Below are 115,893 nucleotides of genomic sequence, written 5' to 3'. Positions count from 1 at the left end.
ATGTATAGGCCTGTGTGTTTTTGTTTTATGTACCAATTTAAGGAGTATCTATATGTGTATGAATGCAAACGAGGCAAATTTTCTAAGTGGACAATAGAATAAAACTAAGCCTCATAGGTATAATGTGAGATTTGATTTTAGTAGCCATATTTACCTTCACGTATATATTACAACATCTTTGTCTTTATATGAAACAACGTGATTATACAGATCAGCTGGGAATAGGATGTATCAAAGGACATTAGGAACAGGTTAGATAGGACTAGGGTGTATTAATTCCAGATTGTGTCTATAATAATCTCATAACTATCTTAAATGCACAATAAAAAGACATACATATTATTAGACGTTCTTTAAAGGTTTTCTGGACGTTCGACGGATATGAAAAGTTCTGTAGACGTTCTGAAAAGGGTCACAAGACTTTTTAGCCATTCCTATAAACGTTTTTTGGTGATAAACGGTTTGTAAATGTTTTCTGGACGTCCGCAGAAGGTCCACAGACGTTGAATATTCCGGTAGAGGTTTTCTGACATATCACAAGTTGACAAGTTTTTTAATGTTTTTTTTTTAACGTTTAAAAAAAAACCCTTTTAACATCCATTTGAAACGTTTTAAATACGTCTAAAACCTTCCATGGAAAGACATTCTGAAAACGTTTTCACAAGACGTCCAAATAACGAGCTTGGAATGCAGTACTTCAAGAACATTCAGAAAACATCAATAAATTGTTAGTTGGGTTTGTTAATCCGAAAATGAAAAGAATGTACTTATTTTATGACCAACCTCAGGTGGAATAACGAACCTATATAAATTCATCTTCGCTCAATTTGGAATAAGGAACCCTCGATCTTTTTTTTTTTTGATTAGAATGGTTTATTAGGTAAAATTTGCAAAATCGTAGCCCGAAGGCTAAAATACATTGCAATGGCAACTAGATACATTGAACTGTCGTACATTACATCCACATTAAAAATCCCAATTAGACATAAAAGTGTATATTGCACAAAACAGTTACTAGTACCAATAAACAAATGTAATGTGTATACATAAAATCTATTCATATATCACACGCGCACACATACATACCTACATATGATTATGATAACTAGGTTACATAATGATAAACAAAACTTCCTTTCATACAAACTATAAACTCATAATAATCTCTAACTGACCCATTAATACTATACATTAATCACCGTATTCAATATTGTGTTCCTGAGTGAGATAAAAAAGACCTATTTCTACACATTTCCATATTGTATAGAATGGATAAAAAAATACAAAATATTCATTTATATATCACAACTTGAAAAAATATTCTGAATTGCATGTATATATTCGTGTGTGCAATTACAGCATGATTAAGATTACAAAAAAAAAAAAAAACCACCATAAAACTGTCCGTGGTCAACCGGGCGATAGCAACACTAAACTATACAAATTGATTTTAAAAATCTCTCATCACAACATCACACCTAACACTTCATATTTTAAAAAAAAAATCATATCTCCATTAATAACAGAAAGATAAAATCATACAGCCCTTATTGATAACAGGAAGATGAAATCATACAGTCCTTATACAGATACAGCGCAGCTACCCCAACCCATAATTCATTGTTTATCATTCAATAATCTTATCTCTATAAATTCATTATTATTTTGCGAATTACATCCATGACAACTCATTCTCTTGGCTAGGATATATAAAAATGTAAAGAAAAAAATCCATTTATATTTCACAATTCAAAAAATATATTCTAAATTGCATTTATAATCATAATGTAATTACAACATGACTGAAATTACGAAAGGACATAAGAGTGTCTGAATATAAGAACGACCCAAGTCCATGGAAGACCATTTCGAGTAAACTAAAAAAAACTTCATATCTTCTTTATTTGTCCAATAATATTCTATTTAACTGTGATGGGAAGGCAACTATATACAAATTAGAACATATATTATCACGACAATTAACATTTACATTAATTGTGGAGAGGCCATTTTGTGTGGTGGACTTGGCGGGTCGTTCTTTGATTGATATACATGATATTCTGCTATAGAGATGAGAGAAGGATGAGAGAGGGCGCTATAATATGAATGTAAGAATGACCCAAGTCCTTCATTCTATCATTGATATAAGATTTAACTCAATCATGTCAGGCACTTCCGGGGGTAATTAGGATTTATCATTTATACACAAGATGAGTCCATGCATAAGCTACAATTTCCCATGTCAAACTGAATTTGGCCAAAAATTGGACTTGGGTCGTTTTTATATTCAGGTCTTAACCCTAATCAGGCTGGGGGGGGGGGGGGGGCGGAATCCGCCCCCCCCCCCCCCCCTCGACGTTTCGCGCAATATCTTCGCAACGCGATAAGCTCCCGCCGCGATGTTTCATGACTTTTTTCTTTCAAGTATCGCGCAACTTTTGAGACCCAAATTGTTGCGTCCGCGCGTACCATTTTGACGCGACGCCCGTTCGAAAAAAATTTGTCAACCCCAAAATTGCTCCAAAACGTGATTTTGTGTACAAATCCAATGCAAATTGTGTTTTTTCAATTAATTCACATAAAAATTCATATCTTGACTTAGAATGGACGAAATTAATTTATTTTAGCATAACAATGCTTCGAAAAATGTCTGTGACAAATTTTGGCCAAAAAACAAACAAAAACAAAAGGTCAAAAAACACGGAAATACATAAGAAATTCAAAAAACAATAAAATACATAAGAAATTAATTTCGATACAGATTTTTTTTTATCCTATGTCTCAGAAGAATGATACAAGAAACATTTTTAAAAAGAAATTAGCTTAATTGGAGCATTAATAAGTGATTAAGAGCCCCAAACTGATTTTATGCATAAATTACAATAATTAATTAATATAAAATATAAGAAAAATTTTTCGGAGAAAGCAACCATACATTTTGATGCAATACGTCGCGGGCGTCGCGTGTACCGATTTTCGGCGCGATCGCGAGTTCCATAGGCGAGATCTGAAGGGGGGCGGAATCTGCCCCCCCCCCCCCCCCCCCCAGATATAGCATAGCCAAAAAAGCCCAGCCTGGGGGGCGTTTCATCAACGAGTTCGTCGGAGATTTCACCGACAAATTTGCTATCAGCCAATCAGACGCAAGGATTTCATTAGCTTTTAACAGTTGTCTGTATAAATCCTTGCGTCTGATTGGCTGATGGCAAATTTGTCGGAAAACTCCGACGAACTCGTTGATGAAACGCCCCCCAGATTAGGGTTAAAGCTGGCCAATGTTCAACATGATGGCAGCATACTATCCAATTTGATTTTAATGGTCTCTCATCATTTATTATCACACCTAGCACTTTCTATACAACAAAAAATCATGTCTCCATTAATAATCAACAGAAAAAGAAAAAAAAAAGAGTTATTCAACGTCGGATTCTAACAAACTGTACTTGTTTTGAAATAAAATTGTTTGTTCAAACACGAATGATCCGATGAGTGCGCAGAGCTATTCGTGTGTGCATGTGCAGGTGGGGGGGGGGGGGGATAATCATACAGATTGTGATTTGCAGCCTGCAAGCTCAATGTCCATGTCTTTTTGATATTGTTCTGTGTGTGTGTTTTTTTGTGCGATCATGATTTGTGTTTTCTGTAATGTGAGTATCATGTTATATATGCCTATATTTCTTTTTTCATGTTAGATTCACGGATGGTGCAGAACAACCTGTGACTGAAACAAGTGCATGTGTGGAAATAAAACTGAGGAATTAAGAAATGAATGATCGCCCCCACCGGCATCTCCACAGAATATTCAAATAAACTTTCGAAATAGCGAACCATAATTTCAGTCTCGGACTAATGAACTTCATTTTTTTTTTTTTTTTTGGGGGGGGGGGGGGGGAGGGCTGATTCTGCTTTTCTTTTTCTTTTTCTTCTTCTTCTTGTTCTTTCTTTCTTTTCAGAAATAAAAGAGGAATGATGGCGGAATTGCGTCAGAAGCCGCCAGAACCTATTATCAAACAGTTTTGTATTTGTAAATAGGAGTTTCTGCAATTTACAAGCATTGCTTCTCAGCAGGTCTCCTATCTTTTCCACCTGATGTATAAATATGTCAAGTCTCTTATCAGCTATCAGTCATGATTGTCAAATCGTTGATTTTTTGTCTTCGCCCAATATTACAATTTTGTAATTTGTTATTCTTGGTGGAATTGAACAAATAAATTGAAATTGAATTTAATTGAATTTTATTGAATTTTTGTTCGGGAGAAATTTCGGAACAGTAACGAATATTTTCTTTTTGGCGAACCTTCGGAATAACGAACTCTATCTACCATTTAATTTTTCGGATTTGATTCTATCCAGTGAAATAGACGCCATATACGAGCATTGGGTAAGTTTGATCTCATATCCCTGGTTTGATAGAAGGCTTTGTCTTTATAGTATACGGCACTGTCGGTGTAAGTGTACGAGCGCCAGCTACTGATCTAGTAGTGTAGAGAGAGGATAGGGAGCTGCGCTGCGTAACGTGATTGTACATTATTTGTACATGTGTACGTATCAATGCGATGTAGCTGGTTGTTGGTGAATGCCTCAGGTTTGTCAACAGTTCGGATCCGATTCCTTCATGCATGGCAAATTCTCAGGTGAATGGCCGGTGAATGTACTTTATTAATATGCGATAAGAGTCTGTAGATTGATAGTCAATTTTGTGAGCGTAACCTCATCCAGTTTAGTGATATCGAACCGGGTTTGTACAGGGCAAGTATAACAACGTAACTGTTACATTGTACCGGTATACCGGTGTATATCACAGTGGTTGTTCCATATCAGTGCAGCAGATATCCAACGTAATAGAACATGTCATATAGGCCTAAACCGCCTAGCCCTAGGTACAGTACTCTCTCGTCATGTTCAGTGCGAATTGTACGTTTAGTACGTACACTAGGTTCTAGACTAGTATAGAGAAACTGTTGAGAATGACATCAATCAGCAGCAGAAGCCGGGTTGTTACTGTTGTGTATAATAGTAATACAACCCGTCCCCCTTATAAGTAACCCCGTCCCCCTTATAAGTAACCCCCGGGGCACCCCTTATAAGGAGTCTCCACGCTTTTTTGCAATGCAACGCGAAAATGAAAGGACTGCGGCAATTCGCTTGATTATGTCCATAAAGCTTCACAAGTTTCCTAGTTACTCACGAAATTTGAGCAAAATCGGTTTGAGGCATCATATCTAAAATCATGGATTTAAATGCGATGTCAAACGACCCATGCGAATGCTGAAATGCGAGCGATTACTGGCGCGAGTGTCGCCAGGCGCGGCGGCGCGGCAATGCTTGAGTGCAGACGTGGCGGTACACAGTCGCCACGTCTGCACTCAAGCATTTGCCGCGCCGCCGCGCCTGGCGACACTCACGCCAGTAATCGCTCGCATTTCAGCATTCGCATGGGTCGTTTGACATCGCATTTAAATCCATGATTTTAGATATGATGCCTCAAACCGATTTTGCTCAAATTTCGTGAGTAACTAGGAAATACTGTTATAAAATAGTTAGTGGCAACATGTCATGTACTAAACCAGTAATATTTGTAATAACGACATTGTTTATGTATGACGACGTACACAGTATGTACGACGACTAGACTAGATCTAGACTATATTGTGAAAATTAATATTGTACCTCATATTAATATAGATTCCTCTCATCTGATTGGTTAAAAGTGGAGTCATGAAAATAACTGTGCCCTATTTTTGATCAAAATGACGTCATGATTTAATTGTGCCTGGGGCATAGAATCAACTGAGCCCTGTAAATAGGTTTGGAGACAGTCGCAACCCTGTAGTAGCCGTACACATTGACCGAAAGATCGGTCTGTATCTGTCCGTCGGGGAATGTTCCGCAGAGACTGCGTCTGGCTTCACGGATCCCCTCCGTATATACAGACCGAAGTCAATGATTGCGGCTCCTGTGTGGAGCAGTCGCGCACAGATCAAACGTTACGATAAACAAAATTTCAGACTGCTTTTTTACATTCAAACAAGTTTGACATGACATGACATATTATGCAGCAATATTTGGGGTAAATTTCTCACATTGTGCAATCGAAATACTCACATAAACTCGGTTATAACGCAGAAATTTTATCGATATCGTAACATCACCGTTCGCAAGCAGTTAGTCGCCATTTTGAATCTGTAAGCCAATCACATCCGAGGTACGTGTTTCAGTAAAACAAACACGTAGAAACTACCTCGCATGTGATTGGCTAATAGATTCATAGTGTATGTTTCTGCAGTTTGAACGTGACGACGCGACAGGCTGTGTTTAGACGCAATCGAGAAGGGTGAGGTGCCTCACCCAATTTTCCATAGAGAAAGTGGTTAAGAACATCCACACAGCAATGGGTACTGATACCTTCCGTCTGTCTTTGGAGGACAGCGTTAATGGCAAAATACAAAAGAGTCCTCCGGACAGACGGATCTTTCTGTCTACCGTACACATAGATCACCTTACGCACCAATCCCAATGATACGACCGCCGCGCTGTCGATCAGCGTTGATTACGAGTGCTGTAAAAGAGACTAGAATCTGTATTTTCGGTATATAAAACAAATAATGACATCTTGATATTCGGGGCACAGTTAAAATTATGTAACTTGTTAGGCCCTCGCATACCCCTCACCCCTCGGTGATGTGAAAACCATAACTATGCCCTCTCCTTTCGGGCATAGTTATGATTTTCACATCACCTTGGGCCCATGATTTTAACTGTGCCCCTCATCAGTCCGGGAAACCCGCTCATGAGGACCGCTCCCGCGTACGAGGACTGCCCCACCTCATGCGTATGGGGCTGTGGACTGTAGCATTCAGGATCATGACAGGGTAGTATCGTGGATAAATATCAACTTCAAATCGAAAAATTTCTTCAATTTGAAGACTTACTAGTGAAGTTGAAGTATTGACAACAGGCTTCGGGCAACGTTTGGTTCTGCCAATAGTCCCTTTCTGTTCGAATTGATGACTTAATGTGACACGGTCGAGAGGAACCTGGGAGAGCTACACTGAATTGACGGCCAGCGCATGCGCACACAGACATCTTATCCGGTCAATGGATTTGAAATTTGTCAAATATCGATATTGACATACACAATTTACAACTTACTGAAAACGAAGATTATATGTAGCGTGTGCGAACGGTACATCGGGAGTTCACATGAACTCCCAATTATTAAAAAATGGCTGCCTGTGAAAGATGATGACGACATATGACATGGTCCAGATTGATATGAATGATAAAAAATAAGCTATCAAGTATTTTTGTGATTTTAGTGTGATTTGGTAACTTGTGGAATTTCAGATATTGACATGGATACACAATAGAGCTCATTTGGTTCCCTCCACTCAGGGCAATTCCGCGGTTAGTAACGTTACATTTGAACAAATTCAGATATTTGTTTTTACTACTAAATTACCATTTATTCATTTCAAGTCAAAATTATGTCAAAAACATGTTCATCCTTCCCAGGTTTATGATACAGAAAAGAATGAATACAATCCATGAAATATTAGAATTGCTATGGCAACTTAAAGGGCAGGTTAGTAACGTTACGAAAAAAGGACATGACAAAAAAATCAATGTCTTGTAACAAAAAGTGTGCAAAAATTCAAGTCACTTCAAACAGAGTGTTGCATTAATTTTAATTATTGCATCATGACAAATGTTCACACAAATTTTTTTAGCAGTTCGACCGATTATTTTTTAGCTAGACCCCCAAAAGCATGGTTAGTAACGTTACGGTTAGTAACGTTACATTTGTCCGGAGTAATTCCGCAGGTCATTTCACCCATTTGTAATTGACAAAATGTCACATGACTTCTGGAGTGTTTAAATGTATTCATCTTTTACCCATTAGCAAAACTTTGAGGAAAAAATTTCAAAGGAACCCACTGTAATTTGCATTTAAGTGAATTTCAGCATCCCCAGTCCCACATGTACATTTTAAATGATGGTTTTAGATCTCGCGAAATCAATAAATACGAAAAATAAAATGTACTGAATTTGAAAGACCTTAATGATTGGTGAACATCCATGGCATTAGTTGGTACCTAAATTAAAGAGTAAGATAAAGAGGCACATTTCTTTTATCCATGTCATGTCCACCTAACTGCGGAATTGCCCCTCACCTATAACTTGTGCAAGATTTGAAAAAAACAAACAAACAAACAATGGATAAGGTTACAAAGTTTTCTTCATACTGTTAAAGTGCCAGTTTACGTTGGATATACTTGTGTCTAATGTACTACACTAGACAGTTTCAGGTCATAGGTGGACCATCTAGACTGTTTTACAGCATTTCATCATAATTTTAATGTAATGAATCAGATAGACACTTTTGTGTATACAAATGGACTATGTTGTGATGAGAGGCACAGAACCAGAGACACGCTGTGGGTTAAAATGGAGACTTTGTACATGTATTTTTGCCTGTTGTTTTCTCATTCACCTTTTCTTCCTTTACTGTTCTCTTCCAACTAGGCTATTGCCATGGATAATATAACAAGACAACCTCAACCTCAGGGTAAAGTTTTTATTCAGAGAGATTATTCTGAAGGATGTGGGGTCAAGTTCTCAACAAAACTTCCTCAGGAACTGGCAGATAGAGTGAGTTGATCTTATTCAGTGTGAATATTACAAGATTCTATTATAAATGCATGTAGAGTAATGTACATTGTCATTCTTTTATCGTCACTTCTGATACTACTACTTGTTCCATTAAATAAGCATGTACAGTACATGTATGAATAGCCATCGTATGCAGAATATGGCCATCCCCCATGCTAGCTTATTTCCCAAGGATGCTTTTTTTTCCATAAAAGGTCATTAAAGTCACAGTCAGAAATGGCATATAGCAGTATGTAACTTATAAGTGATTCTGCTTATGATTACAATTACATACATGCTCTTTGTGCAATATTGGTGGTGTAGAACTGTCATCTGCTTTTTTTTTTTCTTTTTTCTTTTTGACAGGACATTTCTGTATAAATTGCTATGACAGAATTAACATATGATGCCATCAGTAGCATGAGCATTACTCGTACTGTGCCATAGTAGATAAAGTATACCAGTAACTTTTATGCATACAAATGTATTGTACTAAATTTTGATTTCTTCTTACTATATTTTCCATTTGTATGAATTCAAGTGACTGAATCCCTGCTTTTACTGAGTCAAAATTTTAGGCTGCTTTTGAATTGTTTTGACTTAGACCAGTCTGAGTTGTAATAGGCCTACTGGCACTTTGACCAACCGGCATACCTTCATACAGTTATTGCAGAAACCTACTAACCTACCCCCCCCCCCCCCCCCCCTTCATTCACATATTATGCATGATATGAAGTATTATGCATAAATTAAGATGTATGTGTGAAATTTCAGCAAGTATCAGAGTGTGCCATGTGGCAACTCCTGAGCCAGCTGCCATACATGTCATACACTGTACTCCACGAAACAATCCACACAAGGTACCTTGAACACAGTGTACAGTTTACTGCGCTAGCTTTGGACTTCATTGTTGGGACATTAAGCAGCAGGTACAGTATGTTTACTCCCACTAGAGCACTTCTGATGTTGGCCTGAACCTTGACACAAAAGAACCCTGAAATGTACATGAACAGTGTAAGCTTCCCCAAATTTTCAGCCCAGCTCATAACTCACTTTACAGCTTCTGCATGCTGTATCATTCTTCATGTTGGGTAACCAAGGATGTCTCTTTTGAAAGCATTTGTGTATATTAACTCATGTCATTTCTTCTTTCTGCCTCATGCAAGATTGATGAAACAAGATTTGAGTTCACCATCAGCAAGCTGAACGAGTTTTATGCAGAGGCTGAAAGGTTAGGAGCACGAACGTACTGTGAGAGCTGTTTTGCCTGTCTCACTGCCTACACAGTACTCATGTGTATGACAACACATTATGACAAGGTATGTGATTTAAGTAGCAAGGTCTTCAAACTAACTACACAAAGCTGTGTCTGTGGTTTTTCTTTTTGTTTGTTTGTTTGTTCATGTTTTTTTTTTTTGCTTTGTTTTTGTTGATTTTTACATGTACTGTTATAAAAATGTATGTGTGAAAAAACAAACATTTAGATAGGTATTATGTGTGTGTGCGTCTCTGTGTAGTTACACACATGAGAGATTTAAATACCCGTAGAGATGTCTTTGTTTAGACACTATCCCTGCAAAAATTAGACAGGTGGCTTTACCATCCACACTCAGGAAACAATATGGATATCACCTGTAAACTGCCTGTAAGTGCTTTTTATGCTTGGTAAAAAAGTGCGAGACACTAGTACTTATGAGAGAAAAGTAGCGAAAGAGAAAATTAGAAGGACTGACAGAAGATGCAGAGTCATGTGTCATTTATCAAGCAGGGTTACATAAAAGTGTACATGTTCAGGCCATTTGCCGTACATACATACAAGTGTTTGAGAAACAAAATAGAAATGGCGAACCCAAATTGATCAGTAGAGACGCATCGAATTGATTACTAAGTTTTATGTGGTAACAAGGGAACCAGGACCCTGTTGCATAAAAGTTGAGATCAATGTCTATGAATATTCAATTCTGATTGGCTGACTCCTGATTTATGTCTGATTTTCTGACTGATGTTGATAATCGATTGCATCTTTTAATGCAACAGGGCCTAGGTTATGCAATATCATCAGTCTCAAATACGCACGTAAATAAGACATATATTTACACGAATGCACGTACAAATGTATCCATTAAGTATGTATGGATGGATATGGAGAAAGATACAAAGGGGCAGAACTTTGTACAAGTAGTTCCACCTAAAACTGGTATGATGCTTTCATTCATAACAAAATATAATGGCAATGATGAGTAGGAAGTCACAATCCATGGGGGGGAAGTAAAATTTTAGAAGAATCCTGCAGTTAGGATGTTTTCTTTTGTTCTTTTTCATGCAGTGTGTAAAAAAAGCAGGACTGTTCATCCAGCAGCAGAATGATGACATTTACGCTCCTCGTGGACTCGTGATCACAGACCCATTCACAAGGGGGCTCAGAGTTGTATCCTTTGCAACAAACTAGCTGCTCTGCATTATTATTGATATTTTTTCATAGATCGAGTAGTCAACATACTAACTGGATATGCTGGTACTCCAAATATTTTGAATGAAAATTTAGTTTTCATCTATTAAAAAGAGCTTACTTCAAATTTCAGGTCAAATGAGTTTTGCCTTCAGCAGTGAGAAGAATGATAATGATAATACAATGCTGTTATAGTGCACATATCACTGCCATTGCATCAGTATGCACTTTAAGGAAGAAAAATATATAGAAGGAAAGAAAGATGCTGTCAAATACATACTGTGTACATAACTCATTTTAACCGCTTTTTGACTAAATACAAAACTAGATGTTTGGAACATTTTGATGCTTGAGTGATATGAATGAGCCCTTCATGTACAGTAAAGATAGGATAGTATCCCAAGTGTAGGGCAGGGCAAGCAAAAGAGAAAATGAGGTAGCGTCGACTTAAGTGAAATTCGACTCTCGCGAGAGTCGATTTTTTTTCGACTCACAGTTATGTACATGTATTATAGTACATTTGCATGCACGTGTGTGTGTGTGTGTGTGTGCGTGCGTGTGTGTGTTTGCATTCAAATTTGTCTGTTCTTGAAGATAATGTTCTTATTTTGTTCTAAATTGAACATGGAATTTGTATCAATACTAGTAGTTAAACGTAGTTCTGAGAATGTCTGCGCTAATGTGGCAATGTGCATATGCTATGTCTATGGTGCAACATACAATGTAGGTAGCCATCTCTGTCAACCTACCCTGAGACAAACACTCTCCCAGGCCCATCCCACCTCCACTGAACAAAACTTATACAGCCAGCCGGGCACGCACAAACAAGCTCCGCCCACTTGGCCTGTCACTAAAATATTAAAGCAGCGATTGGTTGACCAAGGAGTTCTGGCTTGACATGGATAAAGTATGGATGTGCTGTGTGTATGGATAAAGTATATGGATCGATGTGCTGTGTGTATACCCTACATGTATACATGTGTACGTATTCGACATGCGTGCATACCGGTACGGTGAGTGTGCATGCTTACCTGCAGCATGCAGGCCAGGGACGGGGTTCTGCGACATGCCGATTTTTTTGTTCTCCTCTAAATGTCACGAGAATGCCAGACAAATCTTCTTCGGCTCAAGTGATGTAAACTACGTGTATTTTGTACAAAAGGGACTGAATGTTTTACTTCGACACAGCCGAAATTCGACTCTCGTACTTCGGCTTATCCAAATATTTCTTAGAGAAAATGCATAGGGAAAAATCGGGACTTTTTATTTTGCTTCGAGTTAAGTGATTTTCGACTCACTCGACGTCGACTTATCCGAGGTTTACTGTATTTCATAAATTTTGCAACTGATTGACAAATTGCCCTCACTCGACGTAAATAAGCACTGAATTGATTTGTCAATCAGTTGCAATGAAAACATCTGGACGGAAGAATTTCTCATGAATTTGAATAATTACGCAGTACCCGCTGCATGCTATAAGGATTAGAAGCAACACTTGCTGTCAGGCGAAAGCTCGGTGGTCTAATGGAGATGACGCCTGTCCAGTGATCAGGAGGTCATAGGTTCGAATCCTACTCGAGTATGTACGCCCATGATTTTTTTTATCATGGCTACTACTAAAACACTGATCAATTCGGTGCTTATTTACGTTGAGTGAGGGCAATTTGTCAATCAGTTGCAATGAAAACATCTTGACGGAAGAATTTCATGAATTCATAAATTTTGTTTATAGTATCATTGTGTTGTAATGTGCCAGGCACCTTTGAGTTACCACAAGATGAAGGGATTTGCTATATCAGATAAATACATTAGATGGCTCCATGAATTGGATAGGATACATGTGGTATGTTCACATGTAATGTTTATAAGAAACTTCATTGACCCCTCTTAGGTGTTAACCATTCTCATTGAAGACAGGAGTGCAGATAGAATTGAAAACACTTTTGATAGTTTCTTAAATGATATCATCAAAAGTGGAGTTACCTGAAATTAGCATTACAATGCCAAATGATCAAACACGGTAGTCATTGCTACAATATGTGCAAAGTTTTCCAGGATTGAGAGTATGAAAAAAAAAATGGTGTGGAATCAGATGGTTTAAATCTGTGTTGCTGTTGTGAGCTGTTGCACCTCAGGTGGTTATATTGCAAGGTGCATACAATTCAGTATTGTGATGCTTATTTTTGGCTGTCTCTACTGTTGATGATGTGGCATATTTAAAGGCAAATTTTTAGGGGTGGATCTTTTGTGAGTGCAGAAAAATGAAAAAAAAAAAATTAGACACACTTGTTACATACATGTATTTCAATGATTAGACACACTTGTTACATACATGTATTTCAATCATACAGCTCCTGGAGTTGTGTTGTGATTACCTATTTATTTAGTGACATACTGTACCTTTCTTTTGCGGAAAAAAAAAAATGTTTTACGTTGATCAATTGGCACAACAAACAATGTTTTGATTTCTTTGAAATATTCCTCTCTTTTTTTTTTCCTGCAAATTTGCCATTATTTTATCTCAGTGCTTACATGATCTGATCTGATGTTATAAGAATCCTGTTTAAGGGTGTGTACAGTTCTGGTCGAGGTGAAGATTTGGCTTTTAACATTTTGTGAGATATTCAGAAACCACTCTATGAGATGTCAAAGAGCATGCAGTTCTAGGGGGTATCAAAAGTTTATTCGATGAAAATCAGTTTTGAAATGGCTGAGATATCTAAAAACAAGGTGAAACAAAGAGATACTAATAAAGTTGGGGCATGTCGCCTTTTATTATTAGCACTTTTTTGGATATCTCAGCCATTTGAAAACCAATTTTCATCAAATAAACGTTGAATACTTCTTAAAATTTCATGCTCTTTCATATTTCATATGAGGCTTTTCATTATCTCACTTAGAAATGTTCAAAACATGAATCCCTACCTCAGCCAGTACTGTACAGTACCTTTAAATGAACATGGAAAATAGTGTCAAGATCATTACCATACGACCATACAGAAGAGGAAATTCACATGCATTTCACACATCATTAACCTGGTGAAAATTCATGTTCAAGATTTTTTTTTTATTGTTACATTTATCTAAAGTTAATTTCAAGGCAGGAATATTATTGGAGTATAACTTCTGTGTCATTTTTAGTTTTCTTCATGTTCACTAGTCCTGTAGCCTAAGTGACTTTGCTGATGTAATGCCGACCAGTTATCTTTGACTGTATTAGACATACATGTGCTGCCAAAACTCTTAGCTGCCATGCCAGTATTGAGCTGGCTGAAGTGCTTGCTCAATTGTCATGACCGTTTGCAAAATTGAAAACATGCATATTTCATCTTTAATAACTGACGGAGCAGTTGCGCAAAAATGTCAATTTTTACAGTAGTTGCTAGTTCAGTATCATGTGGTGACCCCTATAAAGTTTTCATTTTCAAAAGGCACTACCTCAGAAGAATTTGTCTGGTTTTTTTTTTTTTGGTTTTTTTTTATTCTTTCTTCTTTTTTTTCTTTTTTTTGCCTACTGTCATTCTACTTTGGATGTGCTATGGAGTTATATGCCTTAATATCTGTCTATTCCAGGTGGAAATCACAGTATATCCCACAGGAACATGATGGGTATAAGGTGCTCTAAGTCGGTCATCCTTTCTCAACAGGAGGTCAGCTAAAGGGCAAATGAATGCATGTACCTTTTGTAGCAAAATAACAAATATAAAAGTGACAAGATTTGTGACTTTTTTGTAAAAAGAGAAATATGAAGATTTGAAGAGAAGTGTTTGTATTTATGTAATTTACAGAAATGCTTTCATGCAGTGATGAGGAAGGGAAGTGTGTCTTTTAATATCTGGAATGGATTCACAACTAGCTCTGATTGCAGTAGCAAAACAGTGATTGTGAAAGTTGTGTATGTGAATTCATGATATCATTCAAGGTTTAACCCTTTCTGTACCAGGGACTTTGGACAATGTGTACAATGCTACATGTATGGGGTTTCTGTGCCAATTGCACTTAAAGCTTACAAACAGTTATGTTAACAAAGGTAATGTGTCCATGCTAAAAGATTCCTGAATGAAGTCATTGACAACAAATAATTTTGTGTATATTACACTATTTACTGTAGTTTAACTCTGGGACTTTCACGGTGCCCCTTCCCCCCCCCCCCCCCCCCCAATCATTGTTTCTGAATTACACATGTGAGCACACACATGCCTCAAGGTATCAATGTGATGTGACAAGGCAGTTTGATCATTTTCCTTCATATACTTTTAGAAGAATAAGCTACCCTACGCCCCCCCCCCCCCCCCTTTCCCCTTCCCGGTACATTCTGCATGCTACTTTGTCTCCTTATATTTATATTTTTTCCTGCAATGTTCAAATGTTCAAAATTGCGTACAATTCCCTCAACATAATTTAAGAGGTTTACAGTATCAGTAATATCCCTGCTCCACAGAGATTTTTTTTTCTCATCGGTTGTCAAAAGCAAAGTTTTTGCTTCCGGCCACCAACTGAAGTATATCGGATGGCAGTCTGTCTAATCCGACTTGTGTTGTTTGACTATCAGGTCAGTGTCAGACATGTCAGGCATGATCCAAAGAGGCAAGATCATCTCGTAAGGATCATGGGTGACATGTCTGACACTGACATGATAGTCAACCAACACAACTCTGATTCATCAGACTGCAATCAAATGTACTTCAGTGGATGGGCAGAAGCAACAAATTTTGCAATTGCTTCTGACGAGTAAGCAATGAGAAAACAATTTCTGGAATGAGGGTATTAGGGATCATCTCTATAGAATGGCTGACATAGTGAACATTTGACAATGTGAACAAATGCCAAAGGAAAAAAACTATTTGAGTAAGATAAAATGAAAAATAACCTTTCCAAATTGATTGGCATATACAATACATGTACAAATCAAAGTTATAAAAGGGGAGGGTAGAGTTACAAAGTTATTAATATTGCTTGAAAGGTTTGAAGCTAATTCTGCATAATGCTGTGCACTAGAAGTTGTGTAGCTTCTAGTGTTACAATGTTGGGATGCATAAAATATGTTTACAAAATGTTAAAAGTAAAAAAATAAATAAATAAAAATGTCATACTAGGATGCTGCGTATAGTTGTATGAAATTCTTTTAGTGTGCCCTCTCTTCATCCTCTGCTAGTACAGAGACACAAAACTTGATATGAATACTTTTTCTTACTGATAAAAAAAAATGTTCGTCACAACTGTGAACGATTGTTTACCAACATATTTTGACAACTCTATCCCCCCCCCCCCATGTACACACTCATGTCCCAAAATTTTCTGTGCAAAAGTCATTGGCAAAGCAAGTTATTTTGATACACTTGTACATGAAAAGTCTACTGATTTATCTAGTAATGAGCCACTCAAATTTGACTTTACACAGGCCCCTTCTATCTTACACACAGCTAACCTGAGTTCACATCTTGAATTTTAGAGTTCTTCATGTTAATTACATTGTAGGTTTTGTGTGTAAATCAATAGAAGCTTGTTTTCTACCTTCTATCATTCCATATAAAAACCTCCATCTCTTCCTCATGATGTGTATAGACCGCAGGACATTTCTTGTTTCTGGTAGTTAGGATCAAAACACACACATCAGAGAGAGATAGAATGTTGCCAAACCATTTTTTGTCAACTGTCCTAATTTCTTCCAACGTGAAAATAGACTGTAGGCAGGACATTATGATTGCACTTGATAATCTTGACTTTGTCTATATGTCATTGTGAACCTTGTTAGCACTGGTGCAGAAATTGTTTTTGCAGTTGTTGTGCATGCAATGAGTTGTAAGTGTTTTTTATTTGCATAATGGACATAACAAGTTCCCTCTGATAAATTGATGGTGGTTGTGCAGATCAGGATTAGAGACATGTCGGTAGGCTGTGTTCTCATCATACACACCAAGGGACGTTGCATGTCATTCACTACTGTATCAGCTTTCGGTCTTTGACCAGCAAAAACAAAGAAACAAGAATGATACATACAATGTATTCTTACAATGACCTGTAAACTTGTATTTTGTCCTCTGTTCTGTGAGGAGATTTGCATTTTGAATGTATTTTTTTATGTTTAAAACTTTTGTATATTTGTCCTTGAACCTTATCCTGTTGTCATAATTTCCAAGCAATGTCAAATAATATTGTGAAACTGGTTCCCTTGTCCTGTACGTTCATGCAACATTGATATGTAATGAAAGCACACAATTTCTCTCCTTTAATGTGGACATAATCTTGTATTTTAGTGTATCATATTCTCTATGAATGCAGGTTTATACTGGGAGTCATCAGGTATGATTATAATACACTACTCAAAAAAAGTTAAGGACCACTTTTTAACGTACATAAAAATTTTATACAAGGTGTTTTATTTCTGGAAATACCTCAGTACAACTGTCCTAAATGTCCTTAAACACGCTGTAATCAATTTCACGCATGGGTGGTTTCAGTTGTTGCACAATGTCTCTCGCATCACTGCACATCCTGAAAAGTGGGCCCCGAGGGGTATCAGCTACCGACATGAAGTGGTAAAAACGAATGTCTGAGTGTCTTTCAGGCAGTTCAGTAACGAGTGTGACCACCTCCTGCAGCAATAACGGCTTCACAGCGCTGTCTCATGGAGCTGATGAGGCGATTGATGTCTCTGACATCCAGTGCATCCCATGCAGCCTCCAGAGCAACACCCAGCTGCTGCAGTCCAAGTGGATGGGCTTCGAGCTGCTCGAGACTCCTCCCCATCATGTCCCAGACGTGCTCTATCGGGTTTAAGTCCGGGGACCTCGCTGGCCACTCCATACGCTCAATCCCCTGGCCCTCAAGGAACTCGGTCACCACCCTAGCTCGGTGGGCACGGGCATTGTCATCCATGAAAATGATGTTTTGTCCCACATTTTCTGCAAATGGCACCACTATAGGTTCAAGGACCTCATCCCTGTACCTCACTCCTGTCATTGCTCCCCCTGGGACCACGTAGAGACGAGTACGGTTGGCGTAGGTGATGCCTCCCCACACCATGACGCTGCCTCCCCCATAACGGTCATGTTCTGCAATACAGGGGTCTGCAAATCTCTCCCCTGGTCGCCTCCAGACTCTCGAACGTCCATCATTGTGGTCAAGGGAAAATCTGCTCTCATCTGTGAACAGAACTCTACGCCATTGCTGTCTGGTCCATCTGACATGCTCCCGGGCCCAGTTGAGACGAATTCTTCTGTGAGCAGGGGTGAGTGGGACACACTGAGCTGGCCGTCTGGCATGCATATTGGCTCTGTGAAGTCGGTTACGGATTGTTTGAGTGGAAACAATCACTCCAGTTGCTGCAGCGAAGTCATTGTTGAGGCGTCGTGCACTGTGAAAGCGGTTGCGGAGGCTGAGATTCGTCAAGTAGCGATCATCTCTAGGGGTTGTCGAAACTGGTCGGCCACTGCGGGGTCTCTCGGAGTATAGCCCTGTCTCTCGGTGTCTTTGATTTGCTCTGCTAATGACACTGTGTGACACGCCCATCATTCTGGCTACTCTTCGCTGACTGAGGCCAGCTTCCAGCATCCCTAGGGCTCTGGCTACATCTGTTTCACTTAGGTGGTGTCTTGGCATTGCTGTTGTCGGCAAGTTGTTGATTGTACAGACTAAAGACAGAAAATGCTTTGGAAGACACTTGTCTTATGGCCCACTGCAATGATGCCAGAGACATCATGAAAGAACTGCATGTGTGAAATTGATGTCATTGTGTTTGATGGCATTCTGGACAGCTGTATCTTGGCATTGCTATTGTCAGCAAGTTGTTGATTGTAGAGACTAAAGACAGAAAATGCTTTGGAAGCCACTTTTGTACGGGCACATTGCAATGATGCAAGAGACATGAAAGAACTGCATGTGTGAAATTGATTTCATTGTGTTTGATGGCATCCTGGACAGCTGTATCTTGGCATTGCTGTTGTCAGCAATTTGTTGATTGTAGAGACTAAAGACAGAAAATGCATTTGAATCCACATTTGTACCACTTCACAATGGGCCCACTTTTCAGGATATGCAATAATGCGAGAGACATCATGCAACAACTGAAACCACCCATGTGTGAAATTGTTACAGGGTGTTTGAGGAGATTCAAGACAGCCATATTCGGGTATTTCTAGAAATACAACACCCGGTTTGAAAATTGTATACACACATTAAAAAGTGGTCCTTAACTTTTTTTGAGTAGTGTATATAATGTATATCAGCAACTCACAAATATACCCAGTGAATCACTGAAAGAATTTTCAAAGTACACTGTATGATGATTGGAATTTCTGTCGTACATGTATTTATCACGTCAGAGGAATACCTAATACGACAGGCCTTTTTTTTTTTCTCCTCATATTTTCTGCCAATTCTGGTGGCTTCCAGAAGCAGCAAATACAAGCAAAGTAACAAACAAAAACAAAAAACAAAATCATAACAAAGCGAAGAAAAAAAAATCCTGTAATCAAAATCTGCTTGTCTACAAGCCACAGTAAGGATCTAGGGTTAGGGTTAGTTCGGTGTATTTCTTACACAACACTAGCCAACTACCGATCTGCATTTTTAATTACTGGGTACACAAATTTCCATGCCGTCCAATCCTGTTTATACCGGACCTAAAAGGAAAATCTGAAGAATATAACAATACTTTACCCAGCACAATGTGCTCTTAAAAAGATATCCACACAGATAATGATAATAGGAACCAACCAGTGTAGTCCTTTATCAATGAATAATGTCACAGATTTTCAATCAATATTTGATTCCCTGAACACTTCTGCAAGCAAGCCTTTGCTAGAACTCATATTACTAAATTAAATGTCTTCCTTCCAGTGATTCAACTAATATTAGCACAGACTGTAAACTGATGTTTGTGATCTTGTTTCCTCTTATAACGATTATACCAGTTTAATACTTACTTCATTGTCATCCACACTGAAAACACACCATCTCTCTTTTTTTTTCTTTCTTTCTTTCTTTTTTTTTTTGGGGGGGGAGGGGGGTTACCATCCATAATTACGTTAGCAACCATGGTTAACCAGGATTCACCCTTTTGACAAAAGTTACTGACTACTAGTATATCATTTCTCTGGTTGGGAAGATGTCTCTTCGGTTATGCTGACTGAAAGATATGCAAATAGGTCATGAATGTAGCAGTTACAAAACAAATCCCACACTCCTTGGTAGGTATTCAAATTCTATAGCATCTAAAGAAATATTTTTCAGTTCACTCACATGCAAAAATGAAACATGTAGACCGATGTGTGTAATGTTGTAAGAATTTACTTGTAAAAATATTATCCAAACTCAACTTTGTTTCCATGATAAAAGAAAGAGTTCAGTTTTATTTTTGTACATCCTTTTTGTATATTTAGCCAAGTAGGAAGAACAGAAAATCTAGCAAATTATCTTCATACAGACACATTGTAGGTGTGTTAAAGTAGATCCAGGCATTTTATATGTGATTGTAATGAAGCTCAACATTTTGCTGACAAATATAATATGCTGCTTCCCCCATTGCTTTTCCCATACAATGGCATGTATTGTTAATACAATATAATATTAGATTGTAAATTAGTCTTATTGTAGTTGCACTACAGAACATCAGTTGAGACATCAGTTTGAGACATTCATTTGATGTCTTGCCCATCTGTTGAATTAAGCTTTTGAAGCACTCTATATTGGCATGGTAAAGTTTCCCTTGGAGAAAGAAGACATTGTATTCAGTTGTGAAAAGGAGATGAAGTAGAGTAAAATTACCTTTCTCTCAAGCAGAAATTCATGTTTTTATCCTCCCAGTTACAAAAGGGAATAATAGAAGATAATAAACATGCACTAATGATAATTAAAGAATGCTTGTAACGTGCAAGATAATCATCGAGTACTTCAAGAGAATATTACCCTTGTTATTTCCTTTGTGTGGTTCAACCACATCCTGTTTCCAGACAGTCATAAAGACAGGCCCAGGAGGTATGAATAAAAATCTTTATGACTAACTACTGACTGCTTGTTTGTCTTGAGTTACAGCCATATTTGAATATTCCTCTTGACTTATTTCTATGTCTGCTTTTAACCTCAGAATGGTATAAATTGTAAAATTGACCTCTACAGGATAGTTGAGCTTTAATCCGTTGAGGATAGGCTGATTTTGCTACAGCACGCATTTCCCATAAACACCTGCCCTAGTATACTCGGGACTTATCTTCAACGGGTTAAGAGATGTTAACAGAGTGTTTGTTGACAATCAAACCTTGGGTGCTCATTACTGTGCTGTGTTCATAGAGCCTCTCCAGTAAGGCATTGGTTTAGGATGTTATACACAAGCTGTAAACATTTTCTCACATTCAACAGAATTCCATATTTATGTGGGTTTTAATGTTTGTTTGCTTTTTGTTTGTTTGTTTGTTTGTTTGTTTGTGTTTTTCTTTTTGTAACCAGCAAAAAGTTTGAGAGCCTATATGGAGATGACTGATTCCATTGTATCAGTAATCCCCTAGCATCCAGGGTTTACATACACCGGTATTTAATTGTGAAGAAATCTTTTGCTGGAATAAAATACTGTAAGTTTTATTAATCTCTCCACAAATGTGACACAAGAGGATCAGTACCTCAACACTGGCTGAAAGTATAGTTTGGACATGTGAAAGGAGGTTGTAGGGGTTATCTCATGCCCTTTGCTGCCTGTCAAGTTAGTTATTATGTTAGCCACTATGTTGAGTCTTGTAAACATACCTGTACTAAATCGGAATGATTATGTTGGCATTTACTCTCAATATCAAGTGGATATTGCCTTCTCCCGTATGTGTTTCATGTGATGTATCGTAGCATGTAGAATGACATTGCTGCACGTCTTTCACATGAAGTAAGACAAAGTAATTAATCCCTGACATTACAACTTACCTGTACTTGTTGGTTTTGTTTAAACTCATAGGCACACACACATACATGTAACACACTGTCTCAAAAGCTGATACACCTGTATGTCTGTAGACAACACCTGAACTTGATGTATGGTTCATCCAAAGACTACAATTCTTCCTGTAAGCCACCTTTTGAATGATACCATGATGTTAATCTGAACCAGGTTCATGAAGGCAGACCTTCAGGTTTGGTAAATGAGGTAATCTTCAGTGCTTTTCATTAAATCTCATGTTAGCATCCAATTTATGTACACCAGCATCATGTGTAATATCGTCGAACACTGCCCAAAGTTTGCTCAAAGAAGTAAAACACTACGGTGGCAATACTGTCAACACACTCAACTAATAGATGTTTTAACCTATACAGTGTTGTTTCTTTGAAAATTGGCTTTGGATGAAAAGAAGAAAGTGTGACTGTCAACTCAGCTTTGTATGTTCTGTATTTTCATTTCTCACCTGTAGGCCTACCATGTTTTTTTTTAATAAACAAATATTTGTATGATCTTGTATAGTCAGTGAAAAATGAAATGGCACATAAGTCCTAATACTGTAACACACAAATAATTGTCATTTGGTTGATGCCATGACATTTCAATATCAGGATTTGCTCAGATCTCTTGAGTATTTTCTCTTTAAAAGAAAGAAAAAGAAGAAGGTATTGTTTGATAATGATACACATGATACGTGTATGAGTATGCTGGAAATTGACCATGATGATGTGAAGATGTAGTAAACAAACAAATTTCATTTGATGGAAATGTACATCACCCAAAATAGGAGCTGAAAAAATGATTTATCTACTGCATTATTTTGATAACATGTATCTGTGTGTTATGTAATGGTCTTGTATTGTTTTGAAAATATTTTGTATAGCACTCTCTGATTTTGACATTTATGACAAAGGTGTACATGATCATGAGTTAAATGTATGTGATTTGTATTTCTCAATTGAATATAATGTATTTTTGATGTAAATAAGCAATTATTATTAAACAAGACTGTGGCATAATATAGAAACTACATGAATACAAAGTGTACCTATTTTATTGTTTCAGAGCATGCATGAACTGTTGAAAGGTGTAGAAAAGATGACTATGAAATAAAAGACAAAGATTGCAGCTTTTTGGGGGGTAGTTTCTGACATTTGTATAAGGTCTGAAGAAGACTGACTGTGTGAAAGAAAAGACTTCTGAATGAAAGGAATTAGGTACAAGGGAAGACACAGCAAAGATTAAAAATTTGGGGGAAATGGGTTTTTGAAGACTTATGAGGTGTTGCAAGAAAGTTGAGTTGAAATCGGTTGCTTGCAAGACTTGTGATTGATTTAGGGATTTGTTATTGATTGCAACTTTCTTGCAATGCCTCTTTACAGTATTCTCACCTACATTATACTACAAAGACATGTCTAGGTGTTTATTTGTAGAAAAACAAAATAACATTACCTGAATTCTGTAAGTTTAACTAGCAACTGAAGTACCATAAACTACTCTAAAACCAGATGGTATGGTATTAGTTGCGGTTAGGATGCAGATACTTAGAAACCTCTTTGTAAAATGTTAAAGAGCATACAATTCTAAAGGAATTGTATTTGATGAAGTCAGTTCTGAAATGCTGAGATTCCAAAAACAAAGGTTTCTCATTATCTCTAAAAATCATCATCAAAAAATGTTGGAAACCTGAAGTGCCATCTCAACCAAAACTTTATAATTTCTTTATAAACCCTTTAATTTGGCAAAGTTTTGCAAGAGCCAACATTCGCAAAATTAAAATGCACACAAAACCTCTTACCTCTACTGTAGGCCTATGCATTGAATGCTAGTGGCAATTCACAAAAAAAAATCATGCCCAAAGGCCATTGGTTAGAATTCGCTAAAATTTCATGCTGTGAATATTTCCGGTTTACAGTACAACAATCTGCACTATGAATATCAAGAAGACAACTGATTATAGGGGAATTGCAAAGCAAAATGCATAGCATGCAATGATTGTGTCAAGAGAGGAGTTTTCGGACTTGTTTTGAAAGAGAGAAGTGTCGCAGGTGTGTGTAAGATTATTCCATATTTAATATGTGTGGCCTTGGTAAGAGCTTGTGGCGAGTGGTGAGTGATGGTGCAGCCGTACCAGAGCGCTTCTTATAACGAGGACCTAAAAATCCATTAAAATTTCCATGTAATGTTGGTTTTAACTATATAAGGGCACAAAAGCAAGAAAAAATAAGACCTGCAAAATCAGCCTTTCATATTGAACCTCTTATGAGGAGTTTCCACTAAGTAAAAACACTGGATTACATTACTGGTACAGCTCTACATCTTTTTATCCAGTGCCTCAGATTATTTCAGTATTGACTGGAACTCTCTTAAACAGTGGCAATGTACTGACATCCCCAGGCCAGCTTTTCAAATTTTCATTGTTTGTTTTCAGATTTGAGTAATTCTTTCTCTGTTTGACTGTGTGACTAGGGGTGTGTTTATGCTCAATTTGTGGAGGCAGAATCAGCGTTTTGAAACGCCGATTCAAAATGCTGATTCAAAACACCGTTTACGGAAGCATTGTTTACGCTCACTTTCTTCGAGCTCAGAAAGAACGTTTGCTTCGGTTACCTCAAAAGTTCTGGCCTGAGTGTGTGCATTGCTCACGTTCAGTAGCAGGTCTAATATCATTTTGGCGATTTTACTAATACACATGCATGGACTGTAAACAATATTAAGAAATACGAGTATTTATTTCATCAATAAATTGTTGACAAAATGCGATTATATTGTAGTGAGCTCTTCATGCATATTATCGTTTCTGTGTACGTACAGTATTTATCATGTACCAACAGGGAGATCCTACACCTGCAGATTGTAGATTGCGCGGCACAGTACCAAATCGAAGGGTCGGCTGGCCTGACGCGCACATTTTCATGTGAACTGGAAAGGCAGTGGATATGACGTCATTTAAACGCGTATACGATGTGACTTGCGTTTATGCTTCCCCATGAAACGTGATTAGTCAGAAATGCCGATCGCAAACGCACAATTTGAACGGCGTTTATATCAAAGTGAGAAAGGATGCAACCGTGTTTTGAACTAAACGCATATCAAAATGCTGATTTTGACCAGAAAAGGGAAGTATAAACACAGCCTAGGCCTATATGTCCTGTGATGAAGGACCACTTTACTTGGAGTGGAATTCCAAAAAAAAAAAGGGGAAGGGAAATTGCTCTAAAGTATCAACTATGTAATCAATTTCTTCATCCTCCCCCACCCCCCCCCCCCAAGGGGGGGGGCACCCCTGAAAAAAAAATAGAACAAAAAATGGCATACAGACAACCCATACAAATTGACGCCAAACTGGAGGTTTGACATAGAATGTTTATCTACTATCATCGAGGGCTCCTACATGATATTTTTTGTACTACAGTATTGATGTTGTACTGTTGCATCACAGACACCTCTGCAATTTTCAGCCTACCCATACTCCATGCACACTGCTAGTGAATAGTGCTAGCACTCGCTCACTATAGATACATAATTTATCACCATGCCCAGTGACTCATGCTCCAAAAGATAAGATCTCCATAGTAATTCAGTAAACGTCAGCCCCTCCCCCTCATTGGTGCCTCATGCTGATAGGAATGAATCACAACCAATTAGAGAGAAATTGACAAGCATCAGAGAGACAGTATGTTTGGAGGATGTTATCATTAAGGACTGAAATGTTATGGTGGGAATTTATCACTGTTTCTATTACTATGCATTTACACCAGAATGGAAAGGGACTGTATGATATATTCTTCCAAATCGAAGACAGCTTTTCTGCTTTCATGTTTCCGACATAGGGAAAAAAAGACAAAATACAAACAAGTATTGTTAACAAAACAACATAAATACATCAGCAGTATCTGCAGTGAAGGAAAAAAAAAATGTAATGGTTTTGAATACTTATGTTGGGTTGATACTACATGAAGGATTTCTGTATACACCATATATCTAGTGAGTCTAAGTTTTCTTAAATAGCACCTGACTCGCGCAATTTGCGCAAATAAAAACCTCGCAAAATAATTTGCGTACCATACATTATTATTATGTCAACAACAGGGTGGCAAGGTCGCTCAGTCGGTAACATACAGTATCTGCCTTTCAATGAAATGGCTCGGGTTTGGGCACAGGTGCAAACACAAATGAGTCGTATTGAGCAATGATGAGTGGTATCCCCTCTATTAGAGGTATATGTCCCTTGGATAGGACATAAAGTGGAGGTCCTGTTTGTGAAAGTCATAACCTATGCAAATAAAAGATCCCACTTCATTCATCTATTGCAAAGAGCAAACAGACACCTCACTTTTTATTCTTGAATATGGAGAACTCAAGCCAGGCCAGGTTACTTGATATTCATGATTTATTCTTTCATAAATATTTGAGCTTCAATCCTATCTACAGTGTCAGAGATCAGTGGTTTTAATCAACCTCATTGAAACCAGCACAACATCGGTTAAGAACACATGGCTAAAATAGGTAAAACAAACCTACCAACATATGCAAAGTCCATAAATATCTTAACATGAATGAACAGGTATGCACAAAATGAATGCTTCACATTATGTTCAAATTGTAAATATTATTCTCTTCAGTAATAGCGCAATGACTTTGTGCTAATCTGCAGACTTTGAATACACTTCTTTGATTTCACATCATATTATCAGATATCAGTCTCTATGTAATGACGCTCGGGATTTCCTTTCTTTTCCTTTTTTTTTCTGCTTAATTTTGAACATACATCTAAACTAAGAAGGTATAGAAGAAAGTTAAAGAAAATTGTGTTGTATTCTTCGAGAGAGCAATGAAAGAGACTTTTCTAGCAGAAATGAAGAGAGAAAGAAAACATGTGATGAGATCAAATGATGCTTAACTGGTCACTGACCCCAGTCATCTCTGCTCACTTTTTTGACTAATGCAGAGAAAGAGGAGTGCAAAGTATTTTCAACTGCATATAACAAAAATTCACACACATTATAACTCCTACCTGCATCTCTATACATGTACAAATAATTGGATAAGGAAAAGTAATGGAAATAACTGTTGTATGCATCTTTGTGAAGCATGCAATACATAGCTGTGCAGCATAGGCCTACAAAGTAGTATTTATGGAGTTTCTATCTGACTTTCATTTACTATACACAACAAAATCACATATGCCACAGAATATCAGAATACAGTTTTAGCAGTCTTCTCAGGGTGTGTGGAAGAAGAATTGTGTCTAATCATAGTCATCAATGTCACATTGACACATTCAGAAGCTATCACTTTCTTATTACATATTGATTGACAACTAAATGAATGGGGTAACATACAGTTTAGTTGTCTGAACACTTGGATATTCCCTCTGATAGCATTGACCAAATATTACCTTGTGTTACTTTTCCATCCATATCTAACCATCCAGGGGTAAAATATGTAAGACTGCTTACTACAAGTACACTGTGTGTAGTCACTCATAAATTGAGGACGGCCAGTCAACCTTGTAGGTTGTACCCAAATGCATCACACTCATACTCACTGAGATCAAAGGAGAGATCTACAATCAAAGAAGTATTCTACCAGCACAATTGTCAGATCTCTCATTAAACTTTGGCTCTACTGATCATTTGACTTATGGCTGACCACATTTGTGTAACACTGATTCCATTCAATCTTCCACTTTGTCTATCTCTGAGTTGTCCCACACACACTCTGCACTAAGTCAAACCTCGAGCGACTATCAATCATCAGGAGTACAAATCAGGCATATTGCACCTCTCAACACTACATTTTTGACTAGGGAATAACACATTTCACATTATCATGTAATTTTTGATTGCTACATGTCACAATATAATAATTAAACAAGAACTTCAATCACTGTAGGACATGGATTTTCTATTCGAAATGTCCATTCTTGTCTTCTTCTTTTTTTTCATGTTTTCTTTATTAAAGAAAGCCTCTCAAAAATCTAGCTACTGGTGATATCAACTCCATTAACACTTAATCTTGCAAGTTAGAATCTTGTTGGTTCATGTAAACTTTTCTTACAAGCCACAAGCCCAGGATGAATAGATTTTTAAATCTTCAAAAAGCAAAAATGGCAAGATTTGTATATTTTTCAATATGGCAAACACTGATAAGCCAGAACAATGGCTTGCATCCAATATTCAAGCAGCAAATAACACTAAATATCAAGTACTGTACTCCACATAATCTTCATACACAATATGGTTATCATCTCTCGTACGCATGCACAGGGAAAATAACACTTCTAGGCCTTATTGCATAAAACCATGTTAACTGTGCAATGGTGACTCTACAAAGAATGGTAACAACCACTATTCCCTAGCCAATCAAAGCCTGGAAATCACTGAGATGGTTTCTATTGGTTGAAGAGTTACCATAGATTGTAAAATTACCACAATTTTATGCAAATGGCCCTGGTCTTTTCCCTTGCAGTGCAGATTTTGACACAACACTACCTGGCACTGCCATCTCTAATGGTTGATTAGTTTTACCTGTGACAAATTTGTGCTTCATGCAGCACAAATCTAAAATAAGTACAAAATAGCAAAGCACTGCAGAAAAACAAAAACAGAATCCTATATTAAAAAGGAACACCTTTTCAGAAAAGCATAGCTAGGTCTGTGAAATCTCTTTTGTAAAGCAAAAGATTCCTATCCTTTGCTCTAGAGGAAAATTAAATCACTGAAAGACAACAAGCAGGCTTCATGTAGTAGAAAATGTTAAAAACTGCATCTTTTCAGAATATGTTTACAATAAAAAGAATCTGTGCTTTGTCATTTTCACTTCAGCTTTTTAGAAATGTACATTGTCCAGTGAAGTACTTGTGGCCTACAGATCAAGGTAACACCTCTAACAGTCTTCTCCGAGTTAAATACAATATGCTCCACATAATAATACAATATCTTAGTATGCATACATAAAGATGTTTTGTGGAATGTATGTTTTGGTTTACCTTTGCCCTCTCACTTGAAATAGCACACAATTACAGCATATAAATACCATGGAAAATCCAGACATGCTTGCCAATGGTTGTCTCACAAACTTACTTAGAGATGGTAACATCAAACAAATCAAATTCTTGCATCACACTACCGGTATTCAGATTTAAGGTGTTTTATAAAATTTCCATATTTGGAGTTGCTCAAAGAACTGTATTTCATCATAGGTACCTGAACAAAATCCCAAGCAAGAAATAGCAGTGATACCAGTTAACTTGTTCTAAAAGTTACTACTGTAAAAGTGGATATTTTCGCGCAACTAATTTTTCACGCTTGGCCAGTTAAGAAGAGTTTCGCATGTCTTTAATTCAGCGGAATCAAGACCAGCTACTGGAACATATGGCACGCAAAAATATTCGCGTGCTTTTATTTTCGCGCTAGCTTCTGGTTGCGCGAAATGCGCGAAAATTTACTGTGTTGATTTTAACAGTTATCCCTCGTTTTTGGGTGGCTGGTTACTTATTCATGCATGTAAATACACTGCATTTCTTTCTAAAAACTATTGGTGTTCGTGGGGTGAAGCCTTATAAAATCATATTTCTTCTTCCTCCCCTGCCCCTTCAAAAACCTCAGCCCCAGCCCTTGCCCCTTATTATCAACGTCCACTACAAACTTCTCCTACTACTACTACTACTTACTGCTTATCAATTTACTACTTCTTCTTCTTTTTCTTCTTCTTCTTCTCCTCCTCCTCCTCCTCCTTCTTCTACTACTACTGCTATTAGTACTAGCAGTCGTACTACTTCTACTTCTACTTCTCCTTTTTCTCCTTGTCCCCCTCCCCATCCTTCTTCTTGAAGCTGAATGATTAAGTAGAGAATTCAAATGAAACACTGTGTTTCAAAGGTACGACCCTTTGTGTGACATCACAGATCTACACAATATGCAAGGGATTGTTAAAGCAAAATGTCTAGGTAACAGCATAATCAGTTTGAATGGAAATTTTCCATCTTCTGGATATTTCTGCATCACACTGTGAAAAAAACAACAACAATAGTTTCTCCTTGACATTGTCTGAAATTTAAATAGATTCATATATGATCTAATTCTTTGAACTGATATGTTAGTAAAAACAATAATTATGAAAATAAAGAAATACACAAATTTTCTAATCACTGAGGACAAAGCAGTATTCCAATTGACCGAGTCAAAAGAGGCCTGAGTTTTAATCCCAACAGAATCTTTGTCAGAGGTAAAATGACAAACATGATAGGTAAGCACAAACTTGATCCCCTTTTGACTTGATTTCACTCCAGTCTTACTATCATTGCATATGCAATGCTCAACAGCTTCCTTTTCTCAATCTGTGAACTGAGTATTGTTCCATATCACAGCAAAATAAAAGATGTATGGAACTTTCTGTGGGGATAAAATTTGATGAATAATTTAATCTACTCTGTCTGCATTCAACACCATACTGACCAAAAATGGCTGATTTCATGATTTTTTTTTTCTCTGTAAGAGGACTTTTCAGTACTTTGACTCTGTCTTAATACCCACTCTATCAACTGATGTCCAGCATCAAATGATGGCTTGTTTTCTAAAGATCAATATTTATACATCAATTCGTTCTTTGTGATATTTTAAAACTTGCAGACAGAAATAATAATCTTTCTGAAATCTACCTAATACATGGCCTGAAGGAAAATACCACTAATAAAAACCTGCCATTATTTCAGAATAATTATCAGAAAATACATTAAGCATGAAGTATGATCTATCTTTATAGGAAGTTTTACAATCTTGTTTTTAACACTGAAATTATAAATTTCAGGAGTTTTCCAAGGGGATGACTCCACATAGTTACATAAAGATCTAGAAAACATGCATGTATACATCTAGGGTTTTTTCTTTTCACTCTTGAATTGTACATCCATCAATTAAATTTATTTAAAAAAAACAACTTTCATTTGACTACCTGTTTTGTTCACATCCATTCAATATCCTTATTTGCCAAGATTGCACTTCAACCATTCTGCTCTCTCACAGAATTTGTGTGGTTTCAAACATTTTGTCCATTTATTCTTATAAATCAATTTCCTATAAATTGCATTCATATTGCAGGAGAGTCCGGCAAGCAAATTTACGGTCTATCACTATTGCAATAAAATTTCTGAATACCAAGTAGCACAAAACGTAGATATCAGTCAATTCTCCTTCTTCAAACTGTCTTAACCTTCAATCTCGATTTAACACATCTTTTTTATACATAACAATAATTCAATGTATCAGTAGACTAACTTCTTACTCACTATCTGATTTCTCTACACCCACTCACAGGTACACATGTATTTACAATGTACATGAAAGGTGTTACTTTTAATTACAAAGTGTAACTTTACATTACATTCTGCTCACAAGTCAGTTCTGTACATGAAGTGAAAATTATTTTCAAAAAATAATTCCTCTGTCACTAAACTCTGTACAATTTTACATGAGATTAAACATCTGATTAAGGAAAGAATAAAACAATAGGCAGCCACAACTCTGTCCACAAGTTGGAAGTAATAACATTTTTTTATTTTTAAATCTTGATATTGTGCATGAATGTATGTGCATAAAGTGTGCATTATTAACAAACCAGCATGAAGCATGAAGCCCTTGGATACAAGCTCTAGGGCTCAAGATACTCACTGGTACTACTGGACTCAAAAGTTGAAATATTTGATCACAGGGAAATACACTGTGGCTGAGCAGACATATTCAACTCATTTGCAAGCTTGTATACAGGAAGTCTTAAAGTTTGGGTAATACACTTCAAATGTCTTTTTTTTTTTTTTTTTTTTTTTTTTTGGGGGGGGGGGGGTTGTATTTTTCTTTTTTTTTAGATAATACATCAAGTCTCGGTACATTTTGAGAAACATGCTAAACACCCTCTAGGGTCTCTTTGTGTCTATTAAGCATTCATTGATGGTATGCTAGGCCATGACATAGGCAAACCAGTCAACATGGCACTGAAGAGTTACAGGGATCACACTGAATGAGATTTTTGATATATGAAAACCAATACTTGAAAAACAATACCAGGGACTCTTTGTAATGATGCATACCACATGATGACTGATGTCAATCAAATTTGGGGGGGGGGGGGGGGGGGGGGGGGGGGGGGGGGGGGAAGGGTGCCAGAAGGATGGAGGTGTCCATTTTCTCCCTGTATGATTAGACAGTTAAGAGTGTAGTATTTGCAGAGTAAAAATCAATCAGCAGATTTTAAGAAAAACGTATTGGAATACTTCATCAAACTCTTCCTTGACAGAAGTGCTACTACATGTAGCACAGTGTCAAAGTAGGGTTGCCTAAAATTCCAGTCTCGTCTGTTGGATCCTTCATTATAAAGCTTACTTTCTTCATCATCATGGCAGACTCTATCAACACCCTGTTGCCAGTCACATGTTGCCTTGGGGTTTCAACCTCACTCTTCTACTATCTTCTAGCAACATTAGTAAATCATTTGTAACACGCCGTTCAAAGTGCAAATAACCCCTACAGCAGCCATAGTGTAGGGTCATACAACATTCACTTTTATACACAAAGTTCTTGCAAGTATCAATGATAGAATTCCATTTCAGCACTGTAATGATGATATATTACATTGTACATCCTACAGCATGACTGGCTGTATTTCTTTTCTCTTGGACTCCTCTACAGGTCTCATTTTCACTCACTTCTAACCCTCTCCACAACTGTTTGTATTCCTTGCCATGATACACCCTACACGTCATTGTAATGTTGAGATCTATTCCCTCCATTAATCTCCACAATCCATCACTCCTTTATAATAGATGTCTTCACAGCTGTATAAATCTGGTCTTACACTCTCTCCTCATCTTCATTTCCATCTGCATCTGTTCCTTCTGCTGTTCTGCTCTAAGATTTGACATCCGGTTGAAATTTATCGTCCCTAAGTTCCTAAAGCGATGAGCAATCTTGGTGATGGCGGCCTGAGCTCCCTCCCGCTCCAGACTGTCTGTTTCAGTCTTCTCTGTTGACGTTGTACTCATGAAGCATTCTTGGAGGGAGTTCTCACTGTGGGCACGGAACGCTGCTCGATTTATTGGTGAGTGGGGGGAGTCCACCAACAAGTGGTCATGGAAATTTTCTGGCAGAGGATTGACGGTGAGATCCATGGTGCCAAAGTGGTCCTCTACCATTGGGAGGTGTATAACAGGCATTTGATTTCTGCGTGGAGATTTAATGCTTGGCCGGCCCTGATGGGAATCTCTGACATTTCCACTCATCTCTTTACTCTGGGAACCATCATTTGTATCTACTTGAAAAACGTCCTGGGAAGAGCTGTCAGTCTCATCACTATTTCCCAGTGGTGTCATTGATTGGAGTGGTCTTAGGGCATTGTGTTTCACATGGCTGTCACCTGACATCAGTCTTGCTCTCCCTACAGGGTTAGCATTGTCTGATGGGGTTTCCCCTCGACGACTCCCTTTGCGTGACGTGAGTCGTCGCAGGCTGAGGCTCCTCTTGTTCCGTTCCTGGTCTACAGCCAAGACACCACACGTAGTTAGGATTACTTCTCCATCATGTGATAGCATGCTGGCATTCAGAGGGTCATCATCCACATTCTCTGCATTCCCACCCAAAATCTCCAGACAGTCACCAAGGCTCATACTGTCATATGATGTGTCACTTGATGAGGTGTCCAAGATTTCATCATCACTGTCACTGATGACAATACCATCCAGCGCATCCTGACTGCCTTGCTCCCCTGAGAAGCCCTGGTTCTCTACCCCAGCTGACTCCTGCTGGGGGATGGACTGACGCTTACGTAGCCGTACTTTCTTCAGTGGGTTGAGGTTGGCCACCTTGTCCCCCATGGACTGGAAATATCGACTCATCACCTGTGCCCTGATTGGCTTGATGAGCTGACGGTTTGTCCCTGGGGAGCTCTGCGGCTGACTGGAGACATTGCCACGGTTTCTCTTTGCCAAGACAGACTCTGGTACAAACTTGTCCTGTAGCCACATGGTGAAGCGTTTCTGTGAAGTCAGACGGATCACTTCCTGAGAAGTTTTACTCTTCTTCCTATTGGACAGCAAGGAGAATTTTATCATCTTAGATCAACACCTGTTCCTTCATTATCGTTTTGTTAGCTGGCAGAAATTCATAATTTTCTATTCCATGTCCAGTACACCCTCCATTATACCACTATGGTACTCAATTTGCTTAACCCAATCCAATCAATTTACTTTAAAGACACGATGCAAAAGTATATTCTAACGATTGATATTAGAGTGTGGGTTTTTCCAACAGCAGGAAAAAAGATGCCAAAACAGCATATCACTAACTGGTATACCTCTGTCGCAAGTACTTTCAGGCAAGGATCTCATTCAATAAGTTTGAGTTCAATTTACTGTACATCACATATTTTGCTACACTACTACAATTTCAAGGCAGGCAATGACATATAGTTTATATTGGTAAATTTCACTCTTAGAAAATGATAAAATTTGACTGCATGGAAATGTCTCGAGGCAGGTAGAGCATTACAATCTACAACAAGTGATGTAATAAAAGCTGCCTTCAATTTAGGCTCAATTATGCAGTGCACTGTGGGATACAATTACAAAATGCCTGCAATGTGATTTCAGCTTATAATAGGGTGTTCTACATGGTTTGGTTTGGAGTTACAAGATAAACACAGAATTATTGCACAATACTGTAGTTTAAAGGACAAGTTCACCTTCATAAACATAAGGATTGAGAAAATGCAACAATATTAGTAGAACACATCAGTGAAAGTTTGAGGAAAATTGGACAATCGATGCAAAAGTTATGAATTTTTTTAATTTTTGTGTTGGAACCGCTGGATGAGGAGACTACTACAGCTTGTGAGTCATATGCGTACAACAGTATAAAGAAAATATAAAAGAAAATTCAACATATTTTCACTTTTGCCGCATAATAAAAGAGCAATTGACTTGCCTCTTTCTAAAGGCAGGGGGAATAATATTACCCATAACATTTATCGGTAACGAGTCAGGGGAATGTGTACTTTTTTCAAAAGATGGAATTTTGTGAAATTCTCTTTATATTTTCCTTATATTGTTGTACGCATGTGACATCTAAGTTATTCATACACTGCAGTAGTCTTCTCATCAGCGGGTACTACACAAAAACTTCAAAAATTCATAACTTTTGAACGGATTGTCTGATTTTCCTCAAACTTTCAATGATGTGTTCTACTAATATTGCTACATTCTCTCAATGCTTCTTGTCCAAGGTCACAAGTACCTACAGAAAGACACTCACTTCTCCATTTTGTCTTCTACCACTTTTAGACCTAGGTTGTTGGCGGCTCTGGCTTTGGCAAGTGCTTCTACTACTGCGTGGAGAATATCTGGAAGATATCATCAAAATATAAAACAATGATTATTAAAAAGTGGTAGAGTCACTATTCTTGTATGTCAAAGGAAGGAGCACACAAATTTGAATATTTGATTGAATTTGCTCGTATAATAGCATGTCAATCACAAAAAAAGAAGCTGACAATTTTAAAGCAGGTGCTGGTTATCATCTAGTGATCTAGTAGGCATGATAACACAAGCCCTATAATTATCATCATCATCATCGTCATCATTCACACTACCAAGATCATCATCATTCCATTGTTACTGCTACTCGCACCACCATCACTGTCAATATCAGCCCCATCATAACCATTTCATTTTTATGATCACCATACCCACTATATTTTCTCATCCGAACAACTACCTCATTATAGCATTAATTACAACAAAACCCAACATCACTATCATCAGAATCACCATCGTCGTCATTCTGATCCATGGTCAAGTTCATCACAATTTGAATTATCACACATACCTTCACTACATTCAATGCTAACATCATCACTACTACTGTATATGCTGTTATTTTCGCGTACAGATATTTTTGCGAATGAGGAGGTCACAGACTTTTTCGCGAGATGTTGTTTTTGCGAATTGACACCTATGGCAATTTAAATGTACTATTACTCTAGCATCTGGTGACATTTTCACGTGTTGTTAAATTCGCGATCCAACTGTGATTCGCAAAATTCGCGAAAATAACAGCTTATACAGTATCATCATCACCATCACCACCAACACCACCATCATCATCATCACCATCACTACCAACACCACCATCATCATCATCACCATCACTACCAACACCACCAAAACCATCATCATCATCATTATGACATCATGACATCAGCCACACCTTCTGCTGCTTCCTTGGACTGGCTGGGCAGGGCCTTGAGGGTGCTGAAATAGCCCTCCTCCCCCTGGACAGAGTGATAGATGCGGACACAACGCTGTTTGGCATGGGAGAAGAACGTAGTTGCCGATCCTGATTGAGAAACAAAACACAAAGAAGTTTACATTCTCACAAAATGAAGAGAAAAACTAGGCTTTCAAACCACTCTGTCTCACTGCCAACCTACTTTATACAGATATTTAGAATTACATTGTGGAAATTCGCCAGTTCTCACTATGTCAGTCAAAAATTACCACCAACTATTTTCACACGAACAAATTTTGAACAGAAAAAACCCCAAATGGAATATTGACATGAAAGGACAGCTGGAACCTAAATTGTGAAGAATCAGATCACAGCTTCAAAAAAATATCACGCAGGAACACAAACTTCATCACCCACTCTACAGCCATAATACTGTACTATCTGCTCCAATCACAATTTGACACCTACTCAAAGTGTACTGCTTTAAGGTTAATTTCTTTTTAACAAAAGTGTGGGCTCTTTGCAAGTTGAAATGTCTTGCCGAAGGCTAAAATCAGGGAAGGGTCTGTGCAATTGCTAGGACAAACCACAATACATATTCTTACATGAATCACAGGTTGTGAAGCTTAAATAGCTTCAGTAGATGACATAGGCCTTGAAATGAAATTGATGGGAGTCCCCATGTCATTTTTGTTGTTTTTTCTTTCCCTTAAGAACTGCGAGTGAAGTGAGGTAATCATTGCTTAGATAAGAAACAAACAGGTATGGAGGCAAGCTGTGCAATATCTTATCAGGACAAGCCCTGATAAACAACTTCTTGTTTGATGTTGACCCACTGATCACCATCAACCTTTGAAACAAAGTTGTCTTTACACAGAATGACTGCAGACTCCGGAATCATTTTTTTTTTTCTAGAAGGAATCAGTCCGGCATTTCCCTCTTCAATAGTTTCTTTTCTCTGGACGTTTGATTTCACCCTAATGATTCTCATTAAGCCGTTTGGGACATGTACATGTTGCTCCTCTTCACAATCTATGACACAAGACCCAAAGATTTGTCATGTAAAAAGTATGACAGTTTCTCAATACTCCACTGTATGACCTCTAAAAGGAATGAGGGAGGGAAACACTCAGGCCCCCTTCAGGGGCCACCTGTATTATTTGTTCCTCCCAGGGTTCATTCACATCTGATGGCGTATGTAATGAGAAGATTACGATGTTATTTTGTAGCAATGGGTGTGTTCCGTGCTACTGTTGGTTGACTTTGATTAACTGGGAATCATGGGTTTTAAAGAAGAATAAGAAAATTGTAAATATGCTGTAAGAACCACAGAGCACAGATGACTTAGAACCAACCATGACTGCAATATAGTTAATTTTAATCCTGGGTTGAGGCTGAGCTAACTAGGGGGGCAAAAGAAAACTAGTGCAGTTCTTACCTATACCCACAGCAGTCATGGCATCTATCGGGATCCTTTCATACTGGGTTATCTTCTCTGCTTCATCGTCATAGCTGTACATTGGAGAAATAATGCAATAACATAACATGGAAGTGAATGAGAACTGGTAAAAAAGAAGATTATTTGACTGCATTTCAGCAAAGTGAAGTTACCAAGTGTGAATTTTAACATGACATCATTGACTGCTGACACATTACATGGTATTTTGTTCAAACACTAGTGGAAAACTGACACTGTGGGAGGGTACATATTAATCCATTGAGCATAACACAGCAATACCAATCTTGGCTCAACTACACATGCAGTTCAGCTGTATCAGTTTATAAAACTGGTAGAAAACTCAAAAACTACCAAACATAAAACAGTTTTCAACATCACATTCCATATATCCATCACGATGAGCTCGAGGTGATATCACACAAATCAATCACCTCCCAAAACTGAGATATAAACAAAAGAATATTCTTGTTTCACCCAAGCATTTAATGTTATTCACCTTGCAATATAGTAGGCTTTCTCTGAGATGATCAGCAGGATATCCCGGTCATCATCCCCATTGTCATCCAGGTCCCTAATGAGAGAGAGAAAAAGACAAATTATATGACAAAACTTACTCCAAGGAATATTCAATCAGGATTCCCTTTATTAACCTACATTAAACAACAGAACTTCATTGATTCACTCCAACTTCTTAACCGTATTCTAACTGGGCTATTTGAGACCAAGTTTTTACTGATCAATTTGACAGATCTCGGCCGCCGATCACGCGATCGCCGCAAAATTTTGCCTGAACATAGAGCCGGATTTCAACTACAAGATTACATGGTCATACAATAGAAAACTGTTGATTTCATATTTTTTATAAATTAATTATGCAAATTAACGCATGAAAACATATTTTCACCTATAACTCCATCAAAAAGTCTGAAGGATTATTAAATTTTTGTGTCAGAGTTCCTCAAGACACATCAAACAATTTTCTTGTAAAAAAATAGTGCAATCAAAATCATTTTCTTTTGTTTTTTATTGTTTTGTTAATTTCTTATGTATTTTACTATTTTTTCGAACTTTTGTTTTCTATTGTTTTTTTTGCCAAAATTTGTTGGAGGCACTTTTTCAAGCTTATCTACATTAGAATTGATTTATTTCAATGGTTAAAAGTTGAAATAATCTAATTTATATCAATTAAACAAAAAAACACAGTTTGCATTGGATTTGCACACGAAATCATGAATTCGAGCGGTTTTCGGGTTGACATGCATATGCAAAACATTGCATAACTTCAGAACGGTGTACCCGGACATCGCAAACTTGGTCTCAAAATATGCGGGAGACTTCAATGAAAAAAGTCATGAAACGACGCGGCAAAATCTTTGCGCGTTGCAGAATCGTGGTGCAAAACGTCGAGGGGGGGGGGGTCAATTTGACCCCCCCCCCCCCAGTTAGAATAGGGTTAATCTGTACAGGACTACACTATGTTATGTTTAGCTGCAAGCTTGATATAAAAAACTCAAAAATTATACGAGAACTTCACTTGATGCAAGATAATGCTGTATACGCCGTATATTTAGTGAGTCTAAATTTTCGCTAATGGAGACTTCCTGATGATTTCGTGAGTGGTTAAATTCGCGATCGTGGAGTCCTGTACTGAACGAAGAAATGTACATACGTACGTCATATTCATATCAAGGATCAGAGTCAATAATTTCGCTTGTTTCTTAATTTCACGAACATCAGCTGACTCGTGAAATTCGCGAAAATTAAAAGCTTGCAAAATATTTGGTGTATACAGTACTTTAAAAAAAGAGCCATACAGAAGTCAACAGCAAAAGCAGTGATTTCAAATACAGTGATTTCCAAGTCAAAACAGCATTTCTTGTGATAAACTGATTTTGATGAGATGATTAAAATAGAAGATAAGCAGATTACCTAATAGGTATTTGGTGACTCATAAAGAAAACAAATCATTTGTATTAAAGCCTAAAGCAATATATATTTTCTCTTAATACCAGCCACAATTTTTCTTTGGATGACAACAGTTGTCTCCATGATTTTTGCTTAGCTTAAAATGATGACTATATTTGGAATATATAATCTCATTGTCATTCACTGCACCATACTTTCAACTAGCGAAAAGACTGTCAGGCTTTCTAGTCATGATAGGGGGCAAAATCCTGATTTTCTTTGTCTTTGTTGTTTTGATGTGTATGTAATCCTTTCCACTATGATCACAGGATTGCATTGTTATTGTCCAAGATCTTCACCAGCTCCTGAAAGTTATATTCAACCTTGTTTCTCAAAAACAAAAACAAAACACAACAACCAAACAAACATACAAAATGGCTATGAATTGATAACTTGCTCATTTGAACTAGTCACATTTCTTTCACACACCCACAAAATCTCACAAGGAAATGACTGTGACCACGTGGGTTTACACTGTGACATGAATAATATTTTCTATTTAAATTTGGTAAGCTTTCATACATTCAATTTTTTTTCCACACTCTTTGTCTATCTCTTTGATTCTCTATCTTTCTCCTTGTCTTAGTAAACTCGCAGTCCTAAAAAATCTAACAAGTGCAATAGATAGCAAAATATCAATTAAAAGTCATGGAGGTCACGTGTTTATCTAAATGGATAAATCTCCCATCACTGAGACCAGAGGATGTGTGCCTAGTGTTAAAACTACCCTAAAGAAGGTTGCCAAGGGCAACCTGCCAGCATACCCAGAGTCACAGTCGATGAGGGCCCATCCTCCAAGATACATCCTTGCCTCTGTCTTTGGCAGAAGCAGCCTGGAGCACTGCTGGATTCTCTGTTTGATGTCTTCCTCATCTACCCCATCCCAAACATCTTGGCCCATCTCAGCTGAGGCTTTCTGCTCATCAATCACTGACAGGTCCTCTTGTACCTCCTGGTTACCAAGCATCAGGTCTGTGGAAGAACATCAGTAGAAAGAGCATCACCAAGAGCTAACAGGTGAGGGCCTAAAGACACTACACAGAGTGATTATGTAATTCATTACTGGTAGTCGTAAATCTAACCCCTGGTCTGCATCTGAAACGCATTTACATGTACAACAAATTGAATTTTTCAACATTAACCACACGCTATCATGTAAAAAAACAGAGAATGAGTTTAAAACAATTTCACAAACTATTTGAATTCTGAAAATGAACTTATAGGATATTCTTGGTACAAATAATTGGACTGCATTGCAAAGGTACTATAATTGTGATGAAAGTAACGAATGTTTAATGACTATGTCAGCCAAAATACACAATGGATAGACAACATAGAGAATGAGGAAGTATATATTTAGTAATCATATCCAGTGATAAGTAGGAAAAACACCCATGTAGTGAGACATAACAATGAGTCGTGTTCATCACCTATTTCCCATACATTTTTAACTAGTACAGTGTACATTACATCACAAGCTATCATTTCCTGGATAAAATATTCATCACACTGACCATCTTTGCATAAATTTGCTAACGAAAGTCATAAGTTTACTATCATCCACGCTGTGCTATAATAATGTCTTGTAGTAAAGAAGCAACCAAAATTACACATCTTGACAAACTGGTCAGAGTGACAACACAGAAACATTCTTCATACTCACCGATAGCCACCTGACGAAAGGCATCCTTAAACTGGTTCTGCACGTAGCGATTAGCCGAGTTGTAGCCGTCCTTCATGAGGCCAGTGAACTTGCGCTCACCAGTACGGGTGTAGTCCCCCTTGAGGGCAGCAGTGCCTGCATACTGGCGACTGATGATGTCACCGTTATTTGCCCACATATCCTGGTAGATGGAGCGGATGTTGGGGATAAGACTCTGGTCTGGTAAGAGGAGCCCAAGCTTACGCAGCTGTAAAGAAAAACAAGTAAAAAAAACAATGCAATGAGCAAAGAGGTTCAGTTGTGACTTTATTCTCACTTGGCTGATAGACAGGAGGATCTATGTCTATGCATGCACAGGAATAAGGCTACTGTAAAAGTGGATAATTTTGCGCGACTAATTTTTCCCGCTAGGCCGGGTAAGAAAAGTTTTGCGTGTTTCTAATTCCACGGAATCAAGACATCAACTACAGGAACATATGGCAAACAAAAATATTCACATGCTTTCACTTCCGCGCTAGATTCTTGTTGTGCAAAATGCGCACAAATTTCAACACTGCAAAAATTTCCACTTTTACAGTATATATATATATACTTGTTTGAAGACAGGACGGCACTTAATCACTGGTTTCTATGCTTGAAAGCAACAATCTACATACTAATGTACAGAGTAGTACTCTCATACCACCATCAAAGAGGCTTTCTACTTCTCAATGGCTTTTCAAGAGAATGAAATTTCCTCAGGTATTTGAAAATGAAAGTAAGATGGTTTCTATTTATTTTTTCCAAGTACTTCCTCAGCCTCTCCCTTGTGATAATAAAGTAATACAGTAATGCCTTACAAAGTACACATAACACTTGTGTCCCTAAGTATGAGAAACTGATGCTTTCATATATGGGAAACCATACCACTCAATGAATGTATAGGCCACTGTATCATGCACAGAATGTCTGTAACAGCACAGTCTCATGGGGAGGTATGAGACTACATAGCAAGTCTTAAGAGCTCATTGCATACACTGTGCTACAAAAGTCTATAATCTGGCTTGTGCATTTCAGCATCAACAACAGGTTGATAATTTCCCTGTCAGCTATGAGTATAGAGGAAAGAGAAGCTACCCTGCCCCTCTTGCTTACACCTCACAATTTAAAGCAATAGCATCAGAAAATATGACCCCACTCCAACAAAAACAACACAGACCTACAAATAAAGAGGAAAATTCAAACTGAGCCAATCTCAAATATGACTGACTCTCTCACGATGTTCTAATCTCCAAATCTCTTTCTCTACCTCTCACGAACAAAACCTCTCATTCATTTCATATATATCAACATCTGAATTTGTAACTCGTACATCAAATTAGCATACCAGTGGTTTACCACTTGACTGGTATCCCCCAAAAAGGCATAATTTTACCTCCATAAACTTTATGTGTCAATTACCTGTAACTTCATCAGCATGAAGCACAGACGCTGGAATCTTTCACCACATGTTTATTCCCTGTAGATTGTACATGACAAAAACTGTTCTATCTGATCTCATTGCAGGCTGTTTGCTTCAAAACGTTCATGTTTGTTTGTTGTTGTTGTTGTTGTTGTTGTTGTTGTTGTTGTTGTTGTTGTTGTTGTTGTTGTTGTTGTTGTTGTTGTTGTTGTTGTTGTTGTTGTTGTTGTTGTCTGTTTAGGGTGTTTGTTGGTGAGTTTTTTTTTTTTTTTTTGTATCTGACACATCATTAATAGACCCTACCTGAGTCCTGAGTACAACTCTTGCCAGAGCTGTCTGAACAACATTGGTCCTGTCCAGGCAGTCCATACAGTTCACTCGGAACACTCCTCTCTGCTCCAAAATCACCCCCTCAGCATCAGCCCTGGTGGAAAAAACAAACTTGCAAATTATATCTTGTCTCCATGGAAACATTTCATCTCAATATGTAATCAGAAGCTTTTCAAGCACTTTTCACAAAATCCTGCAAAATTCATGAAAATGAGCACTGACTCACTGCACCATGCTGTTACCCTTTAAAGCAGATGCTAAGGATTATCTTTACTAGAATTTAGATTAGAATTGACAAATCAGCTTGAATGGAATATCTGCTGGGCATAAATATAACCACTGTGCAGCAAAAAGCCAGGACTGTATTCAAAGTCTCATCAACATTCTGTCATTTTGGTTCAAAGTAAGGTTGAAGCTGAGTTGATTACAAATAAGATAGCTTCAACAAAACTAACAAAATATGATGAAAATTACGAAGATTAACCCGTTGAGGATGAGTCCTGATTGTACTCAGGCAAGTGTCAATGGGAAATGTGTGTTGTAGCAAAATCAGTCCGTCCTCATCGGGTTAAGATAAAGACCTCTGTTTTACATGGTCATATTAAGAATGCAGGATGGCTTATCAAAAGAGCTGTTCTTGGGCTGCACTCTCAACAATTCACCAAACAGTGATGCATAACAAAATTGTAAAACCTTTGCCTTTTGTAACAAATCTCTTTGGGATATGTTTCATGTTGCACTACTTGTTTAATACAGTGCAAATCAGGAATTGTAGGACAGTTTCACAAGTGGTTGAATTTGTGATTGAGAAAAATGATAAAATGAGAAAGAATCATTCTTTAATTGATTAACAAGAGAATTATCACTCTTAAAGAGAAAAGCAAATTTCTGATTCAATGATGATATACAATGCATTTATGTCACAAGACGCAATATTTTGCCGACTTGTAAATTTGCAAATATCAGTCAACTCACAAAATTAAAATATAAATGCAAAACAAAACAAAATCACTGCAAAATACCTAATATATACCATATAGCCCCACATAAAACAATTTTGTTTGTTCTTTGACTTACCAACAATATCTCATCTCTTTGATAACATCCCTGATACTCTCCAGCAGTACAGACACCCTGTCAAATCGCATGCCTCGGCTGTGAATGAAATAATCATACAGAACTTCAGCTTTTATCTTTACACTTGATTATTTCACAAAAATTCATGTTGCCCATCATGATCTGGCAGTAAATTTGTCCCTTATTCTCTCTACTACACTCATAACCATTAGTGACAAGTGTACATAAAAATGTGTGGAAAACCATTAAAACTAGAAATATCACTTAAGGTGATTAATACCCACGCCCCGTGACGACAGTCTTACCCGAGGAATGATCTTTCCTTGATCTTCTGCCATTTAAATGCCGTTACCATGGCAACGCAGCTTCCGACACGTCCGAAAAATATGTCTTGCACATCTTCCCAAGACTATTGTGTGTGCCACATTTCATAAGCTTTTGTCAAAAACTGAGGAAGTAGTTCAATCCACAAGATCTTTCCTTGATCTTCCACCATTAATATGCCGTTACCATGGCAACGCAGCTTCCGACATGTCCAAAAAATATGTCTTGCACATCTTCCCACCAAGACCAATGTGTGTGCCACATTTCATGAGCTTCAGTCGAATACAGAGGAAGTAGTTCAATCCGCAAGATCTTTCCTTGATCTTCTGCCATTTATATGCCGTTACCATGGCAACGCAGCTTCCGACACGTCCGAAAAATATGTCTTCCACATCTTCCCACCAAGATCAAGGTGTGTGCCACATTTCATAAGCTTTGGTCAAAAAACTGAGGAAGTAGTTAAATCCGCAAGATCTTTCCTTAATCTTCTGCCATTAATATGCCGTTACCATGGCAACGTACTTTCGGGTACTGTCAAAAAATGCGTCTTGCACATCTACAACCAAAGGCACACATCTGTACCAAGTTTCATGGAAATTGGGCAAAAACTGAGGAAGTAGTTTGCAACACAAAATTTTCCATCATTTTGGCTCATAATATGTGAGCTGTTACCATGGCAACATACTTTTTGTCACTGTAAAGAAATGTGTCATGCTGACCTATATCCTAAGACAAACATTCAATATGAATTCCATGAGAATTGGAAGAACACTGATGAAGCAGTTTTGCCATGAAGCATTTTGCCCTATATTTTACCAATAACATGCCGTTACCATGGCAACGCACTTTTTGCCACTGCGGAAATATGTGTCTTGCACATTAACATATTCAGATGAACATCTGTACCTAATTTCATAAAAATTGATCAAAAACTGTGGGAGGAGTTCGCGACGCAAGATTTGTACCCATTTTTGCCCATAATATGCCGTTACCATGGCAACGTACTTTTGGGTACTGTCAAAAAATACGTCTTGCACATCTACAACCCAAGGCACACATCTGTGCCAAGTTTTATGGGAATCGGTTGAAAACTGAGGAAGTAGTTCGCGACGCAAGATTTGCAACAGACCGACCGCCCGACCGCCCGACCGCCCGACCGTCCGCTGATTCCTATATACCCCCTTCAAACTTCGTTTGGCGGGGGTATAAAAAAGAATTGAACTACTATCTTTCAGCATTCTCCACCACTTAAGGTTGTCAGTAAATGCAAGTCAAAAGGGTTGCAAAGCGTCTTATTGATATGAAAAGCTAGTGGTTTTCACTTGAGAGAAGAGAGTGTGAGGATTTCAAAGCATGCATTAAGACTATCCACTTCTCATGGACATCACAAATTGTAACCGGTAGTTTTGTGCTCTCACTGGGAGTCAACACTCCTCAATGACAAAATAGTGAGAAACTCAGAGTAGTGGTGTGAAAGTGACCACTAGACAAAAGACTAGTGAATTATGTATTGAAGGAGATTTCAAGGAAGAAAAAAAAAAACCTTAACTACCAAGAATTTCTGACTTGTTTTACATGCTGAATATTGCATAACAAACATGCCCTTTTTTATCATGGCTACTTACTAAAACACTGAATAATCAGTGTTTATTTATATCAATGAAGGCTAATTTGTCAATCAGTTACAATATTAAAAACTACTCGACACATGAATCATTGATTTGAATAAAGTTGAATATTTCCATCATAGACAGTAGTGTAAACATTGTGGAATGTAGAAGAAAGTGTTGCACTGAAGAAATTACCTCAGTTGACTGCAAACATATCAGCCAATCAAAAACAAGGATTTCTTGAATGCTTTCCTTGGTCAGATTCATACATTTAACTTGTGAACCCTGAATAAACAGGCCCCTCCCAAGCAGGACAAGAGGTTACTTAAAAAGAAAAAAAAAAAAAAGAATTTCAACAACTGTAAAGATTTTACTGAAAGATGGAAACATCTTTAAGGTTGTTTGCTTTTTTTTTTTGGGGGGGGGGTGTAAGGGAGGAAGGACATTATTTGCTTGTCAGCTTGCTTCAGAATATGTTTAACCACTGTATCTTTTTGAATACTCTTTACGAACAACAAATGGAATAAATCTTTAGCAATACAGTTGATAGACTCAAATGCTACTGACCAGTACTCGTGGAAGTCAAAAGTGATGTAGGTAAGTTTGGAGCTGTCATACATCAGTACATGTTTCATGAAGGCAGAGCCTACAATGGCTTCTCTCCCTGCCTGCTCAATCAGGCTGACGATGGCAATGTGACGGTACAGCTTCAGCTCCTCTTCAAAGTGAGTCTTAAATGCTTCTTGGGTCTCATCATCGTCTAGAGAAGAAGGTCATAGGGCAACATGAGCTTCAAAAGGAAATACATCCACATGAGTCATTAAAGCTAAAGTAGATTGATAGCTTCAACCCATATCAACTCATGGGGGATGACAGTGAACAACTGAAGTAGCAAAGATATGACCTAGCTTCTTCAATGCGGTGCAATCAAACAGATCAGTACCTTCCAAAAAAGACTGCATAAATCTCAACAACATTAAGCAAAGCAAACAAAAGCCACTTTCAAATATCAATACATGCATTTACTGTTTATACACACTTTTCTTAAGAAGATCAAGTTCATGGCAATTTTGTATGTCAAAAGGACAGTTTTCTAAAGAGAAGCATTTATCCAGTACACATTAGTAAGAAGTATAGGACAGGTAAACAACAAATTTGTTTTTACATGTACTTCATGACTTTATCACGATCTTTGATAAGAAGGAGTATTGTAAATCTTGCCTCGATCAATTCTAGGTGGGGGTTTATACTTGATCCCAGGCTGACTCCAGAAGACTGGCACTGACCCTCGGACCTGGACAAATGACACAGAGTGCTCTGCTGTCTGTAGTATCTGTTCTGTCTCTACGTAGTTGGCACATGCTCCATAACTATCAATGCCCCTCCTCCTGTATCTAGTCCCTGAAACATTAGAGGAAAGAAAGAGTAAGCCATAATGATGTTGGTGAGTCCACATTTCTCTAAAATCTCTCAAAAGCAATTCCTCTTTGGTGAGGGAAATCTGTCTTCATTCCATAACATTTCTCTTTATTACTTTTTGTTTTAAGACAGAGACAAACTCTGATCTTAAGATCAGATATTATATCGCATATACAAAGTTGATATATTTCACATTGATTTCATCTCATAGACATTTTTATTCCAATGAAACTACACAAGAATGCCTTGACAAATTACAAGCAAAGATCATCTCCCATCGAGTGATAGCAGACATACTTCATAAGAAAAGGAAACATCATACATTTTGTTACTAGAATTAACACAAATCCCAAGTCTCTGTATGATACAGACATCATATTCCCCTGCTATTAACCCCATTGTTAGAATCAAGTATCATTTGAATCATTTTCAATTTGATGATCACAATGAGGTGATTGTGTTGTACCCATGTGGCAAAAAAGAGAGAGGCAAGAGGAAGCCTGGATCACACCTGCTCTGTACTTGCTCCTCCTAGAGATCAGCATGAGATTAAACTTGATGTCTGAGTCGTCGCTGTCCCCTCCGCTACCTCCACTCTGAGCGCCCTCTTCTGGGCCACCAAAGGACATGCGGCACTCCCGGATTTGGACACACCCTTGGACAACTGGGATGGTCCATGGTTTGGCAAGCTCTTTGTCCTGAAACAAATCAAAGCATAAAACATTCCACTCCATGTTAAGATTGACAAGAGTTTGTCCTGAAGCAAATCAAGGCATAAAGCATTCTGCTCCATGTTCAAGTTGACGTAATACTGTAAGTGGATATTTTCATGTGAGTAATTTTTCATGCTCGTCCTGGTAAGACGACTTTTATGTGGTTATAATTCCACGGAATCAAGACATCAACTACTGGAATATATGGCAAGCCAAAAATATTTTATGCTTTTATTTTTGCACTAGTTTCTGGTTGAGTGAAATGTGCAAAAAATTCCAACACTGAGAACATTTCCACTTTTACAGTATGAGTAACCTAAAAAACAGAAAAACAAAACTTTCATTGAAATCTGGCATAAAATAAGAAAGTTGTTGAAATCTTTCGGTAATACATATATGTCCTTCTTAGAGTCAGCTTTCAGTAACTTTCAACTGTCATCTTTGGCACCATCACGACATCTAAAAGGTTATCATTGTACCCTTAGTTACTTCTGATATTGGATATACAGCTGACTCACAGCTACATAGGGATGTGTGTCTGTCTGTGTGTGTGTGCATTGTGTGTGAGTGGGTGTAAATGGGCGTATGTGTATGTGCGTGTGTGTGAGTGAGTGTGTATGCTGTGGTTTGTAGACGTAGGAGAAACATGTTAAATCCTGTGACAGACTAAATCAATTAGATAGGTATCCCTGCCTTCCTGTCACACGTACATGGCAATCATACATTCAATGTCACACTGTCAAAGGGGATACTCTGAAGGCTAAAATTAGGACACTGTTTTTGGAAATAGCTTCTACAAACTTGTAATCAGGTATCGCTATCATTCCAACATCCTACTACACTATTAACTTTCTCTTTCACATACTTCAATTTGCCCCTCTTTGGCAGTAATCTATTGTTTTCTTTTTGTATTTATCTTTTCTATCTTTCTGCAATGAATTTCAAGATTTCTTCAATCATCACACTTTTTTTCTCCATTTTCCACTAAATGACTGGAAAAAGCCTATGAGCTTTTAGAAAAGTTGTGATCATACTGCCAGCATTCTCCATTTCTAAATAAGTTCTGACTGCAATTCTAAGAAATGCAGAATGACAAATCCCAAATCAAGGTCTTCACTGGCACCCACTCTGACCATCAAAATTGGAATTATACATATATTTTTTGGATTTTCTAGTCACTTCTTTTGACTTTAATTTTCCTGATTGACTACAACATGGTGTAGTCACTTTCAGATGAACAATTCACTAACATACAAATTTGTATATTCAACAGTGTATTGTATGGCTGACTAGATGATGCTTCAATGAGCTACTTTCCATTGAAGACACCATAATGATCTCTCTTCACTACATGGAGGCTAATGTTAAAGACTATGGTGGATATCTCTTTAACATGTTATTGTGCAGATTGGTACGCTCAAATAAGACAGTGATTGCATTGACTTTGGAACCCTTTTAACACATTAGTGCTGAGCATGGGTTAATTTACCAGTCTCCATCAGTGCCTTATGTGTGGGAATTTCCTCCTCTACAACCCCTCTTTCTCTACCCCAACATCAGTCAAAGATCCTCCAAAAAAAAAAAAATACAACAGTCATTACCATCTTGTTCAATTCTCCCCTCATACAACCACTTGATCTGCATGCCAGAGAGGTGATAAAGATGATTGTGAAACAGTTGTACATTGTGAAACAGTAACACAATTAAGAGCAAAGGATTGAAAATGAGAACTGAGGAGAGAAAAAGGGAGCAAAAACAGTCGACCACTGAGACATAAAGGAAAGCGAGGATGGGGGAAGGAGGATACAGTACACAATATTTCTGTTAATACAAAAGAAGAGAAAGTATATTACCTGACAATCCAAGACATCCTGTAACATGTGTTGGTTCCAGAAAAACCTCTCATCAAATCCAGAGTTTTTGTCATTAGTGTGTTGTCTTTGGATGGAGTTCGTCAGGTCACCTGTTGGGCTATAGTAGAACCAGTCTACGACAGGTAGGTGATAGAAGAAGAATGTTTAGTTACCTATCAGACACAGTGAGGATTCATACAGTCATACAAGAAATAAATCATCAATGTGTACGACTTCAGACTACAAGCCAGCTGGTACATTAACATGAGCACACTGGGTTGGAAGTAGGGGTAAAGACTAACTCAGTAAAATCTGAGAAGAGTCCCTCCTATGTTTTGATATTAAAATCTCTGGCAATCAAGATCGCAATAACAAAATTAAAGTGTATGAGATAACTTTTTACAATCAATTCATGAATATTGAGACAGAAAGAGTGAGTAACTGTAAACATAGAAATATCTGTGGTACCGGTACATTGATTTTTGTGGATTTAGTTCTACTTATGGCGAGCACGAATTCTAAAACCCACTAAAATATACAATTTTTTATGTACACTTTTAACAGATTGAATCATGTGCTTCATCAGCTGTAGTACATACATGTGTGTGTGTATGTCGAGTGCTGTGTGTGTATGTGTCCTGATATTCATTTGTGCTTGTGCGTGTAAGCTACAAAGCTTTCTGCACAGGCTGTACATTCAAATGGATCATTTGTGTGTATACCGCAATCAAATGTGAGTATACCGGTACTCAATACTTGTGTACTGCATAGTTGTCTGGAGTGAGGCATGATGCACAAACAAATGTACACATGTTGCAAAGTACAATAGCAATGAGTACATGTAGTTCATCGATTTTCATGGATGGAAATGTCAAATCAAATTCTATCTTTTGTAAATTGGTAGAAAACATGGGTAAACAATTAGACAGTGTGAATCTTAATAAGAACTTGTGAATATGTTTTCGACACTTGCAATAAATGTTATATAATCACACATTTTTCATCTATGATGAAATTCGCTTGGAGGTGGGGGATATCAGGTAGCCTCATTTGAACTTATTATGTTTCCTCCAAAGTTTCAGCTGCCTTTGATATATAGTCCATAGAAATTTAGAAAATTGATACTAAATCTCAGACAGCACAAGTTCCATGATAAACAAGAAGGTACGAAAAGGGTTATCATTTTTTTTTTTTTTTTTTTTTTTGGGGGGGGGGTTGGGGGTCCTTTAAGTGTGTAAGTCCCCATCCACAGAGCAAAGGAAAATATTATAAACAGAAATTCCTGTCGCACTCTGCAGTATACTTTTTTTTATAGATGCAGAACAAGGATGAGATATTTCACAATGAATTTAATGTTCAGCTAATGTTTTTCATTGATTTTCCTGCCATTGCTGTTATCATAATCACTTAATATCATTACACTGACATTATCACCATCACCACCACCACCACCACCACCACCATCATCATCACCATCATCATCATCATTATCACCATCATCATCATCATTATCACCATCATCATCATCACCATCACCATCACCATCACCATCACATTCACCACTACCATTATTACTATCACCATCACCACCACCAAAGCAATCCTAATCATCATCATAATGGTCATTTCCATTACTACCATCGTCATTGCCATCGCTAATGCCATCACCATGACTTTCATTACCATTGTTTTGGTCACCATAATTTTGCATAATTCCTCATTATGGGGGTCCTACAGACCACTTTCTCTACAACGGGGCAAAAAGAAATATCAGAGGAGGATGGTTTTCTGTGACTTTCGTAAACAGTGCTAGTGAGTAACTCATCCTGTATGAACTGCACTTGATCTTTATACACTATGACTACATACAGTACACACAATAGCCTGCTCAGCAAAGTGTATACTCATTCATTATTGAATTCTTGCCCAGTTAATTTATGCCAACAGCGGAGCTATTGATCTCGATTGATTCCACCAGCACACTAAATTATACACTCGCCTTTCAGCCATGGAAGCATTATTCAATCAATGAATGAAATGACAGGACAAGATAATGCACCAGTTCATCTCTTCCTGGCAACGGACACTTTTTAAATTGATTGCTATCTTATATCGTGGGTCCATAAATCACAAGTCTGCATCTTTATATCTGTAAAGTAAAGACAATTGATTAAGTGTTTGGGGGGCATTTCACGATGCATTTTGCCGGATGTCTTTTCTGACGAACTGTTATAAGCTACTGAAATCCTTGTTGGCTGAGTTCAGAGCAAATTTGTCTGAAAAATATCCAACCAAAATGCATCATGAAATGCCTCCCTGTTTATCCTTTGTCATGCATCACTTGTTCGTAAAATGAGGTAGAAGAAGCCAGAAGTGGATCAAAGAAGCAAGGTGATGGTGACAATAAAAACCAAAGAAAATATATGGTTTCAGTGTGCCACTGATAAATAATGTCATTGCACCCTGTAGGAGTGTGGGGTAGAGGGATGAGATATACTGAGACTGCTCTACAGCTCTGCCTCCAATCTAATGATAGAAAGAAATAATATAATGCTCACAAATTATTGCACAGTGGGCAGGGATTGGATGTCTCTTCTATTTATGTCTAAATTACTTTGCTTTGACAAGGAGCATAATGACAGTATCACCTTCAATGACAGTGTGTAATACAGTGTAAGGGAACAGCAGCAACCAGGGAGGTCCCCCTGGCAGCAACTGAGGAGCTGAGCAGTAAAATTCTATCACAAAATACTGTTACCTCCACACACAGGTGCAAGTTCACTCAGATGAGATATAAATTGAAAGAGGGACAAATGAATCACTGTATACGCTATATATTTCGCGGGGGTTTTATTTTCGTGAATTTCGTGAGTCGGGAGTTATTCGCGAAATTAACAACACGCGAAAATATTACCTTCCAAAATGAATCCCTTGCCTTGATGATACAAACATTTCAGTACTAGTATACCATGTCATGGCTTACCGAACAGACCATACTGGCTAAGCTTGTTTACGTACATATAGCACGTCCACGTCTACTTACGAATACTGTAAAGAGCCAATCCATTATCGCAAGGGGACCACTCGTCAGAAATCTAGCGCGATGGACTTAACCACTTAAAAAATGTTGAATTCTAACTTATTAGTTCGCAGAGTTTGGTATTTTTTTTTCATGCAGTGTATAACTAGTATCATTCTTATTTGCTAGTAAGTTGAAAATTCACACTTTCTTTGCCACTTCATATTTTTTCTGGTCCCCCAATCGCGAATTTAACCACTCGCGAAAACGTGTGACAGCGGCAATTCGCGAAAATTATAGCATATACAGTACTATCAGACAGGTTGCATACATGTATCTCAGAAGGAAAATTTCTCAAACTGATCCCAGACTTTGACTTCAATGACTGACTCTTCTTCCTTGATAAGTTACACATACAAAATTTATCGCCATTTCAACATGCTTCGGAATACCCCCATTCTTATACCTAGCATTTTCTGCATCTTTCCTCAGCCCTACGGATACCTGAATAGGGACCACATTACTGGATTTTCTTGTTTGTTTGGAGAAACAAGGCATTATACTGTAGAGACAGTGAGGCTTGATTGGATTCAGGGAGATGAAAGTCTCCAACTCAATCTTTCAGGAGGAAAGGATGGTGTTTTCACACTGACAATGAAATACTGCAGTAATTTGTGCAGCATTTCATTCTGTGAATGCAGATACACCACATAACACATTGTAAAATACCATGGTATAAATTTAGGGTCTGTGGCAATTCAAACTATGCACAAAATATGCATTTGAGATTTGAGAACGCATCCTATCATAAAATACCACCAATCATACAGCAGTGTATTTCTCACATAACATGACACACCTCTAGTCTTCTTCAGGTTGGAGATACGCAAATGTGCAGTGCTTACCAGAATACTACTGGTGGTATTTTATAAATTAGAATAAAACTAAGTAAAAATTACTAGTACAGTATCTATTTACTGTGGTATTTCACAGATGAGAACGGTGGTAACACATTACCAGTACTGTGGTTGCAAATACCACAGTCACTAAAACGTGAATGCGCCTCGGGCTCAAATATCATGCCCTTCTCACATAAATCATGTCAGTGTTCTGGGAAAGAAAAAAATTCAGATGTGAACAGGTCCTCTGTGTGAGCTATCATGACAAGCCGGGATAGGATGGATTATATGTACAGATTGTATTTACCCTAGAATCAGGAGCAGGAAGCATCTATAAATAGAGGATGCTTTATTGAGCTTGGGAGCTCAATTGGTGCTGATAACAGTCCACTACCCTACCTGGATGACACACCAATGTGTGAGCATGTGTGTGTGTGTGGGGGGGGGGGGAGATTCAAAGACCACATGCCCTTATGACATAGCTTGGCACTGAAGTGCGTACATGCACTACGCTGATTACATATCCTCACCGAGCAAACTTTAAAAATCATGAACAGCTGGGTTTAAAAGCATGGGGCAGAGTTCTGGGTCAACACAACCCACAAACACACACACACACACACACATGCATGTACACATTCTCGTACGAAGCTTCAAACACTGAAAAATAGTTTGCTCTAGGTAACTTGGAATATTCCATTTTTTGTTTCTGAAAAACAATTTCGTATTTTTTTTTTTTTGGATAAATTGGCTGATTCAAATTGACAAGTTTTAAAATTTAACAATTTAATCTCAGTTAATTAATAAATGTTAGGCTTCACGTAGATTACAGGTACACACGCAGCAACTGAAGACATGTATTTATTTTTTTAATGGAATTTTCCCATTTGAAAAGTGAGAGGTACTACGTGACAAGCAGTTAAAAGTACGATTGCACACTGTCAGCAATGAGCCATGCAATCTTGTTCAAGCAAAAATGGATAGCGCACTACTGATGTCAACAATTTACACTGACTCCCATGTTAAACTCATCAACTCATAGATTTTGCACCATTGCACGCATTTGATGTCACATTAAACATAACTTTGCTGCAAACATTCAATGCAATTAAGCATGCATTCAGTTTACTCACTTTACTTACACAACTTCAACCACTCGCTTTCGCATATGATTGACCATACCATGCCGCCCATTCACAAACTTAGTGATAGACAAGGTACACTGGTCAACTAGGTTTGGCCTCCTTGAATACCAGAATAGAGAGCCTCTTTGTTTTTCACCTTGTGCGAAATCTTGTACCATCGCAGTGACGCACTTGTGACCATTCACAATTTGTATGATATGCAAGCACTAAAATACATAATGGGCAGGCGCATTAAACACCCCTTGCTATGGCACCCCTCGGGCCTTCTAAGGGCGCTTATTTCATTTGTTTTAACTGCTCTCAACAAACAGGCATATATGCCTGGTGTGAAGGTATCCCAGATTGCCCAGAGCTAAACTTACCAATGCTCCAGATTGAGGCCGTTTACAAGAACACACACACACACACACACACACACACACACACACACACACACACACACACACACACAAGTCAACAAATGCACAATTCTCCAGCAATCATATGAAATGCATGGTGTATCACATTAATGAAATTACATTGATACCTACTTCCTGAAACCTAAATGGCTTTTTCTTTTTTTTTTCTTTTTTATTAGCTTTGAGAGCTCACAACCTTCAATACATTTCCGCGACTTCCCTCAAAATTTCATATGACATGATGGATATTTTGTCAGCTTTGTTGCTGACACCTTTCAACCTTTTAATGTGCAATGTTCGCACAGATGTCTGGAAAATAATTGTCAATGATTTTGATAAAGGAGATTACCTAATCCCTTGTGTTACCATGGCCTTCTTGTTGAGATGAGACACACTGCTTAATACCTAAGTACTAGTAGGCTTTTACAAAATTTTCAAAGTAGGTCAAGTTTGGATGGATTACTGAATGCTGATGAAAAGCATGGCCTAGGCACATACAGGATTAATTCGATCTACTGTACTCGTTATGTCTACCATCAATATGTGGATCTTGAAATGACAAGAAACATGTGGTTTTTCATTTGATACTGCCTCAGAAGGCAAAATTACACCATAAATTATGAACATCTCCACATCACGTCATCAGTCCAAGCATAAACAGGACTATTTAGTGGAGCTGATACACAAGTGTCCATTGGGTAATGGAAACCCACATCAATCTTACATGGTGTGGATGTGATGCAGAATGACATGGAGTGTCTCAGACTTCCAGCCCACAGTTTGAGAACAGAGAAAAGGTCAGAAGAACCTTGTTCTATTTTCCTCTTTCAGGCTACCCTTTAAGGGCAGGGGATTTAATGGAGCATTGGGTAGTGTAACAGTAGGAGGGAGGGTAGATGGGGTTCCTTGGGAGTAGAGATGAGGTTGCCATAGATCTAGGGCCGGTCTTACCTGACTCAGTAAACATACGATTGAGCTCCTCCAGGATACGTCGCTCAAGTTTCTCTCGCTCCTTGACTTCTTTCTATAAATATAGCAAGCAGAGAAAGAGAGAGAGTCAGAAAGGATGTCCCATGACAGAGGGACAGATAGAATGACAGAGAGAAAAGGAGTGAGATATAAAACATAGAGGCAGAAACATACAAAGATAGACAGAGTGAAAAAAAAAACACATCAACAGAGAGAGAGAGAAACATACATACACACAGACACAGATAGAGTGAGAAATAAAAACATCAACAGAGAGACATACACACACAGACAAAAACGACAACACACAAACAAACAGATTCGAAGAAGGAAAGATTGAGGTAGGGGAGAAGACAAATTGACAGGACAGAGGAAGACACATTAAAACACAGGTGCAAACATTGAGTACGGATGAATACAAAACAAGAAAGAGTAAGCAAAGAGATTTTTGACAAAAAGGAGAATAATGAACAGAGAACCAGGATTAGAGGAAAAGAAATGAAAGAAAGAGGGGATAGAGTTGATGGGGAAGAGCATAAAAGAACATACATTGTAAGAAAGAAACACTGCAAGATTTATTCATGAGTATACTAAGTTAATCATATGCCTGAAGTGTGATGAGGGTATGTACAGTTTGTGTGTCAGATGGCTGAGCCTGTATCAGAAAGCAGTCAGTAGAGCGCACAAATCATATTACTTCCATCCATACCTCCCTGCTACATTTAATGAGGTCAATGACTAAACATTAAATGTGAATAAAGCTAGGAGATAGTCTACAAGTGTATGCCTGGGGATGGGGGGAGACATAATGAGCATGATATTCCCCAGGCCAGATTCAATGAATGAACATCTGGGGTTTTTCTTGATATCATCAAACCGAGAAAATTCAGCTGCAAGTGACTAAATGTGTACCCATTGCAGAATATGCATGCTTACCAAGAAGTAAAAATATAATATTAATATTAATAGTAATAATGATAATAATAATAATAATAATAATAATAATAATAATAATAATAATAATAATAATAACAATAATAACAATAATAATGATAATAATAATGATAATAATAATAATAACAATGATAATAATGATAAATGAATAAATAAATAAATAAATAGACAAAACTGAATAGTGAAAATAAGAAGTGATATTATTGACTTTTATTCATTAAGACTAAAGACAAAATCAGACTAGCAGAAAGAAAATGGAAAAAATCAATCAGGATTATGTTGTTTCAGTATTTTTTCTCACATGTCAATTTTGGGGCCAAACTCAGGAGAGAATAGCAATCAGGATTATGTTGTTTCAGTATTTTTTCTCACATGTCAGGCTGTTTGTCCTTCTGTCTGTTGGCCATTCTTCCCATTACTCTTCTTTCCTTCACAAATCTAGCTGTCTTTACAAGTGATCCTTCTTCGATTCAACTTTCTTTTTAAATCTCTCCCTTCAGTAGAGGCCATACATGTACATACATGTATCTCCACACCACCTTTATCTTTGCTGTTTATCTCATTTCCTATTGTTTCCGCATTGCTTTTATCTTGAAGGTGATCGTGTTGTAATGTGATAAATGACAGCTAAAGGCAATTACTAAAACATGAAACATGTCAGTTTATAAATAGGCTACAGCTAAATTGATAAGAAGTTATCTATTCATATAGTGATTAACTGTATAATGTTCATGACTGGCTAAATAAATGACAATTTAAAAAAACAATGCTTAATAAATGCAATTAACAACAGAATGAGAATGATAATGGTGTCAGTACTAGTATCATTTAAAAACAAATACATGTAGGTCAAATCCGTGGGGGGGAGGGGGGGTAGAAGGGGGTTGGAAGAAGGACTTGGCAATCATTTGCTATAACCTGTAAGCAGTCACTGTCACTGCAAAATACAATGTGTTGTAAATCTGGGAGCATGCACCCTTTGTGAGGACATTCACAAAGTGTGAATGCAGTCGAATGATACCATTTTTGTTAAACAATGGAAAGGGCTCTATTTGAATACCAACCATCATCAAAGTAGCAAATCAAACAGATAAACACATGTACAGGCATGTGCATGTACATGTTAATGAAAGTATGTAATATAACCTGGTACTAAAATTCAATAGTTCTTTCAAACTACATGTTGTAGTCACACATCAGGCAACTGTGACGTCTCTTCTGCACACATTGTGTATAATGTGTGTGTATGTGTGCATGTGAGGAGTCAATAGGTTGGCTTTCTCTTTGTTCTCTTCCCGACCTCTTTGTGACCCACTCCACAGCAAACCAATATTCAAGGTGATTTTTCTCTCAGTGTTTACTTACATCAATACAAGTCTTTGCAAGCAAAGCATTTTGAATAATTACTGACAAGTAATGGTTATCTTTAATATATGCTGTCAAATTGAATGCAGCTTCAGTTTTTACTAATCTGTGTTTTACTCTTCACAATAACAGGTGAAAAATTGATCTTTTTTTCCTTGAAGTAAATACATATCTGCTTTAATACAAATGGTATTATCAGTGAATATTAGTTCTGTTCAAACGGTGATCCCTAACTAACTTCAAGTTCAGCTAACTTTGAGGACAAGCTTGTAGTAAAGTACCGTGAAGACGCACTCAAAGTCGATGATAGGAACCAAAAGATTTCTCAGGGCTAACGCTCTATCCACAAGCTGCGGGGGGTCCTCACTCATAGTTAAGCATCGTGTAGACACAATAATCAACCAATTCGAAGGTAAATGTGATCTCTCTGTAAACCCCCCATTCCCTGTTTAATGGTTCCAGGCTAGCATGCCTGTACAGTGACGGGGCATTAAACTGCACATTACCTGAATATGAGACCGTTCTGAAGCAAATAATTTTCACACAACAATAGATACATGTATATAATGTACTCTTAAATGAATCCCACAAGAATTGGAACAATCATCCCCCAGCATTCCCACTGATTCCCACTGATCAGTTACTAGCCATCCCCTTTAACTTGAACTGTCTGAACGTAACTAATGAGGGGTTTTCAAACCCAAGTACTAGTATTAGTCTTGCTAATAAAACACTCACTGAGAAACTCTGAAAAAGAAGTTCAATGCTTACATGTAATCACTATAGGCAGCACAATGTAAATCTCTGTCATGTATTATCTTAACTGCCCACTAGTACTCTAGACTAAAACAGCTTGCTGAATATTGCATATTTTGGATGCATGTAGACACTAATAAATCAGAATATTTGGGGTACTTGGTAGGCCATCTCTCTGTCTTTTGGTCTACTGCGTGAAATGAGAATATCACATATAAATTGTACACTTGGTAATGTGCTTGTCAATCCCTCCTGCAAATAATTCACAAAGATCGAAGAGCTACTTGAACCTAATGACAGAGAACACAGCAGACTTATAAAATGACACATTATACAGTCTTGGCCATGCATGGATTACGTAGTTTTGTAAATCATAAATGTATACGAGTATTGTGCAGTGACTTGAGTTCATCCACAGGGGACATGACTCTGCTGTACCTTCTTGACTTGGGCGGCAGACTTGATGGTATTCCAGGTCTTGGCTAGGGCTTTCTGCTGGCCCTCGACTGGACCAAGAATCAGGTTAGTCTTCTGTTTGATGCCAAAGTGGTGCTTGTCACATCTCTGCACATGAAGAAGAAGAAGAAAAAAAGAAGCGATATTACAAGAATCTGAATGTGTTGGCATAATAAGTCAATTTCACTCATATTGCTTTCAGTTTCCCTACATCAGTACCTTTACGGGACTATAGCCCCAGTAAGACTATTCGTAAGTGCCCATGGTTTCACTTCCCAGAATTTTGCTTTAAATGCAGTTTCGGCAATCTGGCACACACTTTTTGAGAGGTTACCAGTGAAACTTCCTCACCTCTCACAAAACTGCACATAAGTGTGCAGTGTGGCCACACAAAGCTGAAATTTAAAGAAGTTTGTAACATGATTACATCCCCTTCTTTTTGTTTACACACAATGCACATTATTTTGCTTGCTGTTGTTTGTATTTTCTATACTGAAGGAGGGCGTTCAGTTCTTGTCCATGTGGAGCACGTGTCAGAGACCGAAACTACATACACAGTTGTATGGGTAATTTCGTATCACTCATACTACAGTGTGTCTCTAAAAAAAGTAAACCCAACTTCAACGGCAAATTTTCAGAAAACTATAAAATATTTACACATTATTTTTTCATGGTTAGATAGTCCAATAAGTCCTCTGTCCAATGATACCACGTAGGTTATGTAACTCTCATGCATGATTGAGCATGATTCAACTTAGTGAATGGGTGTGAAATCATCACTGTGGCAAGTTCTGTGATCAGCATACTTTCTCACATTGTACCAGATGGCTCTTTTTGTTGGAGGCTGCCTGTCGGGGAACTGCACCCAAAAAGCCTCTTGAACTTCCACGAAACTTCTTGTTTCCTGGTATCGAGTTACCAGGAGTACTCTCTGCTCAATTGTCAACTGTACCATGTTTGGAAAGCATGTGAAGTGTGCCTGTGTCAGGAACAACCTTTGCTGAAGTTGTTATGTAATCAGAGGCCTAACATGTGACAAAAATTTAACTTTAAATATGTCCTGAATGCATGACAATAGCAAGTTATAACTTGCCACAGTGATGATTTCACACCCATTCACTAAGTTTAATCATGCTCAGTCATGCATGAGAGTTACATAACCTACGTGGTATCATTGGATAGAGGACATAGGGTGGGATTTCACGGAGCACGCGAACGATTTGCGAAGGACGCGAATGACAAAATCCAACATTCGGAAAAGTTTTTCTCCGAATGTTTTCCGACAATGAAGCCGAAAACTATTCTTGCGCAATTTGTGCGAAGTTCCCACGACGTATGTGCGATTGTCGTGTGTATCATTGCTAAAGTACAGCATGTTACGTACACGAAGAACACGCGACGGAAATGCGAACAACGAAACATTTTCAATAATCATGGGAGAAAATGTAGCAAGGAGAGGTGGAAGCAAGAAAAAAATCAACTCAAAAAGCTTTCTTGAGTTGATTTTTTTTTTCCTGTATTTCTCCTTTCTTTTTCTCTCATTTCTCTATCGTGTGTTTGCCTACATTTTTTTCCCCCTAGGACGTATCTCCACTAGTAAAGCATTTGTTCCTTTTTTTTTTTGCAGTTCCTCCAACACATAATCTCTATAGTTCAAATGAAATTTACATACTTAAAGGGAAGGTATTAAAACCCAAAGAACAATGTGGAGTGAGTGAAAGCAGCAACATTAGTAGAACACATCAGTGAAAGTTTGAGGAAAATCGGACAATCGATGCAAAAGTTATGAATTTTTAAAGTTTTGGTGTTGGAACCGCTGGATGAGGAGACTACTAGAGGATATGACGTATGAGTGGACAACAATACAAAGAAAATATAAAGGAAATTCAACAAAAATTCACTTTTCTAGAATTATGAAAGAGCAATGGACCAACCGCTTTCAGAAAGCAGGAAGAATAATTGCTACCCTGTCAATATCAAGTTGATGGAATTTGTAATTTTCATGAAAAATGGATTTTTGCAGAATTTTCTTTATATTTTCTTGGTATTGTTGTCCACTCATACGTCATAACCTCTAGTAGTCTCCTCATCCAGCAGTTCCAACATCAAAACTTTAAAAATTCATAACTTTTGCATCGATTGTCCGATTTTCCTCAAACTTTCACTGATGTGTTCTACTAATGCTGCTGCTTTCACTCAATCCACATTGCTCTTGGGGTTTACCTTCCCTTTAAGATTGATTTTAAGTGTATTCTGCGATTTTTTTTTGTATATCAAATATTCTTTCTCTTTGCTAGTCTTTAATTTCTTTCGTTACTATAGTTGTTAATATCTAATTGTTTGATGTTTAGATGTATACTACGATTTTTATTTGTAGAAAACGTACAGGGCATACATCCCTCAAACGTGCGCTAAACGTTCGCGAGAATGTCTCAAAAGGTACGCGAACAGTTCGCGATTACGTCGTAAAATGATCGGAAAAACTTCGCAGATTTCGCGTAACATACGCGAGACATTCTCCGAAGTTTCGGAGTCTGTTTGGGGTTTCACGAACATTTTGCGAACATCGCGCGTGTCTTGCGAAGGTCTTGCGCATATGACGAAGCTTTAAAGACACTTTCGAGAACAATTCACGAGCAAATCCCGACTAAGTGTGCGGAAAAGGTTCGCAAAAAATTTCAAACTTTTTTGAAATTATCGCCGAAGTAAAAACGACATTCGCGAACAATTGACGACGCTTCCGAACCCTCACGTTTGTTTGGCGATCTTTTGCAGACTAAAATGCGAATGCTGGATTTTGCCATTCGCGTCATTCGCAAATCGTTCGCGTGCTCCGTGAAATCCCACCCTTATTGGACTATCTAACCATGAAAAAATAATGTGCAAATATTTTATAGTTTTCTGAAAATTCGCTGTTGAAGTTGGGTTTACTTTTTTTAGAGACACACTGTGTAGTTTTTTCGGTAGTGCGATCGCGCGCTAAAACTTCTGAAAGTTACTGGAAAGTAAACTATGCATAGTTTCACATAGCCTGACTGCAGGTACATGTAATGTGATGTTTGTGTGGCAAGACATTACTCTAGGGGTGGTATTCTGTAAGGATCCTAGGACAGCTCTCGCTCCTAAATACGCGATTGGTATTCTGTAACACCGCGCGTAGGAGGAGAAATAGGATAGTGACGTCAGGGATCCTTATTTCTCTCCCAGCTTAGGATAGGGGCGTAACTTGATATGTTAATTAGATATAATTAGATGTTAATGAGATCGTAAGATAAGTGGTATTCTGTAAGCACAAGTAGGATCAAGTTTAGGAGCAAAAATAAGGATAGCCTCTAGGCAATCTTTCTCTGGCGCTTTATGCCGGGCTATTGCGTATATAGGCCATACTGACGACCTACTGTCTCTTATTTTGTATGTTCATGAACAAGAAAATAAATACATGAATCGTATAACAGAGTTATCTGTTCCTCTCATAATGAGGATTCTAAAACTGCAGTCTACAATGTTCGAAACAATTGTATTCTTTATCTAGCTGGTATGTGTTTATTTGTTTGTTGTTCGCCATTTTCAATTCAATTCACACTTCATTAATTCGGCACAAAATAAATCAAAAGTATATTATGTACACAATAACAACAAAAGCTATTATTATAATTATCAATATGGTAACAATGATAATCATTATTAATATCATTATTATTATCATTTCCATTATTATTATTATTATTATTATTATTATTATTATTATTATTATTATTATCATCATCATTATTATCATCATTATCATTATTGTCATTATTGTTATCATTATCATTATGCTCAGCGTCGGCCCGAACGTCATGCGGACGCAGTGCAAGTAGCCTACCTTCGCCGCCCTCATTACGTGACCCTCGAAGTCGTTGCTATGAAGATCTAGTAACCAAAGAAAAAGAAACGTACGCAGTGCGCTTCTAGGTCGCGTGTAGAATATGAAAAAGTACTAGTAACGCAACGATCCATACGCACACATTATTGTTAAGACGTACGTATAGTGTGTGACGCAACCCGGTGACTTAACAGTCTATACTCGTGCATGGGTTAACTTTTTTTCTCAAAATGTAGTGAACTTACGTGTTCATACAAGGATATCATGGAGCTACAGTATAGTAGCTCCGTGTTTATATCTTTGTTTAATCTATCAGTAATCTCCTTTATTTATTCTGTTATCATTGCCCACCATGTAAAAGATAGGGGAGAGCTAGCGGGGTGAATTAATTGGGACAAAAAACTGTGATTTGATGAATTTTCTCGAATAACTTTCTGATATTTAGAATGGGGCACACATGTGAAATCGGACCCAAAGACTTTTGATGCTAGCCACATAACGGGTTGCTACGCTATATTCCTGTAAGTGTCGTATTTGTGTTGTCTTTGGTTTGTTTGTTTTTTTCCCTGGGAGAAATGGAACATTGGTTTGGTTTAAGTGGGACAAACAGTAACTATAAGCAAGACATTATTATTACAAGCATATCGATCATAAAATGATGTGAGCACATGTGTGTGTGTATGTGTGTATATGTGTGCATCTATTATTATTATTTTTATATTTAAGAAAATCTTATATATTTTATAATAACTTTGAATTAAGGGCAGAGTTTGGCATGCAGTGATGATATCCCAGTTTACCCCAACTTCCTCCAAAAGTTCAAAATTTGAGCTAATTTCTGCAAAAACTTTAAATGCAAATTAATGGAACTCGTAAGGTCTACATTTATTATGGTGGGCTAAGTGCGTGCTAAAGCTTTGATAATCGAAATTGTATTCTTAACTGTAACATTAGACTGACAATACATTTTTAACTCCTCGCACAGGAGAGCTGCGTGAAGCGCACTCTTGAGCAATGTAGATCTTGGGCGCGCATTGCGTAAAATTAGCCAGATGATTGGCTTATAGATACTGCGTCGGGCGTGTCCTGTCTTTCCTCATTAATATTCATTATTCATAAATGACTGTCCTAGGATAGGCTTAGGACAGGCTTACAGAATACCGATTTTGCCTGTCCTAGGGGTATCCTATTTTCTGTCCTACGCGCGCTCCTAGGATCGAAATAAGGATCGCGCTTACAGAATACCACCCTAGGAGTAGGAGCTGCTGTATTCTTAGCCAAGTTATTTCAACATGACAAGTTCTTGGCAAACAAAGAACAATCCCCATTCGCCATTATCAAGACGTAAATTACAGGTGATCTACAAGTGCGTGTGCAGTGCACCGCAAGGGCTGCTGAGAAATAGACAGACAAATCAAGATGAAGTCCAGCCATCAGTTCTCAAGGTTTTCAGTTATATCATCATTGTTATCCACATGCAAATACTACAGTTCTGTGGAGAAGGATTATATGGGAGTATTCAAGACAGTCCAAACACATGTCTAATTATTTACAGAGTAGTATTTAATACAAACTTCTTTATCACTCGCATCATATGTGACCTTGTATCACAAAGCCAACAGTAAATTGCACAGTCTGATTTTCCGTGAGGTCTCAAAACAGATGAAAATGGAAAACCTGGTCAATTTTCTTTTTTTTTTCTATATTTTCTGAAAGAGCAGTTCTTTTTCAATATATTTCTAAGTTTGGGATCATAAAACAAATGGGAAATTGTCTTTATTGCAGCTTTTTCTAGAATACTTTGTTTAGGTCTAACGTACACGTTGTACATGTGTACATTGTACAAGCGTAGGCTTTCTCAGATTTATGGATTCAGAGCACCAGAAACCCTTGAACACTTCTCACTTTCAACTCTAACAACTTTGAAAGGATAATGTTATTGCATTGGGAGTTAGCAATGGTCATGAATAGAATGAAATGACCACCCTTAACTAAAAAATTCATGTCTGACAACTTTTTGGTGGTTTTGTACTGCAGGGTCATATACAAATTGTATACTGTACATAAGACTGAGGGTAATAGGGATATTGAGATGATGAATTATACATGTTTTTCCAACATGGCACAATACCTAGTACAATGCACACTGTACACAAGTAAACCTGTTAATTTCTGCTTCTTTTTGCTATTAAGGAAAAGTTTGGTGAATGTACAGCACTGTGTTGTACAGACACCTTTATAAGAAATAAGAGTATATTTCCGATGTCCAGTGAACACTACCTGTACACACATAACTATCTAGACAGATTCATTCCCCCTCCCCCCCCCCAAAAAAAAAACAAACAAACAAACAAAAAAACCAATGAATAAAGGTAAAAAATATGAATTTCAACGCAACATATTTTGCATGATACTCGCTCTCTGCATTTCCCTAATCCAAATTAACTAACAGGCTAATACTCTTCATCTCAACACTTAATAACACATCTTGTCATGTCTCATTATATAAATTACTTACTATGGCCCATACTGTCAAATTGGAAGGTCTGCTAGCTTCATCAATGATTTTAACTACTTTTTACAAACAGTAAATATACTCATATTGACATGAACACCATTATGTAGTACAAAATAATATCAGGCTCAAAAAAGAGCAATCTGCCCGTCTATAACATTTTAGGCATACGATGCAAATGCATTGTATGTACAGTTAGGCCTACATGTATTCTTAAAGAAACATGAATTACACAAGTGAAATCTTGCATTTCACTACAGATGAGAAATTGAATAACACTCTATCATTGCCATCCTTCCAAAGTAAATGTTGAATTAACTTTATGTTTCTAGCTACTGTAATTGTCATTCTATACTGCAGTCAACACATAAATAAATGGACTCATAGAAACCACTAATTGCCCACTTCATCTTTAATAACCTTGGGACTACAGACATGCATTTTTATAAATCTGATTAGACACCACCACCATGTTCAAATCCCCCCTATCGATGTAATTTAACTGGTTCCAATCTGTATCATGACTACAATATCATATAACTGCTCTGCCTTTCAAACATCATGCACCAGCTAATGTGTGAGTAAGAGAGAATTTAATTGGTTAATAGTTGTTTATTTAACACACTTCACTCTCAATGAACCATCTCTCTCATTGATTTCACTCATCTATAGCAGTTGATGCCAGACATAATCTACATTGTATGTTAAAGATCAGAGTAGTTTAAGGACAGATTTCTATTTTCAAAGAAGCCATTGTGGGATATGTACTCCAAACAGTTGAGAACACAGAGTTTTAATCAAGTAGCAGAGTAGACTGTGCTGTCCTGTACAAAATACATATCAAATTCACAACATTACATGTGTCAACAAACTGGTAACAAAGCATGAAAGCAATCAAATAGCCCTACATGTATACCCACAAACACTGATTAAAATAAGGAACCAACCCAGATGAAACCATGAAGGCATGTTTTACACACAGTAGGAAGAAGCTCATTATGTGTCAATGATTTGATAACTACAGTTTCTCAAACCTCTCCAGAAATAACTTGTGTTATTCTATGCCTTCATTCACATGATAGTGACTTGACAGTAAGAGTAAGGCTCAGCTGGAACTTTGCCCTTCCCCCTCCCCCCCCCCCCCCCATACCAGATTTTGCCCTTTTGACCTGCTTCATGGCAGAGTGGTTCATTAATCATTCGCTGAATATACACTGTAGTGAAGGCAAATCAGTGCTAACTGTTGAAACGTGTCCAAAACTGTTTTTGACATCCACATTATTGCAAGACAAAGAGAAACACACACCTGGAAATTTGCTGTCACATGAATCCTAAAGAATTTAATTTTCTACTTCATTTCAAGTTTTAGGGAAGAAAATACAGAGATACATGTATTTGAATAGCAAATGAAAACAAATAGCAAATGAAAACAACTAGCAAAACTACATGTAAATGTACTGTACATGTAAGATACATTATGTACTAAAATGGCAGTCATTGTAGGCTGCAAACACACCGAACGATAATACTGACTTGATTGAATAGCTTTTCTTGTTTGTTTGTTTGTTTGTTTAGCAAGGGCTAGAGAATACCTCCTTGATGGCACACTTACTGTACGATGTTACAGTATAAGGATGTGTTGCTACATGGTGTAGGCCTACTGGGTACATATATTTGTTCTTAAAAAGAAAGCCAAACTTTTCTTCCATCATATTCATTTCAAATGCAAATATTCTGTTGGAAACCAAAAATATTGCAATGCATGGTAGCGAAACCAAATATTCATCTTTAACCAGTGTGTGCATTTAAAGACTCACAGGTAATACACACACACATACACACACCCACACACACACACTGAACATACATTGTACAATTACTTTGTTTAGATTTCATATGTGGACAAACATCTGCTTGAAGAAATTAATGTCACCAGTACAGTACAGGTCAACTCTGCATGAGCACCTGTGAGTTACTCAGTAGAATCCATTTCAATTCTAGCCTGATCACACACTGCTTTAGCCATCCATTAGTGCACACACATTTCTACCAGGAAGGTGGGCAGCATGGACGCTGTACTTCATCCTCTACTGGAGTGCTCCAGTGCATATTGTGCATGAGTTGCCATGGAAATGCATGTCTGCAAATACAAATCTCCCATAAAAAACCTGCCAGGAGGGAAGAGTGTGAGGGACAATCAGGAGAGGTGAGGAGAGTAAACAATACTAACTGGACACAGGAATGACGGAGTCAGTGTCTGGGGTGGTGAGATCTCCATACACACTATCAAGCAGACTGGAAGAAGATCCAATAAATGCTCATGAACATACAGCCTGTCCTATACCAGATTTTTTCCACTATCATGCATCCAATGCATTTGTCCTGCAAGTGTGAATTTTTTTTTTTTTTTTTTTTTGTGGGAGGGGTCTTATCTTAAAGGGAGTTGACAAATTTTGTAACCAATTTACTATAAAGAAACATATCACTGATTATAGGATAAATCTAAATCATTTATATAGGATAAGTCCATGCGATAAAAGATGTACTGGCTAATGCGTGTAGGCCTACCAAAGCCATTAGGGCCTATATACATGTACAAAGTATTTCAGTTGAGTTGACAAATGAACATGAATCAAAACATTTTAGCCCACTCACATCAATCCCCAATTACATAAAGGCTTGGTATGGGTATGACATGGTGTAGCAGCACTGACATCACAATATTCACTTACACACAAACACATGCACATACAATAACAAACAGACAGACCAATGGCCTTGTCATGTACACAATTACACATCTGCTCTTTAATAACAGATAAGATTATTACCTGTCACACTGACAACCTGCTGTGCACACACCAAGTTTATGCCAGTTGTATCGTGGATTAATTACTCTATCCAACATACACACCTTGTAGCATGTGTCTACAAACATGGAGGTACACATTTGGATAACTAGGTAATAATGCTCTTTATAAAATGGGGTCATGAATGTAGCCAATAGGAAGCGCTGAAATGAGTCACATGTGCTTTGGTTACTCAGTCCCATTGCACTGCGTGTTAAATCCTATTGCCGATCGTCTGTGCGCGCGGCGGCTCCTTTGAATTGCATGCATACGCGCTGTCAATCCTGTAAACAACTTCTAGTTCGGGCTGCCGGCCGGCCGGCCCTTCTTCCCTTGCTGTGCATATTGTGTGGCGTACGTATCATACATACAGTGTACAGTAGACCAAGCGTTGTGGGACCGGATGCGTACATGGAGTCACTTTGAAGGGCAAATCCAACGATTTAGCAGGTTAATTCTCACGCCATTTTCAGAGTATGTTGTCTAGTAGGCCTATATGAGGAGTCTATATCAAGTCTTTAAGGTAAAGGGTGCATATTCTATGTAAAATAAGTAAATTTTCATGCGGGAACTTAAAGTGTCCGGAAACCCAACCCCCCATCATACTTATATGTGCGGGATTTCCGAGTGCAACGTGCGTAAATGTTTGGGACGAACATCTTCGGATGTCTCGACCCACAAAGGTACGTGAAAAACGCTGAGAAATGCTGCTAGTTTTAGAATTTTCGACCCATTTTATAAAACAAATGATGCACAGGATTATTTCATGGCGTTAGTAGAGGTGTATAGCTCACTCTCGGGTATTTACAATGTAGTGCAACATGCACTCTGCTTCGCCTCGTGCATGCTTCACAATTGTAAATACCCTCGAGTGCACTATACGCCTTCACTAACGCACTCTATCCTTTGCATCATTTGTATATTAATACATGATACCCAGCACTCTTCTACAGAGACACAGCATAAAATAACATCAAAAGGAGTGAGTCAAAGGTAATATTAGCTGAGACAACACCCATACCCATAACTAGTGTTGTTTCTGTAAACACTCCAAGAAATAGTACAGCAAACAACATTTAAAACGAAATTTAAAAAAAAAATCAAGTGCTGTGAGACTGTGACGAAGCATATTAAAGGAATATAGGGTCTATAATGAATATGACTAATAACATATTCATTGCACATTATTGTGCTTGGACATAGAGCTGTAGATCGGCCCAGGCAGACCATCCAAAGTAGAAGAGAAGCCAAACTGCTGATGAATGTCTTTCTCGAAAATGAGAAATGCTGAAATTGCTGAGAAGCTTCATTTTGGGAGACAATGTATATAATAACAAATTGTTCCTGGTAGACAATGTACAGAATAAGAAAGTGTCTCAAAGTGCTGATATGACCCTTCTTTGTACGTTACATAAGGTATCCTGAATTCGATGAGAGGGATCACACTTGTTTTAATGGTCAGCTGTAGGCACCTGGAATCGAGACAAGGGAATACCAGTTGTAAAGAAAAGGTATAACTGGTGGAAGTCTGACACTGGTCAAAACAAGATGAGGAGTGACAGTTTTATCTGCCCCATGAGTACTAGCTTTAAGTTGACAAGGGGGTAATGTGCTGACATTAGTCCCTAGGTGCTGACACTAGTCTTTATTGTGCTGACACTAGTCTTTATTGTGCTGACACTAGTCCTTATTTTGCTGACAGTGCCTTGTGGAGTGTCCACTTCATAATTATTCATCAGATGACCAATGGTCATCTATATGATTGGTTAATTGTGTCGGCAAGGGGAGGGACATCTATGTGCCATATTTAATGTTACATCTTAATTTGGTTTCCAAGAGGGGCGGACTCACTAAAATAATCATATGCATGAAGCTTGAGAGCCTGAACAAAACCAGGGTGCAAGACCCCAAAATAGTTAGTTACAACTCGACATCTTCAAGTAGCTCATTGAGTGAAGAATCATTTCACTCCAACTGTACACATCATTTTTCGGCTGAATAAAAGTCCAGCGGACACCAAGGTTCACATACGACTTGTGTGGAATGGGACTTTGATTTTCAACGACTGCCGGTGTGTGTGTGCAGGTGAATGATGCGTGAAAGGTACGCCAACATCCATGAGTGTTGAAAACCTCGTTACACTTGGTGGCAGCGGTGGGATTAACTCCCATGAAATTGCAAGCAAGCAACCATCAGTTGAGACTGTTTCTGTGTGATCCAGAAATATCACCTGAGTAGCCGAGTAGCAACCATGCTGGTTGTGATGTTGCTGTTATAGAACAGTTTCTTGAGACTCAGAAGTTTGGCGAGTCCCAACATTGAGAGAGCAATTTGAAAAGCTAAGCTGAGCTGCATGAAGTCAGTCGTCTGCAACGCAGTTGTGATGTCTTCAACGCTTCCGACATTGGGCTGACCAGGTTGCAGACAGACGCCGGTCCAGGGACGGGCTGAGACGAGGACGTGGACGGTGCCGTCAGGACGGAGTCTGGGACCCAGGAGGGACGAGACTACACGGAGCAGCAGACAGCTGAGCAGGGTGACCACAACACATCGCCAGGGACGATTGACAGGGAGAGCAAAAGTCTTATCGTAGGGGGTAAGTGAGCTTCTCTTGGTCAATTTCACGGCAAGGCAGAGGGGGTAAACAGTACTACAAATAATCACTGTTATATCCTAAGTGTTGTGACAGGTTGTTGTTAAGACTGTATTAAGCATGGAGGGGGAAAGCAACTTAAGTCAGTTAAGAATGCAAGAGTTGAGGCAAAAGTGTGAAGAGTTGGGGCTGCCACATGAAGGACTGAATAGGAACCAGTTGGTTCAGAGCATAGAAGAGGCAAATAAAGGGCAAGTTTCATCTCAGCCAGGGGCGACTGTTGTTAGCACAGATGGGGATGAGGCCCAAAATGCTGCTGCACGCAAAGAGTCTCTAGAAGAAACGCGCATGCGCTTTGAATTAGAAAAGTTGAGAATGCAAGTGCGGCTAGCAGAGCTGGAAAAAGAAAAGCGTGAAAACATGCCTGTCGCAGCACCTGGAAATGCAAGCGTGGTGGAGGGAGGTATTAGGCGGCAACTTCCCTTTTACAAAGAAGGGGAGGATGTAGATGTATTCCTGCGTACTTTTGAAAAAATGGCCCATTTGAATAACTGGCCTAGGGATGTATGGGCACTACAACTGGCCCCACTGTTGTCAGGAAAGGCTAGAGAGGCATATGCCAGACTGTCATTAGAGAGTAGTAGGGACTACGACGCAGTGAAAGCAGCCATACTGCGTAGATATGACCTGACCCCAGATGCGTACCGGGTCAAGTTTAGAGAATTGAGAGTCGACAAAGAAGAGACGTACACAGAATTCTCTGTGAAGCTCTCCTACCTGTTAGGGCGTTGGCTAGAGGGGGCGGGAGCAGACAGAGATGTTGACAAATTGAAGGAGCAAATCCTTATGGAGCAAATGTTGAAGCAAGTCCCCTATGACTTAAGGGTATGGCTCCGGGATCATGAGCCGCCAACACTTCAGGCCATGGCGAGGCTCGCAGACCAATATGTGCAGAGTAGAAAAGGAATGGGAAAGCCCCAGGCATACACAGGAGGCAGACAGGACCTCAGATCATTCCCTAAATCTGGAGGAAAGCCCAGTTTTGGGAGCGGGAAAGGGGAAAACATACCCCAGAAACCGGTACACAACCAAGAACAGAAACGCAGTCGGGGGAAGATACAGTGCTATAAGTGTGGCAAACTAGGGCACATAGCAGTAAACTGTCAGAGCGCTCAAAAATCTACCCCTAAGGAGGAAAGGGATGCAAAACAAGACCCTGCATACTTTTGTAGATCTAGACCCCACAAATTCTTAGAGGCATACACTAGCCAGGCTATGCTAGGAGGAAGAAAGGTGAGCCTATTGCGTGATTCAGGCTGCACCCATTCCCTTGCTAGAGTAGACGTAGTAGACCCTGACCTCATTATCCCAGGAGAGACAATCCATGTTAGGGGTTTATTCATTAAGAGGGAGCTACCAGTGGCCAGAGTACATCTGAGGAGTGATGCCTATGGTATTCAGAAGTGGATTCGTGTGGGAGTGGTCGATGATATTGAAGTAGACATGATACTGGGCAATGAACTTGTCCATGAAGAGGACCCTGAGTTGAAAATGCCCGTAGTGAGTGGAAAGGAAGAGGGCTTGGTAGTGACACGGAGCCAGGCTCGCGTGGAGAAAGAAAAGGTAGAAAACGAGAGAACAGAGAGGGAGAACTCCCAAGTTCGTGTGAGAGACTTATTCAGCATGAATGAGGGAAATGATGAAGTAGTTGATGCTGACAAAGCTCCCATGGATGGGGAATCTCACGAGGGGGAAGAAAGTAGCCACAAAGCAAGAGAACAGATTGGGAAGAAAGAATCCACAGACTCGAGAAGTAGAGGGCACAGCCAATTAGACATAGGGGTAACAGAATTAATTCAAGCCCAGCAAGAGGACATAGGCCTAAAGTCAATTTGGGAGAAAGTAGAGGAGGAGGATGGAAACAGGAAATGCTACTTTTATGTGGACAAGGGGGTGCTCATGCGTAAATGGTCTGGTGCAAATCAAGCCCAAGGGGAGGGATACAGACAAATAGTAGTCCCTAAGCAGTACAGAGGAAAGCTGCTACATATTGCACATGACAATCTGACGGCAGGTCATTTGGGTGTTGGTAAAACACAACAGAGGCTGACAGAGATGCCAACCTTTGGAAGCACAAATCCGGACTCAGCAGCTCCAAAATCCGTATTTTTCCACCTGAATCCGTAATTTCTCCATCTCCCTCTTTTTGCTATTTTGAATAAAACTCGTCGACTTTTGAGGCCTACAGGCTCTAAACAAAACATTACGACACATGCCGAAGTATCGAGCTGGACACCAGCACGATAAAGAATCCAAACTACGCAATGTTCAGCGTTGATTGATTGCTTTCTCGCGCAATGCATGTGTACAAGTGCATGTATGTACCTCCAGAAACTTGCTGGGCTGGTTATGGAAGCTTCCACTATCTAGCAGGGGAGGGGGAACCTTTCATCTTCTCAAGAAAGCTTTTGTGTGAGCGAATGCAAAACTCTCTTCGGTGTTTCCAACTATTGTTTACTATAAAACATAATCATGCGTTGTTTTCAGGCTTTTTCATTTTACTGGATTTTAAACATCAGTATTTTCCGAAGTATTCCAATTTCTTTTACCCTGACTGGAATCGGAAACTCTGCTGTAGATGATCGCAAAAATGCCGCGCTGTGTGTGGTTGCGCCAATGTGCAAACACGTGGTTTCACTTTCAAGTTTAAAGGAAAGACCCATGTGCTCCTGCCTAAGAGGTTACTGCAAGTTCGATGGATCGAATGCGCCATAGCTGAGCTGAATGGCTTGTTTACGGTAAACATGGAGTTTAAATTCGATACGAAAAAGTCATTACGTCTTTCACGAGGAAAAACATACAAAACAAACAAACCAAAAAAAAAAAAACACACGAATGTTGATAGCCAAAACTTTGAAAAGTAATAAGCAGCTATGATGAGCGTGAACTGAAATTAATTGTCATGATTTTGCTGTCTAACCAGGTGATGATTGCATCTCATTGGACCTAATCTTGAATTTGTCTGGGCATATACGAGACCTAAGTATTTCCGTGATTGCATTTTTAATTGACTGATTAATCGATCCTTTTTTATTGTTCAGGGAACATAAGATATTCGATTAAGTACAATATATTCGACTGTTTGATGTTTCCTACTATGCGCCACAAGAAAGGATATAGAATCACGATATCTTTGCAATGATTCCTTTAATTCAACTAATGAGCTGGTTCTTCCATCGATATTTCCAGGATACTAACACGCTGTTTATTCCAGTGCGCGCATTCTTTCGTCTGGCACGCACCTGGGTGTGGCACCTGTTTTTGTGGAAATTTCCACAAGGGGAGAGGCCGGGTGGGTGTCCAGTTTCTTCGAGCCGAAGAGACTGCGTGTATTCAGTATTTCACAATCTCTTCGCTCTAATTTATTGTCATTCGTGCTTTCCCCTTATTCTTTGCTGATATTGAACATTTAGATTTAACTTTACGAAGGTTGGTAGAGCGTGGATCTTTTTGTTGTGAGGTGTATGTAATTTTTTTTTTTTTTATCATTCTTTGGAGGGGAAAGAAGAGTAAGGGGGAAAGAAGAATAAGAGGGAAAGTGAAATAAAACGAACGGCACGTACGCTCAGCATTCACAGTAAGACGTCTTTTTGTACCAGCATACGGTTTTCATCATCACCATCAGACATCACTCATATCATTTTAGCCTTTTCCTATTAACATTAAGAAACACGCATAGTCCCTCGAGATAAACACCGAGGAAAATAAATAAGTATAACAAATACAAAGTATCAACACCTCCCAACAACACAAATATTTAGAAAAGACAACACACGTCGCTTCGATTCGAAAAAGTATTGCACGAAAGCGGAGAAATCGCCGTTACGAAAATAACATTGCGAGACACTTGAAAGAATTACGTTTAAATATTTCAAAGCATAAAGAGAACGGATAAAGTGACATAAAATGGAAGAAATCGTACCAAACGAGGTGTGAGAAACAACAGAAATAGAACGATACGTTTTTGTAGTAAGATTAGGCCCTAGCAAAAGTTTGCAGCACCGAAAGCTACGCGAAAATCAAATAGATCTACACATTGGAAATTACGACGAGATCCTAGACAGAAAGATCCGTCTGTCCGGAGGACTCTTTTGTATTTTGCCATTAACGCCGTCCTCCGTAGACAGACGGAAGGTTGTAGTACCCATTGCTGTGTGGATGTTCTTAACCACTGTCTCTATGGAAAATTGGGTGAGGTACCTCACCCTTCTCGATTGCGTCTAATTCACGGCCCTAGGTCGGCAAATTTAAGCTTGAATAGTTAATTCAACTATTCAAGAATAGACTACACTCACCAGATTAATGAATAATCCAATATTTCGGTCGAATTTTCAACGCAAAACACACATCAACCAGCCCGTCGCGTCGTCACGTTCAAACTGCAGAAACATACAGTATGAATCTATTAGCCAATCACATGCGAGGTAGTTTCTACGTGTTTTTTTTACTTAATAAAGTACCTCGCATGTGATTGGTTTACAGATTCAAAATGGCGACCTACAGCTAGCGAACGGCGATGTTGCGATATGGATAAAATTTCTGCATTATAACCGCGTTACAGTGAGTATTTCGATTGCAAAATGTGAGAAATTAACCCCAAATATTGCTGCATAATGTGTCATGTCATGTCAAACTTGTTTGAATGTAAGAAAGCTGTCTGAAATTTGGTTTATCGTAACGTTTAATCTGTGCGCTACTGCCACACAGGAGCTGGCATCATTGACTTCGGTCTGTATACGGAGGGGATCCGTGAAGCCAGACGCAGTCTCCGCGGAACATTCCCCGACGGACAGATACAGACCGATCTTTCGGTCAAACGAGATCCTTGAGATCGTCAATAAACGATACAAAACAAGGGAAATTAATTCACTTTGACCTGAAAATAGTTTGTTATAAGTATTCTGTTACATGAGATCTCCTTTTATAGGCCTAGAAATACATCGAGTTTCCACGATACTCGGGAAAGAAAGTTCGAACGCTTTTCACCTGCACATACTGCAGTGCACGTCATCAGTACACGAACAGAAACTCACCTCTTCCTTGCAGAAAAATGATGCAATAACGTTACAAAAAACACACACAACACTCTAAAAATCATTTCGTACTTGGGAGGCAAGGGAAAAATGGGAGAAGTAGAGAAAAAGAAGCAGACATTGCACAACGGAGCGCTTCTACCCCGACTCAAAACGAAATAGGGTACTGTCTATAGTGGCAGCTGGCTACAGTGTGTAGCTAAGCTATTATATGTACTCACGCTCCGGTCCCCAGCCGGCCGGCCACACATGGGGATCCCATGGCGATCGATGGAAACATCCAGGGTCCGTAGGCGACAGGGATTCACGCGCGCGAATTTCCGTTCGGTGTACAAAGTACGCAAGCAGCGAATTGCGTGTGCGCACACTTTTCTATAATGCGAACACACACGTCGAGTACACAGACACCGACACACACAAATGCGGGCAACCAGGCAACGCGGGCCGGCTGGAGAATGAAACATGTACAGTGTGTAGTCTGCTAGTACAACACATTGTATATTGCAATTGCTGCATAGGCGATAGGGCATTATCGGAATTTCCAAAAACCGTAATTTTGAGGCGACATTCCGTACTCCCGTAATCGTGATCATTTCCCGTAACAATTACGGGAAATCCGTAATAGTTGGCATCTCTGGGCTGATGCAAAATTTCTACTGGCCAGGGATATTCCGGGATGTAGCAGAATTTTGCAAAACATGTGGTCCATGCCAAAAGTGTGCAAGTCAGTACCGGGGAGGGAAGGCAAAACTAGTGTCAGTCCCAGTGATCGGCAGGCCATTCAGGAAGGTTGCTATGGATATTGTGGGCCCCTTACCAAGAAGCAAAAAGGGCAATAAATACATCCTCGTCCTCTGTGATTACGCAACACGTTATCCCGAGGCAGTACCCCTCCCCTCAGTAGAGGCTGAAAAGGTGGCAGACGAACTGATAAAGATCTTCAGCCGAGTAGGGATTCCAGACGAGCTCTTGACAGATCAGGGGTCAAACTTTATGTCCCTCCTAATGAAACAGCTGTGTAGTAGTCTGGGTATCAAGCAGCTAAGGACCAGCCCTTATCACCCCCAGGCCAACGGACTGGTAGAGAGATTTAATGGGACTTTGAAGGGGATGCTGAAACCCTACACTACAGAAGGGGATGTGACCTGGGATGAACTCATCCCCTATGTGTTGTTTGCATACCGGGAGGTTCCCCAAGAATCAACGGGATTCTCCCCATTTGAACTTTTGTATGGGCACAGAGTAAGGGGACCCCTAGATATCATTCGGGAGACCTGGACAGGTGAAATTCCCTCACAAGAGAGCATAGTGACGTATGTGCTAAGGAGCAGAGAAAATCTGGCCGCAATCACGAAAGCAGCCCAGACAAACCTAGCCATGGCCCAGAAGAAACAACAAGTGTGGTATGATAGGAAAGCCAGAGCAAAAGACCTGAATGTAGGCCAAAAAGTGCTGGTGCTACTCCCATGCAGCACTAATAAGCTAATGGCTAAATGGCAGGGCCCCTATCCAGTGGTACAAAAGCTGAGTGACGTTAACTATGTGATTGAGATGGGGGACAAAAGAAAGAAACACCGCGTGTTTCATACAAACATGCTGCGCGAGTGGCGAGAGCGGGAGAGTACATTGTACATAGACGTTGAAAGTGCCGAGTGTGAGGAATTAGACGAGGTCATCGAGTCAATGACCTGTGAAGTGTCCCCATCTGAGGTCAAGATACCAGACTACCTCTCAGATGCACAGACGAAACAAGTGACTGACCTAGTAGGGGAGTATAGCGACATCCTTAGTGACAAACCCGGACGGACGGATGTAGTGAGACATGACTTAATCACTACAAATGACCGCCCAATCAGACAAAGGGCGTACCGACTCCCTCATGCGTTAAAAGATACAGTAAAGAAAGAACTAGATGAGATGTTGGATGCGGGAATCATCTCCCCTTCTGATTCCCCATATGCTAGCCCCCTTGTGATTGTTAGAAAGAAAGATGACACCCTTCGACTTTGCGTCGATTATCGCAAACTTAACCAAGTGACTGAATTTGACGCATACCCAATGCCCAATATAGAAGCCATCATAGATGAGCTAGGAAAGGCCAAATTTATGACCACGATCGACCTGACAAAAGGGTACTGGCAAGTTCCCCTAACCGACGATGCAAAGAGAAAGTCAGCCTTTATTACACCCTTTGGCCTCTTTCAATTCAATGTGATGCCTTTTGGGATGCAGGGCGCGCCAGCCACCTTTCAGCGGCTTGTAGATCAGGTGCTGCGTGGATTAAGCAAGTTTGCGACTGCGTACATAGATGACATTATCATCTACAGTGAATCTTGGGAGCAGCATCTGGTCCATGTCCGGGAAGTGCTAGAAAGGTTGAGAGCAGCAGGCCTAACAGCAAAACCCAGTAAGTGTAAAGTCGCCAGGAGGGAGGTACTCTATCTGGGGTTTGTTTTGGGAGGGGGTTGTGTGAAACCCGAACCAGCTAAAGTGGAGGCAGTAATGAATTACCCGCAGCCTGCAACAAAGACGGATGTCAGAGCCTTCTTGGGTCTAACAGGCTATTACAGGAAGTTCATTCCAAACTATAGCAAAGTGGCAGCCCCACTCTCGGACCTCACTCGTAAAAATGAACCGAGACTAGTTAGGTGGAACAACGAATGTGGCCAGGCATTTGAGTCCCTGAAGAAGTCCCTTGCTTGCTCACCTGTGCTCAAAAACCCTGACTTCTCCAAAGAATTCATTGTACAGGTAGATGCCTCAGAAAGGGGAATTGGAGCAGTTTTGAGTCAAAGGGATGATGAAGGTGATGATCACCCAGTGGCATACATAAGCAGAAAGTTACTGCCAAGAGAGCAAAAGTATGCCACTATCGAGAAAGAGTGTATGGCAATCGTGTGGAGCATCCAAAAATTCCAGCCATACTTGTTTGGACGACAGTTCCTCGTACAAACCGATCACAATCCTTTGAAATGGCTTCACACGATGAAAAATCAAAACCCAAGACTGATGAGATGGAGTCTGGCACTACAGACACACTCAATGAAACTTGAGCACAGGAGCGGTAGCAAAAATGGGAATGCAGACGGTTTGTCTAGAATGTAATATATCTGAGATGGCATGATATGACTAAGATGGATGAGGAAGTACTTGTAAGTCATATGTCCAGTTAAGATATAACTGTAAGTATGTCTATATGCTAATTGTATGTTAGTTAAAAAGAAATAAAGGCCAAGTTAGGTATCCGTGTAACTGGCTAATTTCAACTCCTAAAGCAACCAATCACGGGAAATATTATACATGTTATAAAGCCGGACTAGGCCCGGTAAGCATGCCATACTTACCTTTTGAATGAAATAATTATGTGTGTCAACTCTGCCTTGCCAATAGTGAAAGAGAGCTCACAATTGTACCCTAGACGTGACATGTTGAACATTGCTATCCAAAGGAAACCGTGCATCAAGAGACTGAGTAACTAGAAGTCAAGAGATTCGAACAATCAGCGATGAACCCGAACACACATGCATAATTAACTAGCATGGACACTTTGAAAACTGGAGGTGTGTCGTCATGAAATGTGACTAAATATGCACTGACTAAAGAAATATGATCGATTATGCTTCTGGTGTTATGTACAAATGCATGAGTAATAATGTTTATGTGATTTCTTGATTTATGATTTAATGATGATTGTTTCATTTCATACAGAACAGTGACTCTCAGGTATCCATCCAGCTATTGTAATTAGAATGTGAAAAGGGTCTTAATGAAGTGAAAACTTTCAACAGCATTCCATCCCCTTTTCATTGTCTTGGGTAGGGGGATGTCTGTGACGAAGCATATTAAAGGAATATAGGGTCTATAATGAATATGACTAATAACATATTCATTGCACATTATTGTGCTTGGACATAGAGCTGTAGATCGGCCCAGGCAGACCATCCAAAGTAGAAGAGAAGCCAAACTGCTGATGAATGTCTTTCTCGAAAATGAGAAATGCTGAAATTGCTGAGAAGCTTCATTTTGGGAGACAATGTATATAATAACAAATTGTTCCTGGTAGACAATGTACAGAATAAGAAAGTGTCTCAAAGTGCTGATATGACCCTTCTTTGTACGTTACATAAGGTATCCTGAATTCGATGAGAGGGATCACACTTGTTTTAATGGTCAGCTGTAGGCACCTGGAATCGAGACAAGGGAATACCAGTTGTAAAGAAAAGGTATAACTGGTGGAAGTCTGACACTGGTCAAAACAAGATGAGGAGTGACAGTTTTATCTGCCCCATGAGTACTAGCTTTAAGTTGACAAGGGGGTAATGTGCTGACATTAGTCCCTAGGTGCTGACACTAGTCTTTATTGTGCTGACACTAGTCTTTATTGTGCTGACACTAGTCCTTATTTTGCTGACAGTGCCTTGTGGAGTGTCCACTTCATAATTATTCATCAGATGACCAATGGTCATCTATATGATTGGTTAATTGTGTCGGCAAGGGGAGGGACATCTATGTGCCATATTTAATGTTACATCTTAATTTGGTTTCCAAGAGGGGCGGACTCACTAAAATAATCATATGCATGAAGCTTGAGAGCCTGAACAAAACCAGGGTGCAAGACCCCAAAATAGTTAGTTACAACTCGACATCTTCAAGTAGCTCATTGAGTGAAGAATCATTTCACTCCAACTGTACACATCATTTTTCGGCTGAATAAAAGTCCAGCGGACACCAAGGTTCACATACGACTTGTGTGGAATGGGACTTTGATTTTCAACGACTGCCGGTGTGTGTGTGCAGGTGAATGATGCGTGAAAGGTACGCCAACATCCATGAGTGTTGAAAACCTCGTTACAGAGACACAGAAAACATAGTAGTTTTTACGTCAGTAAATTTATGGTAGGATAGTCTGCTGTGAGTCGTCAGTCAAGCTACATGATGTGCTTGTCAGGAGTCAGCTACACATCTTTCAGAAAACACAAGTCACATGAGAAGCAGGAAAGCCAAATTATTATTCTGTGTACATGCTGCAATGAAATCTACCTACTTGAATGCTAAACATACTTGCAAAAAGAGGCTGGTATTATTAGTACTCTGTACATTTCCAGCATGCCAGATCAATGCTCCAGCTATCTTTTATGAGCTCTTTAAATACCGTACAAGAGCTTGCTTCGAATGGCTTCACTTAGAGTTGATATCAAATTACAATTTTCCAAAATCATATGGGATCAGATTTACCATCATTATATCCTATAATGAGGGAAGAAATAAAAACATGCAGCAGAAGCAAAACAAATACAGATCTATTACCGAGTGTACATTGGAGGGCTGACTAGAACAGGTTAAAAAAAAAAATGGTTGTTTACGAACAGGTTGGTATTAACAGACTCACATTTTATCATGTTTCATCTAAACTAAAATGACACTGAATGGGTAATTTGACAAGATCTTTAGTGGTTGGTGTAATTGTCTCATATCCTGTACATAATTAGAGTTAATGAAGGTGAGACACATTGATTATGTGCCTGTGGTATTCTTGCTAATTATGTTGCATCCTCTTGAGCAGTCTAGAGATTGTAAACATCAATGTACCGGTACATGTGTGGGTTGATTACTGACAAACTCATGTGACTGTTATTGATGTACATTTTGTATAATGTACAGGTAATGTTTTTAGTGTTCTACCTGACATTTTCAAGGGTCCTGCAGAACGTTGAGACATCATGCCAAAGAATATTTTAGTATAAAACTTGAATTTCTACGAGGTTTTTGATCTCTAGGGTAAAATATTCTGCACATGATTTATGATGAACCACTTCCATCCCACCCAGGCAAACATGAATGTCACAGACATTGTGTTCATATTGAACGTCCCCTTCTTGAATGTGATATACTAGTAAGCAATCTGTGTGCCAAACAGTTCTACGGATATATACAATGTACATTTAAAAAGACAGACAGTACAATAGGTGAAGAACAGATCAGAAGGACTGCAATGTCCAATACATACCAGTACATGGGTTTACAGTTCACAAACAACCCACTTTAATAGCATTCACAGCAGCCATGATATGTCAGTGATCCAAAGGCTGCTTTGCAGTGCTACTCTTCAAATGTCAAGATTTGAATACTGGTATACTGAACTTGTAAATCAGGCATTAGTACCATATTCCTATGTGCTGTACATTCACCAGCTCTGTCACTGTATCTGCATTTAATTTTCAAAACATCTTCTGACTCTATTGCCTTGAGTTGCTTTTTATTGAGCCATCAATCAAAGATGCAAAATCACTAGACCAGCAAAGTACAAATGTACATGCTGTGTAATCATACAATAGCAATGACATTTTTATGAGATGGTGGCCTAGAGAGATTTAAACATACATTTTGTAAATGTACAAAGCAGTTACAAAACCTCAGAGAAGACATCAAATGTAGGCCTCTGGACAAGAGATTGATGGTTGCCCTTTGCAATACCAGCTCCTTGGTCACATCAACACCGTAGGCTGAAATCTGCCTCGTATTAAATGATCTGAACATTCATGCTATGCAGTAACTTAAAGGCATGGCTAGCATAAATGACCTGAACATTCATGCTATGCAATATTAACTTAAAGGCATGCCCTTCGTCAGGGAGATGAAAAGGTTTGCAAACCTTATCATGTGATGTGGTTTGCAGACTTTACAGGGTGTATTCTCAGCCCTTCTTAATGTCAGTGGCTTACGAATGTAACAATTTTATACTGCACTTGAATTCAGAGCATTACGGTGGCTATTTTTAGGCTTTCGATATTACTAGTGTCTGTGTGGGGGTGGGGGATAGAATTTCTATACTACAGAGCAGATGGGAATATTGATATTGACATTTTGTTACACTGATGCATCAATGCCTATGAGCTAATCTATTTTTCTTTTATGTTACCTCAATGTCGATATCTGGAGGTCCGTTCTGGGAGAGGGGTAGCACAGCGATGCGAGTGATGCAGTATACATCATGACCTCGAGGCAGCTGCCCAACAAGACGATGGCTTCGTATGAGGAGCAACCTCCATTCTGATTCTGAAATGACACATGACATATTTTAAGGTTGGTATACAAGATTGCTATTAAAAGCTGAAGAAGATCTTTAAGAAGCACATCAAAAACTAAATTGTGAACATATAGCTGTACACAACCAAATGGCACTGGCATACATGTACATTGTACATGTACATTTGTCATTTTAAACTTTGCTGAATGGGAAGTGGCCCTTGATATCACAGCATTCACTATCAGGTTGGGCACAAATCAAGATGATTATAAAATTTCTAGTGCAAGGACAAGAAATAATTTACCTTAAGGTTGAAGTTTTTCTTTCTTTGAGGTCAACTTTCTAGGCGCCTTCCTATGCTCATGATACACCAAACAGTGATGCATATTCTTCAACAAAACAATCTACAAATAAATTCAAAGTTTGCATGTGGCTATAAAAGGGAATGATTTGTGAGGTACACGTAGCACACTGTCCGGTCTTTAAAATACAATGAATTCCGTGTAAGTACTGCAAAGCAGTGAGGGAACAGAAAGTTTTAACAGTAAGCACTGTTGAAAGACAAAAACATTAAAAGATCATAATTTCAACAAGAAGTGTTTTTTCACAATTATGGATCAACCGACAGGTACGTACGTGTATACTGTATGCATGTGTGCATGATGTTTTAAGAATGTATCTTTTTAAAATATGAGAATCCACTTTGAATGATTACTTAAGTCTCTTACACTACAGAAGCCTCAAGAGTCATTCTGTACACAGTTTTTTATTTCTTTCAAAAGTGTCTCAAAACTTACTTATTTTAGACAGTCCATTTCATCCATGTCTACTTATTGGTCAAAATGGGAAAGGGATTTGAAAACTTGATATGCATGACAAATCAGCTGTATCATTTTCCTACTATCAATTCTCATTTTAAAACCATGCAATGTACACGTATCATCTTCAAATAGAAAGTACCGGTAATGTTTTAAGTCTGTAATACTAGTAGAAGTCTAGTGCAAATGTACTGCATACATGTAGGTCCACATTACATTCTGCATCTTGTAGACATCTCGCAAAGGGCATACCCCCCTCAACAGACGTCATATCACGATGGTTACCATGGCAACAGTCAGACACTCTCAATAAAACTACTTAGAATGACCCAAATAGCACTGGAAATATTTCTAATATCTTGTAGTACGTACAATATAATACATGAATCTCTCAACACATAATGTTGAAACTGTAACAACTTCACTGTACTTTGAGTATATTACAGCAAAAATGGCTATAGGAAGACATGGGTAATTAATCAAAGAATATTTACCCAAAAAAAATGACTCTTGAAAGTTTCTTACCAAACTAGAATGTATACTTTCATACACCATTTTATGGCATGGAATCTGGAAGTCACCATTGCAACAAACATGTAGCACAGCAAAATGAGTACATGGAATCAGGATGCTTACTGATTGCATTTTGTTAAATTTTAATGGTATCATGAATTTCTACTTCCACTTTGGAGCTCAAAAACTGTTTGTGTTTTCTATATCTGACCATGCATCACAAAACCAACAAAAAGTCACACAACCTGATTTCATGTGAGGGCTCATCAAAGTACATACAGTAGGTACACAGCCTAGGTTGTCAGCCTAGTCAAACGCCGATGAAAACATTTCATCCTCCCTTGGTAGAGGTAATATTAAAAATCTGCACTCATTTACAGGTTGTAAGCAAGGGTATCTAAAGTTGTAATTTATTTCTCACCTTTGACCACGCTACCTGTAGGGTCTAACCTTCTTAGGTAGACGTCTAGAGAGTGAGATTTTCCAACACACATTCCTGATTAGTGACACATCACGTGAATTGTACACACTAACACACTTGTTTGCTTCATCAACACTGTGCTTATTATGCAACGGCATTGGTACAGCTGTAGACCGAATGAGGTGTTTTATCAAAGGGATCGTACAGTTTTGGTTGAGACCTATTTTCAGGTTTCTAACATTTTTTGTTGAAATAATGAGAAACTTCTTATGAGATATGAAAGAGCATGTAATTCTATGAGGAATTCAACATTTATTTGATGAAAATTGCTTTTGAAATGGCTGAGATATCCAAAAAAGAGTGACTCTAATAAAGTGTGGGACCCACACTTTATTACAATCGCTTTGTTTTACTTTGTTTTTTGATGTTTCAGTCATTCCAAACCCGATTTTCATCAAATAAACTTTGAATTTCTCTTAAAATGGTATGCTCTGTACTACATCATTAAGTGTTTTCTTGGTATCTCGCAAAAAGTTAAAAGCCCAATTCTCATCCCCACCAATACTGTACCATCCCTTTAACATTTATAAGCAAGGTTTCCGCTAGTGTCATGTGTTGTCACTCAAAGTGGACACCATTGATGCATTCGGCTGAACTGGATCAACACAATATGTACCACTCATTGTACTGTAAGCACACACAATGGCAATGTGGAAGAGACCAATTTTACTAAGAGTACAACTAGCAGTTTATACAGTGGAAAATTGAGCAATATTTCCACTTATTAATAAATCACATTCATTTTTGGTCAGTTTCCTATCAACTGTTTGCATTTGTTACTGGAATTCAACACATCTGGATGATTATTACTTTTATGATGTCAAACAATGATATTCTTTACATAGTGGGGGTTCATCAGTGAACTACAGTATGAAGAATTCTACCCACTTTTGACTCGGCTTGGCTTGCATGGCACTGAGAATTTCTGTTCTCTGATACATGTATGAGGGGACATGTACACAATGCAGAACTTTAGAAACATGTTACATACATGTACTGTATCATACGCAACATGCTTTTGTACATGAAGCATGTGTATCCTTCCAAGTAATACATTTACCTGGTCTGCAGGTGTGTAATTTGTAATTGTATGCCTATACCACTTTATGAAATTGCACATTTTAATGCATCATAACCAAAGATTTAGTATCAAAAAACAAATGTTGAGAGACACTGATCTATGAGACTTTGTCCTACAATGCCTTCCACCAGTAATAAAGAGAACTGTTATTCCAGTAAAAATGACTTTGTTTCACTGGCATAAACTGCCTAGAGCTTGATTCATTCAAAATGCCATTAACATGTGGTGAATGCAATTTGTCTGGTTATACTCAGAATCTTGTCTGTTATTCCACTACAGGTGTCTGTGTTGAACACATGAAATAAAAATCCTGTACTGAGAGCACAATCAAAAACTGAACTAGAAATGTCGCTATGGCGACTGGTATGCCTCCGCCATAATGCATGATTCTCCTAATAGGTCTAGATAGTACATGTGGACAATGTGTGATTACATTTTCACAAAACTGGCAAAATATTGAAATGACAAGTTTGTCAGAAATGTGTTGAATGTTCACCTTCCTTGAACTTGGTTTAATTGGATGAATAGGAGAGCATGTATTTGGGGATTTAAGGACTTTAACTTGAATTTGACCCATTCATACATTTATGCATTGAGTAATTTTCATGGTACCGGTATGGAGAAAAAGTGCAATTTCTGTACTGAATAGTAAATTGTTACCATGTTCATCTGGCCTTAGACCCTAAAATTCATAAGATAATCACTTTCAGGTAGAACATGCATAGATATGCAGTAAGTTTCACAATAAATTGAGCCACTTCCGAGATATGGAGGAAAAAGCACTTTCACTTGATCTTTGACCTTTGAGGCAATAAAAAAAGAAAAAGAAAAAAACTCTCCAGAGAATTTCTATTAGGTTACACATGCATACACCAAGTGTAAAAAAAAAAAAAACTTATCCTGATGGCACTGCATGAACATGAGGGAAATAGTAAAATTTTGAAGTGTTGCACTTGACCTTTGACCCCTGACCTTTGACCCCATGAACCCTACATTCTCTAGATAATCACTGCCAGTCAGTACATGTATATATACTATGTTGCATGAAGATACCTTGAACAATTTTCCAATTTACAGAGAAAAAAAAGAAGTTTTAATACTTTTACTTGACCTTTTGACCTTTGACCTTTGACCTCATGACCCAAACTTTCACCAGAGAATCTAAATTGGGTAATACATGTATACACTAAGTTTCAAGAAGATATCTTCAGGCATTGCATAGATATGGTGGAAATAGTGAAATTTTATGTATTTAACCTTGACCTTTTGACCTTTGACCTTGAGCACGTGCACCCAAAAGTTGATAGGCACAACTTCACCCCCTAATACACATACATGCCAAGTTTCATTAGGATACCTCAACAGCTTTTGATAGTTACCTTGTCCACAAAATTCATTACGGACGGACGGAAAGACGGACGGAAGGACGGACGGACGGACGGACGGACGGACGGACGGACGGACGGAAGGACGGACGGACGGACGGACAACCCAAAAACATAATGCCTCCGGCACCACTTCGTGGCGGAGGCATAAAAACTGTTCAGAAACATTAGCTATGTAGCTGTGTTGCATCACGCCATTCATCCTAGACAGATACACACACACACACACACACACACAAATGTATGCTTTTTGTGTCCATGTGAATGAAGCGTGGATGAAGCATACACTTGTCTTTAAGAATCAATCCTAGTGTCTCAAGTGAACATAAAGTATATGACAATTGACATGTCACAAATGAAAGCCAAGATGATACTTAAAGTACACATTGTATTTCCCCCTGGACAACATGGGAGTTCATGTGAAATGAAAGCAGTGCTTCATCAACACAATTAATACCCGACAACACCTCATTCAAGTGCATGGTAACTAACCTACCATATGGCATAAAACTTCCTCTTTGATATGTCTGCAAAGCTTTGCATTTCTGTCCAGGTACTGCCAGCATTTTAACAGACTTTATCAACTGCTCTTGTAGACACCATTAAAAATGCTCCATATTAACTTGTGCTATTCACTACATCCATCAAACTGACTACAAATATGGTGGATTTCACTCAAAGATGAAGCTCTGAAATGAGGGTGGCAAAACCAAAGTAATGAAAAGGGAAATTTGCACAAGATCCGTTACCATGTACACGAGCAAATTACAATTCAAATGTTGTTGAGTGATCTCAAATCATTCTCTGCTGGTATGCGTCGTTCATTTCTTGGACACATTTTGTATTGAATCTTGTCTGTTTGTGTGCTTGCTTGTTCTGTTTACACACAAATAAAATCATCATCAAACTGACATCAAACATACACTATACATATACCGGTAGTACTATTTCTGATATCACATTGTATTGTTTGGTTCAAAATTTCATCTGTTCCTTTTGGATCACTGACTCATGTTAAAATCTTCCTCAGCATACATTCCCTTTGTCATCAGACTAAAGAGGACAGATACAGGACACATACATATAATGTATATGTACAATGTGTATCTACTGTATACTGTACAGTGTATCATACATTTAAGACCATATCTGTGTGCAGATACTACGTACCTGATATGGTGATTGAAATTTTATCTTAATACAAAATATTTACCTCCAAAATTTTTAGCGGCCAATGCTACAGCCTTCAGGGGAATATATATAATAACCCTTCTTTGCCTTGATCATGTGACGGTCAATGAAAGCAGGTCATACACTTTTGAATTTCAGTTGAATTTCCAAATAAATTTTAGATGAGCTGCCACATTAAATGTATCATATCAATTACAGATTTTGAACATCAAACCTCAGCTGTGAAAGACACTCCCAGTGCAGTGTTCAGAATCCCCTTAATTTCAAATATTGTCATATCTGTTAGTACGAGGGCATTTTTCGGTAATCAATCTACTGATTAGTCTGCATTCAAGGTTACTTTTTTCACAGTCATTGAAAACACACTTTATACTAGTTGTACGGTTTCATCACTGCATGTAAATGTACAATCAACTGTTTTATGTCACATACTATATATATTGGCACTACTCACAGCATACAGCATTACACTGTAATTTTCGAGTACAGATATCCTCGCGATAGAAAAGATCATAGACATTTTCGCGAGATGTTGTTTTTGCAAACTGATGCCGACGCTAACGTTAATGTACTATTAACAGAGCACATGGAGACATTTTCGCGTGTTGTCAAATTCGCAATCCAACTGTGACTCGCGAAATTTGCGAAAATCAAACCCTCGGGAAAATAACAGCTTATAAAGTACAAGTGTATATCACAGGGGCTGTATAGGATGTACACACAATTCCACAGCAAGAATACACAGTGTGCTTGACAACTCTATACTGCAAGTTTAACAAATCTAGTTTGGCATCCATAATATCACCTGAAAAGCCACTTACTGGGAGCTACAGTATTCTGAGCTCTGCTCTAACGTATCTGGGACATACAACTTGTACACGTACAACTGACATACAAATCTAGCTAAATGAATTGAAAGCTTTTGAGGCATTCATAAAGTAGAAAATACAAAAGGTTTGCTTGGTGCACAGTCGATACACTACTGAAACATTTCTGTAATCTACAATGACATGTGAAAGTATCAACATTGTAAGGTTACTGTGCACATTACATAGTAAACACAACTTTTGTAGCGAAAGGGCTGGGTTCACTTCCAAATCCCCTATAAATCGGAGTGGTTGAAAAACTACATCCTGTACACTGTAACTAATATTTCACAGCGCTCTGATAGGCTGTTACCACTGTACAATCTTCATACAATGTACAATCCTCTAGTATTGTTGTATTGACATCATAATTTGTATTGCAAATTATATGTCAAGTGTGTGCTCACGTACATGTACATACATGTACAAATGTACAAGCGTAATTTGGGGGATGTGTGTTTGTGGGTTTTTTTTTTTTTTTGTGTGTGTGTGTATTCAGTGATTAATCAATCTGTTAAACCTAAAAAACACTGTTATCTGCAAACTCAAAGTTATGTGATCCTAGAATACATTTTGTATAAAATCCTGTATCCCATTTGTGTACAATATACTGTTGATTACAATATATAGTGTAAGTAGCTTTAACAATGAAATAAGCATGAATGTCAATGATTTAAATTCATCTTAATATTACTTTTTTTTTGCATTATTTCAACTTATTATTCGGTAAATATTTACAAATCATTCTTATCATAAAATGATGTAAATTTTATGAGCAATTCAAGTATTCGGTTGCAATGCATAAGATGACAATAAACCTTTTATTCAATTCAATCAACTCTGAACTACATGTAGTATTAAAGCAGTATATCTTGAACCCAATTCCAGTCCGAGTGTACAGCTTAGTTTTTAATACACTGTATTCAGTGTCTCTTTTCACCCAGTAATGAGTATCATGTACAAGGTATGCTGGGGGATAAGAATCATCTAATTTGTATTACGCTCATAGGCACATGTCCCAAATGACCTTTCTTTTTTTCTCAGTTGGCAAGGCACTTCACTCGTTTTCAAAGCAATTGCCTGATATGACAATTAATATGTTTCATGTTCAATCAAAGAATGGATGTACACAGACCAGGTGATTAGAATGGCCTGTAAATTCAACACTAGGGGAAGCATCGATTTTATCATTTTGCATTCAGTATATTAAACTTTTTCCATTATTATAGCTAAATACTAGGAATCAATGAAAATTTCGTTTCTGTCAGGTGGTTGTGCTGGCATGCAACATTAATATAAGGATTACATGAATAATAAATACACTAGATGCTTAAATCACAGTGAATTTAAAAACCAATATGCTTGTTGAAATCACCAATGTGCCCTTTCTGATCATGCATAAAGTGGAAATATGAAGTGATCTACAGCAGGGCTCAGCAGGAGCAGAGCATAAAGGCCTGTACTGATGAGGGTACTTAACACCACTTATAGAAAATATAAAGGAAATTCAACAAAAATTCACTTTTCTAGAATTATGAAAGAGCAGTGGACCAACCGCTTTCAGAAAGCAGGGGGAATTTGCTGTCAATATCAAGTTGATGGAATTTGTAATTTTCATGAAAAATGGATTTTTGTAGTATTTTCTTTATATTTTCTTGGTATTGTTGTCCACTCATACGTCATAACCTCTAGTAGTCTCCTCATCCAGCGGTTCCAACACCAAAACTTTAAAAATTCATAACTTTTGCATCGATTGTCCGATTTTCAAACTTTCACTGATGTGTTCTATTAATGTAGCTGCTTTCACTCAATCCACATTGTTCTTGGGGTTTATCTTCCCTTTAACACCACTTTAGAAACATTTGATATCAAACAGCATTCTGTCTTACCTGGGTGGATGCGAATCTTGCCAATCACTCCTAAGACCTTCCCAAGACATACTGGGTTCCAAGCATTGACTAACGCTGAACCTGTCAAAAAAAAAAAAGGAACACAAAAAAAGAGTTGTATAGAAAGTGAAACATTGCCTCGTATATTGACCAAAACACAATGGTCGTTGTTTTATAACATGTTTACCATTGCAGGCACAACCAAGATTAACCATCTCCTACAGACTAAACTTGTAAGACATTATTTTGGATACTATAAAACACGATATTTTCACGGCATGAAATTTTCATGAATTGGAGCCGACGGTCTTTTTTGTGGCACAAAATTTTCACGAGTTACCTCTAACATTCAATGCGTACGAGTGTAGACAAGAAATTTCATGTGCATTCTAATTTTGCGAATCTTGGCTCTCGCGATATTTACTAAATCAAAATGCATGTGAACATTCCTCATTTTATAGTACAATGTATAGGAACAATACGTGCTATATGCTCATCAGTCTGGAAATTTCTCTGTTCAAATTCTAATAGTAAAATAAATTTTTTAACACCATCCACAGTCTCATGGCACTCAAGGTGCATAAAATGTATCATCACTCCAGCCACCAGCCACCCCAGTCCAGAATGGTGGAATCAAATCTGACCAACACTGAATACATACGTGTGATACGTGTACATTGTAGTATACACAAGGCACACCCATACAAAGGCCAACAACATGCATTTTCAGCTTTCTAGACAGTATTTCATACACCTGGGTAGACAGTATAAATGTGAGGAACAAATTTTGCTATTTAAAAATTAATCGCGCAAAAATATCCACTTTCACATGTACGTGCAATTTTTCTTCCCCGTTTTTGTCTCTCTATGGAAACCAATGGGCACGCATTGCTCCTTGAGAGAGGCAGGCAATTTCTCATGCACACATGTACAATGTATGCACACTCCACCTGGAATGGCGCAGGTCACCAGAAGTGTGTGCCCTGTTCTTGCTGAGACCATCGAGTCCCCTCATCAGCAGTAAACACATCACAACACTAGAGGTTGTAGACTTGTGCTAGACTGTCAAGCATGTCATTCATCCCAGACTCACTCCAGACTCCTGCTTTGTGCTTTGTGATGTGACCTATTAGAGTCCCCATTGTGTTTTGGGGTACACTAAAGGGCTATTATTGGGATTACACCACAACATTGTGAGTACAGTGCTTAAATCAGGGCAAGTTCATTGACCTTTTGACTTTGACCTTGTCAGACTGTATCCATATTCAAACTCGACAGGCATTTTTAGGTTACACATACTTGTCATGTCAGTTTGGTTGTAATGTACGTCAAAGCTGTGAGAGAGAGTAGACCAAATTGTTGACATGGAAAATGACAGTGACGCCTACTAATGTTTCACTTTTGCTACGCAGGCGAGACAATAAAATAATGCAATTGATCATTTGTTTGTAGTATCATCCATCTACAAATAATAGGTATACATTTATATATTTACCCTTATTTAGTACCTAATGGTACTCAATGCATCTTTCTATAAGTTTGCATTATCTCGAAGTTCATAATCTATAAATAAATAGCAAAATATGAACCTGAGGTGCAAATCATTTAGAAATTTTGCCACTGAAAATAAATACCATTCACTTGTTAGAGTAACATGGTATTCATACCAGGTATTGAAATATATTCATGTTGCTTTATGAATTCTTATAATATCATCCACCCATGAAACAGCCAATTTTCACTGACTTTGCGCACATCACATACAATGTAGGTATGTACAGGTACATTATCTAAGATATGTTACAGTTGTATTTAATGGATAGTACTCAGAAAATGTTCCCCAATGGACAATGCAGATCATTAATTTTTACCATTCATCCAATATCGCTGAGGAGCTAAGGACAACCAAAATTTCAAACCTGTTCAAAATGAAATTAGTTCTAGTTCAATGACCCTTAACCTTCAATATGAATTACAAAATGTAAGTCATATAAGCTACGTGTACATTGTGTTGTCCCATTCAACCTTACCCTGCATTGTACATTGTAATACTAAACTACAGCTTTACAGCTGTAGTTCATCCTAAACACAACTAGAGATTGTAATTTGTCATCACTGACAAATTAAGGTGATCCGATTTTTTTTTAATCAATGATTCGAGGTCTGATCGCAATAGGCAACACCATACAGGTTTCATCTGTGTTTAGAGACATTGGTTGTGTGATGTTTGGATTCTCATTTAGAAAAGGGAGTCAAATCTGTCATCTTTGGTACCAAATTCTGTATACACTAGATAACGAAGATACAGCAACAAATATATAATTTAGGCATGACCATACAGGTTTCATCTGTGTTTAGGGACATTCGCCGTGTGATATTCGGAATCTCATTTAGAAAAGCGAGTCAGATCTGCCATCTTTGGTACCATATTCCGTATAACACGTCATAATAAAGAGACAGAATAAAGTATATTTGACCACTGACCTCACTTTGCACAGCCAGGATGGCATCTAAGCAAAATGTGGTTATTTCGTAAAATGATTCTTGTAACATGGTCTTTGCGTGTGCAAAATATGGAGGAGACAGGACATGTATTCACTAAGATACAGAATGAAACATTTATGACCTTTGACCCTAATTTACATACCCAAGATGGTGTCTGATCAAGAAGTTGTTATTTTATGAAATAATGTACGTGACATGAACTAAACATATGCAAAATTCGAGGGTGATAGACGCTGTTTTTCTTGAGTTATTGCAAAGAAAGTTGCAGAAAGAAAAGAAACATCTCAATACATTGAAGATAAGCTTTAAATTCAACCACGTTTTTTAACGTGATCCCGACATCGTATGAAAAAAACGAAGGGTAAAATACAATGGCCCAAAGTCTCAGCTACAACATGTTAAGATCTGGGAGAAATTCACCGAAGCATAAGTGAGCTATTGCTCGAAAAAGATTGTCATAGCTTCATTCGCAGAAAAACTGCACTCCCATAGAGATAACACGTCATAATGAAGATACAGAAAGAAGAATATATGACCTTTGACCCCACTTTGCACAGACATGATGGCATCTGAGCAAAAAGTGGTTATTTTGTGAAATGATTCTTGTAACATGGTCTTTGCGTGTGCAAAATATGGGAGAGATAGGACATGTATTCACCAAGATACAGGATAAAACATTTATGACCTTTGACCCTAATTTACCTACCCAAGATGGTGTCCGATCAAGTAATTGTTATTTTATGAAATAATGTACGTGACATGAACAAAACATGTGCAAAATATGGGATTAATAGCCATTGTTGTTGTTCATCTATTGCACAGAAAGTAGTAGAAAGAAAGAAAAATAAAGAAAAAACTAGAGATTGTAATTTGTCATCACTGACAAATTAAGGTGATCCGATCTTTTTTTTAATCAATGATTCGAGTCCTGATACTGCAAAGTCTCAGCTACAACATATTAAAATCTGAGAGAAATTCACCGGAGCATAAGTAAGATAGTGCTCGATAAAGAGAGTCATGTCAATTTTCACATCTAAAAAATTCCCTCCCATAGAGATAACACGTCATAGCAAAGATAGAAAAAGAAGTACATATGACCTTTGACCCCACTTTGCACAGACAAGATGGCATCTGAGCAAAAAGTGGTTATTTTATGAAATGATCCCTGTAACATGGTCTTTACGTGTGCAAAATATGGGAAAGATAAGACATGTATTCACCAAGATACAGGATGAAACATCTATGACCTTTGACCCTAATTTACATACCCAAGATGGCGTCTGATCAAGTAGTTGTAATTTTATGAAATAATTTTCGTGACATGAACTAAACATGTGCAAAATATGAAGGTGATAGGGGCTGTTTTTCTTGAGTTATTGCAAAGAAAGTTGCAGAAAGACAGAAATATTTCAATACATCGAAGATAAACTTTAATTTCAACCAAGTTTTTTAACGTGATCCCGACAACGTATGAAAAAACGAAGGGCACACTTACGATAGCCCTACATCTCAGCTACAACATATTAAAATCTTAGAGAAATTCAACGAAGCATAAGTGAGCTAGTGCTCGATAAAGATAGTCATGTCAATTTTCATTTCCATAAAAATTGCACTCCCATAGAGATTACACGTAAACTAGTCAAATTTGACAAGGTTACCTTCAATCCATTTTTTCGAGGTGATGTCGTCATCAAATCAAAATTGTTTAATTACATTTATGAAAGAGCATTTCATAAGCTACAACATATTGAAATTTGGGTGAAAATTGGCAAAGGATTAGTGAGATACGCTCGAGTAAACTTGAAATTTGATGACGTCATTTTGAAAATTTACTTTTTTTACTTTATTAAGAAATTTGATATCTTTTAATCATTTTATCAGCATAGCCAGCCCATGAAATGACATGTACAACTCATCACCTTTCAGAATATGTAAAGAAAATGGGGGGTCACCGTCCATCCTGATGAGTAAAATCCGATTTAAAATTGGCGGTTTTTTGGCATAGTTGCACTGTGTATCCCCATTGACGCACGCGCAGAATTTTAAATTTGACCGGCCCGTATGACGTCATATTGAGTCGGATCGACTTGAAACTTGGTAGAAATATTCCTTGAAATTTCGGACATCCGATCCGTGTGAAAAAATTGAAAATTTCTATTTCATATTAGCTGTGCGTGCGTATATGTGCGCGCGCGTACGCGTCCGTCCAATTTTTTCAATTTTTCAAAAAATGCTCCAAATGGTCTGAAACGTGTGCAAAAAAAATTTGAGCTGGATTTGAGCATACAAATATTTCAACGCGCGCGTACGCGCGCGTTTTGAGATAAAAATGAATTTTGAGAATATGAGTAGAATGCGCTTGACTTGAAATATATGTGACGTAAATTTCATTGAAATATTCCATTCCATTAATGAGATATGCATGAAAATGTGTTTTCATATAATGACGTCATAGTGACGTCACGGTCGACTGATCACTATGATTTTACTTGCGCTGTCGTCTTTGCGACATGATACATATATGGTATAAGTCTGACATTGAGAGGCAATGCACTTTCTGAGCTAACCTCTGCACAACTTTTGAGGAGAAATAAAGAAGAAGAAGAAGAAAAACTAGACTTAGAATTTGTCAACACTGACAAATTAGGTGATCCGATCTGTTTGGAAATCATTGATGTGAGTCCTGATCCAAATAGGCATGACCATACATGTTTTATCGGTGTTGAGGGGACATTGGCTGTGTGATGTTTGGATTCTCATTTAGAAAAGGGAGTCAGACCTGCCATCTTTGGTACCGAATTTCGTATACAGTAACGAAGATACAGAATGAAGTACAGTATACAATATGACCTTTGACCCCACTTTGCACACCCAAGATGACATCTGAGCAAAAAGTGGTTATTTTGTGAAATGATTCTTGTAACATGGTCTTTGCGTGTGCAAAATGTGGAAAAAGATAGGACATGTATTCACCAAGATACAGGATGAAACATTTTTTATCTTTGACCCTAATTTACATAACCAAGATGGTGTCCGATAAAGTAGCTGTTATTTTTTTGAAATAATGTATGTGACATGAACTAAACATGTGCAAAATATGGGGGTAATAGGGAATGTCTTTCTTGAGTTATTGCAAAGAAAGTTGCAAAAAGAAAGAAATATGAAAAAAATACATCGAAGCTAAGCTTTAATTTTAGCAAAGTGTTATGACGTGATTTCGATGTCGTATGAGTAAACGAAGGGCACATAACGATAGCGCAAAGTCTCAGCTACAACATATTAAAATCTAGGAGAAACTCACCGAAGGGTCAGTGAGCTAGTGCTCAATAAAGACAATCATGTCAATTTTCACATCTAGAAAAATTCCCTCCCATAGAGATAACACGTCATTACGAAGATACAGAAAGAAGTACATATGACCTTTGACCCCACTTTGCACAGACAAGATGGCATCTGAGCAATAAGTGGTTATTTTGTAAAATTCAATACATCAAAGATAAGCTTATTTCAACCACGTTTTTTGACATGATTTCGTCTTCGTATGAAGAACAAAAGGCACACTAGCAATAGCGCAAAGTCTCAGCTACAACATATTAAAATCTGGGAGGAATTCACAGAAGGGTAAGTGAGCTAGTGCTCGATAAAGACAATCATGTCAATTTTCGCATCTAGAAAAATTCCCTTCCATAGAGATAACACGTCATATAGAGAAAAAGGTACATATGACCTTTGACCCCAATTTACACAGACAAGATGACATCTGAACAAAAAGTGGTTATTTTGTGAACTGATCCTTGTAACATGGTCTTTGCGCGTGCAAAATATTGGAAAGATAGGATATGTATTCGCCAAGATACTGGATGAAACATTTATGACCTTTGACCCTAATTTACATACCCAAGATGGTGTCCGATCAAGTAGTTGTTATTTTATGAAATAATGTACGTGACATGAACTAAACATGTGCTAAGTATGGGGCTGATAGTCATTGTTGTTGTTCATCTATTGCACAGAAAGTAGTAGAAAGAAAGAAAAATAAAGAAAAAATTATATTATTTTATAGAAATTTAAAGGAGAAGCATAAAAAAATCAGAGAAAGATGAAGCTAGGAAAGGAGATTCAGACGAACTAAAGAAAAAGAAGAAAAAAGTGTTTAAAAAATATAAAAAAAAAATATTGGCAGGAGTGAGCTTCGAACCAGGGACCTTAGGATTACGAGTCGGATGCGCTATGCAATGACCTATTTCATGCTCCATAGGCCCTGTGTATTAAGCAAAATGACGCTGCATCGAAACTACGTGCCATTTTCAACCAAGTTTTTCGACGTGATGCCGACGTCATATGAAAAAATGAAGGGCACATTAACGATAGCCCAAAGTCTCAGCTATAACATACTAAAATCTGGGGAAAATTCACCGAAGCATAAGTGAGCTAGTGCTCGAAAAAGATAGTAATGTCAATTTTCACTGCCAGAAAAACTGCTCTCCCATAGAGATAACACGTAAACTGGTCAAATTTTACAAGGATACTTTCAATCCATTTTTACGAGGTGATGACGTTATCCAATCAAAATGTTTTTATTACATTAATGAAAGAACATTTCGTAAGCTACAACATACTGAAATCTGGGTGAAAATTGGCGAAATTTAAGTGAGATACGCTCGAGTGAATTTGAAATTTGATGACGTCATTTTGAAAATTTACTTTTTTTACTTTATTAAGAAATTTGATATCTTTTCATCATTTTTTCAGTATCGCCAACCCATGAAATGACATGTACAACTCACCAGCTTTTAAAATATGTAAAGAAAATGGGGGGTCACCGTTCATCCTGACGAGTAAAATCAGATTTAAATTTGGCGGTTTTTTGGCATAGTTGCACTGTATATCGCCATTGACGCGCGCGCGGAATTTCAACTTTGACGGGCCCGTATGACGTCATATTGAGTCGGATTGACTTGAAATTTGATAGAAATATACCTTGGCATTTCAGACATGCGATGCGTGTGAAAAAACGGGAAATTTCTGTTGCATTTGAGCTGTGCGTGCGTATATATGCGCGCGCGTACGCGTCCGTCCGATTTTTTCAATTTTTAAAAAAATGCTCCAAATGGTCTGAAACGTGTGCAAAAAAAATTTGAGCTCGATTTGAGCATACAAATATTTCAACGCGCGCGTACGCGCACGTTTTAAGGCATAGATGAATTTTGAGAATATGAGTAGAATGCGCTTGACTTGAAATATATGTGACGTAAATTTCATTGAAAAACTCCATTCCATTAATGAGATATGATTGAAAATGTGTTTTCATATAATGACGTCATAGTGACGTCACGGTTGACTGATCACTATGATTTTACTTGCGCTGCCGTCTTTGCGATATGATACATATATGGTATAAGTTTGACATTGATAGGCAATGCACTTTCTGAGCTAACCTCTGCACAACTTTTGTCCAGAAATAAAGAAAGAAAGAAAGAAAGAAAGAAAGAAAGAAAGAATCCGTACAGATACAATAGGTGATCCGAGAGGATACTCGGATCACCTAACTAGAGATTGTAATTTGTCATCACTGACAAATTAAGGTGATCCGATTTTTTTTTTATCAATGATTCGAGTCCTGATCGCAATAGGCATGACCATACAAGTTTCATCTGTGTTTAGAGACATTGGCCGTGTGATGTTTGCATTCTCATTTAGCAAAGGGAGTCATATCTGCCATGTTAGGTACCAAATTCTGTATACACTATAACGAAGAAACAGCAACAAGTACATATGACCTTTGACCCACCTTTGCACTCCTAAGATTGCATCTGATGAAATAGTGGTTATTTTGTGAAATGATTCTCGCGACATCGTCTATACGTGTGAAAAATATGGGAAAGATAGGACAGGTATTCACTAAGATACAAGATGAAACATTTATGACCTTTGACCCTAATTTACATACCCAAGATGTTGTCCGATCTAGTAGTTGTTATTTTACGAAATAATGTACGAGCCATGAACTAAACATGTGCAAAATATGGGGGTGATAGGGCGTGTTTTTCTTGAGTTATTGCAAAGAAAGTTGCAGAAAGAAAGAAATATCTCAATACACAGAAGATAAGCTTTAATTTCAACCAAGTTTTTTTATCGTAATTCCGACATCGTATGAAAAAAACGAATGGCACATAACGATAGCGCAAAGTCTCAGCTACAACATATTAAAATCTGGGAGAACTTCACCGAAGGGTAAGTGAGCTAGTGCTCGATAAAGACAATCATGTCAATTTTCACATTTAAAAAAATTCCCTCCCATAGAGATAACACGTCATAACGAAGATACAAAAAGAAGTACATATGACCTTTGACCTCAATTTGCACAGACAAGATGGCATCTGAGTAAAAAGTGGTTATTTTGTGTAATGATCCTTGTAACATGGTCTTTGCGTGTGCAAAATATGGGAAAGATAGGACATGTATTCACTAAGATACAGGGTGAAACACTTATGACCTTTGACCCTAATTTACATACCCAAGATGGTGTCCGATCAAGTAGTTGTTATTTTATGAAATAATTCACGTGACATGAACTAAACATGTGCAAAATATGGAAGTGATAGAGGCCGTTTTTCTTGAGTTATTGCAAAGAAAGTTGCAGAAAGAAAGAAATATCTCAATACATCGAAGATAAGCCTGAATTTCAACCCAATTTTTTGACGTGATTCTGACATCGTATGAAAAAACAAAGGGCACACTTACGGTAGCGTAAAGTCTCAGCTACAACATATTAAAATCTGGGAGAAATTTACCGAAGCTTAAGTGAGCTAATGCTCGATAAAGATAGTAATGTCAATTTTCATTTCCAGAAAAACTGCACTCCCATAGAGATAACACGTAAACTGGTCAAATTTGACAAGATTACTTTCAATCCATTTTTACGAGGTGATACCGTTATCCAATCAAAATTTTGTTATTTTATGTTTGAAAGAACATTAAATTAGCTACATCATACTGAAATCTAGGTGAAAATTGACAAAGGACTAGGGAGATACGCTCGAATGAACTTGAAATTTGATGACGTCATTTTGAAAATTTACTTTTTTTACTTTATTAAGAAATTTGATATCTTTTAATCATTTTGTCAGCATTGCCACCCCATGAAATGACATGTACAACTCATCAGCTTTCAAAATATGTACAGAAAATGGGGGGTCACCGTCCATCCTGACGAGTAAAATCGGATTTAAAATTGGCGGTTTTTTGGCATAGTTGCACTGTATATCGCCATTGACGCGCGCGCGGAATTTCAACTGTGACGGGCCCGTATGACGTCATATTGAGTCGGATTGACTTGAAACTTGGTAGAAATATTCCTTGACATTTCAGACAGCCGATAAGTGTGAAAAAACGGGAAATTTCTATTGCATATGAGCTGTGCGTGCGTATATGTGCGCGCGCGTACGCGTCCGTCCAATTTTTTCAATTTTTCAAAAAATGCTCCAAATGATCTGAAACGTGTGCAAAAAAAATTTGAGCTCGATTGGAGCATGTCAACATTTTAACGCGCGCGTACGCGCACGGTTTGAGTGTAAACTGAAATGTGAGAAAATGTGTAGAATACGCATGATTTGAACTATATGTGACGTAAATTTCATGGAAAAATTCCTTTCCATTAATGAGATATTAATGAAAATGTGTTTTCATATAATGACGTCATAGTGACGTCACGGTCCATTGATCACAATGATTTTGCAAAATCTGTCGTCTTTGTGACATGATACATATATGGTATAATTTTGAAATTGATAGGCAGAGGACTTTCTGAGTTAATCTCTGCACAACTTTTGTCCAGAAATAAAGAATCAGTACAGATACAATAGGTGATCCGAAGGATACTCGGATCACCTAATAATGTTATTTTTATAGAGATTTGAAGGAGAAGCATGAAAAAATCAGAAAAAGATAAAGTTAGGAAAGGAGATTAAGACTAACTAAAGAAAAAAAAGGAAAAAAAGTGTTAAAAAAAAAAAACTGGCAGGGGTGAGCATCGAACCAGGGACCTTAGGATTACGAGTCGGATGCGCTATGCAATGACCTATTTCATGCTCCATAGGCCCTGTGTATTAAGCAAAATGACGCTGCATCGAAGCCACATGCAATTTTTCAACCAAGTTTTTCGATGTGATACCAACGTTGTATGAAACAAGAGACCCGCGGGTCTAGCGCTCACCTGAGTATCGCAAGTTCACCTTTCACGCAGTCACTAACCTAAATTATTCACAGCTCTACCAAAATTTGACCAGGCATTCTCAAGTAGAAGATGAAAATGTACAATAAAGGCCCAATTTTTTTTAAGATTCCTTAATTTGGGGGGATTGGGGCCCCCTGGGGCCCTCTGGGTGGGGCATGGTGCCCATTTTGATAAATTGAGATCCTGACCCCTTAGGGATGCTACCTGCCAAGTTTGACAAAAATCCATCATGAGGTTTTCAGGAAGAAGATGAAAATGTACAATTCAGGCCCCCATTTGGACCCTTCCAACCACCCTCCCCCCTACCCAAGAGGGGCACCCCTGGATCTCCTATGAACAAACTTGAAACTACAGTCATTAATGTACTCACTCATAGTATTAACTAAGCACTATCACTTCTGGTTCTAGAGAAGATTTATAAAGATTCCTTCATTTGGGGGGTTTGGGACCCCTGGGGGCCCCCTGGGTGGGGCATGGTGCCCATTTTAACAAATTGAGATCCTAACCCCCTAGGGATGCTACCTGCCAAGTTTGGTGAAAATGGGTCATGGGGTTCTCAAGAAGATGATAAAAATGTACAATTTAGGCCCCATTAGGACCCCTCCTCACCCCCTCCCCTGGGTCCCAAGGGGGGCACCCCTGATTCTGCCATGAACAAACTTGAAACTACAGTCATCAATGTACTAACTCATAGTATTAACTAAGCACTATGTTATCACTTCTGGTTCTAGAGAAGAAGATTTTTGCAGAATCCTTAATTTTGGGGGGCTTGGGCCCCCTGAGGGCCCCCTGGGTGGGGCATGGTGCCCATTTTAACAAATTGAGTTCCTAACCCCCTAGGGATGCTACCTGCCAAGTTTGGTGAAAATGGGTCATGGGGTTCTCAAGAAGAAGATGAAAATGTACAATTTAGGCCCCATTAGAACCCTTCCCCACCCCCCTCCCCTGGGTCCCAAGGGGGGCACCCCTGATTCTGCCATGAACAAACTTGAAACTACAGTCATCAGTGTACTAACTCATAGTATTAACTTAGCTCTATCACTTCTGGTTCTAGAGAAGAAGATTTTTACAGATTCCTTAATTTTGGGGGGTTTGGGCCCCCCTGGGGGCCCCCCTGGGTGGGGCATGGTGCCCATTTTAACAAATTGAGTTCCTAACCCCCTAGGGATGCTACCTGCCAAGTTTGATGAGAATCGGTCTTGGGGTTTTCAAGAAGAAGATGAAAATGTAAAAAGTTTACGCACGACGGACGCCGGACGAAGGGCGATCGCAATAGCTCACTTGAGCCTTTGGCTCAGGTGAGCTAAAAATGGAGGTCACATTACGATAGCCCAAAGTCTCAGCTACAACATACTAAAATCTGGGAGAAATTCACAGAAGCATAAGTGAGCTAGTGCTCGAAAAAGAGAGTCATGTCAATTTTCACTGCCAGAAAAACTGCTCTCCCATAGAGATAACACGTAAACTGGTCAAATTTTACAAGGATACTTTCAATCCATTTTTACGAGGTGATGACGTTATCCAATCAAAATGTTGTTATTACATTGATGAAAGAACATTTCATAAGCTACAACATACTGAAATCTGGGTGAAAATTGGCGAAATTTAAGTGAGATACGCTCGAGTGAATTTGAAATTTGATGACGTCATTTGGAAAATTTACTTTGTTTACTTTATTAAGAAATTTGATATCTTTTAATCATTTTTTCAGTATCGCCAACCCATGAAATGACATGTACAACTCATCAGCTTTTAGAATATGTCAAGAAAATGGGGGGTCACCGTCCATCCTGACGAGTAAAATCCGATTTAAAATTGGCGGTTTTTTGGCATAGTTGCACAGTGTATCCCCATTGACGCACGCGCGGAATTTTGAATTTGACGGGCCCGTATGACGTCATATTGAGTCGGATCGACTTGAAACTTGATAGAAATATTCCTTGACATTGTGGACATCCGATCCGTGTGAAAAAACTGAAAATTTCTATTGCATATGAGCTGTGCGTGCGTATATGCGCGCGCGCGTACGCGTCCGTCCGATTTTTTCAATTTTTCAAAAAATGCTCCAAATGGTCTGAAACGTGTGCAAAAAAATTTTGAGCTCGATTTGAGCATACAAATATTTCAACGCGCGCGTACGCGCACGTTTTAAAGAATAGATGAATTTTGAGAAAATGACTAGAATGCGCTTGACTTGAAATATATGTGACGTGAATTTCATTGAAAAATTCCATTCCATTAATGAGATATGATTGAGAATGTGTTTTCATATAATGACGTCATAGTGACGTCACGGTCGACTGATCACTTTGATTTTAGTTCGATTGCCGTCTTTGGGACACGATACATATATGGTATAAGTTTGACATTCATAGGCAATGCACTTTCTGAGCTAACCTCTACACAACTTTTGGGGAGAAATAAAGAAAAACTAGAGATTGTAATTTGTCATCACTGACAAATTAAGGTGATCCGATTTTTTTTTTTAATCAATGATTCGAGTCCTGATCGTAATAGGCATGACAATACAAGTTTCATCTGTGTTTAGAGACATTGGCCGTGTGAGGTTTGGATTCTCATTTAGAAAAGGGAGTCATATCTGCCATCTTTGGTACCAATTCTGTATACACTGAATAACGAAGATACAGCAACGAATACATATGACCTTTGACCCACCTTTACACTCCCAAGATGGCATCTGAGGAAAAAGTGGTTATTTTGTGAAATGATTCTTGCGACATCGTCTATATTCGTGTGCAAAATATGGCAAAGATAGGACAGGTATTCACCAAGATGCAAAATGCAAAGTCTTAGGTACAACATAAAATCTGGGAGAAATTCACCGAAGGGTAAGTGAGAGCTAGTGCTCGATAAAGAAAAGCATGTCGATTTTCACATTAAAAAAAAAATCCCTCCCATAGAGATAACACGTCATAACGAAAATACAGAAAGAAGTACATATGACCTTTGACCTCACTTTGCACACCCAAGATGGCGTCTGAGCAAAAAGTGGTTACTTTGTGAAATGATCCTTGTTACATGGTCTTTGTGTGTGCAAAATATGGGAAAGATAGGACATGTATTCACCAAGATACAGGATGAAACATTTATGACATTTGACCCTAATTTACATACCCAAGATGGTGTCTGATCAAGTAGTTGTTATTTTATGAAATAATGTACGTGACATGAACTAAACATGTGCAAAATATGGGATTGATAGCCATTGTTGTTGTTCATCTATTGCACAGAAAGTAGTAGAAAGAAAGAAAAATAAAGAAAAAAATATGTTATTTTATAGAAATTTGAAGGAGAAGCATAAAAAAATCAGAAAAAGATAAAGTTAGGAAGGGAGATTAAGAATAACTAAAGAAAAAGAAGAAAAAAAGTGTTTAAAAAAATGAAAAAAAAATATTGGCAGGGGTGAGCCTCGAACCAGGGACCTTAGGATTACGAGTCGGATGCGCTATGCAATGACCTATTTCATGCTCCATAGGCCCTGTGTATTAAGCAAAATGACGCTGCATCGAAGCCACGTGCCATTTTCAACCAAGTTTTTCGACGTGATGCCGACGTCGTATGAAAAAATGAAGGGCACACTTACGATAGCCCAAAGTCTCAGCTACAACATACTAAAATCTGGGAAAAATTCACCGAACCAAAAGTGAGCTAGTGCTCGAAAAAGAGAGTCATGTCAATTTTCACTGCCAGAAAAACTGCTCTCCCATAGAGATAACACGTAAACTGGTCAAATTCTACAAGGATACATTCAATCCATTTTTACGAGGCGATGACGTCATCCAATCAAAATGTTGTTTTTACATTAATGAAAGAACATTTCATAAGCTACAACATACTGAAATATGGGAGAAAATTGGCAGAGGATAAGTGAGATACGCTCGAGTAAACTTGTAATTTGATGACGTCATTTTGAAAATTTACTTTTTTTACTTTATTAAGAAATTTGATATCTTTTAATCATTTTGTCAGCATTGCCTACCCATGAAATGACATGTACAACTCATCAGCTTTCAATATATGTAAAGAAAATGGGGGGTCACCGTCCATCCTGACGAGTAAAATCGGATTTAAAATTGGCAGTTTTTTGGCATAGTTGCACTGTATATCGCCATTGACGCGCGCGCGGAATTTCAACTTTGACGGCCCCGTATGACGTCATATTGAGTCGGATTGACTTGAAACGTGGTATAAATATTCCTTGACATTTCAGACATGCGATCAAAGTGAAAAAACTGGAAATTTCAATTGCATATGAGCTGTGCGTGCGTATATGCGCGCGCGCGTACGCGTCCGTCCGATTTTTTCAATTTTTCAAAAAATGCTCCAAATGGTCTGAAACGTGTGCAAAAAAATTTTGAGCTCGATTGGAGCATACAAATATTTCAACGTGCGCGTACGCGCACGTTTTAAGAGAAAATATGAATTTTGAGAACATGAGTAGAATGCGCATAACTTTAAATATATGTGACGTAAATTTCATAGAAAAATTCTATTTCATTAATGAGATATGATTGAGAATGTGTTTTCATATAATGACGTCATAGTGACGTCACGGTCGACTGATCACAATGATACATTAGATTTGCCGTCTTTGGGACATGATGCATACATGATATAATTTTGAAATTGACAGGCAGCGGACTTTCTGAGCTAACCTCTGCACAACTTTTGAGGAGAAATAAAGAAGAAGAAGAAGAAGAAAAACAAAGAATCCGTACAGATACAGAAGGTGATCCGAGAGGATACTCGGATCACCTAATTAAGTGTTCCAAGATATATGGGTTATTCTTCGCTAAGTGTATATTTTTGGCCTTACAATATTAAAAGAAAAAGTGTCTCAGAAATGGAAAATCTTTCATAAAGTGGGAAAATCACAATGAATGTTGACTTCATTTAATATGGCCGCAATCTTTATGGGGTGTTTCCTCATTTAAAATAACTTTCAATTTTTAGTGTTGCACGATTTGTATGCAAAATGTGATGTGACGGAGTTGACATGATGGGGATGACACTTTGTAATCTAATTTGGCATTATAAACAAATTTAAGGATAGATATATTTAATGCAACTGAAGCAACAACAACAAGGACTGGTTAAAGGACTTCCAATATGATTAACACTATACATTTTTGATATCACTTTATTGTTATTTTGTACTAAAGAAAAAATCCCTCAACGTCATCTCCGTCACGAAAAGTGACGGAGATGACGGGTCCAACAATTAATGGCCTCATATCATCTTCCCAATCCATGCACCTGCGATAAGAACCGCGTGCACTGGTAGAGGGTATGATCTTCTCTCCCATTATGCCATCAAAATTATAAATCAATTTGATATGATATGTAATCTTAAGCATTCGGAGACGACGCCGAATAAAGGTATGACCTGGCTTTTGTCACAAATTTCAAAAGAATTATAACTTTCTTGATTAAAATAGGGGAAAAACCAGGTGAGTTCTTCAACTTCAGCATGTAACTGTCATGTAGCACTAAAATCGATACTAAAGCCCTTTTTACACTTGTGTTTCTTAACCCCGGACTTCCTCTGACCCAGGACTTAGTATCGTTAGTCCCGTACCAATTTTTTCAGCTTTTTACATTGGCCAATTAAGTCCCGTACTATCTCTTGTCCGGGGCTAAGGAGGAAACTGACCTTTTTACACTCGTATTTCTTAGCCCTGGACTTTCCAAACCACATGAATATTCATGATTACGCTGTGCACTGTACACGTACACGCACGCACCGGCAGCACTTGATTACCTCGTTTCTGATTGGTCAGTGGGGGTCAGACTTCGTCTCCGTCGCTTAGCCCCAGATTATTTTTTCGTTCTGTTTACACTCACTTGCTTGGCACCGCAATTGCGGTGCTAACCCTGCTATTTTGCAGGGCCAGATAGTACGGTACTATCAGTGGGGCTAGCCCACTTTGGCAAAAACGAGTGTAAACAGAAAGTGGGCTAAGGATAGTCCCGTACCAACGGTGGGGCTAAGGCCCCCCCCCCCCCCTTAGCCCCACCGTTGGTACGGGACTAAGCAAAAATTTACCAAACTTGTATAAAAAGCCCTTTAGGGTACCTGACATTTTTTGTTAATGGTGCCCTAAATGTTCGTGACGGAGATGACGCAAAATGGCAGGACTAACAATTTTGAATTATTAATTTCTTTTTTTTTCTTAAATCGTTTGATATTGGATATGCTAATAATTAAATAATACGCTCTGAAATAAGCATTTAAAACGTTTCAACATGCTTCCATCTTGAAATGCTACATAAGGATATTTATTTGTAGTATCACTGTGGCATGGGGTTTTCAGTGGTACGGATACGGGAAAATTAAGATAATACATGTAGGTCAGGATAAACAATTCATCCCCTTTTTAGTATGTTATCTTGATATAAATGTAAGTCATTGTAAACAGAACAGAAGGTAATGAAATGACCCTTTATTTTTGTACATAATATCTCCTTTTAACTATAGCGGGACACAGAAATATGATACACTAGCGAAGAATGACCCATAACTTAACATGCATTCTAATACAGTTGCGGTCATTTAGTTTAACCCATTGAGGACGGGTTGATTTACTGCAACATGCATTCCCCATAGACACTTGCCCAAGTATACTTGTACTTGGGTTTCATTCTCAATGGGTATCAGATTTTTAAACAAAAATTGGAAAATGTCATGGTAACCTTTCCAAGGGACACTATTTTCCCCACTTACAGTGATACTGTAAATCATGTCAGTTACAGTAAGTATACATCAGATATTAATATTTTAGGCAGAAAGTCTGACAGGATTAATATTAATATAAAAAAGCTTGACAGATTTGGTACAAACCTTTACTTCAGTTCTAAAGTTTTAAAATGCCTATTCAAACATGCGTATCACCATCAATTGCAATATATTGGTAAGAATGTATCACTAGTATCTAGTGTCATTCATTCCTGCCTTTTTTTTTTTTTTTTGGGGGGGGGGAGCTTTAGAAAAGTTCTTGATAATCATAGTACATTATAAACTCCATGAGAGTCTAACTTCTTGGATCTGTTGGTATCAACTGCCAGTGAACAGTTCAGTTCCATTTCAGATTTCATTTCTTTCATCTAATTTGAAGTTAAAAAGAAAAATCATTAACCCCTTGAGGATGAGTCCCGAGTATACTAGGGGAGGAGTCTATGGGATAATTTATGCGTGTTGTAGTCCGTCCACAGTGGGTTTAAAAAATAAAAATGTAGCTATTTTGCATTTCCTGACATTTTTTTTTTTCCTTTGGATCTTGGATACTTTATACATCAAATTGGTATAATGTGTACATACACCAATCTCATCACCTACTTTATGTACATGTACATTGTACGTACATATTGTACATAATAGATCCTTTATCTCTCAAAATTTATTTCAACAATTAACAATTCGAACCAAACATCAACATGCACAATGACGAAAAGTTCAATACCACAGTAAGAAAAAAGATTTTAGCGTTCTTAAAACCTATTACATTAAACTCTGTCCTCTGGATGTGAGAGGACTTGGGAATTCTTTCAAAAGACTACACATTATAACTCTATGAGAAATGCAATCATATAATTTTCTTACAAAAAACTCATACATGCATTTGTACTGACAATAGATTTAAAAAAAAAAAAAAAAAAAAAATAGTACTGTCGCTCTGGCGACTGAGGAGGATCTCTTTCCAGGACTACACTTTCAGTAACCATTATCATTTTTTCTCTCCCACAGCCCTTTCTGACACTCATGGCAACAGGTGCCCATCTTAGGATCCACCCCTCTCCCGAATCCAGAGGGGGGCGCCCCGGCGCTCCCCCGCCCCCTTCACTAAATTGTTAAAACAGAATTTTAAAAAATGAAAGGGGGCATGAGCACGCGCACCCCCTTTAACCAACTTTAAAAAAAAAAAAACCTTTGGTGACGTCCCCCCCCCCCCCCACCCTTTACAGAATTCCTGGATCCATCCCTGATGCAATAGACCTATGAAACATAGTTCTTGTTGGTACAGTTTATAGGAGATCTAATAATAATAAGTACTGGTAGTGTTTCTGCATGGTCAAACTTCTGGAAGATAATAAAGGGAAGCAAACAAAGCATTGTTTCGCATAGTGTGACCACAGCTCAATGTGTCAAGCTGCAAACCTCTCTTCCTCATTTATTAATTACATCACCATGCCAACTTTCACACAAAAACACAACAGAGAACACAAACCATTTCCCATATCAGGGGTGTATCCAAGAGTTTTTCTGGGGGGGGGGGGGGGTCGTAATCAACATTTTTGGACCTTTACCTTTGCGAAGGCAGAGACTCCAACCCAAAGTACCTTCTGATCTGGAGATTCTCCCGCCTGAAACCCCTAGCAAACGGGAGACTCAAAGTTGATATGTGCGAAGCGCGAAATTCCCAGGGTTCTAGATGTTCTCTGGTGCTATCTAAGGCTTATTTTTTCAACATACGATAGAAATATGTAAGAAATCCTTTCCAACGGGAGACAAAGAGCCAGGGCGGGAGAAATTAAATCTCAAACGGGAGAACGGGAGATTTTGCAAAAATGGGTTTTCGGCGGGAGATCTCCCGTCGAAAACGGGAGAGTTGGAGTTTCTGCGAAGGAGCGGAGCAACTGAGCAGGGGGGGGGGAGGGTGTGGGAGGGGGGTGTCCCCCCTCCCACGGTAGGGAGTTTTTTGACCTTTACCTTTGTGAGGGAGCAGAGCAACCGAGCGGGGGGGGGGGGGGGGGGGGAGGGTGTAGGAGGGGGGTGTCCCCCCTCCCACGGTAGGGAGTTTTTGAATTTTATATCTTAAAATGGGGCCATTTTACAAAAGTGACTTTTTCGGCATGGCAGTGCAGCTTAGAAAATAGAAATAAGGTATGGCATATCAAAACTAAGTTACGAAATTTACAAGGTTTTTGCCAATTTGCTGGAACACCACCTAGCACCTGGTCACTTTTTTTTTTCCCTGTTGTATATAGGTTATAGGGTAAACAGCCCTCGAAAAACAAAAATGTTTCATACAAACATGGACCTTTTGAAAATTTGGGGGGGGGGGTCGTACGACCCTCCCGACCCCCCCCCCCCCCCCCCCCCCTGCATACACCCATGCATATACCACGTATTTGATAGTCGGTGAGCTGAGGCGACAGCAGCAAAGGAGCAACTTGAACTACAATCTATACGGGGGAGAGATCAGACAGACAACGCAGCGCATAGCCATTATAGCCTATAATAGGCTGCTAGTGAAGAGACACTCTGCCGAGCTCCGACAGCGCAGCGGGTCCTGCCCCACTGCACTGAGCTGATCCTGCACTGCCGTGCACTGCAATATGCTGTCACTGTCTGTGACTGTAGCCTGAAGTGCACTGCTTTATCTTTTGTTCTTACCCGGCTGTGGAGTCAGTTTCCCGTCAACACGACTACACCATAGGCTAAAATCCTTGTCCTGGATGATGTAGTTATCGTCAGTCTGATGTAACTCCATTACGTTATCCAAAGATCATAAAATGGTGAAATAATATCATTGTTTCCAGCTCAACGGACACTGTTCGACCCTTCGAAAGAGGCGGGTTCGACAACAACATGCACCAGTCCTTGTTCTGTGATAACACAGTATGATTCGGAGAAAATTGTAGCCTCGCCTCCTCTTACCACACCGACGGCGCCGGGTACCGTAAACAACACAACTTCGTTGCGCGCGAGACGCTGTGAAACCACCCCCTCTGCTAGCTAGCTCGCTCCTTCGTACCAATGCATACGTACACGTACACGGGGGCCCACCTTCCGAGTACAGTACTCAGTACACTCCAGCGAGCAGAGCCTTGGCTCCAGAAACTTGCCACCGAATACTGCTAGAGGGCAGCATTCATTATACAGTAATGCAAAGAGCTTTTCCCTGAGGAGAAAAATCTCTTTGTTTTAAAGGACAAGTCGACCTTCATACATGTGGATTGAGTGAATGCAGCAATATCAATAGAACACATCAGTGAAAGTTTGGGGGAAATTGGACAATCCGTTCAAATGTTATGATTTTTTAAAGTATCTGCACAGTTACTGCTGGATGAGAAGACTACTACAGTGTATGATGTCACATGCGTACAACGATATAAGGAAAATATAAAGAGAATTTCACAAAACTTTATGAAAAAATTATTACTATTATTTTTTATTATTTTATTTGGCAGAAAACATACAATACATAATCAATAACAAAACTCAAAGTAATCAATCAATACAATAACACAAACATACCTAAACACTAAATGCACCTGACAGGGCTGCCAGGCATTGGGCAAAGTTAACTAAATAACTGTAGTCCGCGGACCGCCCTCACCTATATCCCTTCCAGGTGCATCCAGCGTTACAGATGTATGTGCCACTGATTATCATAATAAAATATTCATAACTGTACCTTTTAAAATCTCTTGCATGAAAATACAAACTATGTAAAAATCCTTGTATATTTCACAATATCAAATCACAATTTACAAACTCATGATCACACCAATAAAAGGGTGACATAATTACAAAACAGATCCCTTTACTCTCCCAACCCTCCCATCACACACTCCCCAAATTAAAAATCCAATCACAAAAAAAAAATCAGCCACCCGTCGCCCCCCCCCCATATTTCCTCACAAAAATATCTATTCATTAAAATAAAAATCCTGGATATGTGTCTTTAAACCCCCCCCCCTCCCCCACAAACACCCCCAATCCAAAATTCATAATTAAAAAAAAAATCAAAGTGATTCAGAAACACAAACTGAGTCTATAAATTACAATTATCTGCGAAACTGAAAAAACAATAACATAAAACTTAAGAGGAGATCTGGGGCCTGCCTCACAAAGCGGCGAAGTCGATCCCAAATCCCAAGACTGACCAAAACCATGACATGCTGTATGTGTCTCCAATGCTGCTCAACCCTCCAATAAAAAATAAAAATCCCGGAGACCCCCTTCATGCAACCATTAACACAAAACAAAACAAAACAAAAAGCAAAAACATTCTGCAACCATTAATGACAATTCAAAGCGGGTGGTAACCAGGCCAACAAAACTGAACAAGGAAACCAGTGGCATACCACAATCCCTAGCCAATACCAATTTCTAAATTCAACCCATTTTCCCCACGAAACACCCCCAGAAAACCAATCAAAAATATTCAATATACATATACATAACATATGAAGAGTTTGTTTGCAAAAACCGATAAGTCCATATTTACCAAATGGAGATATTCGCGATTAAAGATCAAGAAGAATAAAGAGAATAATAAGAAAATTTTTGCTTCTTCTGACCATAACTTCAAAAATATACCTTTATATGTAGTGACCAATATATCATTTAAAAGGTATTATTTTGTACTTTATGACAGAGACCGTATTTCAAAATCTTCAAAAATGGACTTATCGGTTTTTGCGAACAAACTCTTCATATATATTTCATATTCATATTGGACACGTTGTAATCTGCCAGATAGAAATGAACGGATCCAGAACCAAATATCACCTGAGATGTTATACAGCGATAGCTTCTGCAGGAATACATCATGAGGCATACGATCAAACGCCTTCGCGAAATCGAAAAATTGCCCATTTCATCGACTCGTCACTGACGTATGTTAAGGGCAATATTATTCCCCTTGCTTTCTGAAAGAGGGAAGTTAAGTGTTCTTTTATTATGCGAGAAAAGTAAAAATATCTTGAATTTTCTTTATATTTTTTTATATCGTTGTGCACATGTGACATCACAGGCTCTAGTCTTCTCATCCAGCAGTGACTAAGCAGAAACTTCAAAAATTCGTAACTTTTAAACGGATTGTCTGATTTTCCCCAAACTCTTGATGATGTGTTCTATTGCTGCATTCACTCAATCCACATGTCTATGAAGGTGAACTTGTCCTTTAATATCACTTCGCTCATAAAATACGCTCAAGTATCATGCTGTATGCACACAAAACAAAGAGAAACACCAACTAATTGTTCGAGATTACGACTTGTGTACTGTATTCTGTTTATGATCGAGAAATATGCTATTCTTCAAAATGTTGAAAGACAACTATTTGAAAAGACATAGGCCAACCTAAACATTATAGTTACACTGAATACACACAAATTTCAAAGACTGCCAGGACGACGTGTTATAGATGAGATTATGATGCTATACGGATATTCTCCAATGATGATGATGGTGATTATAAATAAACTATTGAATTGAATTGAATTGAATTGAATTGAATTGAATTATGATTTGACTTCATTTCAGAATTTGTCACAAAGTGGCGTTACCAAAAAAAAAAATATTATTCATTGGACAGAAAAAAAATAATACATTTACAATCACACGATGATGATAATAATGATGCTTTTATTGTTTTGAATTATATCACATCCATTATCAGCTGGATGAATTTGAAGACGGCTAAATGAAACTTCTACGATTCTATTTCATTATTGTCAGTAATGATGAAATTATTGTTATCATTATCATTATTTAGTCATGAGATGTGGATTTGACAATAGTTGTCGGCACCGCTTGCTGGACATTCTTCCGAAAAGGCCACATTTGCCACATGAAAAGAATAATGATAATGATAAGTCCCCAAATTAAAATCTCTTTTAGAGTAAGAATATCACAAAATATCTTCTTTTTTGTTGCTGTTTCACATGTTTTCACAAACCAGTGATTGAGCTTTTCCCCTAACTGCTCTTTTCAATGCTCTTCATTTTGTTTGTTCCATTTCGTGTAGACTACCCTCTTTTTCTTCCTCTTGATACTGATAGGGTAAGACTACATGATTACTGTGTGCTTCAAAGAATCCTCCCTTAAAATTTGGTTAAGTC

At 38.3% G+C, this 115,893-nt stretch overlaps 2 protein-coding genes across 2 annotated transcripts; one reads left to right on the top strand and one right to left on the bottom strand.

The window, feature by feature from the left end:
- Positions 1-4,544: 4,544 nt before the first annotated feature.
- LOC139725240 (golgin subfamily A member 7-like) lies at positions 4,545-15,227 on the top strand. Its single transcript, XM_071636334.1, has 5 exons — positions 4,545-4,634; positions 8,527-8,652; positions 9,819-9,971; positions 10,979-11,080; positions 14,675-15,227. Exons 1-5 carry the CDS (start codon positions 4,620-4,622, stop codon positions 14,705-14,707), a joined length of 429 nt encoding a protein of 142 aa, XP_071492435.1. The 5' UTR covers positions 4,545-4,619; the 3' UTR covers positions 14,708-15,227.
- A 16,970-nt stretch (positions 15,228-32,197) lies between these two features.
- LOC139725255 (phosphatidylinositide phosphatase SAC2-like) lies at positions 32,198-112,646 on the bottom strand. Its single transcript, XM_071636347.1, has 18 exons — positions 112,436-112,646; positions 92,280-92,360; positions 83,948-84,084; positions 60,096-60,221; positions 56,565-56,637; positions 50,153-50,286; positions 48,098-48,284; positions 47,389-47,568; positions 46,735-46,927; positions 44,234-44,311; positions 43,130-43,250; positions 41,386-41,632; positions 40,487-40,694; positions 38,254-38,328; positions 37,737-37,810; positions 36,278-36,406; positions 35,324-35,411; positions 32,198-34,096 (listed from the first exon to the last, which is right to left on the bottom strand). Exons 1-18 carry the CDS (start codon positions 112,530-112,532, stop codon positions 32,848-32,850), a joined length of 3,477 nt encoding a protein of 1,158 aa, XP_071492448.1. The 5' UTR covers positions 112,533-112,646; the 3' UTR covers positions 32,198-32,847.
- Positions 112,647-115,893: the final 3,247 nt, after the last annotated feature.

This window comes from Diadema antillarum, unplaced genomic scaffold, assembly GCF_040938485.1.
Source record: "Diadema antillarum isolate AM-2024a unplaced genomic scaffold, OU_Dant_1.0 seq00000029_RagTag, whole genome shotgun sequence".
In the NCBI taxonomy this organism is placed as follows: domain Eukaryota; kingdom Metazoa; phylum Echinodermata; class Echinoidea; order Diadematoida; family Diadematidae; genus Diadema; species Diadema antillarum.
Note: the sequence above shows the minus strand (reverse complement) of the source record. Positions and strands in the feature narration are given on the sequence as shown.

What these genes read in the sequence shown, in the direction of transcription:
- LOC139725240 (XM_071636334.1), top strand. An exon ending in CTCAGGAACTGGCAGATAGA is followed by an intron (nt 8,653 to 9,818) that starts GTGAGTTGATCT and finishes GCCTCATGCAAG; the next exon opens with ATTGATGAAACAAGATTTGA. An exon ending in TGACAACACATTATGACAAG is followed by an intron (nt 9,972 to 10,978) that starts GTATGTGATTTA and finishes TTTTTCATGCAG; the next exon opens with TGTGTAAAAAAAGCAGGACT.
- LOC139725255 (XM_071636347.1), bottom strand. Translation starts at nt 112,532, where the DNA reads ATGGAGTTACATCAGACTGACGATAACTACATCATCCAGGACAAGGAT. An exon ending in GAAACTGACTCCACAGCCGG is followed by an intron (nt 92,361 to 112,435) that starts GTAAGAACAAAA and finishes TTTTTTTGACAG; the next exon opens with GTTCAGCGTTAGTCAATGCT. An exon ending in AGGATGTCTTGGATTGTCAG is followed by an intron (nt 48,285 to 50,152) that starts GTAATATACTTT and finishes GATTTGTTTCAG; the next exon opens with GACAAAGAGCTTGCCAAACC.